The sequence below is a fragment of the Thermobia domestica genome, chromosome 3, assembly GCF_964235325.1.
Source record: "Thermobia domestica chromosome 3, izTheDome1.hap1.1, whole genome shotgun sequence".
NCBI classification, from domain to species: Eukaryota; Metazoa; Arthropoda; class Insecta; order Zygentoma; family Lepismatidae; genus Thermobia; species Thermobia domestica.
The window spans coordinates 129494431-129638609 of record NC_137456.1 but is presented as its reverse complement, the minus strand read 5'-3'; the positions used below and the strand labels follow the sequence as shown (position 1 = coordinate 129638609).

Genomic DNA, 144179 nt, shown 5'->3' with positions numbered 1-144179 from the left:
ACTTTCTTCCATTTGGAACCCACCAGGCACTTTTCATACAGTTTCCTTCAGTTCGCCTTCACGTAGCCAGTTAGCTACGTTTGGCAATGCGACGTGGTAGCAGGTGGAGTACACGAACCTTTCGCACACACTTCCGGCTAAGAGGCTAGCGAATTGTTTTGTTCACAGGTGATGATGCGAGGTGGAATCTGTGGCCATTATCTCGTTGCGTCGGGAATTTTTCTTGGCACCCCAATCGACAGATCCCCCTTAGCACTATGCCCTATTGCTTGCAGCCCTTCTTCTGGTAGTTTTCGTGAGTGAATGTTTCACAAGAGGAGCCTGTTATGTGTAACGGGTCACGATAGCTTTCGCAGCAGTCGTCCCGAGTGTTAATCCATTCTCCTGACACTGTTTCACAATGTGTACATACGAAAACTTCGTATGGAAAAGGACCATTACGTAACCCTCCCAATACCGGATACCATTTGATAGCTCTCACGCACCTACAAGGTCAGACACAACACTACTCTCGCCAGCAAACCCATAGTTCCAGCATAATACGCCAAGTGGCAGCACTAAATCGAAAATGGTCGGATATAGACCGAACAACCTTGTATGTCTCTAGATCCAGTACTTATCAGAAGAAAATTCTTTAGTACTCATTCTGATAATACTAAAGAATTTTCCTTTTCTGTTCTAAAGAAACAATTCAGACATGCTACAGTTAAGATATAGCATGCTAATTTTCTATAGAATCTCATCAAGGAAATTGCGGACACAGTTCGTTTCTTTAACATGTTTTCAGTTTTCTGTCAGAAACGAAAATTTTGCTCTGCCCTCACGCAAACTGATACAAAACGAAGTCTCTGATTTTCTTTCTTTTATGTGTGTGTGTGCTTTGGCATAATAATACACACAGGTCCATAATAATATAACCTTTGATAGTAATAGTACTGGATATTCAGAACGTTACTCAACCTTATGGGAAAACATTTTTTAATATAGTTTTTTTTTACATTTTCTATATTAAGTGCTAGAAGTGATTACTACTGTAAGTGTTTATTCTTTAGATACGTAAATATGACGAACAATATTTTTGAAAACCCTTTTCAACGTTATCTGTGAGACGTTACCAATACAGCAACGGAATATTGTTTCATTCCAGAATACTATGCGGGTGAGTAATGTAGACAAAGTTCTTACAATAACCGCACAGGAAGAAGTTTGCAGGCGATACATCTGGAGATCGTGGTGACTGTAACCCCTTTGAGATCACTCGTCCCGAAAATACCACTCTTCCAACACATTCTGTTCGCAGCTGTGTGTGGACTGTGCCATTGTCCTGTTGAACACTTTGTCACATTCCGTTCAGAAGTTACTGTCTTAGTCTTTTCTGGTATTCATGTCTTAGTTTAATTAACCTGTAGCATCTTTTAATGCACTTTCCTTACTAAATGCTGTAGCACTTGTTTCTGTTCTTCAACTTCTAATTTGTTCTTCTATTCAACCTTGTGTTTAATATCTTAAGTATAATTTTCACTTCTTGTAATACAAGGCGTTAGGTAAAATTGTATCTTTTTTTAAGCTATTCTTAAACAACTCAATTCATATATATCACCTATTGCAATGACTTTCAATTCCTTACACTGAATATGAGTCATTCGGATGACTCGAAAATCTTATACAATTCTTACCGTGGGTTTACACTTTTGCATTTAGATTCCGTAGTTGATTTCTTGTCTCGCACAAATTCTCAACATTTGTGTCCAAATCTTACATACTTCTTACACACAGTTTTAATTCTGGTGTCTATTTCTTTTTAACGTTTTGTGTCATTTTATTTACATTTTTGTAATGTTATCATCTAGTACTTTCTAGGTATATAAATATTATCCTATTCATGCTACTTACTAGCACGAAGTGCATACGGGTTCTGTTCCTTCAAGATAACTTATAATAATATGATTAAAGATTTTAAATTCGAGAAATAGAGTAGGTCAAGTCACTCGCATGGTAAGTAAGGTTTTAATTGGTAATCCTGTCGAGAATATATTTTTGGCTAGACCAAAATTGAGAGAGAATAATAAAAAGTTTGCCCTTAGTGAGGTACGCTACTACGATCTGAACAGAAATATAGTTGGCAAAGAATTGAATCGAATTAGTTTTTGTTTTCATGACGGATCTTTGAATATGGTGACCAGGGCTGTATTTAACATTTTTGCCGCACTGGGCCATTAAAAGAAGTGCTACCCCATATGTTCCTGGGCCCAATGAAAGTTTGCACCAGTCGCATTTGTTTGTATTCAGTTACGTGTATGCAAACGCAACATCAAAGTTGACAAAAGGCAATATGATATAGTCTGAGCCAGTGGCGTATTTAGGAAGCCTATCGGGTTCAATCCCCTCTCAAATAAATTTGTTAGATTTTAGCATTCGACGTACAACAATAATCCTTCTTAACATTTCTAAGAATTTCATTGACTTCCCATTCTCTTATGCTCTTTGTTCAGAAATAATACTGTATTGTCCCTTTCACATTATCCGGCGATTTGCCGGATCCGGTTCCGGCGAATTGCCGGACGAGGTAGAAAGACATTGCAAGCAATGAAGCTCTTCACATATGTGCGGCGGACGCCGGACATTCATCCGGCGAGCAAAAACAGCCGGATCTCCCTGCTAGAATCCGGCGCGGCAAATCGCCGTGTATACCCAAGCGGGACATTACAAGCAATGACGCTCTTCACATATACGCGGCAAACTACCGGATGGTGTTGGGGGAGGAAGCAAGTGTTGCCAGGAAAGAGCAGAAAGTGGCTGCTATAATATGGGAGAGTGTGGTTTTGTGTGTTATGTGGAGTGTGTTTGTGTATGTGGTTATGTTCTAGCCCAGTACATCTGGAGTAATTAACCAAACTTGTATATACAACATATGGGGAAAGATGACATGTAAAATTAATTGAAAACGACCAATACTACCCAAATGTCGAAATCAATATAAATTATTATTTTTCTATGTAATAGAAGATTGGGACATGTCCGTGTAGCACTGGACAAATGACCTTCTATAAATTTGTGGTGACCCAAAATTGAAATATACACTACCAAATATTTCAGCAATACATTCTTTTGCTATATATTTATGTACTACTAGCAGCGTTCACCCCGCTTCGCTGCGGTCACCCCGGAACGCAATAAACCTTGTTAATTAGATAATTTTTACTTTTTCGCTTTCAAGTGATATGATAAAAACCATAGTAGATTCCAGTAAATGTTAACATTATATCGCCTGTCATTTATGTTAACCCGCCGAGTCACATGGTCATGCGGGTTGCATATAAATACGTTTATTTTTACCTATGATGAACTAATAACAAAGGATTTGTACGTATGGACACTTGAATGGTCAATTATCTCAAGACACTGGTAATTAAAAATTAAAGTGATATGATAAAAACCATCTAGGGTCCAAATCCTAATAACCCCCAAAAAATGAAAGAAATTGGTTCAGCCGTATTAGCGTGATGAGTTCACAAAGGATTTGTGCGTTCTCTTTTATATATATATAGATTTTGCTACGCAAAGCAAGAGAGAATTCATGATATGATATTTGATAAATATACCGTACTTTATATATTTTATAATTATCTGGCTGTAATTTCTTGAATAGTCCTCTGAATTCAGAGACTAGAGCAGTGCTTTAAAGAGACTTGAGTCAATAGTCGGAACGCTTAAAACAAAAGAATAGACCCGAAATAGTATAATAATAATAATAATAATAATAATAATAATAATAATAATAATAATAATAATCTAATATAAATAAAATAAAGAGTTTATGTGTCTGTCTGTCTTTGTGCGGCCTAAGGACCATACGAGTGGACCGAAAGTTACCAAAATTTGGTCATGGGTACCTTGGTCTAGGCTCCAGATCAAACCGATGCGTTTTTTTTAAAAAAAATTCGAACCAGGAGGTCTCAGGGGTGCGTTTACCAGGACATGTAAAAGTAGTAGAAAATGACCGATATTAGTGTCAAATCCATAGTTTTCGCGGTCGCTGAGATCAATGGTAACACTACCATTAGCGATGACTTCAGCCACCATTTGTATGCGGGCCGGGAATCACCAGAGGGGGGGAGGGAAAGGAATTTCGAGACATGTAAAAATAATCGAAAATGACCGATATTAATGTCAAATCCATAGCCTTCGGGGTCACTGAGCTCAATGGTGAAACTCAAGATAGCGTTTACTTTCACATTTAGTCTCCATCAGCTAAGGAACTTGGGCCAGGAGATCACCGAGACATGTACAAAATAATCCACAATGATCGATATTAGTGTGAAATTCACAGTTTTCGCGGTCTGAGATAAATGGCGATACTTTCATTAGCGATGATTTTCAAATTCAGCCACCATTGTATGCGGGCCGGGAGTCACCGGGCTGGAGAATTGCGAGACATGTAAAAACAATCGAAAATGACCAATATTAGTGTCAAATCAATAGTTTTCGCTGTCGCTGAGATGAATGGTGATTCTCCCATGGCGTTGACTTCCAAATATAGCCCCCGTCGACTGGGAGCCAGAGGCGTTGTTTTTTCAAAATTGGAACCCGAGGATCACAGAGGCGTTTACTTTCTATGTAAAAGTAGTAGAAAATGACAGATGTTAGTGTCACATTCATAGTTTTTGCGCTATCGGCTGAAGACCAGAGGCGATTTTTTCACAATTCGAACCAGGGAGTGGTCTCAGGGGGCGTTTACCGGGACATGTAAAAGTAGTAGAAAATGACCAATAAGTGTGTCGAATTCATATTTATCAAGGTCGCTCAGATGTATATTGATACTCCCGATAGTGTTTACGTTCAAATTCAGCCCCCATTCGCCTTCCCAATGAAAACACGTACGTTGTTGGATCACACAAAATGTATCTAATTTTAGAAATGTTTCTTAATTCTTCTCTCATTGTTCAGTTTGTTTACATTGACATTTTATCTGACCCGTGCAAAGAACGGCCATAACTGCTAGTAATAATAATAATAATAATAATAATAATAATAATAATAATAATAATAATAATAATAATAATAATAATAATAATAATAATAATACCTACAGACCAGTCTTGGGGTCAGTGGCTGAATGTTAGCTTGAGATTGTCGGATAGACCTCAACGGTTGACTATCCCGAGAGGACTTTAGCCTGATTTTCTCAGTCACAAGAGTTGAATACCGGAACGGTATTTTAAATATCCAGAACCGGGCCGCTATTTTGCCCAAGTTTATCAATTGTGGAAACAGTATAGAAAAATGTCTTCCAAAATACCGCTTCTCTAATAAAAAGTGCACATCTTTTCTGTATGTGGCATGTTCTCTCATTCGGTAACAAACAGGCCCGTATGTGTCTCTGACGTTTTTTTTTTTCTGCCTCTGTCTTAACAAGGCGAGTAGAAAACACATTTTGCATCTGTCCATTACAACCACCACAACACGACAAGAGTCACTGAGTTTTGTTTCTTCAGTTGCACAGCAACCCTGCTCGCATATTTTTCATCCACGGCAAAACGCCGGATAATATGAAAGGGGCCGAAACCGGATCCGGCAAACAGCCGGAACCGGATCCGGCAAATCGCCGGATAATGTGAAAGAGGCCTATTTGTCAAATTTCATTCCATGCAAGAACTGCGTTCTTTTTTCTTTCTTTCATCCATTCTACTCTTCTGTTTATTTTTCTTAGTTGTTACTTTCTTTCGTTTCTCCTATCATACTTTCGACCGTTGTTAGTTGTGATTCAAGTCGACTGTCGTCAGTAATAGCAAAACTAGGAGAAGTTGATAAGTTCACACTAATTTGCAATGGGTATAAACATAATGGGACATAATTATTATAGCAAAGGAATGGGGGAACAAGTAACCCAGGAAAATAGGTAGGCCAAGAGATTGCTTCTTTTTTCTTCTATGAATAGAATAAAGGTATAGATTCCCTGCTAAATATTTGTATCATATCACATAAAATTCACCAGTCTGCAATTCTTGTCATTAAAACTTCAATTTTTGCATAAATTAAAATATAGTTAATTCTCAAACTCAGGTGGGCAATTGCCCCCCTACTTTCTTGCATTGTGCATAGCACCCCAAAAGAAAATCTTAAATACGTCACTGGTCTGAGCTCTTTTTTGCGCTGGAAACATGGTAACGAGAAAACTTGGTCGGTCTGTGATATCAACATTGTTTTCTGTACAGACCTCCCTAAAATTTCTCTCTCGTGAACAGACTTCTGAAAAACATACTTCAATCTGGGCTTTTAATATGTCACCCCTAAAATTTACCGTCCTGGGCCAGTACAAAAGTAAAGCCTCATCGTAACCTTCTTTCCTATGTTTCCTACCACGTTTACGGATGTTTCTAACAAATATTAAAGAACTAGATAATTCTTCAAGCAGGGCGTTTAAATCGACTATTATTAAAGGAATTAATAATTCGTGTCAACTTTTTTATTGGCCGATTCATGATCCTAATGCTATTTTGCGTTGAGATTTGGATATGTCACACATTGAGGGTATATTTGACAATATCTGCCCCGGAAGTAGAACATCAAATCTGCCCCGGAAAGTACACGACCCGCTCGGGAGAGTAATACTCCCGGAAGTACGTTTTTCCGCGCGCTACTCTAGCCAGCTGTTTTACACGCTATCCTAGCCAGTTGTTTTAAGTTGGCAACAAAATTTATATCATGAAGTACAAGGGGAACAAAATGAGCCCTATATCATGGAGTACAAGGGCATAAGTACTACAACTACTTATCTACACAAAAATAAATAAATCACTTTTGACAGCAGCAAGCGTTTGATTTCTGCTATTTTAATGCAACGTGGCAAGAAATGGATAACGCCAACCAATCAGAACTGTTTCTCGTTTCTACTTCCGGCACATTACTCTCCCGAGCTAGTCCTGAAAGTACTTTTCAAGCTCATTCCGTTAATGGAACTTCTTCCTGTTTCAGTACAGTTTGCGTTGAGCTTTTGAAAATGTGTTCTTAGAGTCACTATGTGTATTTTTGTTTATTTATATCTGCGTTCTATATTTTACGAATCTATTGATAATTTCTAAAAATATGAGATAGGTCTAAGCATATGATTGTTTTAATTCTAGAGTATTTAGCAGTTCATTAGAACAATATTTGTTTATATGCCTAGGTACGTTAAAGAAACTTCACTTTAGTCGTATGAAATTGAAATGTTACAATAGATTGTTTTCTCTATGTCAACTGGAAATCCAACATATGTAATAGTGAGAAAAAAACGAAGTGCAAAGTAAAACTCGACCTATTTTTTACACACAACACTACATCTTATATTGTTTTCTCAAGACACAAAGACAAAGAAACTTGATATGATCTTTTCCCACAGTATTTGCATAATTTAACTATTCCGCTTGTAAAAAAAATATCTTTGCTTTCCTGGCACTAGAAAATGATTATTATATTTCTTAGTATTTTTGGGAGATGTAGCCTACTCTTGATTTTGGTATTGACAAATCTTGGTCTTCTGATGAATCGCATACAGCGTAAGTGTGTAACCGCTCTGTGGAACTCATATTCTTGATATAATCGTATGCTTGTTGTTTTAAGATTACCAATGAAACAACCACTTGCTACTACTGCAATACTTTTTAACATTTGCAAACAGATTCCAACATAATCTTAGACTTCTCAATCGAAGCCTGTATGCGGCAACGAGTCTATCTAAAGTCAATACTGTTCATACATTTGTTGTATTTCTTTGGAACACCATGTGGAATATCCATGTTGTTTACTAATGCGTTTCAATGAAAATGGACCTTCCGCTATTTTCTAGGCGATTCACTGTTTCCTGTACATTTTTCAGTCTTTTCAACAGTGCTTGTTACAGAAATTCCAACAACATTTTCATCACTGTCCCACTTACAAATACACGTAATTGTTCGCATACATCAACTGGAGTTTCTTCTAATAGAAGCTATAGTCCAGTCTGTAGGGGCCGGGACCCGGACTAAATTAGTAACTTTTAGAAACTTAGGGGATAAGTTCCTTTCATCCAAAGAAGTCACATCCCAAAAGTCCCCGTACCTAGGAGTTGTGCGTCATTCAATATGGCCACCATATTCAATATGGCTGCCGTTGCATTCCAAAATAGTTTTCCTACCTTTTACATGTTGTTTTACACCAATCGCAAATATTCTTGGGTATGTTGTACATAAATGCCTGGCGCATGGATTAATGTAGTTGGCAGTAGTAGAGCAAGTGACAATGTTTCCATCTCAGATTATCTGTAAAGAAATATACATCTTTAAAAAAAACTCAAATATTTTTGTTTTCTGATTGCATGATAATACTACAATAAATACAAAAAACATATCTTTAAAATGTACATTTTATACGCTTTTCAACGATGTATTATACGTTTTCTTCTGTATTTAGAAGGCTCATAGTAGCCGCACAAAGTAAGGTCTGCAGAAGTAGTACATTCTCTTCTACTTACATGTGTATAACGATGTTGTAAACTCATAGTTGAAGCTACCGCATCGTCCATTTCTCATTATGGAACTAATGGAAATTGATAACATACTGTGCGGGAAACCCTTTGGAAACGAAGACGTCTGAAAGTCCAAAGAGGTCTTAAGACAAGTATAGAGGCAAGTATTAAGAGAGGTTATAAACTTGAGAACACTCTTAAGTAGTAATTCACAGTGGCTGCCATAAAAACTATACATATCCCAGTTCCAAAGCATGTTTCCAGCTGACCCAACAGATATAAAATGTCCTTCAGTTTGCTTCAGCACTGTGTGAAAATTTTCCTTGTTTCGTGACATTTGATCAGTCCTTGCACCTCAAGACAGTGAAACAAAATTAGGATTTGTCAAATGTACTTGCAAGATTTGGCAGATTTCACCTCCTCATGTCGTTCATGGATGCTGTTCGATACATTATATCTGATAGCGGTCTGGAAGAGCTGTGGCAAACTGTATATGCCCATGGTTCTATTCCAAAAGTGATCATCGGACGTAGCTACTTAAGAGCTCTTCGTGCACTCTTCTTAATTCAGTTGTCTCTTTTGATTTCTGCATTGAAACAGTTCAACTTAACCGGAGAAATAATAATAGAACTTCAGAAGCTTGCCTCCGGTCTCTTTTCTCGCGAAGAAACAATTTAATCTATCACTTCGTCCTCAACTCTAAACAAAACAATAGCTGTAGTACACATGATGTAATCGAACAAGCAAGTAAAAAGAAAATAGAACCAGTAAAGCATGATCATTCTACATCGAACAAGTGAACATCGTGAGACTTTATGCGCGTGTTGAAAAGGATAGGAAATTGGGAACTTCATCTTCAGTGCATTTAGAGAATGCTGGCCTGTTTCCTGATTGTATGATCGTCATATGATTGTCATGACAGCAATCAATATGGCAATTTCATACAACCATGTTGCTGTTGTAGCTGAAGACACTAACATTTTGATCATGCTGGTTGCTCTTGCTCCCTACCACTTCAACATATTCTTTCACAAAGATGAAAAACTCCATCAACCATTGAAATTGTTTAGCATACAGAACCTACAGGATTGTATCGGCAGTATGTGCAGTGTCATTGTTTATGCACACAGTTTCAGGATGTGACATTATATCTTCCATATTCCTAAAAGTTAAGAAAACCTGTTACAGATTCATGAATTACAACAGATGGTAAGTATATTCAATAACCCTGATCCAGATCCTGACCAGCTTGTTAAAACAGGAAAACAATTTTTCTTACGGTACATACATGGGCGTCTCTGGCGGGGGACGAGGGGGACGCGTCCCCCCAATATTTTGAAGTACAAAATATTCAATATTTTATTCTAATTTAATTTATATACTGACGACAGAATAACATATAAATAATAACATTTATATTTATTTGGAATATACCTAGGTAATATTCAGGCTGTGAAACGATTATAACAGAGTTCTTGCTATACCTCATGGGATCCGTGAAGGTAAGCAGAAAGGTAAGAAATGGAATCGAGGATAATACAAAGGTTGGGCTAGGTTACCATTTAAACCACTTTCTTTGATGACCCCCCTCCCCAAATTTTACATGTCAGAGAAGCCGGTGGGTACATATAACCATATTTGGCACGTAATGGTGGTACTCTGGCTTCCTCTCGATTCTATACATACAGGGGATTTTGGGAAATCAGTCATTGACTACTGGTTTAACCTTGCAGTTTTATCACCGAAAGCAGGTTCGAGTAAGCATCATAATGTTACGGGTCTATCACCAAATTCAAGCCTGGCAGGGAAATGATCTCCCAGGAACTGAAAGTGGATGACAGGAACGAAATGGACAACTATATCCCATTCCTACGTTAGATCTGCTGTTAACAAACAGTCTTACAAAGCTGATATCCTGCTCTTGTAAAACTCTCATGTGTACCAAAAGATGGAGTTGTTGAGGTGCTGCACTGTTCTGTAATGACGTGTGTGTCAACTGCAGAGAAGAATCATGTGGAAACTGTAAAGCAGCGATTGAGAGTGGCAGTGACGATGATGGAGAGAGTGGAACACCAGCATAAGTTGAACATATTGTACCTTTGCTTTTGGTTATCTTGTTTCTTTTCTGATATCACATTCGCATCTTATCTTCAAATTGAAAGCAACAGATGACTTGTATTACCTTATGAAAAATTAGATTTATTTGTTACTCTGAACTATTAATGTGTATATGTCTGTATTTTAAACAATGTTTTACGTTTTGTTTATGTAACAATTCAGTGATAAAAGCGATAATTACAAAACTGATAATTACTTTCTAACATATGTTCTTATAGAAAAAGATCAAAGTTTTGTGTCCGGGTTATGTATAATCTTCAGGTGAGAAATGTTGTACTATATGTGCAAATTTTTAACAATGTAGCGTAGAAGAGTTACTGTCAGGGCCGGATTTCCCAATAGGCCCGGTAGGCCCGGGCCTATGGGCGCAAGCTCCCAAGGGGCGCACGGCCGAGAGAAAAAATTAAAAAAATATCTAGAAATAAAAATAAATAGCCATAATTTAACATATTTTTTGAATTGATTTTAAAAAATCAGGCTAATTAAGCATTCTAATTTTGAAGTTCATTGGGACAAATAATTGTTGGTCAAGTTCACCAATCTTTTGTTAATACATTAATGGTATTTTGTTAAGCCCAGAACCAAGTAAATTCCTCAAAAAACTTGCAATGATAAAATTGCATCGTGGAGTGGTGTTTAAGCAATTAACATATAGGCCTGATATAATTTTTAAATAAAGGTTTTTAGGAAAGTAACTTTAACCAGACTAGGGGGACGGAAAAAATTATTGGGCCTAGGGGCGCCAAAATGCTAAATCCGGCCCTGGTTACTGTACATTAAAAATATGTTATATTTCACTTCGAATATATTCAATTAAATAGTTTAAGACTGCATTATTAACCTGAAGACGAGAAGAGAAAACTTACTTGCCATACAGTTGACGGCGGCCCTGATCTTTTGGAATATAAATTACAAAGACATCTATCTATTCTACGTGCATCAAAAGTTACAATAAAAACATGTCATCAGAATACAAAATACAACACTGATGGCAGAAGTCGAGCCATTAATCTTTTGACATCTGCCAAGAATTATATGACTCTTCTAGCCCTTACTTTGCGCGAGCAATATGAAGTTTCTGTTTATCAGAGGACAACTGGTTTGAAAGTTTATGAAATGCAGATTATATGTATATGTCATATGTACCCTTTGTTGCCATATTGTAGTCAGAAAACAAAATTGCTTAAAATTATTTTTTAAATCAACTTCGTTACAAATAATCTGAGATGGCAACACTGTCACATATCCTACTGGTACCATGTTACATCAATGGATGTGCCAGGCACTCATGTATAATATATCCAGGTATGGTTCAGATCGAATTGCTATAACTTGAAAGAGATGGGAAAACAAGCTTGGGATACAAATGGCGTCCGCCATATTGTATATGGCCGCCATTTTGAATGACGCACAAGTCCTAAGTGCGGGGACTTTTGGGATGTAACTCCTTAGAATCAGAGGAACTTATCTCCCGAGTTTCTAAAAGTTACTAATTTTGTTCGGGCTTTGCTCATTTTTGACCTAATCTGACTGCACTACTAATCTTAACGATATGTTGTTCATCTGTGAAGTCCCCATCTTATTTAGGTGTCAAAATACACACAACATCTAAGTCTCGCCTTCAAAGACGACGTTAAATGGGGGTAAGAGAGCGAGCATTCCTTGGTGGAAACGCCCTGACTGTCCTCTCAGAAATGTATTGTAATGCATTTCAAGTAGTAAAAAGCTATTTTTTTTTTACACAAAATAATAGTTGTTCCCAAATATTTCTCTGTCATTTCGCTTCTGAGTTTAGCATCACGTTCAACAGCGAGGCTATATGAGGCGTGGACGTACAGCTTAACATGGGATCCGGGCTCTCGCCGGGTTACTTAACCAGGAGGGAGCTTACTCTCTTATCCAAGAAATAAAAGCTACAGTTATCGTTGATTGTCACATTATGAGATTTCCAAGTATATAACAGTCCCTTCAAATACGTGATACCTCAACATCTTGAAAAATCTCTACGTACAAATCACAATTACGTATAAGGCTGATAATGATTATCAATGAATTAGGTGCTATGAGGACGACATTTCAGTAGGAGGTAGAATGATTGAATATATACGGTTTGCAGATGATATGGCGCTTCTCGCAGAATCTGAAGAAAAATCAATAAGATGTTAGAACATCTGAAGAAAGGCTGTGAAGAATACGGAATGAAAATAAATGTTACAAAGTCAAAAGCCATGGCGATTGAAACGAAGGGGTCGGTGTCAAATATAGAATTAGGAGGGGAGAAAAATAGAACAGATGACTGCTTTTCGATACCTGTGTAATATTATTAGTGATGGCACAAAGTGTGAATGTGAAATAAAAGCAAGAATAGGAATGTCGAAAGAAGAATTTAGAAGGAAGAAAATACTATTTTGTGGGGTCTTGAATAAAGAGTTGAGAAAAAGACTCATAAAATGCTTCGTGTGGAGTATTGTGCTATATGTGTCAGAAACATGGAAATTACACAAAAATGATGAAAAACAACTGGAAGCTTTTGAAATGTGGGTGTGAAGAATAGAGAGAATTAGCTGGGTTGAGCGAGAAACAAATGAGAGGGTGTTAGAAATGGTGGTGGAGGAATTTTAAATATTATTAAAAAGAGGAAGAGAAACTGGTTGGGACATTGTATAAAAAGGAACTGTATCATAAGGGACGTGCTAGAGGGACGTGGAGTAGAGACCTGCACGGGCTGGGTTCTGACTCTGTTATTTCTTTGGACCGAAGACTCTGATATTTCTTTGGACCAGGACGGGCTTGGGCGGGCCGGCACTGATTTCTTTTCAGGTCGGGCCGGGCTGGGGCCGATTAATTGCAATTCTTTAATAATTATTGACTTTCGTTAAACGATAATTGGAATAAAGCCAAACGTTGAAGAAGTGTACCCGTGAAAAATGTTACAAAGAATGCAATAGCTATTTACAATTTGTGTTGCTTAGCGGCTCCACTTTCACTATAGAGGATTGCAGGCATTGCGCGGTAAATTGAGCTCTGACCTTGACCTTCACTGAACCCAAAATATGACAAGAAGGGGTGGAAAAGTTTTGCCTGTCGCTAAACAATATTGCCATCTTCACTTTATGCTAAAAAACAATTAAGTTAGATTTTTGTTACAGGAAATGGAGTTTTTGTTCTCTCGATGACAGGCAAAGTCCTAGGAGGCTTTGGTACCATTCGGGAGGCAAGCGTCAGGTTGTGAACCAGAGTTTAGAAAATATTTCTGAGGGTTAGGTCAAGTTTAATACTAAATTTTAAGAAAGATTGGGGCTCGAGCTAATTTTTTTTTAAAATTATCGGGCCCGGGCCGGGCTTGGGCCAATAATTTTAAAAAACTTATCGGTCCAGGCCGGGCTCGGGCCGAAAATCTCCAAAACTTTCGGGTCCGGGCTGGGTCGGGCCTAGGTACATTCGGGCTGGATTGGGCTCGGTTCGAAAAATTCGGCCCGTGCAGGTTTCTACCGTAGAGCATGGAAGCTTCTCAGTTGCAGCAAGAGAGCTACCAATAATGGCACAATACCTATGATAATAACTTAATTGAAATTTACATAAAGTAGTTCAAGTATTATATGCCTGGACAAAATATGAAGTGCAAATTACACGAGGATAGCAAAAGTTATTAAGAACATGAATTTTTATAATGAAAATTGAGCATTGATCCTCTCTGAGAAGTTAGAAAACCCGAAATTTTTTGGAGAAATTTTAGTGAATCATCGTATGAACATTACAAATAAAAGTTTTAGAATACCAAGCTTGTATTAAGATGTACACCATTGTGGAGTTCAATAAACAGTGCATTTGGTACAGATTTACGTTCCAAAATCGAAACATTCTAAGAAAAAGACACTCAGCTAATTACGAAGTAAGGAAAAACGTTGTCCTTTGAACAACACTACTCTTAAACTCATATATATATATATATATATATATATATATATATATATATATATATATATATATATATATATATATATATATATATATATATATATATATATATATATATATAAGTTCAGATTAGAAGAAAGTATTACATAAGATTATAGAAAATAAATAAGGTTATAAAAATTAAAAATTAACATTTCCCTTAGTTTCAAATTACATAACCCATTCATAAATGATAAAATGAAATAGTTTGAAGAGAACTCCCTTAACTGGTATATTCCTAACACGGAAATTCCCTTAACACGTTAAGACATACTTTTTCAGTTTAAAAAACTACGGCAGCTACGTATTGAGAAGAAAAAAATATCCCATGATTGGAAGATGGGCTATTATGTAGTACACAAATTTTGGATTATATTCACATAAACTACTACTCAAATTCAATGGCGGCCGGTAGCTTGTGATGTCAGGTTTTGCAGGGAGATGTAAAAACGATCAGATAGAAGGTAGAAATTAAACTCATTGAGTAACCAACATAGACAAAAGCTAATACGTTTTTTTTCTTTTAATGATAATATTCAATACGTACCTGTTCTCTTCAACTTTCTGTCTTCGAGTTTCCTTTTGTATATAAGCACTATCCAGCTATCAAATGACATTTACTTTTTTCAAAGAGTGTAAATTTTAAAACACTTCTCAAATGTGAAGCCGAAAATTAGTATTGTTTTATGTTGGAGGATAAATTATTTAATTTGTTATGCCTACTATTGTCCAGGATTCTTTACTAGTAAACAATAGGCATGGAAAGCAAAACAGTGCATTCTTTATTTGTATCCACAGAACCATTCATTATCATTATTATTGTATATATTATTGTATTATTATTATTATTATTATTATTATTATTATTATTATTATTGTATTATTCATTATCATTACAATATACAGGGTGTTCAGAAAGTAACTATGCAGTTTATAATTTGCCGTATTTTATTTTCCATTGCCTTACATCAGTCATTATCAAATGTCTCATCACACTACTGATTTTTTTAGATCCCCCAAAAAAGACTTTTATTCATACAAAAGCAGTTTGTTTGATTTGTTCTGTAAAATAAACGTCATTGCTCATACAAAGAAATCAAAACATATGGTCCTCTTTCCACTGAGACAAATTTATTATGATGCGGTCAATTAAATGCCTTCATAAAAGCTTTACAAATTCCAGGCACTTCTCTGATTAACTTGTCCAACTTTTGCTTTGCTATGCAACTTCAGTAACTCTGAAGAACCTTCCAAAGACCTTCAGTATTTGTTGGCATCTATTTATGGACTGTCTTTTCAACATCACCTTACAAGAGCTCGATGAGTAACAAATCCGTTACTGTGGTGACAATTCTATAAGCTCGTGATGTAAGCGTCTTCTTTGCATTGCAGATAGTTACTGCATGCCTTGGAAAAAAGATTGAGATGGTTGTGTTAGGAAGTTACTACCCCAAATCCACGTTACTGAAGGAATTCCATACCTAACTTAAAAGTTGTGAAACACGTTTTTGTCCATTATTCCATTAATTCGAATTAAATTATCAACTTGGTATTGTGTAAATTATTCCCAAATAGTGATTGTACCTTCTCCGTGCCTTACTGTAGATACTACACGGTCGAGATGAAAGTACTCTTTGGGACGACGACGCAGAAACTTTGAGCTTTGAAAGGCGAAAACTTGGAATTTACATTCGTCGGTCCTGCATTCCAGTCTTTATTTTATTTTATTTTATTTTTTGGCCCAAGAGTATTTTTATAAAGTTTCCTGCTTAAAGGGATAGTTTCTTTACCGCAATGCTACCCCCAAGACCATAGATCTGAAGGCATTGGGTCACCGTCCTATATGATACCGATTGGAAATGACGGTATGAAGACAACTTCTTCTCAAGATGTGTCCAATCCAGTTGGCCTTTGTACGAAGGATAGTGGCTAGAAGGGTCCTCTTCTCTCCTCTCCGTTTTAAAACGTCTTCGTTTGTTACTTTTTCTGTCCATTTTTATCTTCTCCATGTTCCTCCAACACCATATTTCGAAGCTCTTTAAATGTGCAAAATATGCTAACTTAGCGCTGTAGATATTATATACAGTGTCGTGTGTAATACATACGTATTACTTGTTACAAATAACAGTGTGCATTCATTTTCAGCATATTCAGTCCTTAGCGAAGACAGAATTCATGATGTGTTGCAATTTTAAAAAAATGTGAAAACGTCAGTTTAGAATAGGGTTGCACTAAATGTAAAAATATCGGTTTATTAGAGGGCTGCATGGGACGTGTTTTCTTCTATTTTTTGGTGCGGATAAAATGTTCTCTTTGACGTATGGTGGAAAATTCACTTTAGCAATACAACTCAGAGATGGACTCTGTCACGCTTCTAACATCACAAATTCTGTACATGTCCAGCGAACAGGCTGGAGTACCCAGACAATCATGAAACAATGAATTATTCAACAAGGTCGTATGAGAGTTCACCATGTTGAACACAGAGTTGCAAGTCATTTTTCTTTACGACTTGAAATTGGGCGAGGCTGGGCGAGGATGAACATTAACGTTGCACTTAGGCCAGAAGTGGTGAATATACTTACCATTCGCCAAATTCCGTTCCGGTAGCAGCGTTGCAAATTGAAATCCGTGGATAGCGATCAATATCATGTTTTGATGAGCATTTCAGGAACATCGTGGAAGCGGACACTCAGAAAAGTGTTCGTGCCATTGCAAATGAGCTAGTCATACACAATGCCACTGTCGTTCGGCGGCTTCGTGCAATCGGTAAGGTACACAAGTTGAACTTTCGGGGGGGGCGGTGGCTCAGTGGTAGAGCGTTCACCTCCGGTGCTTGGGGTCCCTGGTTCGATCCCAGCTCGCGCCGTGTGGACTTTGTGGTGGACAAACACCGTGCTCGTGGGTTTTCTCGGGGTTCTCCCGTTTCCTCCCACTTTCTTCATTCCACCATTTCAGTCATCTCTCATCATCACCGTCTCCTTTAGCCTAACCGGCATAACCGTGGGACGTAAAACTTAAAGATTTCTTTTCATTTGAACTTTCGGATGCTACATAAGTTGACACCGGGTGACAAACATCGCTGCGTGTTAGCGTGCAATTCATCGAGTGCAAGGAATAACCAAAATGTTTCCTACATAAGATTGTCATTTTTGACGAAAAATTGATCTGATGAGAGTATCGTAAACAGTCGCCAATCAAAGTCCAGAACATTTTCCAAAAGCCCTAGATGATGTTGATCATAGGGTGATTTATGTTCGGATTGATTAGTCTTGTCTTTCTTCGTCAAAACGAAAACATCATACTGCGGATGGTTGCAGTACTCAGCAAACATCCAGACATGTGAAAAGGCATGGTATCACATTGCATGACAGTGCACGGAAAAATGCCGCTGAAAGGACGTTGCAGACTTTTCATGAATTGCTGTATGTAACATTTCTCATCCATCATATTCTCCTAACATCTCTCCCTCTGAGTATCATCTCTCCCGGCATTTCAAGCAGTTCTTGGAAGAGAAAACTTTCCCTTATAATCGGGCGGTGCAACATGCAATCTTCATATCATAGACTTCGGACTTAATTTGGACATTGACTCTAGTTAGACGGTTTCAAAAATGTGTGGTTGTAGACGAGGACCGCACACTTTTGCCATTGTAGTTTGTGTTTAACCAGGTATTGCGTTTTAATTTCTTTGGCCTTCGTGGTGTAAACCTATGCGTAATATGTTTTAAGATCATTAATAAGTTATGTATACATGTAAGGTGATTTATAGATATGGGTCATTCTCACTTAACTCCGCCAGGTCATGCAAGAAAAAAAGTCAGAAATGACTTTCAATAAATAACAAAAAGAACATTTTTGTTATGATCCTTAGAACTTCTCAGTATGGACTCCACGTTTTGGCGTACAGTTTTCATTCCTATTTTACGAAAAATTAACGTTTTTAGAAAGATGTCACAATACGTGTCACTTACGTTACCGTATGCGCTTCTTCACTAAAGCGAGTTATTTTGTGGTTGTGAAAGTGGTTTGTTTGCCAGAACTAGATAAGATATGCATTATGGCGGGAAACAAATATTTCTTAACGGCTTATATTGAAGGAAATTTGCTACAATGTATGAAAGTAACATATGTGACATGTACGTTCATGCTAAAGTTCAGATTTTAGTAGAAGAAAGGGAAGAAAATTAACTTCTAAAACATCAGATTTCACATTGAAAATTTCCATTTTCTTCCGTCTCAGTACCTACCTCTTTGCAGATAAAATATACTGAGTGCGCAGAAAAAGTTATGTTCTCTTCATTACGCTTTTAAATTAATTTATGTCTCGTTTGCATTTTTAAAAATTTTTAAAGAATTTTCTCTTATATTTTAATATAATAATAATAATAATAATAATAATAATAATAATAATAATAATAATAATAATAATAATAATAATAATAATAATAATAATAATAATAATAATAATATATTTTAAATAATCTTTCCTGAACTTGACACATTTATAAAAGAATGATAAAAGATTAAGATTATATAATGAAATGGTCCATAAGAAATGGTCCATAAGAAAGTCATGTTTCAGAATGTGACCAACATAAAAAAGACATTTGAACTTTTGCAACAAACGCACTATTGTTATTTAATAATTTCAGCAAAGAAAGCAGCGAACTGAATTTTTATGTTTAGAAAACAATAAGCCAATCCGATGAATTTTATTGCAGATGCAAGCCCATTGATCGGCGTTCGTTTTCCATTAGATTGAAAGAGAAAATTATTCATCACTTTGGAGATTGTTATTTCTATCATTGTGCTATAGAATGACAATTATTGATGAAATATTTCTTGTTCTATGCCAGAGGCGTTCTTTGAAGTCACATAAGTTACTATGGTCACGTAAGTTACTGAGACATTTGGTAACGTATGTGACAGTTACATATGTGACATTTTGTATATTTTAAAGAAAAATTTATCAGATCACTAACTTTGAATGCAATCTGTTTTAATACTTTAAAAACGATAGGTCAGCCCTTCAGAATATACTAAGTATAATTTTTTTTTAGCAACATAAACAGTCCTAAAACATAGGTAACTTACGTGACACATATTAAACCTACTTACGCATTCATCTGCATATTTTCTTCCACAAGATCAAGAACGTATAACGATCATCGGCGCTACTGATTACACTGAAGCATGAAACATTCAGAGAACAAAACTAACCATGTCCCGTTGTATTTTGAATAATGCCATATGTTGGAAATTCATAGAACCAGAGAGTAACTTAAGTGACAGACATAGGCTAGGTTTTTTTATTAATAAAAATAAAGATACTCACTAAAACAGTTAATATTTTTCATTTCTATAAAAACTTCTTGATTATGGTCGTAATAGTTTTATTTTGCTACTCATACTTGCAACTCAATGTAGAATAACTACTTCAGACTTTGAAAATGCTATTGGGACAGGTAAGTTATGTGACAAAATTAGTAAATTTTATATTATTTTCCAATAACTCTGAGATATATATTTCCCTGCTAATTCTCTTCCAAGGATTAGCAGCAGCTATCCTGTCTCCCTTTAAAATAGAAACTGGGCTAATTAAATTTTGGACATCCTATGCAGTTGGACATAGCGTGCAGAAATTAGGCGAGAATGGCCCATATGTACTTCATATTTAAAGTTATATAATTAAAATTTCAGATTTTTCCATATTTCGGACTTTTAATTTTCATATTTGCTTATTTTTTCTTCGATTTTACCTCTCTTTAGTCATAACACAGTAGATGGTAGTGGATGGTACTACTATTGAAGGCAAGTTATAATGCTCACGCCAACAATAAAAGAGCTTAAGCTTGGAGTAATTTCCTATTGGCGGTTATTATACTAATTTTTAGGAGAAGGGACTATTTTTAATCATATTCGTCCATAAAATCTGAGATATTTATATCCCAACTTTAAGATTATTTTTCTCAGCTTTAAGATAATGACACAATAGACAGATATGATCTTGAAGCTTTGCTGGCGTCTACTATAGTTTGCATTACATTTCAGTTGAGTAACTATAATAGATGTATATTTTTTCGGAAACAATTTTCTTTTTCCTGTAGTAAATTTCTCAGAATGGAGCATGAACTGTCAGTGACCGACAGTCGATCACCGACACACAGAGAAAGAGATAAGATTTTGCTGTCACTTGCCATTTTTAGAAGTTGAGTATAATCTCAGGGAAATCATGTGTACTGATTGCAAGCACCTGGAAGATTTTGTCATAGATTTTGACAGCTCCAAATCAATACATTCAGTGAGTGAACCGCGTGTGCAATGTTAGTCTAGTTTATTTTGGTTGGTGTTGTTTTTTATAAAGATGGAAAACGAAAATGTTTTACCGTTCGAACATTGAAAGAATACGTTTTCCTAAGAGCTGAGGATGATGGTGGACAGAATCTAAAAGTAAAGTGTCTGAAGTGCCTCGGCGTGAAATATTTATCAACAGCCAGGAGTTCGTCCACAAATTTGAAAGAGCATCCAAAATTATTTTTTCTTAAAGTTAAATTTCTAGAGTAGACCGAAACAGCACACACACAAACATTTGGGATCAAGCTGTTGTCTAAATGTTAATAATTTGTTTATGCGTGCTCTTACTAATATTATATTAATACTGTACTTTCTTCAATACTTCATTCTTGTATAGTGCTATTCTGTCTATACTTAAGGAGACTTTAGAAGTTGCAATTTCTTTGGGGGGAAAATGTTTCAATTGCAACAAAATGAGAAAAAAGATAACATTTCATTTTCTCAAGAGATTAAATAAAGAAATTATTGAGTGTAGGTGAAGTAGAAAATGTAATTTGTTGATTGGTTATCGTGACAATGATATAGTGATTTTCTACGATATACTCTTTCAAGTTGAATAAATAGGTTTTAAATTAGTCAGCAGAACGTCAAAACTTCGATGCAGAAAATATTGTAAACCGTTTTGCATGATATGATTATTCTTATAAAACAATAATTAAGAATCATGGTTTATATATACACCTCTACATTGATCAAGTATAACATTCTAGCTTATAGGTTTATGTGCTTCGGCTGTTCCAATAGCACAGGTACTAACCTCATAATTATGGGGAAGCTCGACATCGAACTCGGAATCACGTTTGTTAGATGCTGAAACACTCGATTCTCATGGCTTTTCATAGTACTTTCTCGGCACTAGAAAGCTAGGATAACAAATGTGTGTATTTTTTTTTGGTCGTTTTATTATTTTCATTCATAAAATATTCCTATGGTACCCTGTTTCTGTTTTCTAAAGTTGTCCTGCAAGAAATTTTAAACTTATTGCCCCGAAAAGAAAGGAAGAATAAAAGCAAAATCATGGCATATTCGCTGGAATCCGAGAAGTAGCTTGTGACCATAACACTTGACAACCACGCCTCCCTAAATCTATATTTTCTACACGTCATATCAATAATCCAGACATGCGCATATCGTCAGAAAACAAGGAATAATTCTTTGTTTAATCTATCAACATTCGACATAGAGAAAATTAAACCTTTTCCTAGTTTTATGTGGCAAATAAGATGTCAATGTAGGCTAAAATTTAATAATAATATAAAAAAGTACTTCCAAAATGTCGTATGGAACGTACTACAAGAAACGAAAAACTTTGCAAAATATAATCCACAAAGTCGTTAGGACTGAAGCACGCAATCAATATTTAAAAAAAAAAAATGGAAATAAATAAATGAGAAACACAAATTATATCGTGCTGGCATAAGCAAAAGTTTTATTAGTTTCTTTAAGAAAGTAAATTACGTACAACTGTTCATTTCTTATTTCTTTTCCTCTTTTTTTCCTTTTTTTAAACATTTTTTTTGCTTTCTCGTTTAGGGAAAAGAGAACGCGAAAGAATTAGCAGGCGACGTCTCTCCCTGTTGAGAACTTCGTATTGATTTAATGGACTTCTGGCCGATGATGTATTTGGATCGATGAACTCTTCTTGCTGTCTGTATATTTTTAGCTAATCAATAATAATAATAATAATGAAAAAAACAATGGACTAGCATAGCGAATTGTGTAGAGGGGGAATCTTTGTCAGTCTTCGCATAGAAAACAAGGTGGCTGCAAGAAATTTCGAATAGTTAGTTGTTCACCGTTTAGGAAGACGCTTTGGAAGTTTGTTTGAAACTTTAGTGTCAGACTAGGAGGGGAGAGGGAAAGATCTTTTTTTCTTTTAATTCAGATAAATGAATGAAAGGAAAAAGAATATAAATGGCGCACTTGCTATTAGCATAGACACTTTGTGTAGTAAATAATTCATTGATTTTAATAAGCCTTTTAAAAAAAAAATGCAGTGAAAAACCTTCGTTTAATGTATTTCCTTCCATTTTAATATGTTTGAAAGTCATTTCTGTATATTATTCTAGAAACATGATTTAATATTTTTCACTGAATCGTTGTTTTGCAAGTTGTGAGTGGGGTTAAGGAAAACTAAGCGCATGGCATGTTCATTCATTATCTAGCTTGTGATACGTTCCCTCGGTACAAAACACACCACGCTTGCATGATTGCAACTGAAAAACACAAGGAAAATCAATCGTCTTCACGGATGAGAATATTGATTATTTACAGTAAGAAACCAAGGTAGTTGTGACTTTCGATGAGCGCGATTTTTACTTGTAGTAAACACATGTGCCTTTGTAAGGATTTAGGTGTAGGGGCCTTATGTCTGGACCAGAAATAGTACTTCAAGGTAATTCCGATTTCTTAGATAAGAACTTCAACTGTTGCGTGTAACATGCAAAGCATATAATAGGAAAATTTTTTTCTTCATCCATTTGTAAAGGGGGAAAAAGACTTCCATTGTGAGGGTGAGGATTAATGAACGATCGAATAATACAAGAAGCAGAAACACGATTGCAGATGGGTGAGTTGTGAAACAAACAAGTCAAATTCACATTTTCCGCCACCATGGTAAATAGAACGGAAGTTGATAGCAATGTTCGAGTGTTGCAAGCAGCTCTTTTCCCAGTTTATGCTAAAAGTAAGGCAGGTAATATGTGAACCTCGTGTGCAGTTTGTGTGTGTGTGTGTGTAAGTTTAAGTGTGTTTAAGTGAAAATACTTGAATAAGACAGTATAATAATGTTCATCAGGGAGGGGGGACTAATGATACAATGTGTGGGGCTTACAAGTTACATAGAAATAAGTTCTGTTTATCCTAGTAGCACTTTTTTTCTCTTTAAAACAAGCCGTTAAAGAAGCGTATATAGGAAAATTACCTTAGAGTGTGTTCTGAAAGTGAGTTGGAGTGAGTGAATGGACTTGCACGTTGGCCGTAGATAAAGAAACTTCATTAACAAAAGATAATAGAATAATTAATGCGGAACCTATATAGAAGATTAGTAATCTCAATATATTGTTATTGAGATTACTATTTTTTCTAGTACTTTCATTTTCTATTCACAATAATATTTTAATGCTTCATTTGTAAGTAAATAATTGTGAAATATATCAATTTTTTTAACAGAAAATAATTCCTGTTTAGTAATTTATTCATTGTAAGCAGATTTATTGATTATAATCAAGTTGGATAATATTGAATAGGATTTATTTACTGCTTGACGGGAAAAATGATGATTTAGATTTTTTTAATTAAAAAAATATTAATAATTTGAGGAAAAAGGGGAGTGTGGAAATTTCGGGAATGTTCGTATTTAAAATAATAATAATTAATATATTGATATATTTTACAATTATAAACTTAGTGACGTTTTTCGTATTAAACGAACTTATAACGACGCATTATTATTGCTATTATTACTATTATTATTTAAATAGCAATGTTAGTAGCGAAAGTTGTCTTGCAAAAGGCTAGTTACTGTTTTTTCAATACCCCTTCTGCATCGAAACTGCATGAAAACTGAATTTTTAGATTAATATAGGATTTCAATTATATGTATTATTATGTGTCTAACTCAGGTTTCCCGCGCAGTTATGTAGTGTGTATATGTGTTTGTATGTTTTTACGTGTGAACAGTACCAGGTACCACAAGATTTTATGAGTCAAACGGTGGGCCACAAAACGCCTACGATTTAATTAAGAACAGTTAAACGATATCACAAAGTTGTATCTCATCCGTTGATACAATGGTTTTAAGAGGATGAAACTGCGAATTGGCTCGATTTTTTCGGAGTTAGTTGTATAAATTAGGAAAATATATTTTTAGAAAATGTATAAGTAATTGCATAATCAAAACAATAATAACACAGCTCCCCCCCACACACACACAATAATAATAATAATAATAATAATAATAATAATAATAATAATAATAATAATAATAATAATAATAATAATAATAATAATAATAATAATAAAAGTTCTGTGCACCGGACACTCCAGGGTATGGATTCGATGTATTTTGTTACACAGAATCCAAATTTCGAAATCTCAGGAAGATCGTTCGTGTCAATTTTTTGTTATGGGCGAGAAACTTGAGTGATTTTGGATAGGAAGAATACACGTAATACAGCAATACAAAAAAAAAATAGTTCTGTGCAGTGGACCCTAGGGTATGAATTCAATGTATTTTGTTTACACAGAATTCAAATTTGAAACCCCAGAGAGCTCCTTCGTGGCTAAGCGGTTAGCATACTCGCCTTTGGCGCGGGAGACCCGGGTTCGATTCCCGGCGGGAGCTCATGTGGTTCGGATTCCACCTTAATCAGTAGGTCCACGTCTCATATAGCCTCGTTGCTGAACGGGACGTAAAACTCAAAAATCAATCAATCGAAACCCCAGGATGATTGACTGTGTAAAGTTTTTGTTATGGGCGAAAAAAACTTGAACAATTTTGGACAGGAAGGACACACATTTTTCTCCTACAAAACAATTGACAATGTCAGTCGTCCTACGGTTTCGAAATTTGGATTCTGTGTAAACAAAATACATCGAATCCCTGGGGACCGCTGCACAGAACTTTTCTTTTTGTGTGTGGCTGTGTAATTTTTCTTAACGTTATATGTTTATAAAGTTTGTATTTGATGTTAATTTAATTTGTTTCATTATGTTTACAAATGGTTTATGTCTTGATCACTCGTACTTAGATTTATACTATTACAGCGATACATAAATGCACGTACGTTAATCTAATGACAACATCTTCAATACGAAGTGATAAACAAATAATCACATAAGGATACGTGGCTCAGTGGTAGAGCTTCTTTGGTGCATGAAGTCTCTGGTTCGATCCCAGCGTGCGCCAAGTGGTAGACAAACGAAGCATGTCTGGGTTTCCTTGTGGTTCTCCCGTTTCGTCCCATTTTGTTCCTTCCATTATTGCATTCATTCTTATCATCACCGTCTTCTGTAGTCCCAACTGACGTTCTCGTTTCCAAAGAGGCTGCTGGAACAGAAAAAGGCAATTAGGGGGCGATATACAATTTAGTGGATGTTTGAGATTTCATGACCTGTTAGATTTTTCTTATTATTGACAAAAAACAATTATGCATTTTACAAATAATCAAACGTTTGTACTTTCTACAAATAATAATAATAATAATAATAATAATAATAATAATAATAATAATAATAATAATAATAATAATAATAATAATAATAATAATATTGAACTAGGAGCGATAAGTTTTGGTGTTCCAGATTCCTTCTCCCCGAAATTCCGACTTCTCTGTAAATGAAATGAAATGAAATATTTCAATTTAACGTCGCACTATTATGCCCTTTAGGCTAAGGGAAACAATGATTAAGAAGCCCCATCACGGCGAAAATTAAATCACCGCTAATTTTACAGTAATTATGTGATATCTTCAAATAGATAAAATATAATCGAAAAGTGGAACAAGAGCTCCCTAGACAATATTATTTTACATGAGATACCGTTATCATGACTCAATTATCATCTTTCGATCTCCAACTATTTAGAAAATCGGCATTTATTTTCGCGTTTCTAAATGGCTGCAAACGGAAAGCTACTAGGCGATTCGTGATAACGGTACCTCATGCAAAATAATATTGTCTAGGACGATCTTATTCCACATTTTGATTCTCTTTTATCTATTTGAAGATATCACATAATTACTGTAAAATTAGCGGTATTTTAATTTCGCAGTGATAAGGCCTCTTAAGGCAAGTGAATAATGATAGAAGAATTGGTTGAATGAGAATGTGGGAGGAAACGGGAGTACCCGAGAAAACTCACGGGAACAATGTTGTCCACCACAAACTTACTTCGCCGGGATCGAACCAGGGACCTCACGCACCAGAGGTAAGCACTCCACCGTATCCCGTCCCAAACTTCTCTATAAATTTACTCTAATTTTAGCAGTGACTTTACAAATTTTAATATTATTTATCCCCAGTTTGAATTTAGACCCTCCAAAAGCTTTGAACTCCTCCCGAAAATAAATTCCTGCGTACGTGCCGGATAATAATGATATTGATATTTTGATTATATATGCATTTAGATTCCTTTAAAAAAAAAGAACCAGTAGAAAACGCTCGTTGGTCACTTGCTTTTGGGAAGTGAAGATGGCAAGACTATGTTAAAAATAAGAAATGAAAAAAAAATGCATTTTATAGAAAAAAATGTAAGGAAAAAGATGAGTAAGTCAGACAAAGTATATAAACTATATATATATATTCTTTAAGGCAGATTTTGAGAGTTGATGTCTTCTTCTTGTTCTTAGACTACTTTGTCTAAGTCTTTAAGTTCAGCTTTGTGCATGGGTGGAGTGGGTTAAGGCCCTTCCGTAGCCTCATCTCCACTCGTTTAAATTTTAGGGAATTAATTAAAGGCAATGAAGAATATATATAAAAATGTAGAAAATGACTCAGATAGTATCTACAAAACGATATTATACGATAGTATCTACAAGACCCTCCGTATAGTGTATAAATTTGGGTACCCAACAATTAGGACGTAATAAACTGCACACCCAAATTTCTGACCTGTGACAAAATGTTTGGAAACGGTTATTAGTTTATTTAATAGCATTTTGCAGATGCTATCTGGCTTCAAATTTTAAATATTTTTCACTGTCTTCTAAGTTAATTACTATTTAAAAAAAAAAAAAGTGGGAGTAAGATTAATGAAGAGCCTTAAGATGACAGGGGCGCTCAGGAAAATCGCATTCACCCAAGAAGGTGCTCCTCGCATTCACTCAAGAAGGCACTCAGCAAAATCGCATTCACCCAAGGTGGAACTCAAGAAAATCGAATTCACTTGAGGGGGCACTCACGAAAATCACATTCACCCAAGGGGCAGTCAGGAAAATCGCATCCACTCAAGGAGACGCTAAGCTCAAAAACATTGAGAACAACTGCTTTAGCCTACACATCATAAATGTGGGACGTAAAACTGAAAGGTTTAATTTCAAATAATAATGTATCCGTTCTCGTTGTAGCCTATATGTTTTTCGAACTGAAGCTAGCATAATGCCTAACGTGAGAACAAATTTAACATTAAAGAATTCACATTAAATGAAAGTGTTGCAAATCAGAGAAATTTCATTTTGGTAAAAGACTCAAGTCTGAATTATGAGGAGCATCCAAAAAGTTCGTGTCCCGAACTACTTACAAATAACGCAAAGAAAATTTCTTCTACTTTTCGTTTGTTTATTTATTTTAGCTGTGGGCCAATTCACTTTTTCCATCTCTTTTGTAACAGATTAATGTATTCAACGACAATGTTTCCGCCTGTTCTTCTAACCATTGGTCACCAGAATTCATAATCTCTCCATCACTGGGAATTTTATGTCTACCAAAGATGTAGTGTTGTAAAAAAACGGCTTTTTTCTGTGAAGTTTTTTTCAATAAAAAACATCGTTCTTTTTCATGTATTTTTTCAAATGTCTGTTTTTTCTGGCAACTATTATTTATTGATTTACGTCGCAGATTATTGAAATAATCAACAGAACTTGAGTCGAAGCCCTCGTAACTTACAAATCTTTTGTTTCTTTGCACCTATATACTTGCAAAATTGTGTGATTATTCCTTTCGGCCCCAGTTCATTTTTGGCGTTTTCCTACATTTCCAGTCAGTGACTTATTGCTCAAAAACTATTCATTCGATTGATATGGTTAAGACCTTGTTTTTTACAAAATGGATGTGGCTATCTTTTGGTGTAAGTTGCATTGCAGTATTGCCAATGGGTGGGAAATTATTGAGGGAAATGTAGGGGTGAAAATTTACAAAAAAATTCCCTAACCGAATTTCAAAATTTTTTGTATCTAGTACCACTGCTGCTACATGGGTTCAAGTCGCCTATAAAAAACCTTTGGTGTGTTGACAAGGTACAGTGAAATCCTGAAGTCGCTTGCTTCCATCCAAAGAGGGAAAGAAAAATTCTGTCATACACATGAAATTTTGACACTTTTTACGCCTCACAAGCAAAAATCAAATATGCCGGGGTTACAGCTTCTCTAATTATCCTATTGAAACTCTTTATGGTGTGTTCTGTAGAGCAAAGAGGAAGCTTTCAGGTAGTGGTACGTTTGTTTCAATAAAGCCAGTAAGAGGGTAATAATAGAGGGGAAAAGGGAAATTTTCCGAATTTTCACCTAAAAGCGGGAATTAATTGTTTTGGCTGGGGAAACACTGCCATCAGACAGACGAAAACTATCTGAAAATATCCCTTAGTACTCCAAGAATATATCCTACAAGTATCATGGCGATATATAACAAAGTAAGCATGAAAGTTTAAAACAAAAAATCTCATTCTACCTCAGAAATTCACCATTTTCTCACCACTTACAGAACATGGTTTATTATAAACCTCAACTGTAAACTTTCCCTAATTATTCTAGTGAAACTTTTTATGGTGCGCTGTGTAGGCTAAGGATGAGGCTCTAAGACACTGGTACGTTTGTTTGAATGTAGCCAACAAGAAGGAAATAATAGAAATAAAAAAGGGATTTTTTTTCAAAATTTGCCCTAAAATCTGGAATTAAAATTTTCTGTAGCTGGCAACACTACTATCAGACACACACAAACTATCTTAAAATAAGATTTGGTATCCCTCTAATATATCCTACAAGTATTGTGACGATATCTAATAAAGTAAGCATGTCAATAAAAAATATCTCATTCTACCTTTAAAAAAATCACAGTTATCTTCCCAATTAGAGAACAAGGTCTACTGTAATTCCCCTAATTATCCTATTGAAACTTTCTATAATGCGTTGTGTAGAGCAAAGACGAGACTTCCAGATACTGGTACGTTTGGTCCGATATAGCCAACAAGAGGGAAATAATAGAGACAAAACAGATAATTTTTCCAAAATTTCCCCCTAAAATCTGGAATTAAAATTTTCTGTAGCTGGTAACACTGCTACCAGACAGACGCAAACTATCTTAAATTAAACATTGGTACACGACGATATTTAAGGAACAAAACTTCTAATCACCAAAAGTATATTACTGTAAACAGAAAAGTAGGAAAAAACTAGAAAAATCAAGGGTTAGCACCTAAATACGAATTTTTCGTGCGTTCCCTAATTACCCCATTGTAACGGTCTGTACTTGCGTTTGTTAAGTAAGGACAAATGTTCGATTGGCGTAAGTTGACTTGCACTCAGACGTATAGGTACGGATTTATAAACAAAAATTTCTAATTTTTTCCCCAAATTTAGGAAAATATTAATTTCCCTAATTGGCAACACTGCGCGCAGGCCCGTCCAATTGATGTCAACAGTTAGGTATCCATCCGAGGTATCTACCTGGCAAGTATAAGGAGGTCTTTCTACAACACTTTCGCTATCTGGGCCACCGAGTATACATTTGATTACATTTTTTTGACTACTAACTCGTGTTGTTGTTGTAGTTATAGTCTCGACTAATAATAATACAGTTGTTGTAAACAATAACTTTATAAGGAAAATTTTCTCTCCTTTTTACATCTTAAGTTCCAACACTGTTGGTGAGAAATGCAGGGTGTTTCAAAATGAATTTTGGGTTCTTAAGTCTTCGTAGTACCTATTACATTTTACGTACAATTATAAGCAATGCATCAAGTAAAAGAGCACCTCAAACAGTCTTTGCTACAAGTGTTCAATGTGAGATTCATTTGTCACACGGCACACATCTAGTCGATAGGCGAGAAAGACCCATAAACTTTCCGCCATATGGCACAAAACACATTCAATTTAGGGGAGTCTCGTTTCAAGTGTACCATCTCCTGAGGATTTGCTGACGGCCAGATACAAACATTATGAGTGTTCACATTAGCTCTTAGGTGAAATGTCGATTTATCACTGAAGACGACACGATCCAGAAAATCTTCATTGTTATGCAGCAATATTTCACTTGCGAAATTGGCACGTAAACCGTAGTCTGTAGGCTTTAGACCTGTAGCAACTGCAAACGATAAGGACGTAGTTGCAAGCGTCTCCTTAATATTCTTCACACAGACCGTTGCACTGTACAGATTCAGTCTTTATTAAAACACAAAAAACTTTCTGCTCTCTAGTCTACATCTTTGCTGCTTGCTCTTTCTAACGGCAGACAGAAGAAACAATGCATGTACATGCGTGCGTACAAAACTGTTTGAGTTGCTCTTTCATTTGATATAATATTTATAATTGTAAGTTAATTGTAATACATACTACAAAGTTTCAAAACCCAAATATTAATTTTGAAACACCCTGCATTACTTCAAATTGTGTCATCCTATATTCATGTCATTTATATACATGTCATCAGGGCCGGTCCTAGTCAATTTGTCGCCCCATGCAATGGTATAATTTGCCGCCTCCCCCCTTCTCCAGAAAGAACAAATCTTAAAAGTCATGATTTTAAGTATGCTACTCCAGCATGAACAACAAAGGTGAGGGTAAGTGCAGTTGCACTCAGAAAGGCTTAAATACTTACTAAAAATGCAATCCCGTTATATCTTTTTTTTTTTTAATATTAATCTATTACGTTAGTGAAAGATAAAGCAAACACAACTGCAGAGGAAAAATGGTAATCCTTTTTATAGAATTCACTATCGAGCTTCAATCTCAATGTATCAGTTTACAATTCCAGTGCAACTAGCTCTTTTGTCTTTATTTCTTGATTTCCCTTCAATATCTGTTAACATATTTTTTAAAAAACTTGTTTCTATCTTCAATGATAAGGAACTTGTTTCTGACAAAAACAAGACTAGTTGTCATATCAATACTGTGATAACTTACTAAATGGAACAGATATTTACTACTATTCGAGAACTGAATTCTTGCATTTGGCAACAACCAAGCAATTTGTGCTCGGATTTACTCGACCATTTGCTTTAGCATTGTCCATGTGGCCTTAAACTAATGCAACCTAAACATAATTTATGAATGTAGTATTCAAATAGAAGGTCAGCTTAGTAAATGTAACTACCATCATCATGAAGTCTGTTTCCAACAAGAAATATTTAATTTAAATAATATACTTATGACAGATTTTACCGGATCATCCAAACTTGCCGCTCCACGCAAATGCACGTGTTGCATAAATGGTAGAGCCGGCATATCATATATATCTAGTCGACAAATTACTTATATATGACATTTAGAAAAATACTATTAGGCAAATTAGTATTAGTTTTTACCTTTAGACAAGTTATTTGAATTTTATACTGTTCGTGACATTACTTTCGTACCTATTAAAGGCCTGCTTTCACGAAAAGTCAAAATTTCATTTCTACTTTTATTTCTTAGTTGATATTAATGAAAACTGCTGAAACCCGCATTGTTAATAGGTATGACATTCATGTAAATTGTAAAATATTTGTAGCGTATCAGTATCTAGCGTTTAATTTATGTTGCATTTTACGGTGATTATACCTACATAAAAATATTTAATACTTAAATAGACGTAAGATGCATTAGAAATGACTATATGAAAAAAAAAACGAAATTTAGAAAAACACGAGAGGCAATGTTTTTTTTTCTAAAAAAAAAACGTACATTTCTGAAAAAATACGAACGGTTTTTTTTTTTTATTTACAACACTACATAGATGTCCCTTGTGTTTTAGAAGTCAATAATAGTTGCTTGTAGCACACTCAAATAAATTCAGTTTATATTCCAATACTTTCACCCTTGCTGGCCAGATGACAGTTTAGGCTACATTAGTTGTGTGACTTAGGATGTTGTTCTAATGAAGCAAAGCACTATGTTTAGATTTTTCACATCTGTCTGATTTGATGGTATCACCTGTCTGTTCTGTACAATGAAAATTTTTCACATCTGTCTGATTTGATGGTACATATACACAATTGATTGATTAATGACAGTAGGAAATTACTTTTACAGTAGTGATTTATGCTATTTGTTAAATAATTATATATCATTAATATAAATAGTGGAAAATATATTTACTCTTTATTATATCTTTTAGCGTATTTTTCAAATTTTTTGCGTAAGCTTGTGCCTACCCGACGTACCCGCTAAAGCCGCCGCTGGGTATCACATACTTTTAGTAAGTTCGGCATAATATTGACCGGTCACTGTAAAACTACATGGCAGATAAATCTCAACATCACAAATAATTGGGGCCACCACTTTTATACAAGACATTTATTTTGGTGCCAGTGAAAATGGAAGCTTCCATCCATCATATGTGTCATTTACGGTTGAAAATAAAGGATTATGGTTTCGTCTACTGCAGAAATCCTGTATCAAAAGCAGTGATGAAAATTTTCCGATTCATAAAAACATACTCCACTTATTCCTACATCGTTGTTTAGTCGAGATGTGAGGTGGAAAATTTTCTTCTATATTTTTCCGGAAAATTTTCAGTTCTTAACAAATATCAGTGATTAACTAACAATTAGTCAGTATTCATACAACTGATTGAATTCATATATAGAAACGTTAAAAATTGAAAGATCGCTTAAAGAATCTGAAAATTTTCATGGCTCAGACAATTTTCAGTACGATGTAGGAACTAGTGAAACAATTTTTCATGAATCGAAAAATTGTCTGTTCTGTACAATGAAAATTTTCCGGAAAATTTTCCGATTCATAAAAACATACTCCACTTATTCCTACATCGTTGTTTAGCCGTGATGTGAGGTGGAAAATTTTCTTCTATATTTTTCCGGAAAATTTTCCGTTCTTAACAAATATTAATGATCAAGTAACAATTCGTCAATATTCATAAAATTGATTGAATTCATATATAGAAATGTTAGAAAGTGAAAGATCGTTTAAAGAATCTGAAAATTTTCATGGCTTAGATAATTTTCAGTACTATGTAGGAACTAGTGAAACAATTTTTCATGAATCGAATGAATAAGTGGAGTATGTTTTTATGAATCGGAAAATATTCATGACTTTTAATAAATTGAAATTTTAAATAATAGAACGGGATATTTGTACTCTACGAACTCGAAGTATGTTCTCTGCACTTTGCATACACACACACACACACAGAGAGAGAGAGAGAGAGAGAGAGAGAGAAAGAAAGAGAGAGTAGTAGAATTGAGTTGATTTTGAGTTTAACGTTCCTTTCAACAGCGAAACTATATAAAACGGTACCAACTGAATATCGTGGAATCCGAACTACATGAGCTCCCGCTGGGAATCGAAGCCAGGTTTTCCATGCCAAAGGCGCTTATGCTAACCGCTTAGCAACGAAGGAGCTCGCAGAGCAAGAGAGAGAGAGAGAGAGAAATACTGTAAAATTTTATTTCCCAACTTGAAATAGAAAATTTTCCGGATCCCGAAAGATAATTGAAAAATTATAATTTGTTGCTGACTAACTTTCCTCTACTGAAATTCAATTTTGTAGCTCTATGTGCACTCAAATATAGTGGAAAATTTTCCACCTAACATCACTATACATAATATCCAAAATTGTCAGGCCTATGAAAAGTGTTTTCCACTTGTTTCTACATCGTGATGAAAATTTTCCGATCTATGAAAATTCCTCTCACTTGTTTCTACAGAGCAATAAAACTTTCCGATTCACAAAAAAGTTGTTTGACTTCTTGCTTCAAAATGATGAAAACTTTCCGACTCATAAAAAGTTCTTCAATTTTTCCATATAAGGCAGAAAATATTTGGATTCATGAAAAATTGTTTAACTTGTTCCTACATAGTACTGAAAATTGTCTGAGCCATGAAAATGTTCAGATTCTTTAAACGATCTTTCACTTTTTAACATTTCTATACATGAATTAAATCAATTTCATGATTGCTGAGGAATTGTTACTTGATTACTGATATTTTTTAGAACGGAAAATTTTCCACCTCACATCATTAATCAAAAGGCTGTTGATTTCTGCTGTTAAATGGTGCTGAACTAAATGGTGGTAAAGAGCTAAATGGTGCTGAAAACCTTGCGTGGTACTATTTTTGCTCCTTTATCATATTCATCATCTAACTCATCTTTCTGACACTGAATATTCTTTTAAAACGGAATCACTGCTTTTATATGACTGCCAACGTTACTGCTGGCATTGTGGTGGTGTACCGCCAGCCCTTTGAATAATTCTGTTATATATTGGAAGCTTTCCATAATAATGAAGGCCTTCAACAGAATAACCTACAGTGTCTCTTCTTAGTGGTTGATTATGAATGGAAATTCTCACTAATATCTGTATCTGGCATTATGAATCTACTGGAGAGTAAGTTCCTTAACCAAAGATGCTTAGTCACTTGGTGTATTTCATTTTTTCTTTTTCTTTTTTTCTTTCTTTTCTTTTTTCTTTTTTCTTTTTTTTTTTACATTTGCTGTGTGGTGTCATCTTGCCAGTAAAAACCTATGAAAACAAGAAGAAAAAGAAGGTGAATAGAAAACTCGCAACCTATTCAGACATGTAATAAAATATTAACTTAAATATACAGAAATATTTGAAGTTTGCAGCTCAACTGGGAGAGTATTTGATCATGAATTTTCTTTTTCTAACCATATCAAATAGTATGTAGTAAAACCTTAATATTTTAACAGTATTGTGGCTTTTCTACATGCACAGTGTTACAAAAGTTGTTATATTGCAAGGTTAAGTCTAAGCCTTACAACATTTTTATAACTCAAACAGCAAGCGCGTGCATACACTGTGCTTGACCGTGAATAGAAAGTCAAACTGTCTCAAGAGGTAGTGTGACAAGCAAACTATTTAACACGGAGGTGACCACTCCGTTAGTATCTTCAGTCAGTTTTGAGTGGCAGTGAAAATGAATGCTTAACAATGTCTGACATGTGAAGTTTTGCTGTATTAGTTCGAACTCGGGCATAATGCTTCAGTATTTACCCAAAACATTTGTCATGCCAAAGGGGACTCGGGACTCGGGAAAACCATTACGAGCTACCTCATTGTGCCGGATGAGTTGATCCCAGTTCAGGCCCTACAACTACTGCATGATCCGCGTATATATGCGTCTCCTGGAACGGATTGTCACATACGCGAAAAGTGCGTGTTTCTCTGAAATCCGAATATCAAAACAGAACTGGCCGTCAAACAAGGCTGTTTCGAGTATAAACCCTTGTTCTGTATGTGGTGGAACTACAAGGGATAATTCACCTCGAGTTCGTTTCTAACCGTCATACCCTCAATGTCAACTTTTATTCCGAACAGTTGGTGCAAGTGTATACTGCACTACGCCAAAACATCCTGCATTGGTGAACCGAAACCGCACCCAGCTACAATAGCGTATCGCGAAACCACACTCGACTCAAAAAAACTCAACAAAAAGTAGGAACTTGATGTAATCGAGTTAATACCACCCCCGACATATAGTCCTGACCTTGAACCTTTGGAATTTTAGTCCGTGGTACACTTCCTGAGATCCTGATGCTTGCCCAACCATTAAGACGCGGAAATAGCAGTGACTGACTTCTTCGCCTCTAAGGACTAGATATAGTATAGACTTGGAATCGAGAAACTGGCAGGAAGGTGGTTATAGGCATCCAACACGAAAGACTATACTTTGAGTGTTAACCTATTTTCATTGTACTGTAATAAATACATGTATAATGTGTACCTGAATATTACAAGACATGATTAATCCTTGTATTATTACAAATTGGTAGTATCATAGTCATTTCTAGAAACCCGCGGGCTTTTTGTCAACGCAGTATTTGCTTCGACGCGATGTGACGGTTGCTTTTGTAAGCTGCTAATAACTCCGTTTTTTTATTTATTATTATTTACATAGGTGTTTGTTAAAAGTTTGTTCAAACTCAGCAACGGGTAATTTATTAAACAACACACATATTTTCAATTTCTAATGTAATTAATGTATAAAATACTATAATACTACTTCTAGACACATAAACTTCGATACATATAAGTACCTATACAGTAGTTGAAAAGTTCAATGCCCAAACTTCAGGAAGTGATTCCTTAAATTAATGAAAGAAAAAAGTTCTAATAAAATGAGTCGGAAAATGATTTCTTTAGAGTTATAAACTGTCCAAAACGACGCGACGAATGATAACCTTTAAAGCTACAAAGCTCGAGAACTATGAGACTTATCATAATCGGACCAAAGAATTACACAGGAACTAGTATGCGCTTTACTTAAATATTCATGTTTCACAATACTCTGATACCTGTGCAACAAATTGTATAGAGGAAGTTGGAAACGGGGAGACACTTTTAAGAACTAATTAAGGATAAATGACAATATTCAAGTAAATGCAATTTAAAAATAGTTTTATTTCCCAGTAATCGAAAGTGACTAATATCGCTTTGCCCTTTCATATAGCAACCAATATTATTTTCAAGGATTATGCAACCACACACACAGCATACTTTATCTTCAAAGAAAAGTTTTTGGACTTACTCCTCTTCAAGAGTAAAAATTACAAGAACGCAGTGACGACGCCATAGGGGGGGCAAGGGGGGCGAGCGTCCCCCTAGTAGCTAATTCTGCCCCCCTGACTGCAACCTAGACTGCCCCCCCAGACTCGTACAATCTTTAAACATTCTACATATAGTATTTTATATCAGTATCATAACCAATCTCATTGTCAAATTGTAGTCTACTTTCCATGCATTCACTATTTGGCAGATTAATCCTCAAGCTTTCTTCTTTGAGCGTTTGGGTATGCACGCATACTTCTGTTTTCTAATTTAGCGTCTTTTGAGGTAAATTTTAGTTATACTTCTTTCTTATGATTTTTAACTAGTCAACAAGGTTTTTGCCACATGAAAGAAGAATGCTGATCTTTAAGGAACTTTGGCCGCTGAATTCGAATCTGCAATCCGTTTTTCTCTATCACGCACAGTTTTCCCGTGACAGAGGGATTTTTCGGAAAATTTCCCCCAAAATTTCCCTTTTTCTTCATTTTTGTACCTCTAGCTCGGGTAATCTTAGGCATATAAACATACAAATTATATTCTAGGTTAGCTTGATTTATACTTAGTAAACCCTGTAAGTTTCATCTGAGTCGCATCATTCTTCATTGAGAAATAAATATATTTCTATAAACATATGCTATGTGTACTGTCCATTTTACCATATACAATAGGTGCAGTAAAATCACATGTAACTTCCAGAGGAATTACAATATAAGCAAGATTTATACTTCATTGGATTTGTAATGAAACATACTTTACAATGATGTATACACCATGTCCGCTATTTTTATAAGAGGGAAATTCTAGAGGGATTTTTCGGGAAATTCCCTAAAAAAAGTAGATTTTTTGTCTCATGTCACTGTTCATATAGTGATACAGAAACGGGAATTGAGCCAGATTAATCTTATTGAAAAACTGATCTTTAACTCCAAACGTATACAACAAAATTCTTAGTTTCCACGCTTTTTAAACGTTATTCAAGATAGTAAACAAAAAATTAATATTGACCTACAAAAACAAATATCAATAACTCACAATGGATCAAATGCACAACTGCTTTACAAAGTATGAAAATAAAACATTTGTACTTACAATTAATTCTTCCTTTTGTAGTGCCAGTCACTTTCTCTAACTAAAAACCAGCAGTAGTCGCCCATCATATGAGGATCCCATTACCTTGATAACGTTGCTCCATTTTTTGAATGTCCTGATGGAATCGTTCCCCTTGTTCGTCACTTACAGCTCCTAAATTCTCGGGGAAAAATTCCAATTGGAATTGAAGAAAGTGAATTTCCAGGGACATTCTACATCCTAACCTTTGATAGCTATCCAAAAGCTCTTGAACCAATTGACGGTAATTTTCTGCCTTATGATTTCCCAAAAATCCATACACCACTTTACTGAAAGCTCTCCAGGCAGATAGTTCATCATTATTTAACTTTGTCTCAAAGATGTTGTCCTTTAATAGTTTCCGAATTTGGGGCCCGACGAATATCCCCTCTTTTACTTTCGCGTCACTAAGTTTTGGAAACTGACTTCTAAGGTACGCAAAACCTTCTCCATTCTTGTCCATGGCCTTAACAAAGTTTTTCATTAAGCCTAATTTTATATGTAACGGCGGCAGCAGAAATTTTTCTGAATTAACTAAGGGAGAATACTTAACATTGTGTTTCCCTGGCATATATGTTTCTCTTGGGGACCATTCTCTTTGAATGTAGTGTGATTCAGTTGCCCTACTGTCCCACAAGCAAAGAAAACAACAGTATTTTGTAAATCCTTCCTGAAGCCCCAGTAATATAGCAATGACCTTTAAATCACCACAAATTTGCCAACAGTACTTGTTATAATGTATCACAGCTAACACAGACAAACTTTCATAAGTTTCCTTCATCTCTACGGAATATGCCATTGGAATTGATGGTTTAGTGTTCCCATTATGTAGCAAAACAGCCTTAAGGCTTGTTTTAGAGGAGTCGATAAACAACCTCCATTCTTCAGGAATGTGTTGGAAACCTAGTGCATCCTTTAAACCATCTATATTTGTACATGCACAGAGGGAATTTTGCATTATGTAGTAACCTGAAAATTGTTCATGTCGGTTTCTGAAAATTGAAATTCTGGTGGTAGGAGCCAGTAAATTCCATTCTTGAAGTCTCGATCCGAGCAACTCAGCTTGTTGCTTACTCAGATTTAGATCCCTCACCAAGTCATTCAGTCTGGACTGGTTAACAAGAAGAGGTGTGTTTTTGGTTGGGCTATAGTTTGGATCAAAGGAAGTTGATGCTTCGGGCAACTCATCTACTTGCTCTTCTGCTGGAGAAGATTCTTCTGACTGTACGTATGGATCAGGGATTGGGAGTTCAGGTCCATGTGGTATGGGTTTTAGAGCGGATGGAACATTTGGGTACTCAATATTAGATTTTGTTCGTTTAGAATGACCCCAAATTTTTGTTAGACAGAAATAACAGTCTTCAGCATGACTGGTTGGTTCTCGCCAGACCAGTGGCACCGCAGGCATAGCCCGAGTTTTATCGCCACTTTTCCACTTAATAAGAGTAGAATAGCCTGTTACACAGCATACATGGGGAGCCCACACTTTGTCTTGATCACCCACATGACAAAAATAGCTATAATAAGCTTGTTTTAACGTTTCTGTTAATGCACGGCGCTGACTTTTCACAGTATATTTTCCACACACGTAACAGAAAGTGTTCGGTGAGTTTATACACGCACGCCGCGATCTCTTCATAGCGGAGAAAGAAAACAAACACGCACACGCACTTACGACCACTTGTCACAGGTAAATCCAAATTAAAACTAAACCTACAATATGCATGCAGTTATACAACACTTCCTTATCTATTTGCCATGGACCTGACAATTTATCAGTAGAGTCCGATTTTGCGCAGCTTTATTGCATCAGCTAAACACGTGTTGTACAGCTGTATCAATGCAATCACATGCCAGGTGGTAGAAAACCACAGACCTCTTACTCCATGTCGTATACTCTCATTTTTCGTATTTGTGCCTGTATGGGTAAATGAAATTGTGTTTTTTTCTTTCGGTGCAAAGAACACAACATCACGTCTTAAAATAAGTAGTACAAACAACATGCATGCAGCTATATTTATTTCTCTAGAAATAATAATGCGATTGTTCTGAAACTTGCGAGGTTTCTTAAGTATAAATCAAAGTTTTATATGGTGTCATTTTTGTATTTATATTTCAAGGGACAGTGGTACGAAAATTTGGAAACAAGGTATATTTTGAGGGAATTTCTCAGCCCCCTCCCCTTGTCACGCAAAAACTGTGGGTGATGGAGAAAAACGAATTGCACTTTCGAATTCAGCGACCAAAGTTCCTTTAGGATTAGATGTTTTCTTTCATGTGGCAAAAACCTTGTTTACTAGTGAGCTATTGATTTATTGAATTGATATAAATCTATATTCTGGCGCAATTCCCGCTTCTGTATCACTATATGAACAGTGACATGAGACAAAAAATCTACTTTTTTAGGGAATTTCCCTCTTATAAAAGTGGCGGACATGGTGTATACATCATTGTAAAGTATGTTTCATTACAAATCCAATGAAGTATAAAACTTGCTTATATTGTAATTCCCCTGGAAGTTACATGTGATTTTTCTACACCTATTGTATATGGTAAAATGGACAGTACACATAGCATATATTTATAGAAATATATTTATTTCTCAATGAAGAATGATGCGACTCAGATGAAACTTACAGGGTTTACTAAGTATAAATCAAGCTAACCTAGAATATAATTTGTATGTTTATATGCCTAAGGGTACCCGAGCTAGAGGTACAAAAATGAAGAAAAAGGGAAATTTTGGGGGAAATTTTCCGAAAATCCCTCTGTCATGGGAAAACTGTGTGTGATAGAGAAAAACGGATTGCAGATTCGAATTCAGCGGCCAAAGTTCCTTTAAGATCAGGTGTTTTCTCTCATGTGGCAGAAAAAAAGTTAAAATTTGTTGACTAGTGTTATTGTGCCTAGCGAACAATAATAGATTTGATCGACTTGTTTTCTTTTCATTGGATCAACTTCGATTGGAAACAAAAGAAAGGTAAAACCAGTTACGTAACTTGTTTGTATTTATCCAGGTTTGAAGTTTTCAGTTTCATATTTTGTTTTATTTAAAGGTTCTATACTTTTTTTTCTGAAGCATTATTCTTGGCTTTCAATATTCAGAGAATGTGCTTATAACAGCTTAGTTTGCAACTACCAGGGTTTAATTTTTTGAAGGGGATAAAAAGAGTTGTGTTTTCCCTTCCTGCAAATGATAATAGTAAATTTATGGAATTAAATTGATTCCCAGTAAAACGTATTGTCAGAGTGCTGATCTTTAATTAGTAATTGGTTTATACTAGTGTTCCCTTACTTATTTTGTTTCAAAGTACTGACGTGACGTCTACCATATTGACTAGGAACTGCTGAAAAATTCGTAGCCCGACCCAGAAGGAGTGCACATAGAATGATGAAGTTTTACTTCTTCTACACTTTCCCCGAGAGTCAATATACTACCTTGTGCAGTGCTCCAGTTTTTGCAGAAAAGTTTAAAAAATCTGAAAATTTCCTCTCCACTGTTCGTAGCACTACCCCTATCAGATCTAAAATGGCGTCCTTTCAAGTGTTATTTAAGTTTGGGAAATAAGTACACGTAATAGTTCGACGGAGCTAAATCTGCGGAATAAGAATGATGATCTCGACATTTAAATCCTAGATTATGCAATGTCAGTTGTGTTCGCAGGGGCTTGATAGACAGGTGTATTCTCGTGAAAGAACAGAATTCCTTTCTTTTCATTTTCCGCGGCGTTGAACTTCGAATTTTTCTTTCAGTTTTGTATGTAATGTAGAGATTCTGGATTAAATATCTGACCGTTGCGGAGGTAGTCCATGAGTACGACTCCATACTTATCCCAGAAGAATGTTGCAAACAGTTTCTCAACCTACTTCTGTGTCTTGAACTTTTTGGGGCGATGGGGATGTGAGAGCTACTACTTTATTGACTGTTGTTTCGATTGAGGATCCTAGTGGTACTACCATATTTCATCTATGGTTACTATTCGTGAGAGAAATTGATCAGCATTGTGGTCAAATTGGGAGAAGACTTCTCTTAATGCCGTCACTCTTTCATTCTCCTGACATATTTTTTGGGAACCCATTATGTCGATACCCAAGCCATTCTGAATTATGCTACCGAAGAGTTCCAAAGAAATGCCCAGAATCTCTGACACAAGTTTTGCTGAGAAGGTAAAAACTGAGAAAGCGGGGTACAGCGACACCCTTAGACTATAATAAGTATATCGTGAGTTTACTATACACTTTAAAAACTATATCAATAATAGCTTAAATTATTTTTGTCACTCAAAAACTGGGGCGCCCTAGGCCCTTCGGCCCCGGGCTATATCTACCACTGGCTGAAATGCTGCAATTTTCAAGAATAATGTCACAAATTGCATCCGTGATTTTGGGAAGAGTCATTGCTTTTAATCATCCTGAATGTGAAGCATAAATTGTTGAGAAATCGCCACGTTTATACTAAGCCACTTACTTCTTCACCACTGTATATAACGGAGGAGAGTCCCGTGGTGTTTCACTGATTTCCTAATTAATTTACTTCGGTGACTTTCCTTGGTGGAACAAAAATGTTATAACAGTTAGGATCTGGATGTTCGTGAAATTATCTGTTTGGGCACACACAATCACTTCAGAGGCCCGAGAAACAATAAGAATTTCATTATTAATATGAAAATTTGTATTGTACATACAGAGATATATTTTTTCTAAACTACAGTTTCATTTTTCTACCTAGTGCCTACACTCCTTCTGGATTGCACTACGACATTTTCAGCAGATATATATATATATATATATATATATATATATATATATATATATATATATATATATATATATATATATATATATATATAGAGAGAGAGAGAGAGAGAGATACATAGATATAGCTATATACGTAGCATATAGTACTAGGCCAATGTGTTACTTGTAGCATACGCGAAAGTAATTCAATTAATGTTTAAGCTTCAAAAGTTTCATTGAAAAATATTTATTTGTTAGTTACAAATTTTACTTGAAATAAGTTTAATTTATAATCATATAGGTCTAATATGAAAACAGCAACAAAATACACAATGTTAAGTCAAACGTAATAAATATGTCATTTTTAGTATGGCAAATAGCCGCCCCCCCGAAAATGTATCTGCCCCTTCTTTGCCCCCCTAAGAACTTAAAGCTGGCGTCGTCACTGCAAGAACGATATAAAATAGTATGTAATATCTTAGACTTCGGTAATCAATTGTATCTGAAGATACTTACAATCAAATGATTGTAATCTAGTTCATCGTAAGAATCTACAAATTTACGATAAACAGAAATTTTGTCGTTCAACTGGCCAAGAATTGAATCCATGTCTCTCATTTATCAATGGTTTCGTTACTACTGAATTATCAGAAAAATAAATTGTTTCGATAGCACTTAATAGGATTGTGTGTAATGAAATAGTTTATAACGGAGTTCGTAAGGTTTACAACTAAATATCTCCTCGAAAATACTTTAAAAAGCCAGCTGTCTCTGCAAAATAATTTTCAGAATTGTTAGGTTACGGAAGTACCACATAAGAAATAAATCAGAAGTTTATTATTATTATTATTATTATTATTATTATTATTATTATTATTATCAATAATAATAATAATAATAATAAACATGATTTAAATCACAGTAAACTCCCACCATGTAAAAATGCATTTAGAGTGTCTATTAGCTTGAATCATTCGTGATTGAAGTTAAATTCATTCAAAATTTCACTAAACCGTTGAAACAAAGGTATCCATAAAATAAATTTATTCTTTTATTTTCTATTGTGTTAAAATTGTGTATGCCGGGGTGAGATGTGGCAAGCCCCTTTCGGCCTAGGGGCGCGCTGTGCCAGAGGATCATGAAACGCGGATATTTAGATAGAGTGAATAGTAGTTCCTGTAGAGCGCATACTTGACCCGATTATACTAGGTCAAGTAGTTCTCGAATTATAAAGATTTAAAGTTTATTTCCCATAGTTTTGGCAGCTTATAACTCTGAAAGGAATCCATTTGTTACCCACATTTATTAGAACTTTATTCTTTCTTTCATTTGATGTAAGAAATCATCTCCCGGAGTTTGAGCATCGAATTTTTAAACGTACGGTATTTGTAAGACAATATAATTTAAAATTCATTTAGTACTGTAGACTAATCCAGTACCTAATTGGAGCGTGAGACATCCTAAACATATTATACACTATAATCAAAATCATATAGCAGGTGCCTACTCATATTATACTAATGGTAAGTTTAACCACTTTAAGAGTGCATACGAAGAGCTTTTCGAGCAAAAAGTCGATTTTACAGACGTTGATTGTTTGGGGTTTGGTGTCATACGCTCGTGGTAGATCGTCGTATAGTTCAGCAATGGTACTTTGTAGAATCAGGTGTATGTTCCATAGGACTTAAACCCGAAGACCTAGCAGGCTTGAATGGAAGGCGTATACCAAGTAGAGCACTCTGGGTTGCTCTGCTAATATGGTAAAGCATGTTACCCAACTGGAACGTAGGATCCAGGAAAGTATCAGATAAAGTCGGAGGACAGGATTGATGACGTCATGAATGTACGTCATACTAGTTGTATTATCCTGACTGAAAGCTAGAGGCAAGTGAAACGTGCAACTTGTTGTCCCCATACCAGAATGCCAGACGTGGATCCTGTATGGTAAGTGGAAACAATATTGGATTTTCACGCTCATTTGCACGTGTACGCGAAGGCCATGGTCGTTATTATGTCCATGGCAGAAAATACTCTTATCTCTGAATATCACTGTCCTTAATTCGCCTCCACTCCAGTTTCTTAAAACACTTCTGAAGACGTTTTCGGCGGTTACTAAGTGTCAAGTAATCTGCAAGGGAACATGGGAACATAGAAGTGAATAAAACAATCAAATGCTTAGTGTTCGTGCCTCTATGGGGATCACGATGGCACTGATTGTACTATGATTGCTTTCTTGTCAATTAGAGCGTCCCAAACAGTTCTATCCAGGCGATCTCCTGTGCGTCGCAGACAAAGGCGGACTAGGAGTACAAGGGCCCACCCGGAGAATGATACTTAAGGGCCTTGATGAATACCGAGTTGGTCTGGAGTCTGGACTGTTCTAATTTCTTGTTGACTTCTTAAACACTAATTAAATTGGAACATTAGTACAACATACTGTATTAGCATTACAGCCTAAAATATTTTTTCTACTAACGGCAGTTAGGAATCATCCTGTCAAAATCAAGAAAGAAAAACGAAACGAACAGCACGAACTTTTGATGTGAAAATTCGCATATTACTTATTGACAACACAGAGGTGATAACGCATTTGTCAGTTAGTTTTAGATGCGTTTAACAATTCTTACAAAATAGGTAAGTAATGAAGTTCATTTATCAAACCAATTTTTACAGCAGCATTTTTCTAAAGACAGAAAAAGATCTCAATTTAATCAATGATTTCACAATTAGAGATTTTTTGCAGAATATCCCTTTTAATGGCATAAGCATAAATGATTCCAGAATATGGTTTGACAAAGACGAACGCGTATGAGTTTTAATTCATTTAAAGTAACTGAATGCTCGCTCACACGATACTTGAGTAACTGAAAGAGTTACCAAATATTTGTATACAATAAACAGTGTTTGGAAAGTAGAAATATACATGTTATGTCTTAGTAGCAACCTGTAGGAACACAAGTAACACTACTTACACAGATGATTTTCGTTGCACATCTTATAAGACTAGCCTTCTGAAAAAGAGGCAATGCATTCCTCGAGTTCACTTTCGCCCTCCGAGGCACTACATTCAGTAGAACTGTTGTATTCTGCAACATTTACGTCGAGTTGTATGTTAGTACAGTCTTTATTATTTGCTTTATCACAGTAGCCTAGCAGAGTTTTCTGGAGCAAAATTCAAAATGCAAAATTAGCAAAATTCAACAATTCAGATTCAAAGTGTTAAGAAAATACCAGAAAGCTCATCGTTAATCGGGTTCCAAGTTATGACAATAACTTCCTATTTCCATGATCTATTAGCTTCAAGGACCCCTTCGTATTAAAGACCCATATGACCTGTTTAATCCATACATTTCCCTAGGATGAATTATTCTACATAACTCACGCATAAATACAATTCAGATTATGTTATTTAAAATGTTACTATTAGTAGTGTAACTAAGATCGCGTGCACCCCCCTCCCCCGCAATATTTGCAAATTGGTCTCCGTCAATATTCGTGCACTATTGTTGGGTAAACTGAATTAGAAACCTCTTTCTTCTTTATCAGCTCGAACTTTAAAAAAATCATGATCGCATAAGCAATGGGTTCACTATTTCCCGTGTACTCTATATATACGATAAAAAGAAAAAGTCTTGATCTCATGTTCTGTTAATTCCCACAGCTTTGTAATGTCTTTGTTACTCTTGGACAAGAACATGGAGAATATTAAATGAAATTCCTTCTACAGTAAAGAAACCATGTTAGACATGGAGTTGGAAACGCGAGTTGTGGCGTTGGAAAGAACCGGGTCCCCTGAGCACAGTGTTGATGTGAGAAATGGCCCGAAACCCAAGTATTCGGCCCCACATGTTTGGGCTCAAGTCCCTTCTATTCGATATCAAATATATTGCGCTGTCCCTTACTAACATGCAGCATCACAGTATTGTCTTGTAATGTTCGGTTGAATAACATTTAGGCAGGATAATAAGAAAACTTACTTGTGTGACAAAAAGCAAAGAAAATATGGTATGAACATCTTTTGGGGCCCGATTTCTTGGGCATCGGGCGCCGGGCAAGATTTACGACATCATCGGTGTGCTCAGGGAAAACCGACCCTTTCCAATACAACCACCCATGTCCAAAATACCATGCATCATTGGTAAATGGAAGGGACTCGACCCTGTACTTTCGGGGCACGATGTCTGGGGGCATCAGGCCCCGCGTTCGATTTGTGACATCACCGCTGTGCTCAGGGGACCATTATTTATCACCACTACTTGCGTCCAACAACTCCATGTCTAACATGGTTTCCTTACCGTAGGATAATTAGCTCCATGCTCTTTATATGTTATCCATTGCACATCATATTATTGGACACATAAATTATGGACGAGATTACATTTTCGAGTTAATAACTTACGTGTATTTTTGAAACTGTTTATTGTCTTATTGATTTTACAACAAACAAGGCTACGAGTTGGGCAGGCACTTTCCATAGTGTCCTCCTTCGCTAACACTGCGGGCCGTTAGTTACGCCACTGGTTACTATGAACAAGAACAGAGTTTTGAATTAGTTATAACTAATTGAGCAATATCTTAATTGATTTTGCAGAGGGCAGGGCCCACCCGGAAATTTCCGGCTATCCGGACGACCCAGTCCGCCTCTGGTCGCAGAGCACTGAAGAGCACATCTGATATGGAAATCCGTTTCCTTCCACCGTGCACATTAACGATGGACCACTGATAAGCCCCAAACCCTACCGAGTGGTAATTCTCTGATATGACTAACATCCTCTAGCAACTCCAATACACGGTCATGATTGAAGTCACTAAATTTCACAATAGCTCGCAATGAAGGTTGTCGTGCATACTCGTACATCACTGCGATCCACAAATAACGGAAAAGTACCACATTCATACTCTCATCGTCTCTCATGATCTTCAAACTACTAAAGGCTGCAATCTCATTACAGACAATGTGATCAGTCTTGCCTGTACGATGGTTAGTGTGCTAAGACCTTCAAACTATGTATTTATACCTCTATAGATACATTTTGCGGTGACAATTTTTCTTTTTAAATCAGCCGATGTATACAGGGTGTCTTTAAATGCATTGCCTATAGGGTATAAAATCAGTAAATAAAAGCACTTTCAACAAAAGCAAATAATATATAGTTTCCTGTGCATTCTTATAAACTAAAGTTCGAGTTCTATATCACAATTGTTTAATTTGTATTGCACAGTAGACTAATTCTGAAACTTGATTTAAGCTTTACTAGTGGACCCGGAGGTCACGGAGGAGTGTCCTGTAACACTGTTCGCGAGCCAAAATTACATTCTAGCTACAGACGCTTTTTTTTACCTGTTTAGTTTTACCTGTGATGAAGAATATAGAATGAAAATAAAATTATCCTTAATTAGCTTAATTATCCTTAGTCATAATGAGGGTTAAAATAACACAAAATGAAAAAAGAACAAACAGTAAAGCTTTTGAACACAGTACTTTTGACAAATATTTGTACCAAACACGTGAAAGCACTACTAAGTGCTTGGGAATGTGGGTACAGATATATATGGGCATTAATACTACGAAATATCGTTTGTGTGTCGAGGAGAAAACTGTTCACATAACTTGTTTGTGAACCAATTTTTTGGCAAAGAGAGGAATTCGTGAACCGTGGGTCCACTGTATTTTTATTTACCTGGTATTGTTAATTCTTTCTTTTGAGTGTTTCATGAAGCATTTGGTTCTTTAGGTGTGAGTCCATTTGTGTATGTTTGCACACGAATAGTTTTAGCATAGATTAAGTTCGGGAGTGATGCCTCACCTGACACGCTGTTGCCATTCGCTACTGCTTTCCTGTCAAAACTCTATGCTTTAACAACCATAGCTACAAGGAGCTGCAAACTAATATACACATTCCTCGCTTAGCATCTTCATAACTGTAAAGAAAAAAATATTTAATTGCTCAATGACTAATATGTACCAATCAGGTTCTCTAAAAAATATTGAACTTTTGGAGGCCAAAATTGAGAATACATTTGTTGTGGTTTGAAAGTAGTATTATGAAATCACATATGAACTGATCTGTTCAATGACCTTCCGCCGTTTTTTCGGAAACACTTTAATCCCTTGCTATAGAATTTCTATGGTTTCTGGTAAAAAATTTGTGACATAGTTTTCACCAGCTTTCTTTTGAAAATAATATTAAACCATTCATGGAGATCTGCAGAGACCGAAATAAATGGCAGTCTGGCGGTATCAGATACGAGCTAAACGGTAGATGTATTAAAACCTCCCAACCATGTTCTCTCAATTTCTGACGGGTCATTAAAGATTTATGCAGTATGGCGTTGTCAGCGTGGTATATAACACCCTTTCTTATGACCAGTTCTGACCGTTTCTTTTGACTTGCTAGGTGCACTCGCGCTAACTGTCGACACTACCAATCCGAGTCTACCATTCATCCTGCGGCAATAGTTCCTGACACACGAGGGCCTTTCAATCCCACCAAAGGTATAGAATAACCTTCCTGGGTGTCAGTGTGGGCTTTGCCACAGATTGTGGAGCGTCTCCTTGCCCTGATCACGATTTTTTTCGCATATTGTTATTAAAGGTTATCCACTTTTCATCACTTATAATCAACCGCTTAAAAAGTGGCTCGAGTTCGTTACACTTTAGTAGAGATTCGCAGATGAAAATTCAATCGAGTAAGTGTTTTTGAGTCAGATCAAGTGTCACCCAAACGTCGAGCTTATTTTTTAAAAAGCCAGATTTCTCCAAATAGTTTAACACTCTTTGATGATGGACGTTTAAATCATAACCGATGTCATGACTGTTTACATGCCAGTCTTCCTTGAGTTTTGCCAAACATCATCTAATTTTGATATGACTGGTCGGCCACTTCGAGGAGTATCTTGGACATAATTTCCAGAACAAAAGCAACTGAACCATCTTTCTGCTGTTGCTCTTGATAACGTATCTTGCCTATAGACAGCACAAACTTCTTTACGAGACTGCGAAGTATTTGCGCCTTTATCGAAATGAAATTGTAAAATAAAGTTTTACAGAAAGTTCACTCACAATACCTTTCACCTAATCCTAAGAATCCCAACAATGTTTGCACAAATAATAGCTTCAACTGCCAGTTGTCAAATGACGTTAAGCCTGACCCGCTGCGACTCACATACCCTGAGATATGAGCCACTAATGTTATCTCCTCCAAGCAAGTCTCAATACTGTTTGGACTACCTGATATTATAAGTTAGAAAATCAAGTGGATACGTAGTGCGATGATACCAGGTTTTGACACAACAACATTTAAAAGAAGTAATACACACACTCACTTTTTGATGTTTATATTAGGAGATACATCGACTGGAAGATTTGTCTAGGTGATGCATCTCTCCCGCAGCTACTTCATAAGTAGTATAATTATACATATAATATCTGTCATTTACATTGTAGGCAGTTACTTGAGCAATTTTTTACAACAAACTTTACGGACGAATCAACTGGAGATCAATACTGATTCAAGGACAAACAAAGCTGTTGCCAAATTAAAGGAACCTCGTGACCTCTATGCTCTCCAGAAAGAGTTCTGTCCGCAGCAAGCACCAAGATGGCCTGCCGAATGTCAGGTAATGCAGATCATATTATTAGCTTTAAGTCTTAATTTTGAATTCCTGCCATTAATATTAAATATTTTAATGAAAGGAAAATGTTGGTTTTCTATAGGGTGATTCTTTTGAAACTCACGAATTTCATTTGTGTCTAGAATTCTAACTGAAGTCCGATTTTCATGTGGTTGGTGGCAAATGATCAAGGAAGGATGGGAGATTTATGGGACTATGTTTACTTGTTTAAATTCATCCGGGATAATATCGATCACGCCTCAAGAAAAACAGCAAATTTTCGCCACTGTACCTTACAATTAGAATGAGGTTTAGCAGTTTTGAAGCGAAACTGCAGAAAACAAAAGTGTTAGTGGTAACGCCCATAAATCACATGTTGAATAGCTATAGCCGGTTTCTTGCCACAAACGACGGAGAGATTTCTTGGGTAAGGAGTCGATAACTTACATCTTTCACAACACCCGCCTGCGGGATCCGATGCTTTCCTGTCTCACTCAAAACCGATTCTGTTTCTTCCAATTTATTCACTAGCTGACTGGGGAAGAATGTGAGGCAAATTGGTTTCTGAATGCCCTTTGCATAGCAACAACAGATTCCGTTCTCGAAAGTTTTAACGATAAATTTATATTGTTCCAAAGAGTACACTATTCTCACTGTGCGCTGATCATAGACTCACACAGTAGCACAGAATTGTAAAGCACAATTTTCAATACAGAAGACCTAGTTTCCTGTTTCTTATTGACCTTGGCAAGGTTGCCATCTAACAAAGAAAACTCAAATCTCCACACTACACCGCACTTTATTCCAATTGTAAGGTACACTGGCGAAAATTTGCTGTTTTTCTTGAGGCGTAATCGATATTACCGCTGATAAATTTAAACCAGTAAACATAATCCAATAAATCTCCCATCCTTCCTTGATCATTTGCCACAAACTGCATGAAAATCGGACTTCAGTTAGAAATTCTAGACTCAAATGAAATCCGTGAGTTTTAAAAGAATCACCCTATATATCAATTTCAGCAACAAAGGAAATTATATTATTATTATTATTATTATTATTATTATTAGTGTAGAAGTAGAAGTAGTAGTAGGGTAAATGTGCCAGTCCTTGACCACCTAACTCATTTTCGTATGGTCTTTAATCGCTGTTCACTGAGTAAAACAACTTAGGAGGATGCAACTAGCTTACATGTGTTCCTAAAGCTATATTTTATCCAAAACTGAGATAACTTATACCATTTATGTAATATTAGTCGGAGAAACACCAATGACTGATTTCTTTTAGTATTCGACCACTTTTCGTTAATGTTCGACCGCCTACTGTTTAGTCATCGACCACTACTCGGTTAATGTGCTTTTAATTACAGTATGAAGGCTAAAGCATAACTTTACTAAACTAATAGCATCTGTAGATGTTACATCATTAGTTTATCAGGTATCACTTCGCAGTTTCGCACAATAGTCGCTGAGAATAAGTAATTTTGTGATAGTTTTGTCAAGAAAGGAACCACCAAATTCATTTAAGGTTCAGTGGAATGCAGCACCAAATAGGATTCGTCTTCTCTGGGTTGAAGGGGTATAAACCACATCTTCTAAATCCGTTTTTAATTACTAATTGTGTTGCTATCTTGTATATCACTTTTTTAAATTAGTGGCGCAAAAGTAACACGTGTAACATTTTACTCAGTTTCCATGTAGAACTCTCGAACTGTCTTCTTTCATTCACTTTTTAAGGATTTGAACATTTTTAACGATTTGGACATTGATACTTCGCAGGGTCGAAGAATATGTGTGCTGTTTGGTGGAAGGCAATAGAGTACTATAGCATGGCTGGAACAAAATTCGCTGACTTCCATTGCCAAGTGAGTCTCGTGGCTGTCGATTAGCAGAAGGACTGGTTTTTTAATAGAGGGATCATCCTCCACCCATTTTAGAAAGCGGTTTGCTATCCATTCGTAGAGTGTTTCACTTCGCATCCAGCCGCTATCTGACCTGACCTGCCTATGAAAATCTCTGAAGAAACTCCACTGATGACGTCCTTTGAAAGATCTCTTACATACAGGTATATGACCATCGGGGAAACAATATCTCCTGCTGCGAAAAAAGTGCAAAGCATTGTTAATGTTTCTTTCTCGTTGTCCTTCACCTCGTACATATTTTTCCACGCTTTGGACCCCAAACGCTTTTCTTGATTTGAGACACAGTTCAAAGGTGGATTCATCAGCATTAAATATTCGCTCAGAATCATTTAGAATATCAGATATTCCCCTTTCTTTTAAGTATTTCTCAAGGTCCTAAAATCATAAGCGAATGTTTCCCTCGATTACAGCGTATCGCACCTTGTTCAAAGTTTCGGGACACGATTTGTGGGTGTCTCCTCAAGTAAGTCTAGTACCAGGTTTCACCAGCTCGATTGTCTTTGAACGGCGTTTTGCGTTTTTCTGAATCGACAATTTTTTAACACTGTTCAGAAGATCGTGTTTCTTCTGTAGAAAGCCCTTTTACTCATATTAAGGAGCCAGTTTGCTAATCCCTCTTCTTCTTTCTGTGTTAGGTATGGTTCTGGACTCATTTTTCGCTCTTTGGGATTGTGATCATGAAATTTATCCATCAACGTTACCCGAGGAATTCCATAGATTACTGATGCCTTTCGTATGGAGCGCTCCTTGCGACAAGCCTCTAGAGCTTTTTGTAGGTCCTCGTTTGAATAAGCTGGCAGTTTAAGCTTAGGCCTACTCTCTCATTATCTCTGAAAGAAACAAAAATTCTTAAGGACATGCAAGGAAAACAAATGTGTTCCAGACGTAAGCTGATAATAGCTATTTCGCTAACAATATTTGAATGCAGTTCCACGACGAAGCGAGAATAGTGTAGTTCAGTATTAAACGAATTAGACCAAATATAATAAATTTATTATTAAAATGAAATGTCATACCCTAACAGTACCGTTAATTTTCCATGAAAATGTTGGGAAACTGCATGAATATTCAGTTTACTTGAATTTGAATTTATTTTATGGTCTTTAGGCATATACGGTTCCGGCAGGGACAGGTGGGGGAGAAGATGTTGAAAGATACACGGCCAGGGCCTATTTTGTAGGTACCATCCCAGCATTTGCCTGGTGTGACTGAGGAAAAACCTGAAAGAACTCAGTCAGGATGGTCGACCGTTGGGATCGAACCGAGGACCTTCCGAATGCTAAGCCAACGCTCTACCATTTTTTTAAAGTTCGTCTCAGACGAGACATTGAGCCTGAATGCTCCTCGCGCCAATTTGAGGTAATCCAATCATGACAGAGACACGAACACAGAAATATCGAGGACAGATAAAAATGCCCTTGCTCTTGAGAGGGTTTCGAACCCTCAGTGGATTGCCTCTTCACCATTACCACTGAGCCACGGCCATTCGATGAATATTCACGTACTAACGGTAAGCTCAGCGTAAATTGATCACTGAATTAATGCTTGAATCAAGAAATTCTGCGAGAAAATACAAACGCAAGTCATGGTCGGACATTGAAAAAAAAAGTTAATCCTCGACCTGTACAAGTGTATCATGAAAAGTAGTGGTCGAACACTAGTAAATGTTTTTGTATTCCATTATAACTTCAGAATTGGTAATTAGGAACTCATTTCATGCAGAGTAATCGAAAGTTAGTCGTTATTGACATTTCTACAATTTTTCGGTGCTCGACCACCCTGTGGTCGAACACTAGTTAACAAAGAATATTTCATAAGTCATTGTCCGACCACTACATTTTATCAATTTATTACTCAAACCTTACAGTTATCACTAAAATGTAATTACTAAAATGTGGTCGACAGTTCCATGCAACAGAATATTATGTGCATTTCTTACCTGGTGCGATAAAACTATGGAAAAGTATGAAAAACAGGCAGCTGTCGTTCCCATTTTGCAACAGATTAAAGTTGTCGAAAACTCAGTGCGTCTTTCGTAGGCATACATTTAATTGGCTATTACCGAATGTATGTAGAGTATATTTTGACATTATCTTTGGGATTGGTTCAGAATAAGCTGCAATTCAATTATAACGGAAAAGCATGCTTTTTTTATCGGAAAATAAGCCTAATACATGGTTTTAAAGTGAAAAGTGGTTGGCAACTAGGGGGTGGTCGAAGACTGGCACAGCCACCCTAGTAGTGTTTTAAAGGACATCAACTTTGTAATACTACAGTTTGTTAAAGCTGGTAGCTGGTTTTTAACGTGTAGCATTAGGTCAAGTGTTTAATCCGTAATACAGTCAAGGAACCAAGAATTGGAGTTAGGTAATCCGCCAAGTGACCTTCGCACAAATGTTCATTTCCTAACTCATATTATAGCAAAATGTTACTCGGTTTTTAGTTATTTTTTTCCCTAACTCTTAAACGTTCTAAACTGAAGACTACTTTTCTTTCACCATTTTAATTAAGATCAAGAGTGTATAATAAAAGATATATTCCTTGGCGAATACACAACTATTTGGGGAAGGAGCAACTAGAAGTGTCATTTATGAATCCTTTACTGGAATTTATAAACGACTATGAAAAAATAGAGGAACAAAAGAGATGCTATTGCTATTCAAATCCTAAATTTTGCTAGTGATTTTCTTTTAGAGAAGTAAGCTGGGTTTTTCCTTCTCTAAAGTTCAATCAGGTGCTTTCTCTCAAAATGAAATAAAATGTCAAAGTGTACAATATTTCTTCATCGTCAATTTTGTCAACAAACACACCCCTCCTAAAATGTAAGAAAAATGCATCAAAATATCCTATTTTACGAAAGAGAATTGACCCAAGTATTTATTCATAAGACCATAATGCAATAAACCGTCTTCAAAGAAGGTAAGTTAAGACAAGAAACAAATACGTGGCGAGCACACTGCATAGAAGTCTATTTTTAACCATTTGTAAAAGGGAACAAGCAGGACAACCAAGTTTTAAAGAAATATATATTTGATTTCTAGAGAACATTTACCTAATTTTACTGTCTGATAATTCTAAATTTAAGATGTGGTCCAATGTACCCCTCCCATAATTTTAGAAGGTAGAAGAAAAGTACCCGTTTCTATGAAAGAGAATTGAGCCAAGTATCTATTCATAAGACCATAAAATGCAATAAAGCTTAATCAAAGATGATAAATTAAGACAAAAATCAACCCAAGTATTAACAGCTAAATTTACAGAAGTATCTATTCGATTCGTAGAAATAATTTACCAAATTTTATTTTTTTGACAATTTTCAAAATTTAAGAGGTTGTCCATGTATCTCTCCTGAAATTTAACAGGATGTATCAATGTACCCATTCATTGTAGAAAAGAATGAACCCATCTACTAAACCATATAACTATATAACGTATAAAGCCTCATCAAAACGGTTAAAATAAGTCAAAAACCTATCAAGTTTGAATTTTTAACAACTTTTTTACCCATAATAAGGAACGAGAAAGACAAACGCAACGTGCAGAGGTACACTTTTCCTGTCCTATAGTTACCACACTAAATTTTTAATTTTTGCAATTTCCAAAATTTAAAGGATTTGGTCCTACGCATCCATTCGAAAATTTTTGGGATGAATCAAAGTATTCTTGCCAAAATCAAGAGAACATTGACCCATATGACGTCATACCACATGATCAGGTAACTTGACGTCCCACAGCTAATCAGAGCAAAGTTCGATCATCTACTACAATTACTGCCTACACATTGCTCAACACTAACTTATATCTCCAAATTAATATTACGAGCTCGTATGTATATAAGCACTTTACAAATTGTTAGGAAACGATAAGGCGTAATATTTAGGAAAATGATTAACAGTTCGGTCAAATAAACTTACATAGTCTTAAAAAGAATTGCTTACAACGAGATGAATTCAGTGAAGCTAATGAACCGATTTATGGAAGTTTCAAACTCAATTTTAAAAACAGTTTCAAACTGGTATAACCATAATATATTAGGATTTCTTTAATTGATATGATCTAAACAAGATGTATATATATATAAATTTGTACTAATGACAATTTGTAATGATTAACATTACTATATATTGTACAACTTTGTTTTATATAGGTTATAAGTAGAGCGTTAATAAAAAGAGGGTTTGGAATTGACTTCCACTACCGGCTTTTATTATAAAAGTTTTACTATAAAAAGTATTTTTACAAAATATTGTATAAATAATCTCTCCAAGTTTGCAAGGTTAGTTATAGGTAGTCTTTGACTGTAATTTAGCAGACAGATCTCTACAGAGCCCCGTAGCAGGCTAAGCAGAGTGGAGTTAAGGACCCAATGTTCTGTGGCAAGCAAAGGGATGGTAAGTGGCCAACAGAGCCCCGTAGCAGGCTAAGCGGCTGAGGTTAGGATTCACAGACAGAGCCCCGTAGCAGGCTAAACCAGGAGATAGGATAGGCGTAGTCCCGTAGCAGACTAAAGACCTTGGGTTAGGTTACTCCTAATGTTCCGTGGCAAACAGTAGGAGGGACAACAGAAAACTGGTACAGATTTGCCGTCGTCCATCCAATTTAAAGGGGTCCTTGGGTGGCGGTGGCGTTGCTGCTTTGTTGTCATCGTCTGTTCCGTAGGAGGAGCCAAAAGTTCGTCGTCTGCAGGTGATAGTGGATCCATCTGGTGTGTAGAATCCTCTTGCTAAACTATGTGGTGGTGTTTGTAAACACTGGCGTGTAGAATTGTTTATACACCACACCACGTGGGACATTACAATATACTTGATATGCGTATATGTTGCTAATGAAGGTCTCGGGACAAGATAATGCTATGCTATAGTTTAACCGAAAATGAACTAAAGACTACGTATGGGTCTTCATCTGTAGCACTTTTAATTATTGGTAAGAATTTTCAAGAAATGTTAAGAGATAACAACACGAGTGCTGTAAATCTCTATTGCTCCCATAAGTATGATCGTAAACATTTCAACATGAACAGCCTATGACATGTAAGGGTGCAACATGGTGGAAGTTAGTACAAATAGTTTCAGAAAGCGTGAGATAAAGAGATTTTGTTATACAGACAAAGAAATCGATATTGAAGATTTATTTCGCAGTAGTGAAGAGGTATATGTTTCTTATACTAGTGAAGAAGATTTGTTGGAAGAAATCGAATTTGAGGCAAATGAAACCTTTTTTCTAAAAAGAATATAATGTGGCTATCACTGTAATTCTCAATTTCAACGTATGGTACTTCTTGAGGCAGTACTGTGTTATAAATTAACTATATTACTGAAATTATAAAGTAAATCTCTCTTATGGATGATTCCTCCCAAGATTATGAAGGCTATTTGTGCCACTGGACAATGGCAAGTTAATTACGACAAATGCTGCAAGTAACACGGTATAATATATGGGCTTAGCACTATGTTGCCAAAACAATTGTTTCACAGTGCATTGGTGTTTATATCCCTACCATACATCAGCGGCGAAGAAAATAGGATTTAGACAATATGTCATAAGATAACGTTTTCACCAGCGTGGTACATCATTTCGACACGTGCTTTTGTCTTAATTTTATGGGGAAATCGCTGTTTATTCGCAAAAGAAGTAATATTAGCCTTTGTTTTCCATTGGAAGAACACACAGTGGACTCAATTTGTTAACTATGAAAATCTACAAGATGTTCCAAATTTGCATATAGTTTTCTTAAGGTAATTTCCTCCAACCTAGTTTAAACTTAGTATAAGGAATATTCAGTTCAAAACACTAAAATAATGCATTTCAGAGTTAACAGGGTTTCTGTTACACTGAATATTCCTTGAAAACATTGGTATACGTTGGTATAAATTAAACTTACAGTAACAAGTTTTGTTTTATGAATCAGCTAATAATATTTTTTATCGTTAAATATGGAAGTTTAATTTATGCTAAGAATATGTGGAAAAATAACTCTGTAGTGTTCAGAAAAGTACAATTTACTTTGAATATGTTCCTTAACTTATGTCGACTACCAATTATGGTTTTATTCAATTTCTTTTAAAAAAAGTTTATAGTTCATAATATTTTCATCGTTGTTATTTCACTTTAAAAATTAAAATTTAAGTATCTATCATGAAAATTTAAAGAAAAATCATTAAATTGGTAATTATTGAATATTCTAGAACTTTCATTAACATTTCTCTCGATATCCTAATGTGGTATATCGGTATCTTACCTCGAATCCACCTCTTATAAATAATAAAGTCTAGGAGTAAGATAGTGCTATACCACAATATTTAACGTTAACTTTACTTCTCTTTACATTTATTAACTAACTTACGTTTAAGTTCACTCAAACTTAAACTTCGTTGGTACAAGAAATGAGAAACCTTCCTTCATAACATCATTTTCGGAGAAGGAAATGAAATTATCATTTATAGAATTATTTGAAAACTTGATTCTCACTTATCTCGAGATCATCCAAATGTGGCATAACATTATCTTGGCCCGAGCTTTTCATATATACATACAAAGTGTTCCGGAAATTAATCGATCAACTTCGCACACGTCTTCAGGATCTCAATACAATAAAATCTTTTATCTAAGACTTTGGTCGGAAGCACCTAATTACGAAGATGGGGCCAATTCAAGTCAATTAATGGAATTGGTCGTAGGGTAGTTACCTTGAATTAGTGCCACTTCTGTAATTAGGTGTTTTTGACCAAAGTCGCAGATAAACGTTTTTCTTTATTGAGGTCCTGGACACGTAGGTTCTGATTGTTTGTCGGCTTGTTCCCAGAACACTTCTTCTTCTGAACTATTTACCTATCTTTTTATTTAGAATTCAGTTAAAATTTTACATTACTTCTTCGAAGTATTTTCCATACGATGATATTATCTCATTTACGCTCCAAGACTAACTAAACAAAAAAGTTTAGTAATTAAATTAGACCTTCATTATTTCCTATATCCTGGAGAAAGTTACATGAAGCATTCTAGTATAAAATATGTTAAATCTTAACTCGAATAAGGGAACTGACAGAACTAGTATATATTTTAGAATACGATAATATGGAAACATTTTCAAAGTAAATCTCTCCGCTGGTCTAGTGGTGGCTAGCGCGTGTACCTTTTATGCACATGGGCCCGGGTTCGATTCCTAGTGGGTGAGCACAGAAAATTTAAAATTTACAATCGTTCACTTTCATTAATGATCCTTCTCTTTTAGTCTAAAGAGCATAACCGTGAAACGTTAAACTAATAAAAATATTCCATATTTCCGAAGGAAATATTACGCGATTTTCCGGGCACCCTCTATTTGTTGCTCATACTATTACTTTTCATACATGATAACTTTAAAATCTACTGTCATTTTAAATGGATGCTTGTATTTCTGTGTATTAAGTCAATGATTACCCAAAATAAATTTACAAAAACCTATATAGCATTAACATTACGTACTACTCAGTCATGTTATCTTGTTCTAGGTTCTTGGGGAACGCATCCATCACATAGACAACGTTCCGCCATTTCCAGAACCTTATTATGACGCAACAGGAAACGAAGTACAACCAAAGCCTGTTGGAGAAGAGTATGGAGAAATTGTCTTTGAGTATTATCCTGTTAGTGCTGTCAATTATGTAAGTAGTAGTTATTACAAAGCATGCATTAATCCTCCTCGCAGGCTATCATGAATACCTTCGGTACCGTACATCTGTCCAAAAAACAAGCTCGCGCATATATTGTAATTGACAATTTTTGGCTGCTATTATAGTTTTCATGTAGTGTTTGATTAAAAATGAGTGGTTAACAGGTCAAGGTGTACCGAAATCAGAAGCTCCCGGCATGTAAAAATGTAAAACAGTCTCTGTTGCCGAGCCGAGCCTATCCCTGGCCAAGCTCGACCACCAATTATAGCGATCATTATCTCTCAGATAATTGCCTATTTGCCTATCAAATTTTGTTCAGATTAGGCCAGTAGTTACCGAGAAATAAAGTACGAAATATAAGTCGAGCCGAGCTAAGCCTGTCCCTGGTCGAGCTCAGCCACCGAATATAGCGAGCTTTATTCCTTAGATAATGAGCTATTTGTCCACTAAATTGGTTCAGATTCTGCCAGTAGTTACTGAGAAATAAATTGGCACAAATACACACACACACACACACACACACACACACACACCTTGAGTTAAGCTGTAAGCTCTCGTATGCTTGCAACGGGGTCTAATAAGTGAGAAAGATAAAAAGCATTGAGTGTATGGAAATGCTTCAAAAAATATTATTTAAAAATGATAATAGAAGTAAAGAAAATGATAAGGTGAATTGAGTATATCCTGACAATTATACTTTCGTGAGCTTTTCGTGACAACATACTCGTAAGATGGAAAAATTGGTAGTGGCGGCTCTAGAGAGAAGCCTCTTCGGTAAAAATTAACTTTTATAGCTAATAATTACGAAATCTTTGTATTTGTATAAAAGAAATAGTATATCAGATAAGTCTTCCTCCCTAGGTAAAGTTTGCATTTTTGCCTGTGCGACCTCCTTCAAGTTCTTCCTCTGTAAACTAGCAAATAATCAATCTAGTTACCTATCGTAACTTCCAATAGAAGAACTGGATCAAGGAATTGGACCAGATTGTTTCATTTCTTAGTTTAAAATCAGTGCCTATGTTATTTGCCAAACATAATGTAAAAACTAAACACTCCTCCACGGAGATACCGCTGGTAGAAACTGTTTTGCATTATCATGTACATTTATACGTTCTATTGTAGTGCAAATTTATGATTACTTACTTCCAAAAGTTTCCGAAGTTATCTCTCGCAAAATCAACAACTAATCTGAGTCCTACAGTCCGGGCATAATTTGCGAATGGAATTCATGAGTAAAGTTCTAAAACCTGGAGGGAGGAGGGGAAGATTCCTCAATTTAATGTTTTTTGTAAGAAAATTCTCCGGCGTTAATAACTTATTAGTGGGTGAATAAAATGACACTATTGTCAGAAGTTTGTTAGCATCCATTTCATATATAAGTAATGGGTGAACTAATGATAAACGGTATCTCTGACCTTAAAGCTTTTTCTAACACCTTGGAAACTATATAACTTCTCCATATAATAACATGAAATACTTCATTCGAAAGTGTTACTAAAACTATTTATTTTACATATTTCAAAATTTGTCCAGATTTGTGCTATTATTAATACTATATATTTACTTTTAGTTTTTCTTGTTAGGGTAACATTAGAGCTTACTAGTTAAAAATTAATTAATTTTCTCTCATTAAAAGTTGTTTAAAACATGCCTTGCATTTGACAACCGCGCTCGGATTCTCATTTTGTAGCTATAAAAGCAGGCTTCTTAGATTCTCTCCCCCCTGCAAGGTTAAAACTCATGGGCTTTGAAATGGCAAGAGAATAAAAGTTCATCTTCCAGCTACTCAGGCCAGTCTGCTCCAGAAACAATGACAAGGAAGTGCGTTTGATCGCTTATAAGATCAAAACTTGTTTTTCGCTTGTAAAAACTTTCTCCATTCAATATAAGTTGCAATGTGGAATGGAGGCTTATAAGTCATGAATGGTTTTCAGAGGGTCACTGTACCATTCCTCATGTGGTGCAATACGCAGTTCCACCATGGAGTGGAGATGAATGTCTCCTCCGGATTTCAGAGTAGACGAAGGTCTCAGCTATACTTTGGGTCTCTGTGTCATTTTCTTCTCGATAAAGCATTTCTGACGGTGATCAGTGGTTTGGAGATTCCTTGAAAGAATCAATCACCGTCTATCTCAAAATAAGTATAAACATTTGTGAACAATTCCATTTTACTATTTAAGATTTCAATTTAAAATCACTTTAGTTTCTAATATAAAGAGAGTCCTTTTGCGTCATATATTGAAGCTTTATGTTCAGGTAGACGTAGGAATTCACTTTCTCAAATTACATATTCTTACGCTTGTGCATTCGGTAGGAATGCTTTCGTCGTCGTTTTGAAGAAAGAAAAGAAACTATAATCGTTAACTTGGGAAATATAGCTCACTGGTAGAATTGAGAGGTATCTGAGAAGACGACGAGCGTTTTTAGTTTATAGGGCATGTGGGTAGAAATAAATAAGAGCAAATATTTAAAAAAAAATAGAGAGTCGAGAGTCTGTTTAGGAAGAAAGAAATGGAAGGTTGTTTGGGCGTTTAGGACCTTGGATGTGTATTCCGTACCTCAGTTCCTGGACGTCGACTGGTGGTCTCCATGTCTCGGCTTCTGTGTCGAATTGGCGTGGGATTTGGTATAGATCTCTCCTGCCGTTGCTCACACTCGCTCCTCGTGTATTTCACCGCTTCTCGAGTGCTACTACCATCATCCGGGTCCTGGGACGTTTTTATATCAACCAAAGTAGGAAGATGGCCGTCGAAATTACGGAAAAACATCCAAAGTACGCACGTGTAGGGATTCAGGAAAGTGCAAGGTAAATGGAATTCTCGACTTATTTAATAATTTGTCAACAGTTACAGAACACTTTGGTTACATCAGATTACATAAGTTACATAAATTTACCAAGAATGAAGAATGAGGAATTGTCTACTAAAGAGAATTTTGAAATGTTTGCTGACTGTCTTATTGTTCCAAGTTGTGACTGTCTCTCATCATCCACAGAAAATTAAAAAAAAAGTAAAAAAATAAAAAAGTAAAATCGTTATTAAATCATGATTTGTTTATATACTGAATATTAATAATATGAGGGAAATCCAATATCTCTACAATATTTTCAACTTGTATTAACGTATATATATTGTGGAATTCGCATTCTTGATCTTTGTGATGAAAAGAGCTTCCGACCAAGGAATTTCAAATCGTATTGTTGAATTAATTTTGTATACTGTGTGTGATCTACTTACTGATCATGTAATTTCTTTCTCTTTCCTAGTTCAGCCGCTCTTGTGTTGGAGGTACTCCAATTGTGATCGATTCAATATCTTTGCACAAATCAGACGACCACATTCTACGATTTGAGTCCCGCTTCGAATCTGGAAATCTTGCTAAGGCTGTGAAAGTGACTGACACTTATTATGAACTTTATCTTAGGACTGATACACTTTGGTTACATCAGATTACATAAGTTACATAAATTTACCAAGAATGAAGAATGAGGAATTGTCTACTAAAGAGAATTTTGAAATGTTTGCTGACTGTCTTATTGTTCCAAGTTGTGACTGTCTCTCATCATCCACAGAAAATTAAAAAAAAAGTAAAAAAATAAAAAAGTAAAATCGTTATTAAATCATGATTTGTTTATATACTGAATATTAATAATATGAGGGAAATCCAATATCTCTACAATATTTTCAACTTGTATTAACGTATATATATTGTGGAATTCGCATTCTTGATCTTTGTGATGAAAAGAGCTTCCGACCAAGGAATTTCAAATCGTATTGTTGAATTAATTTTGTATACTGTGTGTGATCTACTTACTGATCATGTAATTTCTTTCTCTTTCCTAGTTCAGCCGCTCTTGTGTTGGAGGTACTCCAATTGTGATCGATTCAATATCTTTGCACAAATCAGACGACCACATTCTACGATTTGAGTCCCGCTTCGAATCTGGAAATCTTGCTAAGGCTGTGAAAGTGACTGACACTTATTATGAACTTTATCTTAGGACTGATATGTATACAAATAGACATATGCAATGGTATTATTTCAGAATAGAAAATACAAGAAAACATCTCTGGTACAGGTATGTCAATGATGCTTGTTTACGAATTTCTATGTTGCAGATACATCGAATGTTCTAAAAATGGTGCATGGTGCCCATTGACCTACTATTCTATATGTCAAAATAAAATGAAAATGCTATACGTATAATGATATTCTCTCCGGGACTTTCTTCTGGCCAACCAAAAATTTGACAATACGGCAATGTCGTACATCAACTTTGAACCATTAACAGTGCTGGTTCTTGCGCAATAACCTTCGACCCGCTAGGCACAATAGGTTCAAATCGTGTTTAATTAAACGCCCTAATTGTTTACATTTATTATTATTATTATTATTATTATTATTAGTATTATTATTATTATTATTATTATTATTATTATTATTATTATTATTATTATTATTATTATTATTATTATTATTATTATTTCAGTTTGCCCACGCACAAACATGGCACAAACACAAATCGAATGATGCCATTGACTTAATAATAAACAGCAAAGCAAGTTCATTTTGAGTATCATCACTATATATTTTGAAATAATTAAATTGAAGCAACGTAGTTTTAAAGTTGCAATTAAATCGTCACAATAGTTTTAAATTGGTAAGTTTCATGCATGCTAGCAACATATATTGGCGTCAGGCAGACAATCAGGCACCGACACCTGTTTCCTATTAGGAATTAATGTTATGCTCTGATATGTTTGTCTTTTATAAATAAGATTGCTTTACGATTCCATCAAGTAATTGCATCAATTCTCACTTGATAAGAGTTAAAGCCGACAAAACGTTGATTCTAACCCCATCTATTAGCATCGGTACTGAGTGGCAGAGCTAGCTCGGGGCCGGGAGGGAGATCTTAGGCCAACCCAGTTTTTGGAGTGACAAAAATAATTTAAACTATTATTTACATATTTTTGAAGCTTATAGTAAACTCATGATATACTTATGGCTGCCCCCCGCAATTTTTATCTTCCAGATCCTCCTCTGTCGATACTTGTTGTATCATGCTCGAAGAATTATTTACAATAGGCCTATGTGTATTTGCTTTTCGGTAAGTAAAAGACTGCGTTCCGTCGTAAAATTATTTGCTGGCCATAGCATCTGAAGAATGTCACGGAGCCACTATATAATAATATCACTTTATCTTGACCTGCAGAATAATTTTCTGTGGTCCATGGGTAGGCCCACAACCAGAGGGGCGCTAGGGAGGACCTGGTCCCTCTAAACATTTCGTAGCCCCTCCAGTCCTTAACACAAAATGTTATTATTAATACAAAAATCACAATTTAGTTATTTGTAAGAGAATCTTTAAGACTTGTCCCCCCTAACATATTCATGTCCCCTCCAAACTTCTATGGCTGGTTGCGGGCCTGTCCATGGGCGCTATTTTTAGAACATCATACTTCTGATATGAATGAACATACTTACCCTAACATTCGTTTAGTTTAATTGTAGTTACTGACTTATATCCAATTGAATATCGAGAGTACCTTCATCCTAGGTAATACAATGAAGGAATCAATCATGTTTCTTCGTAATAATGTCATTCCGTAATTCAATCTAATAAGGAGATCCAGGTCCTTAGCCAGAACACTAAGGAGGACCAAGATGATTTTTAAGGGGGCTAACTTGAATACACCTTATATTTATATACATATCAACAAAGAACTGAAAGTTTCAGTGGGCTTGAAGGTGTTCGCAAGGGGAGATCAGCTACCCCTAGTCACTCCCTAGCTACAATCTGAATAGATGTCAAGTGCACTAGTAAAAATTTCTCAAATGAGCGTATGAGTTGAGCAGTGACCTTAATTTCCATTTTAGAATTTATGTAAAGTGAAAAGTATTTTTAAAAATGAATATAATTTTACGAGTATATTGATTTTTTTTATTACTTTCATAAGAAACTAAAACTTATTCAATTATTTGAAAACAACCAATAAAAACTAAATATCATTTCATACATATTAAGAAATAATTTTAGATCTCAAGTTAAGGAAAAGTTAACTATCCTAATGAATTCTTGCTTGACCTGAGAAATAACGTGCGTACGCCCTGAAGCGACGGACAACTGCGAGTACTTAATTTGAAATGACATTCAAAAAGAAAGAAGAAAAAAAACGTAAAGTAGGGAACAAAATGTTTGTATTTCTTGTCTGTTAAAGCGATCAAAGTGGTTCTGATCAGTATAGAAAGTTGACTTAGTATTAATATGATATTATTGGTATATGATTATATTGCATTATTATGTATTCGTATATCAGTGGTAGTAGTAGTAGTAGTAGTAGTAGTAGTAAGCTAAACACAAAAAAATCAAACGACATTCGATACGGTTTAATCAGCGTGATGCAAAATTTGCATTTCTCAAAGGAAATCAAATACATGTTACAGAAAGGAAACATGGCAGATTTACATTTTCAATGCGATGATTAAAAAGAAAGTAACATATCTCAGCTGCCGCGTGTGTTAATTATCTCTTTAAAAGCTGGAAGTGGAAAAAAAAGATATACTGTACTAGCTTGTCAGAAACTAGTACTAAAGTTTTGTTTGTTTGTTTGCTTTTTGTAAGTGCTAGACATAGATGTGGAGAGACAATTTTAAAACCTGTTGCGAGAACCTGGGGAATTTTAACAACCTGTTCGGGCGAACTGCTAAATGGCACGACTGCCCATGCACCTACTTAATATGGTTAATAGAGAAGTATAAGATTTTTTTTTTTTTGTTGGAACACTAAGATATTAAGTCAATGTCCTACTTTGAAAAAATCAGGTAAACTAATTTTTTTATACGACGTGTGTTTCAAGAAAGGATCGAACATTTTAAACCTTTATCGATTGTCGGGACTTGTAAGTCCCGGTGTTTCAAGGTTACGTTCCCTATTACGTAATAGCCCTTGTGTTGCCAGCAACCCGTTGGGACTAACAAGTCTTTCTTCAAACACTTAAAGGAACGCTCACAAGATGGTACAAGCTGTTTATGAGCGTTGCTGTGTATGTGTGACAAATGAAATTTCGCGCGTTTGAAGCATGCTGTTTATTTGTGAGTCGTAGTCGAGTGTGTTCTGATTTACTCTAGTTTTTGTGTAGTATTTGGAGCTTCAGACGTTCGTGGATTTTTTTGTTACTTGATCAGATATAGTATAAATAATACAAATATAAATTTTAACAGTTTTTGTATTATTGCGCGTATTATGGGGTAAAATTACAGGTGGACCCAGAAGTCCCGTCAGGCTTGTAGGCAGAGGCGGCATCAGGATTTACCTTTTTGGACTATAAATAGTGTGCTCTATTTGCAGTGAAATTTGTTTTCGGTAATATCTAAATAAGAAAAATGTTTTGTAAATACTTAATATTCCTCATTTCGTTGCCTCGAATATGCCAGGACGGGTATGCAAGCCCCTTGTATCACCTGGTGTCGCGTTGCCTTTAGTGTTTTTTCAATGTTGGAAAATATTACAATGTGCGGATATTGCGTAACTATGTTTTTCGGTTCCTTTGTAGGAATAATGTCTAGAATACTCGACGATAAGGAAATAGAAGATATTCTTCTAGAGGATATTCCACCAGATCTTGAAATAGACACTCCATTTGAAGACAGTAGCAGTGATGAGGTAGAGAAGGAAACTGTCAATCCCTTGGAAACTGTATCAGACAATCCAGGTTCTTCAGCGTTGTCTCCGACAGTTCCATCTACAGAAGGTGAAAATAGTGATGGCTGATGGTGGTGATGATGTGGCAAGTGCAAAGACAGTAAGAAACTTTCAAAAACAGGATAGTGTAACGACTGTTCCAATTTTTTGCGTTATCTCGGGATGCGTTCGTAACTACTTTTTGCCGAATTCTTCTCCAACAGACGTTTTTCTGAACATTTTTCCAAGCGAAATTGTTAATAATTTTGTTTTTCAAAGCAACTTGTACATTCAACAACGCAACAGGAAAGTGAAACCAATCACAGAATAAGAAATGTTTGGTTTTATTGGTTTACAGTTTTTGTTTGGCTATCACAGGTTACCGCAAACGTGTCATTATTGGAGTACCGACCGAGATCTAACAGTGCCGATTGTGTCTCAGAGAATGACAAGAGAAAGATACAAACAAATACTGTCCAATATGCACGTGAACGACAATTTGGCTATTCCATCTGATAACAAAGACAAATTATACAAACTTAGACCATTAATTACATCATTGAATGCAAATTTCCAAAAAACTCAGGTTGCCAGATCAGTACCAATGTATTGATGAGAGTATGAAGAAGAAAAATCAGAAATTGTATGTAAAGGTACAAACAATAAATCATGATCATAGTATTACCAATTGCTTCTAATTATATCCCTAAGACAGTAAAATTTAAGATTATAAAAACATCCGAACTAAATATATATGACAATTATTATGTTAACTCGTTTCAGCATGACGGGACTTTAAAGTCTCTTAAGTGTAAACACGTGGCCCATGATGATAATCATCAAATCGATCGATTTAATGGTTACTTGTACGCATTTAGAACTGAAATACGAACAAAATGTATTAAAATTCAAATTAATATTTAATTCGGGTCATAAAGGGTTAAGTAGCAGCAGATTGCGTGCTTCGGCTACGATGTGCACACAGCGATATATCTTAGTAATAGATTGCCTTTTATTAGGTTCCGATCTATGCTTTAGTTGTCGAGTAACTACCGATTGAGTGATGTCATGCATTTACTACTAACCGGATTAGTAAAAAAAACAGTAATGAATGGGCTGGAGGAACAACGCATCTATGTGGAAACTTTCACAAAAACATTCCAAATGCTGGACCAAGAATACAGGGATGATTGCAATTGCCGAACACAGTTCTATAATTGGTTTAGGCGTTTTAAGGGGACAGAAGTTCTGTTGCTGAAGATCCAAGATCTGAACTTTGGTTGTGCCTAACACACCCTATTCTCCGCACTTGGCCACGGCAGACTGTTTGTTTTCTGTTTCTCAAACTTAAAACCATTTTGAAAGGACGTCGTTTCCACTCCATAGAAGAAATTCTGGAAATGTCGACGACAGTACTGCACGCCATCGAAAAACGTAATTTCTAGCAGGCGTTCCAAAACTGGAAGAAACGATGGCAACGGTGTATTGACATTAGTAGCGAGTACTTTGAAGGGGATAGTAGTTGAAAGTTCGTACAATGAGCATTGAGCAATAAAGCAAGAATAGCAAAAGTTTGGTCTTTCTTTGACTGCTCCTCGTAAATCAGAACTGTACAATTATACTAATAAAACAAGGAATTATATATTTATTCTGTACAATCTTTTGGTATATGAATTCGTAACGAAATTACATTGGTTAGTTGCAGAATTCACACTCGAGTTCTTAGGATTTTAGGCAAGGTCGCTATCAACACATATGTTTTCCGATATTAATGAAAAGTTAAATATCAACTTCTTGAGTTTGTTAATGCACACTCATTTTTAATGAGGTTTCAGATCAACCAACACACACACACACACAAAACTACAAACGTGAAATTTTGAACTCATCTATTTACTACTTGCTATTATAAAACAGTACATATTGTATGTATAATACAATTAACATTGACTTACAATTAAGCCTTAGTATCATTCCGAAATTCGCTCAAATGATCTTCGTGTTGCAAATTAAAAGAAACGTATTGGATAGGACAATTGGGATAATTTCTAGTTCGTTGTTTGTCACTCTATATTTCTACTCATTATCCACACACAGAAAATTGTCCTTGTTTTTTAGTTATTATAATCGTAGTTTGGATGTTGCTATCGAATATTTACAGCAGTTTAATTATATTTATTATTTATTTAACAACTACTCAACAGCTTAAACTAATTTATTTCATAATGGCACCATGATCAACATAACTACATAACAAAAATCATTTTTAATTTACCATAAGTTGTATTATACATTAGCAGACATTAAAAATGCAGCGTCAAGAAGGAAAGGAGATAGCAGCTCCAAATGGAGCAGATAGATAGCTTAAGGAATGATTTTTCAACCCGTAGGTCAGGACCCCTAGGGGGCTGTGAGATGAATATATGGAGATCGCGAATTGAGGCGAAAAATATAAATGTAATTACGATCTAGTAGCGAAAAATATTTTTTAAAGATTATTTTGATATACATTATTTCTATCTTATTGTCAAATATAACAGAGAATACTAAGCAAGTAATTTTTAAAAAAAAATGTTAGAATGAAAGAAAATGAAATTGGTAAAAATTGAATATTGAGATACGAGAAAAGTACAAATGCATATTGAAATAACAAACATGCATATTGAAATAAAATCAAAATGAAGGCCAGTGTGAAACCTGTGCTTGGTGTGATTTCATTATGCGATAAGCGGCGACAATCAAAAACCTTATTACAAACCGGAAATTACTTATGGGGTCACTGGCAACAGAATCTCATGAAAGGGGAAGCTCGTGATTTGAAATAGGTTGAGTAAACCTGGATTAAAATGTAAGTGAGAAATGAATACTCATGTTAAGCTCTCTGCGATGTGTGACAGCGCCGTGAGATCCTAACATAAATTCAAAAAGTCAGTTATTCTTAGGTCCACGTGGGCGTCCAAAACGACTATGGCACAAGACGTAGAGAGAATTAGGCCTTCTACACTCTCCCGGAATGTGGCAAGTGATTCTTTCGCGACACGTTACGAGAGATCATGTTGCGGATTTCTCTGCTGAGATAGGCGTTGTGCAATCATGGACCAGACGTATTCAATTAGCCAGCTATCAGACTAGTGAAAGAAGCAATGAAACTTTGTACCCATTCAAGAAATGTCGGGCATTGCGTTACAAATTTGGTTGCACGTTAATCTGTTGGAAACTGAATTCATGCAGAACCTGCAGTAAAAGGACCACAATTTGGTGTAACAACTCATCGATGTATCGCTTGTCATCGAAGGCAAGACAATGCATATTAGGCGTGAGGAGGTACGGAATCCAATGAAATTTCATGCTCTAACGTTCAACTGGGCCGGTATTGTGATGCAGAATTTCTCAGACTTTTGCCATTGCTCAGACGGAGATGCTAACATCGTGATGTTTCAGGTAGAAGTTGAATTCGTCCGAGAAGGGAATGCCAAGCTGTTCTAGGTAATAGTATACAACAGCTCCTCATCGTGTTCCGTACTCGAGTATAGTTCTTACTCTTGCACCACGTACAGAAATGGTGGTATGTCATGTGCAAGTGGTAATAGAACACATAAGAAACCCGGATCATGTTGTACTCACACTGGAATATGCAGTATGAGTACACCGTGATCTGCGTTTCTTATGTGTGCTATTACAATTTCTACATAAAATACCATCACGTTTGTACGTAATGCAACAGTAAGAACTATCCACGAGCACAAGACATGCAATATGCGTTAAAGTCCCTTCCCCCACACACATAGTGAAATATAAAGTACAAGGGCACTACAGAGGCGCACATAAAGTGCACCGTACTCGAGGATAGTTCAAACTTTTGCATTACGTACAGAAATGGTGGTATGTCATGTACAAGTTTCAGTCGATAAGTAAATGAAAGTCGCTTTGTTACCCCATTTTCAAGTTCCTAGGTCCTCAATGAATAATCCGTAAAAGACTGAACTTCGTGAGTCCTCGGGAAATGATGAGGACCTGTTGTATACTATATCGCGCCTATACTTTGCAGTCAATGGACTTCGTGCAAATATGCCCTGTCCTGCCACTTGACGTCGAAATGTTTATGGGGATTCTGTTCGCAGCGCAACAATAACTCCGAATTATTGTGGCAGCGTTTGGGATGTAGCTACAGCCTGACGTGGAATCTGAAGCAATGGACTCCCGCAAGAAATCTAACGAGGTCTTCCATGCCAAAACCGAATACACTAATCACCGTATATACAAAGGAGCTCTTATACGGTACATTATTCCTAGAACGGGGCACGGTGGCCCAGTGCTAGAGCGCTTACAACTGGTACGTGGGGTCCCTGGTTGCTAGTTCGATCATCATTCACTTGCCTTAATCATCCATCTCCCTGAGATTTCTCTTAATAATTTTGAAGTTATTTCTCGATCGATTCTTCGGGAATTGCTGCCGCATTTCACGACGAAGCATTGTACGAACGTCCAGACACATTCTCATAACTCCAACTTTCTGTCACTATTGAACTAATTATTGCTCTGTTTCTGTTTCCAAGGGTGGTACGTTGAATAGTTGCACTGGTAATAATTTACATTCCATTCACCTTCTGTACATTCTGTAAATGTAGAATCAACCCGATGCCTTATTCTTGGTTTTGCATTTTTATGGTTAGTAGTGAATTTAGAGGAATACTGTAATATAAGAACTTGAACATAAAATATTTCATAATGCACTTCGGCTTAAAGGTAAAGTTGTATTCGTTTCTATCGCTGCTTCTTTTGAACATCAACAACAGTATAAACTGAACAATAAATTTATTATTTTAATAAATTTATACCTATCAACGTGAACAGTTCCTAGTGATTGGCATCGTTGGACTACTCTCTTTAGTAAGTTGCTGTTGATTGAAGGAATTACACTTTAATGTAATGGCTTTGTGAATCGATAAATATCTAGTTATGACAATAAGATATAAGTAATATGGTTCTTTTTATTATGCATTTAGGTTCTCCATTGTAAATTTAACTAAACCTGATAGTTTATACAGTTGTGGAATGAAACCACTTATGTATTCAACGAAAGATGCAGAGGAGAGATCGATAGGTTGGAGGCGATGTGGAGACAATATAACATACTTTCGAAACGATTCGCAGTAAGTTTATTATAATTGATTTATGCTTGTCAATATACTTGTTCATTTCCCAATATGACATATATTGTTCATTTTACCGAAGTAGCTTAATACGCAACGCTATAAAGGTAACGAAGAAAGTTCTGTTGCTTTTGTGGAGGACTATGTTCCATTTTCCTCACACCGTGAGTTAAATGATAATTGAGATAAGGCGAAGGTAAGTTGTTGGTGTGAGTATATCCAACATACTACTTGGTTGTGGCAGTTCAGTTACACCGTGAACTTGCGTAAGGACAGAGTGAACATGGGTCCTCCATAAAGCGTCATAAGGGCGTGTATGCTGTATGAGTTCAAACTGGGGTCAAACGCCACTGCAGCGGGGCGGAAGATATGCCAGATCTTTGGTGAGGGTGTCGTGACTACGTGGACAGTGCAGCGGTGGTTTAACAAGTTTAAAGACGGTGACGAAACACTCGAACACGCACCACATGCCGGGAGCCCAAGACACGTACAAAATGAAGATCTTCAGGCAATTGAGGCAAACAGTGGCCAGACATATGAGGGAATGGGGCAATTCAGTGTGAGTGGAGAAACTATTCGGCAGCACCTCCATCAACTTGGGAAGCACTACAACTTGGGTCGATGGGTCCCACATGATTTGACTCAGGGCCACAAGGCAAAGCGAGCAAACACCTGTGTTTCTTTGCTGTCTCACCTGAGGAAGGAGCCATTTCTGAACAGGACGTTGACATGTGATGAGAAGTGGGTCCTGTATAAAGCTCCATGGCGCCGTCATCATTGGTTAGCATAATATGAACCGGTTCCAAAACAGCCGAAATCAGCACTGCATCAGAAGAAGGTCCTCCTGTGTGTTCGGTGGACTGCTCGCGGCATCATGCATGGGAAACTGCTATCAGGTGGTCAGAGCATCAATGCAACTGTGTACTGTCAGCAGTTGAGCTGTGTTCAAGAAAAACTCAAAACTCTGGAGCCAGTACTTCTGAATCACAAAGGAGTCCTCCTGTTACAGGACAACGCTAAGCCTCACGTAGCTAGGATGACCCGGGACACCATTCTATGTCTCTTGGATGGGAAACACTATTCTACCCGCCATACTCCCCGGACATTGCACCGTACGATTATCACCTGTTCCATTCCTTGGACAATCACCTTAGAGGACAACAGTTCAAATCCGTAGTAAAGATGCAAAATAGACTTGATACTTTCTTCGCTTCACGGCCCACCAAGTTGTACTGCGATGGAATCCATGACCTTCCAGAACGTTGGCAGGAGGTCGCCGATGCTGAAGGGTACTATTTTTGATCTTTCAGGTACGTCTTAGGTGACATATCGATGTTCGAAGGTGATGGGTGAAAAAGCGACAGAACTTTCTTGCTTACATTTATAGATAGATATAGTAGATAAATACAAAGATATAGTCAACTACTCACTTGGCAAAGACATCTCGTATATAGGCACGTAGCCAAGGGAGGGGTCCGGATCCCCCCTTCAAGACAAGAAATGAAAAAATTAAGGAAGGATAAAAAATGAAATGAGAAGAAGGATCAGCGTTAAAAATGAACTACAGGAAGCTTTTGTTTACTCTTTGTTATGAGGAGACTTGTATTACTTGCAATACATGGTGGCGAGGTGAGCGAGATATCCTGGAAAAGTCATGGAATTTGAAATTTCTAGAAAATTTATGGAATTCTCAGAATTTCTGCTACTAGTTAGGGAAATGTTAAGCTTTCGAAAACATAGTGCCGTTCTGTAATAGTGTAGACATTTTTTATCATAATTTTTCGTCATCGCTTCTCTGTAGTATCAAACATGTTATTTCAGAAACAGTTTTCTACTGCTCCTTTAACTTATCATTTTGAAGAGAGTAGGTGACGCAATAATAAAAACAAAATTTTATGTGGAAAGAAAGTTTTGTTAACATTTGATTCAACAGAGAAAGGAACGCAGATATTGTAAAATGTTTTACAAGACATTATTGAGTATGTACTTTTTATAATAGTGAATATGTACTTTGTATATTAGTTGAGGTTATAATGAAAGGAAATTTGTTATATTTGAATAAACAAAGGAAGGACGTAAATATTGAACAATCTTTTTCAATACGTTATTATTATTATTATTATTATTATTTTACTCGAGATTTCTTCATAGTTTATTAAAATACCAACATATCCTCATTTTATTGTCCTAACAAACCAATATATGTTAATAGTAAAGTAGTTTAGATCAGTGCTATTCAGCCCGGGGGTACGCGGAGATGTTTCTGAGGATACTTAATCCTAAAATAAGCATATATCCAATATTTATTGAATTATCGTAGTTGGAGAATTTTTTCTTTCCAATGATTTCTCTGCATTAACGTTAATAAAAATGAAGCACAGAAATTGCTTGAATCCGGAATCAGCTCTTAGTCTCACACTCTCGAAGATTCGAGCAAAAATCAACAAGTTGGCATCCCGGAAATAAGCTCAGTCATCTCCTTAACACTTTAGTTCCAAAATTACTTTTAGTTTTTGAATTTTTAACATTGTCCTCAGTGTTCGAATTATCAGGGAGGATGAGGGGAAACTCGCCCTCAGAACTGGATGTCTCCCATATGTTTTGAAATTTCCCATGTTACTTGTTTCGGATGTATACTTTATCCCTCTTTAAATAGTCTTTTAATTGGCACACTGATTGTTCTTTTGTTGGGTCTCTGTTTTCCCCCCTTTTTAATCAACAGAACATGTATATTAAGGTTAGTAAGTCAATTTTAAAGGAGCAGTTCGAGTTAAAAACAAGTTTGGTGCAATAGAAAGAGTAACAAAAAATAAGAGACCCGTGTTTTTTTATATCTTGATAGGCCGTCTCGTACAGCTTCTACAGGCATTTGTTTTTGATGAATCGTAAATGCTGACGTCATGGGTGGGATACGCGAGAAACTCAATGTGAGTCAGCAATCACTCCCTTGTACGCAGCTGATAAACCTTTAATAGTGCATTGGATTTAAGAGATTGTGTTTTGGAGTTGTTAGCAGTTTGGCTCTGTGTTGAATTCTTGAGCGATGTTTTAGTTAGTTGTTTTTCCTACAGCATTAGTATAAAAAAGAGTAGAGAGAGAGCAGTAATTACGTTTGTTGTGCGTAACAGTGTTTCTTCCAGACATGTTTTTAGGGTGGCAATGTCTCCCGGAGCTCTGAGAGATTCCCCCGGAGGAGACCAAAATAATACGTCTATAAAATAATAAATATAATAGTACTGTGTAAAAATAATGTGCCTCTCCGAATACGAAGTGTCCCCCCCCCGGAATTTTTTTCTGAAAAAAAAAACACTAGTGTGAAGTAGAAAACACGTGTTAGTACTGCGCGTGCTGTGTCTGTGAAGTGAAGTAGAAATGCCTAACACCTGCTGTGTTTTCGGTTGTAATTCTTGTGCAATTAAATCTGAGGACATAAAGTACCTTTTTTTACGTTTCGGGGTCGTGGGAAATCGCCAGATCGATATAAATTATGGCTCAAGAAAATCAATGGGGAAAAATGTACCAAATAAAATCACTCGTGTTCCAAACATCTTGAAGAGCCTGCCTTCGAGAAGTCAAGTTTACTGAAAGAAAAGTTAATGCCAGTGGCGGATCTAGGTTGTGGCCGGGGGTCTAGGCCCCCCAGTTTTTGAGTGACAAAATTGATTTAAGCTATTATTTAGATATTTTTGAAAGTTTTTAGTAAACATGATATACCTATCATAGTCTGGGTTCTGATTCCCCCCTCCTGAGTTTTACCGTCTAGATCCACTTCTGGCTAATGCCAGGAGAATTATTTACACGCAAACTAAGAAAGAATGCTGTTCCAAGTATATTATTGAAAGGTTTAAAATCCGAGCCATTGAACAAGCACCGATCTATGTCTAGTTACCAACGTACAAATATCGTACAAGACGCAATTGACGGTTGTAGTCAAGGCGAGACATTAGAGGGTAATAGAGACGATGTCACTCATGATTCTGAAGATACTGCTTTAGAAATAAGCTATACAGTGTGAATTAGGGAGTGAAATATACCGGCTTGTAGAAGGACTCAGTGACGATGACTGTTCCTCAAGACATTGATTCATCGTTTAATTTCTCTGTATCATGTGACAATGATGATGAAATGGGTGATGAGAGTTGTTCCGCGGACAGCTATGCGAATAAAAGAAATTTAACCGGTGAATTGTTTTTCGTATTCTGCAAACTTTACAGATGTTATTTCATTTTTGCCTCATATGTTGCGCTCCTGTACATACCTTGAAGCACAAAATTATAGGGTCAGCGTTAAAAATTACTACAAAACGTGAAAATGAACATACTTATATTTGGGAATCGGAAGAATGATTAAAGAAAAGGTACTTAGGTGTTGCAACAATCTCGTCCGCCATCTGCTTACATGATATTGGTTTCGATTTTTTTTTTTTTTTTTTGAAACGTTGAACTTATGCTTTCTAGAATACGTTTTATAATATTATAAAAACGTTTGTACAGCAGATGCAGATGATATTTGTAAGTCTTTGCAATCAGTTCTGGAAAAGGAAACAGCACTTAGAACGTGCCACCGCACCTTTCACAAACGAAATGCTTGGCACTGTGTAGTATGTAAGCCTGCTCTCGTTCCTTGACCACCAATGACGTCATCACAAAATCTTTCTTCCTCTGTTACTCGCTAACGAGTGAACGTATCGCGATCAAACAAACACCATTCCTTTTAGAATTTTCAACTCCACAAATGGAAATAAATTGTAAAAAATGCATTTCTAAGTCGAACTGCTCCTTTAATTTACAGAAGCAACTTCTTTTTAACAGCTTCAGGGGTACACAATTGGATGGCGAATTGAGTCTAGGGTTACGCGAGAAAAAAGGTTGAATAACACTGGTTTAGATTGGTCGAGCTCCTGGACCTTCAGAATTTCATGTCACCCCCCCCCCCCGTTACGAAATTCTGGCTAAACGAACCAATATATGTTCCAGTAAAATAGTTTAGAATGATCGAGCGCCTGGTGTGATGACCATAGTATTTCATGTCACGGACACCCCCCTTCACGAGATCCTGGCTACGTGCCTGGTATATTAATATTTTTTCCCTTATCATTCGATCTAGATGCATTACATAATGTGGTATGGATGTCCCTCATTAATGGGGTTAACATATTTCAAATTATAATAGTTTGAGTGGAATTGCTGCAGACAAATCTATTTTTGTAATATTAAATGTCTTATGAATTGTTAAATACACAAAATATTATTTTTTATTTTTTATTTATTTATTTATTTATTTTTACAGGAATGAGGAAGATGAACAACAATCTGCATCGTACACACTTAGTTTTAACGTAAGCTTTCCTCATGATAATGATACAGTCTACATGGCTCATTCTTACCCTTATACATACACGGATCTTCAAGATTATCTAATGGACTTACACGTAAGAAAATTTAATTTATTTTTCCAATAGTAAATTTCATTGTTAGTTTGTAAGTTTTTCTAGTGTTTACAATATACTGTATGTACCCAGCACCGTAACTTAGATTTTACTGGGGGGCAAGCATTAATACGCGTATTTGGGCCCCCTAGAAAAAGTTGTTTTTCTAATTTTGGGCCCCCTTCTTTCCATCCTTCTCTTACTCTTTATAGGTCTCGCGGAGCCTGTAGGCCCTACTACACGGCAAGGTCTGTGAGGCCGTTAGTTACGCCCCTGGGCTCGTTCCATACATCGCAAATCAATTAAGGGGACAATATTGACAAATCTCAAAGCCATACGAATAAATATTATTTCTAGAGCCCCTAATAGTAGATATTTTTACTGAAATGGGCCAACTACTCATTTCTGTTTTATTTATCTTTTGTGTGCTGTTTTGTTTATGTAATGTAGTGAACCTGTTTGATATTCATTTATAATATCAAATTGTATCGTATATGGAGTAAGAAAATTTTTGTCTTAAAATGGGCCCACCTCGAACGGCGAGGAGATTCCCTGGGGGCAGTTGCCCCCTGACCCCCACAAGTTACGGCCCTGTATGTATCATCATAAAAACGTAGAAAAGAGATAGCTACAAATATACACACACACACCAAAAACAAATTTGCATGCAACACTCTGTAACTCTTTCTATTTTTCTTTTTTCTTCTTTTTGTTATTCTTATTTTGAATTTAACGTCCCATGTTATACACCGAGGCTAAGGGAGACGGTGATGATAATGAACGAAATGATGAAATGGAGAAAGTGGGAAGAAATGGGAGAACACCGATAATACACACACACACACACACGGTTTTTGCCCACCGAAAAAATTCACTTGGAGCGAGCTGGTATCGAACCGGCACCCCAGATATCAGAAGTGAGGGTTCTACTACTGATTCACCATGGGCCCTGTTATTATTATTATTATTATTATTATTATTATTATTATTATTATTATTATTATTATTATTATTATTATTATTATTATGCTGACATTAATTTTATGCTGAAAAATTTCTCAGAATCAAAAATACCTTTAGATTTTGAAAACATTTTGTTTTATTCTTTTTGATAGATTTGTTTCATTTTCTTGTTTGTTTGTTTGTTTTTTTTAAAAAAAAGAAAGCAGGCTTTACTAAATATGTTCTTAATTTTAGTTTAGTAATTACTTCTTAGTCATAATTAACTATATTTTCTATCGTAGAATTTTGTTGTGAAGTAAAATTAAGAAAGTGGACTAAGACTATAAAAGCAGTGGACGCTCTAAGTAATTCACAATAATCCATTATAATCAATTGTGTCCAATGCTTTTATAGTCTTAAAACCATTCCTTGATTTTACCTACAAAAGAATTTATTATATATATTTCATAAAAGCATTAATTTTATTATATTATTACTGTTTTTTTTCACATTCAATTCGATCGTATCTTCAAAATCTGAAATATTGTTTAAGAAGATCCCTGGATGTTATACTGTACATGCCAACACAAGAGCATTTTATTGTGTAATAGAATATAATACATAGTTAATAAAGAGCAATATTAGTAACTTAATAAAAATATATAAATATACAGAAATATTATATAAAAGTAACAACGAATATTGTGTTTTCATCCATCTTCTCTCGATGTGCGAAATTTCGTCACTGTATGACGTCGGGAAATGAGTTAAATTAAAGTTGCAAGGTTTGAGAACATAGATGAACAGCATGTAAAAAAGAACATTTTCTACACTGTCACGTTACAGACACACATATGTATGTCAGATAATCGTATCAAGTAATATATTAATTTATATATTACTTTCTACAAATTTTGAAGGTGTTTTATTTATAAATACGAAAAATAATTAAATAAAAATTTATTAGTAATTATTATTGAAAAAAATCGATAACAACGTAACCCATTGTCGAATGGCCATGTTATAAATATTGTCATATTGTTCGTAACATGATCTTTCTTTTATTGTCATCAATGCAGAATTGCCACGTACACATTCGTAGCTGAGTTAATTTACACTAATAACTCATCCTTATGGAGGCAGTTGGACACGTTTTTTTTGATTCATTTAAATTACTAAAACTAGTATCATAGAAAATGTTATAAACATAAGTTGAGAAGCATAAATAAAATATGAAAATATTAGATTAGGCTATATTCCAATACTGGTGCTGAGGTCTCTAAGTGTTTCTAAATAGTGCATGCCTAATAACAGAGTAGCTAATCTGACGAGAAAATTAATCGGATGTTATGAGTCAGACTTATTCACTAATGCGTCGCTACTACTCAAATAGATTGTATTCACCAATATCTCTGTAGTTGGAGTCGATGATGATTATCGTATCACAGTTTTAAGCAGATTAACTCTGATCCTAAACGTATATATCGGTTCACGAATCCCCTTTTTCTGAAACGATGGCATGATGTTTTACTTCCGCTTAGAATCGACAAAGGTTTTCTTGGTTACGTTAAATGTAGGAAGTGAACTTAACTGTCTGACTCAAAAAAGTGTAATATATTGAGATTCATTTCCGAAATGAACGAATGAATTGTACTAAAGAATTTAAACGTAGGTTCCTTGCTTCCTTGTTATTGGCTCCAAATGCTATATTTCCGACCTTTCCAGGCCATTATCTATATACAGTGACTTGTATACATATTTTGTTATATATATTATGGACAGGACATGAAATTTCAAGTCGTAATCCAGTAGCCAGATCAGAGTTTAGTCACCATTTTTTCTCACACAGATGTAATTCATGAAAATATCTATCGCCAAAATTATATTTAGTCACGAATGACGACCTAGCGACCAATTTGATACATAGTCATACATATTTTGGTTTTAAGTTAGCTAGGATCCACACTCGTATTTCCAGTCGCCATAATGACCTGGTGCACAGGATTTTTCGAGGCATAGACTTCTGATATTTTTTAAGTCTCATCCATGGGAGGAGTTAGGAATTGTCTGCTTGGGAGGAGATAGGCGTTTTGTTCGGTCTCAGGCCTGTGGAATACTTGCTAGACGAGTGTGGAGTTAATATGAATAACTCATTTTTGACCATTTTCTTACTGTTATTTAGTTTTATACACCTAGAGGTCTTGGTAGGTGATCTTATAGGTGGCATTTTTATTTTTTGTCAAAAAGTTGGGGGCAATGCTCCCCATAACCCCCATGGCTTCGCCCATGGTCTCACACCCTAAAATGGTCCTACATCAGAGCAAAGTAACCCATGAAAAAACTCAATTGAACAGTATTGAGTGCTGCCCCAAAGCAGCCTCAAATTTCCAGTGCATTTGGTACAGAAGAGAAAATATGAATTTTTTTTATGAAATCAGGAAAGAGAAAAATGAACATCCAACTCTGTTCAGAAGGTACGTTGGCACGTATCGAATTAGCTTGTTTGCTGTGCAATGTTTTGCCTTCAGGCGAACTACTGGCGATCGACTAGATAAGAGTCAAGAAAGAAAGAAAGAAAGAAAGAAAGAAAGAAAGAAAGAAAGAAAGAAAGAAAGAAAGAAAAATAAAGAAAGAAAAAGATATGCTTATTTCATGGAAATATGCTTACTTCTTGGCATTAAGTGTTTGAAAACCAAAACTGTTCTGAATATCCCTTTTTTAATTTCCATAATAAGAATAAAGGGAAATGTTAATTCTCAGAGGAAGAAAGAAAGAAAACATTATATTTCACACAGATAACAAAACAAAATATTCTACTTAACTACGCCTTGGCCTTGTGTGTTTCAAAATTGTTCAGAATGTTTCTCCTAATTCCAATATAAAAATGAAGGAATATAAAGAATTGTTAATTCCCATAGAAAAAGAAAAAAATATAATTACACTTATTAAACAAAAAGAACAAGATAAAATACTTCATTCTATCCTGGCAATTCCAAATGCTTAGAACTATTTTTTTTTTTTCCTTTTGCTCATGAACACTTCATATCTTCAAAGTAATATTAGTCTTGAACAAAACGCTTTTCAATAAACATAAAAAATCTTATAATTTTAAACCTAATAGATTGTCCACGAACCATGATTATCTATCACCACATTGATTCGAGGAGGCATGGAATCAATTAGTGACGAAGGGAGAAAGGAAAGGGAAAGGAAGAAAGTGGACTGGGAGCTGTATGTTAGGTGCCATCCCGGCATTTGCCTGGTATGAATGAGGAAAACCGAAGAAAAGCCTCACTCAGAATGGCTGGACTGAAAAAGCTGTTACATCTTTTCAACCAAGTATTCCCGTATACATAGTGAATGAAACCTCTTATTTCTCAACACTTTCGATCAACAGTTTTGTTGGAGCGTTTTATATGAGTTCTGATTCTTGATTATTTAATGGAAGATGAAGATGTCTGGGTCATTGTCCATCGGAAAATAAAATTTTTCGTTTGGTGTGGGCAGCATAATATTCAACTACAAAGTCGCTCTTATTCCTGTTACCTAAGGGTCTTCTTCCTGTTAACTAAGGTTTTTTTTTTTTTTTTTTTTTTTTTTTTTTTTTTTTTTTTTTTTTTTTTTACTACTTCCTTCAAGACTAAGCACGATTCTTCCTTAACCTCCTAAACTCACTTACAAATAATTTGTGATCTAAACTTCCCCCTTAACAAAGAAAAATAATAAAACATGTTGACTTAAACGCTTGAAACAATATTGGTGAAAATTTCACTAGCACAATAGATGATGAGGCTATTTAAAACAAAACCTATACGATAGTAGAGATGCTACAACTATATGATACTTTAATTGAAAAGTATGAGGAGCAAACGAAATGCCATAATACTGAAAATTGATACACATGCTGTTTACTCTTGTGTGTGTTATTGTTTGCAGAAATTATTGTTGCTGAGGAAACGAGACAAGACGACATCGTCCAATAGAAATAGTTAGACCTTTTTGAAAACGAAATTGAATTTCCATGATACTTCACGAGACGAGAGAGACCCCGTTCGTGAACAACACTAGCAAAAATCACGAAGTTTACGTCGTGACCGTGGCAGTGGTGTTATTCTAATTTTTTAAAACAAGAGTCGTTTAATCTAATTTTTTTTATATATAATATGTCTTGGAAACGAATTATTCTAGATAGGATGGTTGTAAAAGTTATTGGAAAGACCTTAATCCAGCAACGGATTAAAAATTGTTGATAATAGTATGTATGCGTTTCGAATATAAATAACCCTCACAACTATAATAATGTAATCGCAGTTCTCATTCTTGATATCTGAGCATTTGAGATAAGAAATAAACGCTTATACCTTGTTCTGAGAGATGATATGTTTAACCCTGTAGCTGTAAGAGGTTCTAAAAACAAAGATAGTTAAACAAAAATTTACTGTTTCTGGGTATAACTGGGTAACATTTACTGCTGTCTGGATTTAACAAACGATTCTGCGAACTGAAAATATTTTAACAACCGGTTCTAGTGAACCGGTGCGAAGCTGCTGAATAGCACCACTGGACCGTAGGGAATTCCCTCCTAATAGAGTTCTCAACTTCAGCATGAGAGGCCCGGGATCGATTCCTGGTGGGAGCTTATGTGGTTAAGATTCCACGTTAAGATATAGGTCCACGTCTTAAATTGCCTCGGCGCTGAACAGAATACTAAACTCCAAATCAATCCACCACCCAACCAATCGACATCGAAATCAGAAGCGCCTTTCCGTTATAATTAGAGTAGGTGGCTCAATGATAGAGGGCTCACTTTTAGTTTCAAGATCATAGGCTCGATTCCAGGCTATGCTATGTAAGTTGTCTTGAACAGATTGTGTCCATTTGTTTCTGGGTTCTTTATTGCCTTCCTCTTCATTCCTCAGTTCCTTTCATTATTCGTTTTGTTCACTCATCATCTGTTTCCTTTAGCCTCCAGGACATAATCGTGCGTTGTTAAAATTCCCATTTCATTTCATAGTATTAGACCAATAATGCAGTCTTGAATTTCCGAAATCACTTTTCATTGTTCACTCCTCAATTACCTGTGAGCAACGGTGCCGACTCTCCAAAATTTATGTAGGTGCAAATCAATGGTGGGACGTACTTGCCTATATGTTATCAGGGAAGTCTCGATATTTTATTGATTAATTTTTACTTAAAATCTTTTGTAAACACCGTCATAAAGGGTTGTCCTATGATAAAGTAAACTATATCGGTACTATAAGGATAAATTGGGGCTGCCCTAGCTTAGTTGATAACACGGCTAACTTAAACGAGAGAAAAACGAGTTCAAGCCCGGGTTCAAATTAAAAATCTTGTGGGTTCGCCGCCCCCCAAGATTATTTGTACGGGTGCTGGAGCCCCGGAGCACCCACGTAGTCGCGCGCATGCCTGTGAGTAGATCGCGAGTGTTTAGATACCTAAATTAATTATAATAGGTAACCTGGCAGCTGGCACCAAGGGCGCCGATTTTTCTGCAAATTTGGGGGTGCCCATTCAGATACTGAAGGTATATATATGGGGATTTTAAGACAAATTGCACTCAAATTATGCAAAATATTGTATATTCATAAATATAATATGGGGGCCCACATGAGCTTTGTTGGGCCCGGGCCCCTTGCCTCCCCCCAGGATCGGCGCCCTTGCCTGGCACTTGTAAACTACTATGTATGAATTATTTGTTTTCCTTGAAAACAAATTCAAGTATTGTTTTCCTTTTCTGTCTAAAAGCACTAAGCTTAGTATCGAAAAGAACGTTACTTTATAGCAGACACTGGATTTGTTTGGGAGAGCTGCTTACAGACCTCACGTGAAAGCAGCAGGTCTCGGAGAAGTTAACTCACGTGAACAGGGCTGGGAATATTTTCTTCTCTTGCCCGGCTGACTTATTTCTTTCGTAACTGTAGAGGCAAAGATACTTTGTGTAAGTTTGAGACTGTTAGAGGAAGTGGTGCCATATCTTGGATCTGAATAATAGAAATATAACGGCATCTATTACTATATAGTACCATCGTGACGGGCATCTTGAAGTTCACCATATAAGATTTTGGCTCCAAATTTTCAATTAGGAGTTACGTGACATATCGTTTTGGTCAGTATATTACCACAAACATACATCTGACGCTATTTCCAACTTAACTCTAATTATTTAATAGTTATTACCTTCATAAAATTTGTCTATAAACTTACAATCGTCTTTGCAAACTCACATGGTACTTTCGCCCAATACTTGAGGCGAAATGTATTGAGCATATGAGGTCACTTGGGCACTATTCAATATTATACAACTGAACTCCCCTTGATGGGTTTTTTGCTACTCCACTGTATAAAGAGATTGGCTGTTTTTGCTAGCCCAACAGGAGTTACAGGATTTTGTAATTTTGTGATTTTGTGATCCTGTGGTATTTAATCTGTTAGAGCGCATGTAGATTACAGTGTCTGATGAAGCTGAAGTGTTTGGTTGGCAAAACTGTTTGACAATATTAGTTTTATTATAGAAATCTGTTCGCTTTCTAAGTGATTAGTGTATAATCTAATTATTATATAATAGGCAAAGCTGGTATGATTATATTAAAGTGAAAACTAGTAAAATTTTCGATTTCAATGATGATTTCTCTATAGCAATAATTATTAAACATGTCGAGAAATTATTTCTAATATGAATTCAGCATTCCGAAGAGCATGATCCATCTCTGAACTTACTCACCTATTGCACCAAAATTGTAGATCTGTACTTTAGGTTTTAGTGTTAAATTCATATAATTTCCAAGTCTACCATAATTTCAAAATGAGAAACGAAACTCACTTGCTTAATAAACAGAATTAAGAAACTAAAGAGTTCATCATTTTTTTAATCGTTTTCCATACACAGTGTATATCATGTTCTCCATAATTTTGAAATTGTCAGAGATTTTTATATGTCGCACAATTTTTCTTGTTTTAGTTTCTTTTGTTTTCAATTACACGTAGAGAAAGTACTATTCATATTGTGAAGTGTGGTCTCGTCGGTTCTTGAAGCCCGACGCAACACAGATGAAATTAAGATGTGGAGATTTAGAACTGATAAGCCATCACAGGATTTTGTAAACTAAAATCTTTAGAGTAGAGGTAATGGGTTCGTGACCTGGGTTTACTTTACAAATGAAATTAAATGTAGACCAAAACGAAAATATTGAGTAAACAGCCGAGATGTTACTTCAGAATTGATGGAATATATAGGCACGAGCGTTCTTCTGGGGATTATTTGAACTACTTCCACAGTGAATGCTAGATAGCCAGTTTTTCACTGAGTAGTATTAGGCACATAGGCCATATTTTTACATTAAATCGAACTTTTTCCATTTTGGCACTTAGCATAGATTTTATATTCAGTCTATAAAAGTTTTTAAATTGGAAACAGATTGTGATGTAAGAGGGTGAACAAAAGGGTTGAAGAGGAAGAGATGAAGAGCAAGGATGTAGTTAAAAGTCTACACAGCACTGCGTGGAACTTTCGGCATTCTCCATCAGTGACTCTCTCGGTGTGTAGCCGTCGTCTACCTTCAGAAACATAATGTTTAGGTGATTGACAGCAAGACGGCTCAAACAAAAACTCGGCACGGATGAAGCGGAATTGGATCAATTTACAGCTTTAAAAGATACAGATGCTCTTTCAACAACAAAATCATTCTTGTCGAAGTAACAATTATGCACAAATGCGTATATTAACCTAATAATAACGAGTAGCGTTTAAACACCTAAAACTAAGAATCGCGTAGCGTCGTCTTACAATCTCACCCTAGGCTAATTTCGTCTCCTCTTCCTCTATATGCTCTCTCCTCCATGGTTTTGTTCAAAGGTCTCGGTCATTGAATTTCCAGTTCAATGAATCAACAGTTAGCTGATGAAGTGCAAGCACGGGCGGAGTTAGGAATTGTCTCTTGGGGGGGGAAGACCTTTTGTCTGCTGGAGGGGGCACGGTAAATACAAATGAGAATTGAAGGATCTTATAGGTGGCATTTTTATTTTTTGTCAAAAAGTTGGGGAGCAGTGCCCCCCTATGCCCCCATAGATCCGCCTATGAGTGCAAGGTGTGTAGATTAACGTCAGATAAGGTGATTTCTGGAATATAGACAAAGAAACAATCTGTGTATTTATTCATTAACCTCCTCAGTGGATTTGTACAATATGCTGTACATCGAACTTAGGTATGCTTTAGGGACACTTATTGATTTAGTTGAGACTAGCAGCGTTCACCCCGCTTCGCTGCGGTCACCCCGGAACGCAATAAACTTTGTTACTTAGATAATTTTTACTTTTTCGCTTTCAAGTGATATGATAAAAACCATAGAAGATTGCAGTAAATGTTAACATTATATCGCCTGTCATTTATGTTAACCCGCCCCGCTTCGCTGCGGTCACCCCGGAACGCAATAAACTTTGTTACTTAGATAATTTTTACTTTTTCGCTTTCAATTGATATGATAAAAACCATAGAAGATTGCATTAATGTTAACATTATAGCGCCTGTCATTTATGTTAACCCGCCGAGTGACACGGTCATGCGGGTTGCATATAAATACGTTTATTTTTATACCTATGATGAACTAACAAAGGATTTGTACGTTATGGACACTTGAATGGTCAATTATCTCAAGACACTGGTAATTAAAAATTAAAGTGATATGATAAAAACCATCTAGGGTCCAAATCCTAATAACCCCCCAAAAATAAAAGAAATTGGTTCAGCCGTATTAGCGTGATGAGGTAACAAAGGATTTGTGCGTTCTCTTTTATATATAAGATAAAATTATAATTATTGGTCGTCAACATTTATTTTGACCCTTAAGGCACTTTATAACGATTTTTTAAAAAATATATATATATACATCTACATATATTTTTCAAAATGTACACTATAATGTACACTCATGTCCAAAAAGATTGTCGCATATCTATAACTGTCTTCTTGTAAGAATATAATTTTATAATGATTTTGCACGGTACTTTTAATACTGATACTATGTGTATAATCGGGAAATGTATATTTGTGGTAAATTTCATAGGAAAAGAATTATAAATACGAAAATTAGAATGAGTAAAACAAAATGTTGCTAAATGGACAAGACAGTTTTATTTTCGTTTTATTGCTCTTATTTACTGCTCTTTTGACATAAAATTTGCCACATACATGTCTTTGCTGATTATACTATTACTAATATTATAAGAAATACCGGACGAATTCGTTATCAAATTATATTCCTACAACATACTTATAGACATGCGATAATAATTTTGGACGTGAGTGTACATTTTTCCTGTAGCATTTGTATATAGTACACATAAAATGACCAATTTCAGAGCACTGTAGTAGATTTTCTAGTATGAAAAAGTGTACTATAGAAAAGTTTCTTTTGTGATTACGCACCATAAGCAATCACTTATGATGGAATTCATAGAAACAATTTCCTTTTTGGTTTAGACACAAATGTACTTGGTATTTTTGACAAAGAAAGTGAGACCTGAATTTTCCGTATGTCTGATGTTTGCAACGGGTTGGTTCATCCTGACCATTATCAGTAGAAGGATGGTCTACTTTCTCCACTTTTACACTTCGTCAGTAAACTTTGTGGTGGACAAACACCGTGTGCTTCTGTTTTTTCGCGTTTCTCCCGTTTCCTCTCACTTTTCATTCGACCATTTCCTCCATTTCTCATCATCACCGTCTCCTTTAACCTAGCCGGCATAAAGTGGGACGTAAAACTGAAAGATTTATTTATTTTTTTTTATTTATTTCTACCGGCGTTGCAACCAGAATCCAACAAAAAATAGTAGAACTCTGCACTTAGTAGAACTCTGTAGGTAAACTGTGCAGTATACTGTACATGGTTTTTCCCAAATACGTTTTAACGCAAATAAAAATAATATGAGAATTATTTGGCATATAATATTTCATATTAGTCTTCTGCAATACACAAACGAGCAATTGTTTATTTTGATCATCCCTGTTTACTCAATAAAAACACAGTTTTAAAACACAATGAAAGCAAAATTTTCACAAAGCACAGACAGTGCCACATTAGTAGTTCAATGATTGACCAACAAGTAGCAACACTGTCTATGCACAATCTTCAATGAACCCCGAATACTGTAATTAAATGAGCACAAATGCATTTGAGTGACTGTTGGGCGATTTTCATTGTTAAAACAAATAGTTGAAAACTATGTACAGTATACTGTACATTTTCCTTTAGTGAGTGATAAAAAAAAAAAAAAAAAGTAAATTTGCCACGGAGGAGGTTAAGAAATACATAAAAGAAATGAGTCAACACAAAATAGAAATTATTTTATGTCTGAGCGTCTAAATGAACTGCAAGTTGCGCTGAAAGAAACTAACATTAGTCAGGTAACGAAAATTCACTGTCCATCATTTCAAATAAGTAATGTTTGTTGTTCTCCCAGAATTTCAGTCCAATATGTCATGAGTACTAAACTTTATTATTATTATTATTATTATTATTATTATTATTATTATTATTATTATTATTATTATTATTATTATTATTATTATTATTATTATTATTATTATTCCGTCCTGTGAAGACTTACCCTCTTGCTTTGGCAGAGTTACTAACAGTGGCGGTTTTGTTGAGGGGAAGAAATCTTACTTAATATTTTAATTCGTGATACAAGAAGAAGCATATAGCTGTAAGATTTTAATTTTTAAAGATGTGTCTTCTTTCTAGAGTCGCTACTTGTCACTAAAAGGATTTTGTGATTTTAAAAATATACGTATGCAGATGGTTTAATAAAGCTAATTAAGTAAACAAATAGATTTAAAAAAAAACAGTGAAAGGCGCTATATTGTAACGAAACCATAGAAACAAAGAATAAAATAAAATCATACATCGTCGTTGCCTACAAATGATATATCGTCGTCATCGTCAGTAAGGGATTATAATGCATTTCTACCTATTGTAAATGATTATGGCCTACTTAATATGCATAAAAATTTATTAGTAATTTTCCCATCTCAGTACGTCATAAGCTCTGGTTTTGACATCAACACAAGACAAGATTAAATGTGATTTAACTAATGTCGATCGTTGGTATTGAAATTTCAAATTCAGGCTTTTCGGATGATGATTCAAAATTGATGCTTTACTTTGTGGAGACTTCAAGCCGGATGTCAGTCATCACCAATTCCAAAGTGTGGTGTTATTGTAAACTGGACAATTTTTGTAACATGAGCTTGAGAGCAATATTTATGTATTAAAGGATAGAGCAGTCATAAGTGAAATGACTATTTTAAATTTCTACCCTTTCACATATAAATAGAATAAACATAGACGGAGGCGTTTTTGATGACTACTCCGTGTCTAACCTGTTGTATATAAGACAATTTCTGTAAGTAGTATACTATTGAAATTAAAGTAAATATACTTTAATTCTAATAATATGTATTGAGTTTAGGAAATTGTCCTTTGTAGCTTTACTAACAGAAAAGAACATTTCAAAATGTACTTTGAAACTAAACATGAAGTTACGCTACGCATATAGACATTGCTTACAATAAATCTCATCAGAAAAGAGGTCTTCCTAATCAGTTCTGCCAGAAAAATTAAAATATCGTATTTCATCAATCATCTACTTGAAAGTTACTGTTTAAATGTATCACTTTCAAAGAATAAAATAACTCAATTAGTTTTAATATTTATACATTTTAAAAACATCAGACTTTTTGTGAAAATATTTACTAAAATTCTCAGTTCTCGTTCATAAAGTTAATAACTTATAATATTACGTTTCAATTAGTGAGTTCATTCACGGAACCGAGAATGATAATATAGTTAATGTGTTTAGTTTAATCAATCAACTTTAATTTGTATAAGTTTATAATCACTTGTATTAGTAAAACCAGTTTTCTTGTATTTCTTTTATCTCTTATATATATTTTGATCATATTGCTGTCATTTTAGAATGATCCTGTGAAATCTACGTTTTGTAAACTTCGGTTGTTGTGTAGATCTTTGGCAGGGAACAATGTATATTACTTAACTATTACCTCACCGTCTTCAAATGAAGAACCAAAGGTAAAGTAGATGATAAGTTTTGTTATAACCTTATCTCATAATTTAGGGAATATATTTGTGGTGAATTATATTCATCAAGGACTTTTATTATGCTGCTTAGTTGTATTTAATTTTATATAAATGATGCAGTAACAATAAATAATTTAGCAGTTATGGAAAGAAAGCCACTTAGTACTTATAAAATGTTGTTAAAGGTGAACTAATATTTGTCTTAAAGACATTTTCACAAAGTAAAGAAATTTCAGAATGCAACAAATATGGCGTCATAGATTTCACTCAAATATTTCTTATATATAAGAAGTATCCTGGATTTCTTTTGGTGTTTTAAATAGAATTTTGTAGTTACTGAATGGTTTACTTCCAGTATTCCTAATGTCTTTCATTGTCCTTGAATTACCCACGAAAAATTACAAAAAAAAGTAAATTGTTTGAACAAGATCTTAAGCAAAAATAAACATTTAATATATATATATATATATATATATATATATATATATATATATATATATATATATATATATTAAATGTTTATTTTTGCTTAAGATCTTATGCATGAAACGATATGAACTTTGGAGCTTAAACCTCTCTTCTTGACGAAATTCTGCGTATGCTATTGTATATACGGTACTAGATGGCAAAATGTTGAATCATAAATATTACGTACTATCGCATAAAGCAAGGGCGGCCAACCTTTTCAGGTTTGAGGGCTACTTCTCATTTCAGAAATCAATGGAGGTCTACTTATCTGTCCACTAGCTGTTTGAGGGAATCAAAGTGTATGACTGACTACTGAAACCTCTCACGACTTCCCAGTCGACAGATAGATTGCGGTCGATTCGCTGCCCCCTCCTGGTGTAAAGAAACTCGGAACAAACATAAAATCCAGAGAAAAATGATTGAGAAACACCTTCTTTCAAACATTATTTGAAATGGTTTTATTAGTAGCTGCGTTGTGGGACCAAGTTCAAGTTGTTTTTAAAAACTTGTAGGATACTCGTAGAACCGTACTGTATCTACACAAAACATTTTGAAAGATAAAGCTAGATTCCAAAAGGATTTCCAGCAGCTCTTCACCTTTTCTCTGCTTTGAAAAAAGTAGTTCAAACGCTGTTCTCAAAGTTGTAAGTACGAACCGCGAGAGAACATTTATATTTAAATATACTGAAGTGCCAAAAAGTGGCACTTAATAGCAAGTAACTGCTTCCGAGTCTGAATAACGGCGGCTACTCGACTGGCAAATAGTGCATGAGGTTTTGTAGGCATTGTACACGTATTCCAATTTAGTCTAATTAGTTCAATTTAATGCTTTCCCACATTTTCGGATGTCATAATTCTCTGTGGGTCTTAGATCTGATGACTTAGGGTATCAAAGGAGCACATAAAATTCTTCGAGTATTCCGTGAACCACTGTAGTGCCACCTCCCACCTGTACCATACCGTCATCAAGGAGAAATATAACGAAGTATGAAGAGATCCAGAAAGTCTGCCAGGATATTTGTGTACTTCGCATCCGACAAAGTAGAATATAATCACATTAAGAGTTCCTGTTCTCTCCAACAAAGAATTTTTTCTAGTTTTTATTAAAATATACTTTTAGTTTGTATTACGTGTATCCGTTCGTAGCACTTTTGACCACTGTTATTGTTTGTATTTTTGTATGGAAAGAAGAAGAAAGCTATAGTGATATCAGCAAGAGTTCATCCTGGAGAAACTCCATCGTCTTGGATGATGAAAGGATTCATTGATTACCTCACAAGTGATAGTCTTCAGGCTAGGGTAAGAGCCATTTTCTTCTTATTTCTTGTAGGTTATTTTTCCTTGAACGAGCTTATTTTGTAAAATACAGTTCTTTTTATATAGTACATAACATACGAAGAGAATAATACAAAGGTAAAAAAAATCTCAATTGTCCAGGTAAAAAAGATGAACATTCATGTCCAGTTTATAAATGTAAGTTAAAGACTCCTCTTGGCTATGTAAATAGTGTACGTGCTTTTGCCGTGAGAGGTCCGAGTTCGATTCTCGGCGGGAGTTCATGTGATTCGGGTCTCACGTAAAGCGGTAGGTTCACGTCTCACATAGCTTGCTGTTGAGCAGAACATTAAACGCAAATCCATTTGAGTAAAGATGATGCACGTAGGGAGAGAAAGTAAAACACCATCCATTCATATAATTGACCCATTTCGGAATACAAGTTTATAAGCCTTTTTAATTATATTTTTTTTTACAACTCGTGGTAGATTACGAATCGAAACACAAGAACAATTTGTAAATACTAGTGCTGGCCATGTACAGTTGTAATTTAATGATAGCACATTGTATCCATTCTGAATTTTATAACTTCTACATGTCTTTGTTGCGGAATCTGAAAAGAAAATCAGTAATATGTTAGAAAATTTGACGAAAGGCTGTGAAGAATATAGGATGAAAATAAATGTTAGAAAGACAAAAGCATGGTGATTGGAACGAAGCGGTCAAGAAGTAGGAGGGGGAGAAAATTGAACAGGTAATTAGTTTTCGATATCTGGGTAGTATTATTAATGAAGATACGAAGTGCGGGAGTGAAATAAAAAGATCAATGGGAATGGCGAAAGAAGCCTTTTCGAAGGAAGAAAATTCTATTTTGTGGGATATTGATTAAAGAGTTGAAAAAAGACTCAAAATATACTTCGTGTGGAATACTGTATTCTATGGTGCATAAACATGGACATTACGCAAAAGTCATGAAAAATGACTGGGAGCTTTCGAAATGTGGATGTGGAGAAGAATGGAGAGAATTAGCTGGGTCGATCAGAAAACTAATGAGAGGGTATTAGAAATAGTGGGGGAGAAAAGAGCAATTTTAGATATTGTTGAAAAGAGGAAGAAATAGTCGTTGGGACATAGTAGCTAAAAAGGAACTGTACCATGAGGGACGTTCTGAGGGTATGGTGGCAGGAAAAAGAGGGAGGGGGCGTAGGAAGCTACAATTAATGGATGATATCAAAACTGATAAATCGTACGTGAAGACAAAGAGGTAGCTGAAGACCTTGGAGCATAGAAACTTCTCAGCTGCGGCAAGTGACCTGCCAATATTGTCAGAACACTTATGATGATGGTGATGGCATGTCTTTCAGAAGACTAATATCTTTTGTGAAAGGTTTCTGTCAGCATCTTAAGTGAACTATTTCACAAAAATACTGATATAATACTAATGTACAACTCAAAAAACAAATTAAACAATTATAGTTGTGTTTTGTGTATGTCATAAAATTATTACAATTTAGAGCTAACACTACTAATTCATAAATGGGGCGTATCATTTTTTCTGGTGTTTCTGCTTTACAATATATTTTACAACTTAAAACAAACACAAAACTCTTAGATTTTGTCATTGTATATAACAGTTCGATACAAGATTATTTGTATTATGTCCTATAAATGAACCAAGCCCTTAATACAAGTGTAGAACACGTAGAACAAGGCTTTTATAGTTGCATGTTGATAAACGTACGATTGTACAGCGGGGGACACTTCTAAATGGTACAGCCATATGGAGATTTACGGCTAAGATGTACCATTTAGAAGTGTCCCCCACTGTACAGTAGAATTACAAGTTACATCGTTTGTATTGACATACAACTTAACATTGTACAATTACAGTGAAAAGTTTTCTTAAGTAATACATCGCATTTTTACATGTAACCACCAATTTATCGTTATTGCACTAGTGTTTCTGTTTTCATAGTTGGCTAGTTGTAAAAGGAATTAAATTATTAACCTAAGAAATGAACTCAAAAGTACAAGTACAACATTGCCTAATCTATCATAATCATGATCATAGATTTTTCCAATTTTTTAGAACTCTTTCTTTCTTTTATTAAAATAGTTCATTTTCACTCGCACGTTGAGTGAACTTGAACTTCTGAGGTTTGCTAAAGTTGTTATTTAACTAACTAATGTTTATATTAAAGTTACAGGCGACTGATATTTTGTATTGAATTACTTCCCAGCATTTGCCTTCCATTAGTTTGATATGTGTGAACGATTTTGCCAGTTTTTTAAAATTGCTTGCTATGTTGCTTAAACTTTTGTTTCTAATTTAAGAACAATTTTCACGACAATTTTCACACTTGCTGCAGGTGGTCAGACATGAATATTAACAATAGAAATTTATTTTTCGGTTTAAAACAACAGATTTCGATACAGGGTGTACACCTGTAATAAGAAAACAAAAATTTACATTTAATGTGAAATAATTTTTAAGTTTTGTTTTCTAGATTCTACCCTTTTCTGAGTAATATATGAAAACAAACTAGTAACAATGTTCAAATCCGATAGAAAACATGTTAACGCGGCAACGTCAATAAATATTTAACTTTGAGAAAAGTTCATGGCGGTATTTAGGTGAAATGGTATCGAGTTTAATATTCCACGTTTATATCCAGTAGGCTCAATGAGATGTATGATCAATGCATCTAATTGGTGATGAAAAGTCCGTGGAATGAACTAGAGAACAGCAAGAAAAATGGATAGATTTTGATCACTACAAAATTCTAGCGATATTCCTAATTCATTAGTCGACTAAGAACTTCGTTTACGTCTTAATTACTAACACTTCTTATGTGATTTCTGAAGTTGAAATATACAATTTCAGGAACTACGGGAGAAATTTATTTTCAAACTAATACCAATGTTGAATCCTGATGGTGTGATAGTTGGAAATAATAGGTGTTCACTGACAGGGCGAGATTTAAACAGACAATACCGAACTGTGATGAGAGAAACATATCCTCCTATTTGGCATACGAAGGTTATGATAAGGCGGTGAGTATTTCGTTTTCAAAATTAATTAATTCTTGTCATTGACTCTTGTGTGTTTATTATAAGAAATTGTTATTTTCTTACACAATTTCCTTGTCATTTGTTTGTATAATAGACATAATTATACATGTAGTGAAATAGGCATGATGTCAAAATTGGAAAGTATCAACTTCAATTCCGTATAAACAATACTAACTGAATGTTTCTATGTTCTCCTTAATTATAGCAGACACATACCGGCGTAATCATATTCTTTTTCGTCTGTTTTCTGAATATTAAGTCTCCGAAATCTATCATATATTATAAATTATAAATGCAAAATTGAATTTTTAAAACAAATTGTACACACATTTTTTTTTACAATATACAATACATAGAAATTTAGAGCTCACTCACAGAATTTGTGTATGCACCTGAGTTGTTAAACCACAACACATTGCTTTGATTTGTTAAAATTGCAATATATGATCTTCATTTCAAATGTATTCTTACTCGTACAATACTTTAGTGTAGTTAAATAAAATAAATAAATAATTTAAAAATTCAACGAATAATATCTGTAGGCCTACAACCTACATAGACAGCATAAGTAATTTAATAACTAAAATTGGTGTATGCATGATGAGTTCATCCCTGTTACTTTCTGAAGTGAGAAGGAGAGGAAGTTCCGTTATGAATATTTGCGTGTGCTTTCAAAATAACTAGAAATAAAGCCATATGATATAGTAATTTCTTATATATCGTACTTGCAGGATAAGGGTCTTGTGCCTCGATATTCTGTTGGTGGTCTTCCTCACAATTCTCCTGCTCTCTAAGCTAGAGCTTGACACTAGCTTTCTTTTACTTCTTTTTTTTTTAATTTAATTGTGCTGATTCTCCTTCCGTGTTAAGTCAATGTTCTACTTACGTAAATATTTATAATTAAGGAGTATACCGTATACCTCGAATTTCTTACACGCATATACAGTTACTAGACATTTAATGTAGGCATATTTTAACTCTGTCTGTATGCGCAAGAGCCGAGCAGTGAAGTTTATTACACGTTATAGATAATTTGCTTGAATACAAGTACAGAAAAGAGGAACTTTTTTCTGTACTTATAAACTATTTGAGTATAAATTAAACTTTACTATAGAATGTAAAAAATATTATTTATTGAAGTCTTAAACGTAATTGATAATCATGCCTTCTACTTAATATGTTGTATTGAAGTACCTTAGTAAGAGAGTAATACACGTGTGCATATACAGTATATTTATAAATTGAATTTAAAATGAGACTGCTATCTAGTTATTATTGTTATTCAACTACATACTATTCATCTTTATATATCAATCCCATATTCATTTTAACTTCTTCAAATGTCTCTTTCCTAAAAGCTTGCTAATTAGAATTCTATACCTAAACAATGTGTCTCATACGAGAGATATCATCATTCATATTGCAATGCATCTATGTCCAAAACAGTAATGTCTAGTTCCTCATAATTTTGTAATCAAAATTATCGGTAGCAGCTCTCTGAAAAACGTCGAACAAGTAGCAAGAGTTATTTCCACACTGGCAATACACCCAATGTCAAAGGACTTCCGATTTGGTTAGGCTATAGCTATATGTCTTTTTCCACTCCTGAAAACTTGACGTAAGTCATAGGCCTATTGCAGTATCAACAACGATATGCCCTTATCCCTATTCCCTAATATGTCAACTTATTATCCATATGATACGCACATCAAATTGTAAACTTTATAGCTGTGTTGTTTTCATCCTTTACCCGTTGGTTCATTTATAATTGCATCAAATAAAGAGTTTGTCTTCGTAAACCTTTATTCTGAGCTTCTTTGTACGATTATCCAAGACTTTAAGCCAATTTTACTATTCTTAGTACAACTTTCCTATTACATCGCAAGAAAATTTGATATTCCTTATGTTTATTGTAAGTTATGTTGGTAGAAATACAATATCCTATGAATCATTATCTTGCAACATTAATTTCTTATTGTAATTTATCCGTAACATTTTATAAATTGCATTATACTGATTTTATTTTTCTTGTGCTACTAGTCTATAATTGCTTTAGATATTTGTTAGTATATAAAGACTAATAATAGACTTTTAATGCCAGATTATGTAATTGACCAATACAAAACACGTGGTTTCTACGTACTGAGGGCCAGGAAGAACGTCTCTTGAATATCCACAGGTCTATTACAGGAGAAATTTATTTGGTATTGACAGTTCTGTGACAACCAATTATGCCAAACGTACCGATAGCATATTATAATGATGGAACGAGAGCATAGTTAATACCAGGAGCTTAGGCAAAATTTCGTTTAAAGAGGGTTCAAGCACTCAATTTCACTTTCTCTTAGTACAAGTGGGATTTTTATTTTTATTTTTACGTATATCTTAACATATAAAGGTGACCAAGAAAGTTCTATCGCTTTTTGTGGAGATCTGTATTCAATTGGCTCTCACACCGTGAGTTGAATGCGAATGGAGATAAGGCAAAGGTCAGTTGTTGGTGTGGGTATATCCAACATACTACCTAGTTGTGGCATTTCACTTATACTGTGAACTTGCGTAAGGACAAAGTGGACATAGGACATCCACAGAGTGTCATAAGGGCGTGTATGCTATACAAGTTCAAACTGGAGTCAAACTTCGCTGCAGCGGGGCGAAAGATATGCCAGATCTTTGGTGAAAGTGTCGTAACTACATGGATAGCGCAGCGGTAGTTTAACAAGTTTAAAGACGATGCCAAAACACTCGAAGACGCACCACATGCCGGAAGACCAACTCGTGTACAAAATGAAGATCTCAGGCAGCAATTGAAGGGAACAATGACCAGACGTGTGAGAAACTGGAACTACAATTCAGTGTGAGTAGAGAACCTTTCGGCAGCACCTCCATCAACTTGGGAAGCACTACAACTTGGGTCGATGTGTCCCACATGAATTGACTCCGGGCCAGAAGACACCGCGAGCAAACACCTATTTCTTTGCTGTCTCGTCTGAAGAAGGAGCCATTTCTGAATAGGGTGTTGACATGTGGTGAGAAGTGGGAAGCTCCACAGCGCAGTCATCATTGGTTAGCATCCAATGAACCGGTTCCAAAACAGCCGGAACCAGCACTGCAGCAGAAGAAGGTCCTCCTGTGTGTTTGGTGGTCTGCTCGCGGCATCGTACATCGGGAATTACTACCAGCTGGTCATAGCATCAATGTAACTATGTACTGTCAGTCCTTGAGGCGTATTGGTCCTCTTGTTACAGGACAACCCTAAGCCCCACGTGGCTAGGATGACCCGGGACACCATTCTACGTAAACATTATTGCATATGCCATACTCCCCGGACATTATGCCGTCCGATTATCACATGTTCCATTCCTTGGACAGTCGCCTTAGAGGGCGCCAGTTCAAATCCCTAGCAGAAGTGCAAAATGCACTTGATACCTTCTTCGCTTCACGGCCCGCCTGGTTCTACCGTGATGGAATCCATGGCCTTCCAGAACGCTGGCAAAAGGTCGTCGATGCTGATGGGGACTATTTTTTATTTTCCAGATACGTCTTAGGTGACATATCGATGTTCGAAGTTGGTGGTTGAAAAAGTGACAGAACTTTCCTTGTTATCTTTATAGTAAATGTTTATTTTTCCATAATACCTTGGTGAACGGTGTCATTGTAAGGCAAAGAAAAGAAATTGTGTTAATATGATAGTACGAGTAATAAAAGCACAACTTTAAAACCAATATCATTGATACTGCATGAAACTCACGAATTTGCATAGGAGATTTTGGGTTGTTACACTTAATTGCAGTTACTACTACGACGACGACGATTATTATTATTATTCTATACATTGTGGTACCGAGATTATACATCTAAGTTAAAGGCAATGGAAAATGAACAAAATGAAATAAAGAAAGTGGAAGAAAACGGAAATTCTTAGATAACCCACGTGTTTGACCACCACACAATCCATTTGGCGAGAGTTGGGAAGAGGTCTCTTACATCAGAGATGAGCACACTATCCTGAGCCATCGCGACCCGAACTGCATTTTCTACATTTGTTTGTGTATTTATACTCTGACAAAGGAAGAGCAAAGATAAAACAAATGTGTTTCGTTTCACACTGTTAAACTACGATAGACTTCCAAACAATGCGAATTCAACTCCCAAAGTAGTACATCTATAATATACTAGTTGCAATAAAGGAATAAGAATAAAATACAGGGTGTCCAATATACAATGCAACCCGGAGTTTGGGATAGTAGAACTTTTGAACCTGAAGTGATACACGAATAATGGTTATACCAAAATGAAGCCTTCTCATGCATATATTTTTAAACTAGGAAGCAACGATTGAAGTACACTAGGAACCACACAGTGTTGCCAGATGTAATCGAAGGTGTAAATATTTTTTTTTTTTGCAAAACATGTAAATTGACTCATAACTCATACGTATGGATGTTCTGTCGTTAATTTTCAGTTTATTTAGTTGGAGTGGCTTGGAAACTATGGAGCAGAAAAAAGAATATTTCATTTCCATCGATAACTAATCCGATGAAGCCTCTGTAAGGGGGAACTAGGGAAATCGTAGTTTTCATAAATTAACACTCTGAATTGGCAACTTTGCTTATGTTCCAGTGCATCAAAAGGTGTGTTAAGGATCTGTCTACATTATGCAGTTCCTCAAAGCAATGAAAAATAAACTTTGAAATTATCATGATAAAACGTTTACTTATATGCACCCGGCAACACTGCTACTATCAGAAATGAGTTACCAGCTCCACAGCGGATACTGGGAGTGTTCCAAGGATCTTATAAAATAGAGGATCTGCCCTTACAACAAAATCTTGAAGCCATATGTCACTGTTTCGCCACCCCTAGTCTGCCCACTCCGCCCAATAGGATCGCAATGTTTTGAGCCAACAATCATGGCGAAAACGAAAGTAGCCAATCAGACGATGGCAGAAACGAGAGTAGCCAATCAGACGTGTCGATGCTTGGTTGTTTTTGGCTTCATCGATTTAATAGGATGAAGATACATATGGGCAGATCCTCGATTTATAACATCGTTGGAGTGTCCCCTGTTTTGATTCAAACACTGGTTCACACGTTTCATCAGGTTGGCAGCAACTTTACGAAGATTAGAAGTTTTAATGTTCTCAATGGTCTCAATGGCACTGCGAATGTTCGTTTCCAGGTCCTGAATAATTCTAGAATGGTTCTTGTATATACCTCTTGATGTAAATAGCCCCATAGAAATGAATAGCAGTGTTGCCGGGTGCATGTAAGTAAAAATTTTATCATGATAATTTCAAAGTTTGTTTTTCATTGTTTTCAGAAATTGCATAATGTAGACAGATCCTTAACACACCTTTTGATGCACTGAAACATAAGCAAAGTTGCCAATTCAGAGTGTTAAATTATGAAAACTACTATTTCCCTTGTTCCCCCTTACAGAGGCTTCATCCGATTAGTTATCGGTGGAAATGAAAAATTCTTTTTCTGCTCCATAGTTTCCAAGCCACTTCAACTAAACAAACTAAAAATTAACGACAGAACATTCATACGTATGAGTTATGAGTCAATTTACATGTTTTGCAAAAAAAAAAAAAAAAAAAAAATACACCTTCGGTTACATCTGGCAACACTGTGTGGTTCATAATGTACTTCAATCGTTGCTTCCTAGTTTAAAAATATATGCATGAGCAAGGCTTCATTTTGGTATAACCATTATTTGTGTATCACTTCAGGTTCAAAAGTTCTACTATCCCAAACTCCGGGTTGCATTGTACATTGGACACCCTGTAGAACCGGTTTCTCTGAATGCGTATCAAAAAGACATTACTCGCTATCTCTTGCTGTTTTTGCTTTATAGAGAGTAGTAATGAAAGCAGAAATTCTAATTGATGTTTATCGCTTCCGTTTCGAATCCATTATGCGATCAGTGTTATAACCGAAAACAGTAGATTTTCACCACCTTCGGTTTGAACAGGTGGATAAAAGTTGAAACAAAACATTTTTTAGAATGCTGATTCTGTGTAAAAGAAAAAGTTTTCGATACATCTTACCAGTTTTACTCTAGGGAAATAAGTATTGAAACCATTAAATTTCAACCGCTTCCGGTTTTCTGTAGAGTACTGCATGTGGTGATGGTATGTTCTCTTGAGACACTGAATCGATTGCAAAAATTAGCTTCTTGATATCTTCCACTGTTTTTGCTCTGTAGAAGTTAGAATTGAATTTGGAAGTAATAGCAAATTTGAACCACTTCCTGTTTTGGTGTGAAATTGCAGATAGTCATGAAATCTTGAGACTCTGAATCTCTTTCCAAAAAAACTGCTTCTATCTATCTGTTACTGTTTTCGTGCTGCGGTAAAAAAAAAAAAAAAAAAAAGTTAAAATCTGAAAATGGCTAATTTCAGTAATTTTTGATTTGAATATAGGATTAACGGAAGAGATGGAACCTATTGTTGGAACGCTATCAAATTACAAAATTGATTCCAGAAAATCGCTTGACGATATCTCTTACTGTTTCTGCTTCGATACTTGCCGACAAAATCCGTTTCTTTGAGACTTTCGACCTCATGCATAGCACAGTTTGGAAGTCTAACAATTCTATGTAAAATCTAAATAAATTATGAATGAATACAAAAAAAAAAAAAAAAAAAAAAAAACTGGTCTCGATTTTTTGAATCTGCTATAAACCTGCCTCATAATTAGAATTCTACAGACTCGTAGTTTTGCCATAGTGTTGCTGACAATATATGTTTATTTTTATTACTTTCTGATATACAACAACTCATTTGTAATAAACATACATTAATCTGACCAGTAGTCAATGCAACATTTGGGTACTTCGTTGAAAATAGTCATTCAATCTCTCCTACATTTGTCATATATTTGGACAATTTTTATTATTTCAATATTATTATCAGTTCCGTTTTCTTTTCTAAGATTATAATGTTTTCCATATTTTGTATACTTAAAAAGAGCCAAATATATGTAAAATCACAAAGAAAACTTTGAAGATATCTTTGCAATTGTTTGTCTTTATGGAAAATGTGCTTTGAGTGTTCCAATTCGTATTTACATATTTCCTTCACAGAATCAATACACTGTTTATTTTATGGAAAAAATATAATTTTTAATATACGTTTCTCCTTGATTAATTTATACAGGCTTATGGAAGAATGTGGTATTGTTATGTACTGTGATCTCCATGCTCATTCGCGGAAGCATAATATATTCATTTATGGCTGTGAAGCAAAAAATTCTGACAGACACTTGCAGGAGCAAGTCTTCCCCTTAATGCTACACAAGAATGCAGCAGATAAGGTAAATTTGGGATAAATAAGGCTAAATTGATTTATAATTTCAATGGGTTTTAGGGTTAAATAAACTAAATTTCAGATTTTCCTCTATTAATTTGTTCCCAAGTGAATGGTTTGTAAGAAATGTAGCTGTATGACAATAGTTTATTCAGTGCTTCAAGTATTATCACTTTTTAGATTTGGTTAAATTCTATTCTAGTAAGAAATTTAGGGTTGTATCTAAATTAGTGTTTTGGGAGAGACTTACGTACATAATGTAAGTACTTCCTTGTTGCAAGAATGAACATTTTTTTTTGTGCTGAAATATCTAAGTTACTGTATTGGTCAGTTGAAAAACTTTATATATATATATATATATATATATATATATATATATATATATATATATATATATAGTTTTTTCAACTTTGATATGGGAATTCATATGAGGATAATATGTGATCTCAATGTAATCAATGTAATTTTTCTGTAATCCTATGTCCTTACGTCTAATATTTGTCAAAAAATTTACATAATGTTTCTCGTAAACTGATGCATTTTAATGCTACAGCTCACATATAAAAAAAAAATGCAAAACTTGCGTTCAATGTTTAAATTTAGCCTTAAAAAGGACCTTAACGTAGTTCAGGAATTATTATATATACCTATAACATTCCTGAAGATTTAGTAGGAAATATCCTAACAAAGAGATTTACGGAAGTGTCATTCACCAATCTCAATGAAACTTTGCACACTTGTAGAACATCGAAAAATAATCGACACGTATTTTTTTGTTTCTGCAATGGTGAAGATTTAAGGGTAGAAACCAGCGTTTGAACTTTAGGGTTGGTCTCCAAGTATAGACAGAAAACAATCAGTTAATATTGAAAAAACACTGCCAGGAGGGTTTTAGGACAGCTGATTCAGAATCTGACGTCAAAATTACAAAATTCAAAATGGCAGATTCAACATAGTGATTACAATTACAAAATATCTTCTGGTTTGAAATTCTCTGCAGTTAGCCAAGAACAATTATAGTTGGCAGGGGTTACTACGAGAAGGTTGCAAACCGATTTGAAACCCCTTTCTATTGATTTGAAACTCATTTATTTTAACGGAATAATTGATTAAAGTGAATCTCTGCGCATCTCCCTATTCGGGGTGCTTATGTATAGTGAGTCCCCGCCTCTCACTATATCAGAACTTCATATATCCTCAATTGTTATAATTATGAATTTATTGAGAAAATGCTTCACAGTAATACTATTTCGTAAAAAAAGTGTGTGATGCATAAACATTGTTTACACCAAGCTCACCTTATTACAGTAATAACTGTGACAAATCGCAAAATGCAGCACAATCATTTTCCAAATAACTGTTTTTGTATCACGCATATCTAATAAGATTTGCAAATCTGCAAGAAGAAAACTGATTATGAATGAGTGATTTGGATCTAAATTATATTACTACGGAGATGTAAATTTATGTTAGAGTTGTAGAGGATGATATCAGTAAAATGTCTCAAGAAGTTTTTCCACGGCCTAAAGACGGCCCATCAAGAGCTGAATCCTACCAGTTGTTAGTGCAGTTGAGGTACTTTTTTGTTCGTAAAATAGGTTGAAAATTGATGAATTGTGATTACTCCACGAATCTAATAACAAAATGGACTTTACATTAGACATTGGGAAACAAACCTCTTGAAACCATAATCTCACAAGACCTGCTGTTAATTTTTCCGAATTTAATGCTTTTACAAGGACATTTTCAGATTAAAAGAGATTGTTTTGGACTATAGAGTAAAATGTTCCTTTCTCTTCCTGCAAAATAATTAACAACAGTGATAACACCATTTTCAGAAATTAAAGGCTGTATGGTGTAGCTATGAGTCATAGATTTATTGACTGTGCCAAACTTTCTACTGTTTGTGTCTTTGTAAACGCTATAGTGAGAGGTGCAGAGACTCACTTTAATCAAGCATGCCATTAAAATAAGTACAGAAAGGGATTTCAAATTGGTCTGCAACCTCCTCGCAGTAATTTCTGCCAACTATAATTGTTCTTGGCTAACTGCAGAGAATTTCAAACCAGAAGACATTTTGTAATTTGGATCCTATTCTTTATCAGCTGCCCTACAGTTTTCCCCCTGGCAGTATGTTTTCTTCTAAATTAAATGAATATTTTCGGTCTATGCTTAGAAACCACCCCTAGCGTTAAAGGGTGATTTCCACCCTTAAATCTTCACCATTGCGGAAACAAAAAAATTCGTGTCGATTATTTTTTGATGTTCTACAAGAAAGATGCAAAGTTTCATTCAAATCGGTGAGTGACACTTCCGTAAATCTCCTTGTAAGTTGCTTTCAGACGTACCCGTGATACAGTTTATCCACATTTAGATTTAGATTAAGAGAGATGCGTATTTTATGATTTTCTCTTATAACATTTGTCCATTTCTATTCGTTGGTAATATGTAAGTAGAGTTTGTATTACAAGTATTTAAATAAGATTTGATTATGGCGAAACATTTTGATTCTCTTCTATAGAAATGCAAGTTTTTTTTTCTTATTATGACTAAAAAAATGGAAAGTTTGCTAAATCTTATAGTATACTTTCATATGTTGACATTTAATAATGTAAACATTTATAATAATTTTGTCACTAGATATACAGTATAATAATTTTATCACTAGATACCGGTATACTAGATGTATAGTATAAAAATTCATGCTTACATTTTACATTTTTCACTTTTCTTTTGTTTTTTATATTTTAGTTTTCTTTCGAGAATTGTAAATTTAAGATACAAAAATCAAAAGAAGGTACTGGTCGTGTTGTAATCTGGATGATGGGAGTAGCGAATAGTTATACCATGGAAGCCTCATTTGGTGGATCTTTACTTGGGACCCGAAACAATACACATTTTTCTACAGCTGATTTCGAGTCTATGGGAAAGTATTTCTGTGAGACATTGCTGGATTTTTGTGATGAGGATCCGGCCAAGGTAGGTGAACATTTTACAAAATGATCACAATGCTCTCATGATATAATACCAGTTATCGGAAGACAGTTCGAAAGGTTAAAATATATAAGTAATTTCCAATAAATTCTGTTTCATTGCTCTGTTAGTGTTTAACATTTTAAACGGCATTCAGTGTGTCGATTTCAAATATGTAATAATCTGGCGTAGCGCCACTTGAAAAATATAACCTTATGTTTGGTTGGCAACACTGTTAATCTGGTAGTATATCAAAATATGTAAAAAAAATATATATGCTCATATTAATATTTGCAGTGTGTAAAATTTCAGTGTTTTTATCTTTTGGTTTAAATGATACAAGGGCGTTTCAAGATAAATGGTCCACCCTGTATATTCACGATTGGTTGGTCCGAACTCCATTTCAAGCAGAGACACTGTCTCACATAGCCTCTGTGCTGTAAAGGGATGCTAGACTCCAATGAATTACTCTTATACTTTCACTGATATTAAGTTTGATAAACATGCAAGTAGAATAATTTAGCTAACAAAAAGGATTCGTTGAATGTATTTTTTTCTTTCAGTATTTAGTACTAACAAGGGACAAGCCTCGGATATGTATCGGCTCCTTATTTGCCTTTCTTTATGAAAAGTCAGTATGACCAAGGTGAAGTTTCAATACATTATATATATGAAGTTTAAACTTTACATGGTATTACATTCTATGTGATTATTAGGATCAGACTAAAACTTATATGTTTTGAATGGGAAAATAGTAATTAATCACTCTTGTATTTTTCTTTTCTTTTACCTCTTTACATGCACTGTCAATGTGGAACCTGCAATGGTAAGACAAGTTACATAATTTAGTAGTAATACAGAAAAACAAATTGTGAGGCCTTAGAGTAAAAAAAAAATGAAATCTTTGAGTTTTACGTCCCACGGTTATGCCGGTTAGGCTAAAGGAGACGGTGGCCTTAGAGGACTTAAGAGTATTTTGTATAAAAATAAAATTTTCTTACACCACTTTCCTTTCGTATAAATTTGTCATAAAACTATCTAAATTCCTTTTCATCCTTAATTTTTAATCCTTTATTTATATAAAACATTGTATTTCATTTATATTGACATACAGGTAAATCACAAAAAATATTTTACAACTCTCCATTCAGATTCTTTCTTCAAAAAATTCCTCCTACTTGACAGGCAAATATGTCACGAATTTGTTTACCTCGACCGTTTATCTTCTTTCTTGTCCCGAAAACATTTGTGCTTAAAGAAGAATGGCATAAGCCTTTCCTCACTCTTTCATTGTTTTTATTATCAGTATGAGAAAGTTCTGAGTTTTGTAAATCTATCTTTCATGCAAAAATGGATTCTCTTCATTATACGCTATCACATTTTTACAATGAATTAGTAAGAAGAAAGTACCACTGGTAATCAAAAACCGACAGAAGGTCAGAAATTGATAAGTCAATCATTCATTGCTTGAAGTGTTATGTCAAGAGTAATGGATGAGGCGTCTTGGAAGCAGGGGCGGATCCAGGGGGCGATCGGAGCAATCGCCCCCCTCCAGAAGAGGAAAATTTCTTATTTTATATTATATATATAAATAAAACCCATCCCAAAGTTTGGAACCCTTAAAAGTAGCAGTATGACAACCCACCGCCCCCCCCCCAGAAGTCGGTCCTGGATCCGCCCCTGCTTGGAAGCTATTTTCTTCCAACTGTCTTAGAAATTATCTTCATATTAGACTACTTCCATCATTCCTTGCAAAGCTTAACAAACATATACTGTCAAGGGATAAATAGAATGCGTACTTATAAGAAATGTTCACTTTACTTTCTTCCTTAATTGATAACTTGATTAACTAACCTAAGATTCTACCAAATTTCACGTTGAGATCAAATGGAGTGAGCACTCTCTTAAAGATCCTTGTTCTCTGATTATTTCACACGATATTTGTATCATTTTCCTGCATCTACCAGAATATATCTGTATGTTGTTGATATCACTCAATCTATTTCAGAAATATATTTCTGTCATAATTTATTGTAACTAAAGGGCATAATCATGTGACGTTAAACTGAAAGATTTCATTTCATTTCCATTTTATTTTAACAATATTTCTGAAGTTGATATTTTCTTACTTTTTAGAACTAGTTATTTGAGGGTTCTAACGTACTGTCCTTTTAGCAGGAAATATTTCAAAGGAGGAAATATTTAAATATATTGTACGGTGAAACGCAATAAGATAATTTGTATATATAGTATAAATTTTGTGCGTTATTGAAACAAAACTCTCTAGAACAAAAGGTCCTGAGTTATAGTATTCATGGTATACAGATACATGTAACTATATCGTATCTAAGAACCTCGTATAGTAGAAATATTAAATAATACGTTAAATTATTATTGTACAGGCACGCGAATTGAAATTTTTGTTTTACGGCATAAAGTGAAACAAGTTTGCATACCTAATTTCGGTGCACTGATTTGAAATATATCAACTTTTTCGTATCAAGTAACTATTTTCTATAATGCACAGATGAAATAGTTAATTATCTATTGATTAGTAATAAATAGTCAGTATCAATGACAATATCAAACGCGTATTACCCTTACTACTAACAATAAATTGTAATGATAACTGATATAAAACGTTCAAAGAAAATTAAAATTATGTCAAGTTCACCAAGTACAAATTATCTACTCCGTCATTTATTTTCAAATGTGCGCTGTTTCGACTTGCATTTGTGATCTTCCGCGTGTTATTTCTCATTAGACATTAACAACAATAATCTAGCATCATAAATACGTTCCATCAACCCTATTACCGCATTTCCATCTCGTTAATATCTTGGTGGCACGTCTTCCACTATTCTTCATTGAAAATAGTAAAAATGAGAGTGGAGGAAATGTAACTTCAAACTTATGTAACATTCCAGTTCATTCATTTTTTAAACACGGGTTTCAAAATCTGACCGTATCGATCATGTTTGACATTGTCCAAAAGTTGCTGGTAACATTTACAAACGAGTCTCACGCATTATATTTCTGAACGGACAAGAGCTTTCGAATCTGTTGATCATTAAGTGTCATTCCTATGAAAAAAAAATGAATGAAATCTTTGAGTTTTACGTCCCACGGTTATTCCGGTTAGGCTAAAGGAGACGGTGATTATGAAAAATAAATGAAATGGTGGAAAGTAGAAAATGGGAGGAAACGGGAGAGCCCCGAGAAAACCCACGAGTGCGATGTTTGTCCACCACAAAGTCCACAAGTTGCGAGCTGGGATCGAGCCAGGGATTCCAAGCACCGGAGGTGATGTCATTTCTATGATTTAAACAACAGAAATTAGAATGTTTATGCAGAATATATACTATTATGTAAATAATTATGTGGAATATATAGACAACAGAAATGTTTAAACTAAATATTGGATACAAGGACCATCATTGTCCAACGCTTTGATAAGTTGCTTCATTGTACGTAATATATAATGTAGGTATCAGAGTAGTCCGAGAGTCAATTCATTGGGACTAAATTGACCTCTGCTGATAAAAATCAAGCTTGAATTGTTGTTCATGAAGTCCCTACAACCTAACATACACTCAAGGCATACGCACCATCCTGTCTTTGACATGTAATGTAGTAGATGACACAATAGTTTTCAATCTTGAGTTGAGTTGAGTTGATTTTGAGTCTAATGTCCCTTTCAGCAGCAAGGCTATATGAGACGTGTACCTACTGATTAACGTGGAATCCGAACCACATGAGCTCCCGCCGGGAATCGAACCCGGGTCTCCTACGCCAAAGGCACGTATGCTAACCGCTTAGCCACGGAGGAGCTTTTCAAGGTCTTGATATGAATGGTCGATCAGATAGAGGCAGTCTTATCAGGTTAGGTAAGGAACGAGCTTACGTTTAAACAGACGTACATAACAGAGGGGAAAAAAACATTTTGAAATGTCTAATCATTTAAGTTATTGTTCTGTAGACCCATTAAATGCCAAAAATCTGTACGTGCTAGGGCGAAACTTTAATTAGAGTATTAATTTGATTTATGTCACAACGTATCATGTTGCAAAATCTTCGCACGCCTATGTTGTTACTTCTTCGAAATAATATATTATAGCTGTTTACGCGGATTTTCTCAAAATATATGTACTTTATTTTTGAAGGTACAACTTCTATACGTAGGAAAGACTGAGGAATAAGATTATCAACAGGCTTGCAAAAGAAGGATCAAGTGCTGATGAACCAACAAATATTGAACTTTCTGATTATTCAAGGTAAGTCTGGTCTAAATTCTTTCAAATCTTGAATGTTAATAGACTCTAATGCCATTATTATAGATTTTTTTTTCGTGCAGATACATACGGTATGTTGTATGATAAATAGAGAGTCAAACCTTGATTTTCCTCTTGCCTTACTGATGTTCTGCTATTATTATTTACATTATAATACAATATATAACAGTTACTGTTGATGTACATTTTATTACATGTGTTTTTTTCAATCGAACAATAGTGTTTTTAATTATCTAATAATTTAGTTCGTACGAAATATAAAATTTTTGATTGTTAAAACTTTCCTAGGCAACTTAAATGCTTTGCATTATTTATTAGAACTTCTTGGTGGATTGAGGTGGTGGCCGGATGGATAAGTACACGAGCTTAAAGCTCTTTTTTTTTTTTTTTTTTTTAATTGTTTACTGTTCACAGCATTTTACTATTAGACCAATTTTAGTTTGATAGAATCATTAAGTTACGTAAAACAATTTGAAAAATGTCTGACACTATTCTTCTCCTTATCTATTACATTATTAGTGTTAACAATTATACGTAGAACCGGCCATTCAGCTCAATGGCCGGGTCATTTTGGTTACAGCTCATATTGTGTCTTTTGAATCAATTCCAATATCGAAACAGTTTTAGTGGTAAAGTTGACATGGCTTTATAGCCAGGACTATAACTATAAATACTCGCAAGGATTGAATAGAATATAATAGTACTCTTTCAAAATTCAGATGTATTACAATACTTTAGCAGGACGTGGAGTGAAGTTTATGTAACATTGAAATAGAGCCAAAACTCAAACAGTAAATGACGACTCACGATGAGAAAATTATAAAGTTGTATCGGAACAATAAGTTAGCTTCGGAAACATATGTGTGCATGCTGTTGTACCCCGTTGCACACAACAAGGTAAATAGTTACGTTTCCGCCGCTGTTACTCTCGCCTATGCCAACTCTTTTGTTTACCCTTGCTGACCTGGAGGCAGTGAAGTTAATGCTGTGTTGCAGTTTAATGTACACCCCTAAAATTCCCCCAATCAAGTACGGCCGTACGGATTTTTCTCTTTGACGTGACGTGGCAACGCAACAGCCTAGTCCATTCAAGGACAGGAAGTCATCAGCAGCCAACGACAAGCGCGCTGTTTGGTGCTGTCTTCTGATTTAGAAGGTAGTGCTACGTGACTGGAAGACGTTTCATACAGAAGTGCGACTATAAACATTCATCCACTAGGTATATCTGAAATAGTATTGCACTTGTCAAAGTAACGAATTCTATGCTGCGGAACATCAAGAAAATCTATCTCCAAGAATACTCGGGATATTCAGGAGGACCAAAGGGACTCAATCAACTGACAACAATACTTAGTATTTATCAACGTTTGTAGATGAAAGCAGTCATAATACCTGTTTATACGATCTTCAACTGCGGACCACTAAAGAACGAAAGGCCAATTGAAATAAAGTATAGTGCATCACCTGTTGCATAAAAAGTAGAAGTTTGTATTGAAACAGGACTATCTTTACCTATCGAAATGTGAAAATATTCATGCCATTAGCTACCACAATATCCACAAAACGAGACGTAGATGTTTCTGTTCGTTTTCTCCTAGTTTCTTCCTTCATTTGATTTTTCTTTTAAGAACCAATCATAATAACAGTATACGTTGATCAGTGTGAAAATTATGGACACTTACCTAATATCTAGTATGTCCACCTTTGGCTCACAGGACAGCAACAATGCGGTTTGGCATCCCTTGGTGTGCAGATGCTATGCAAGAAAACAGTTGAATGAAAGGGAGAGAGGGTATGGGTAATTCGGAGAGCAGTTGTGGTGCATTGTCGTAGTGTCAAAACAACCTCTCCCGGAGACAATATTTGAATGACTTCGCACGGGGAAGAATCGTCGGGAATCTCCAAAGAGACGAAGTATGACGAGTGTGACTCAGGCGTTTGATATTGTTTACAGTATTGTTGCACGTGCATGAGGAGCATTCCGAATAACAGGCAAAGGTGTGCGAAGAAAAAGTGGTGGTCAATCCCGGTCAACTACAGCAGAGGACGATCGCTACATTGTGAAACAGCAAGAAGGACCAACGTCAAACACTGGATGCAATTGCTAACATATTTAAGAGGACTGCAAGCCCCCCCCCCCCCCAATATCACGCTCTACAGTAGCATGTCAACTGTTTCGAGGTGGTCTCTTTGCCCGATGGCCAATACGTTGTACTTCGTTGACAACACCCGGACAACGGCGCCGCCGTTTGTTTTGGTACTAAGAACATCAGAACTGGACCAATGAGAAGTAGGGTTGCATTCTCTTCTGAGACTAGAGGGCATTCAGTCTTAGTAGTGATTCTGGACGTGCATTCATCTGGCGAGAGGTGGGAACACGCGTTAAATCCAGGTATATTGTCGAACATTATAATTTTGATGGTCTAGTGTTCTTATGTGAGGAAGGATAACGCTCTATGAGCATACCGACCGCCTAAGTTTTGAACACAGCATATTCTAGTATGCCTACCTTTGGCTCACAGTATATCAACAATGTGGCTTAGTATGTCTTGGTGTGCAGACGTAGTGCAGCAGTGCCTTGCCGTGCAGGTGATCACAGGACAACTGCAGTGCTTTGGTGTGTAGATGTAGTGTGCCACGCCTCCAGTCTGGCATGACTCACCACATCTCCACACAAAAGTCACTTAATTCTGTGACACTGTATTCTTTCTCCATCTGCGTCTTTTTAGAAGTGTAGCCGACTCAAACTTCTTCTTTATCGATGATAATGCGTGACCACATCCCATAGCGCAGGTTGCAGAACTCTTGGAACGAGACAGTCTTGGGAAGTAACGTAACGCAAGTAACGCGTTACTTTTTAAGTAACGTATCCTAGTAACTAGTAAAATAGTTCATTATCCTATTTTTTCCAAAGTAACTGTAACGGTAACGCGTTACAAATGTTTAAGTAACGTACGTAGTTTGTGTTACTTTTTCGCGTTACATTTCGGATGAGTAACTACAATATATGTATATTTTTTTTTTCGGAAACAAATGTTTCTTTCCTGTAAGTGAATTTCTCAGAATGGAACAATGGAGCATGAACGATGTTAGTGACCAACAATTCCTGCACTGTTCGCCTTTTCCCGTTTTGCCTTATGATCTCTAGCAATGAAATTAGCATGTAAAACCTGTTATCACTTTTCATCTTAATGCAAGGCGGAATGGGAAATCTCGATGTGCATTTTCCTGTTTCGCCTTACGAACTTTACGTTGGTAGGGTTGCAAATACATTCATAGATACAATTTGATTTGTTTATTTACATAACAAAATATAGTATTGGAAGATGAGGACAGCTTCAGGGAAACCACGTGTACTGATTGCAAGCACCTGGAAGATTTTGTCTTAGATTTTGACAGCTCCAAATCAATACGTTCAGCGAGTGAACTACGAGTACAATGGTACTGGTAGTCTATTTTACTTTGAATGGTGTTGTTTTTATAAAGATGGAAAACGAAAATATTTTATCGTTCGAACATTTGAAAGAATACTTTTTCTTAAAAGCTGAAGATGATGATGAACAGCAGTGGCGTATTTAGGGGTGGGGCTTCCGGGATTAAGCCTCCCCTCCCCCGAAATCTTACTTACTATAGTAAAGTATATAAAATATCTTGCAGAATTTTCACATTTTCAGGCAAAGCCCTACCGAAACAAAATCGTAAGTACACCACTGCTGAACAGAATTTAAAAGTAAAGTGGTGCCCCGGCGGGAAATATTTATCAACAATTAGGGTGCCATAATGAACGACATTCAGTAAGGGTTTAATATGCATAAACGGTGTTCTGATGAGCAGGCCTACTTTATTGATGTAATGTTGATGGTATGTAATATTAGGGTTCTTTTAGATCAGTTTGCTTTGCATATCCTAAAGTCCCGTTGATCATAGAGTTTGGAACAACTAGCTTTAAAAAGCATGTATCGATTTTAGAGTTATTGGCAATTTTGATTCACCCCCAGTTCATGTGTTCTCATTTCGTCAGTTGTAGTGTAATGTTTCTCTATACTCTGTATTTTTAATTTTACATAGCAACGTTGTTATTATTATATAATTAGTTTAGCAGAATAATAATAAGCAACTATTTTTTCTAACGCATAGGGATGGGCACGAGTCAAGCTCGAATCCAAGTCGAGTCAAAAGTAATATTCTCGAGTCGAGTTCCGAACCGATTCACTGTTTTTGGCGTCGAGTTTCGAGTCGAGTCGAGTTTGATAAGTGGCTCGCTCGTTTTAATTCGTTTTGAAATCATGGCTGATTACACTGGAAAGCGAAAGCCATGAGAAATGTAAGATAAGCAGTAATATGGAATACTTTTAGTGTTGCTCACGAGAGGGGACATTGCTCGCATCTCCTCTCGTCTCGATAGCGAGACTACAAGAGATTTTTTATAACAAGCTTAGCTCGGCTCGGCTTAACTAAGCCGATGGCTCGAGCCGGCTCGCTTAGGGTGAACTATCGGCTCGAGCTGGCTTGGTTGGGATAAGCCATCTGCTCGGTTCGACTCAACTGAGCGAAGGGCTAGCCGACTCGGTTGGGTGAGTTGTTGGCTCAGCTCACTTCTCGGTTTGAGTCGATAGTGAATGAGCTGTGAGCCGATCTGCTCGAGTCGTTGACAATTCTAAACCCGAGCCGAGCAGTTTTGAAGATATTTGGCCAGTGCCCTATAACTTTTAACAACATTTGGCTCGAGCTCGAATACTCAACCTAGGCCCTCAACCAAAATTCAGAGGCTCGTGAACAATGTCCTTTACCCCTAGACTTCACGACTACCGAGGTTGGCAATCAACTACTTTTTTAGTATTCATATATAAACCGCCTATCTTTCATGTTTATACACAGTGTTGTTGTTGTTATAATAATAATAATAATAATAATAATAATAATAATAATAATAATAATAATAATAATAATAATAATAATAATAATAATAATAATAATAATAGAAGAAGAAGAAGAAGAAGAAGAAGAAAAAGTTGTAGTAGTAGTAGTACCATTGATAATAATTATATTGTCTATGTTAGATACTTGAAGGTAGTCCTCGAAACTATACACCAGATTTGACTCGACTCGACTCGAAACTCTACCTGAATTCGAATCGAGTTGAAGGAAATTTTTCAAGCCGAGTTCTCGGGTCGAGCTCAAAGATGTCTGTTTCTAGTCAAATCGAGTTTCAAAGAAAACTTGCTCGAATTCACTCGTGCCCATCCCTACGAGTAACGCAGTATGGCATTTTAGTCAATGTTACATTACATTAAAATGTTCATATAGTTGTCAAGTAAAAATTTGTCCTTGCATTTACATAAACCGATTCAGAACATGCAATAATAATAATAATAATAATAATAATAATAATAATAATAATAATAATAATAATAATAATAATAGCGGTAGTAATAGCAGTACGGAAAACTGAAGTAATAAGATTTTTTCCACATATTTAAAGTTTCGGACCTAAAAATAACGCGTTACTAACGCGTTACATTTTAGGAGAAAGTAAAGTAACTTGTAACGCGTTACATTTTTACAAGTAACTTACCCAACACTGGAACGAGACGATATTCGAAAATGGACTTGTCTACCTATTCCTCCGATTTGAATCGAGCACGTTTGGGATGTTTGAGAGATATCTTAGAGCACGTTCAGATTCACACACACACACACACACACACACACAAAAAAAAAAGCGCTGATCGAGTAATGGAACTCCACACCAGAACAATTCATTACTAACTCTGTGAGCAGCATAGGAGCACGTTGCAGTGCATGCATCGCTCTCTGTGGTGATCACATGCCCTTTTAAGGACCATTTCAATCTTTATGTAATGTCAGAGGTGGCATTATGAGTTGCCGTGCTTTCAGTGTAAGTTATTGCATTTGAATAAAAGTGACGTTTTTGTTTTTGTTTTTATAACCACTTGTTTCTTTCTGTTGTTCCCCTATCATATTGTAACACTACTTTCTATGTATAATTCTAGTTTCACTAATCTATGCCACTGACTGACACGGACTGACACAACGTGCGAACTAACCTTCGTCCTTAAGTTTTGCACATCACTGTATAATGGAGCCACCACAGTTCCATCATTATCCTACTACGCTGTTGCCCTGGAAGATGACCGGTTCTGATCCGGCCATCGATGTAATAAAGGCAGTATCGTGGTTCATCGGACCATGCAACGTCGTATCTTTGTTCGGCGGTCCAGTGACGATGAGCACGTGCTTATTTTAGTAATCGACGTTAACATTCTTATACGTCTGGAACGTCGGTTGTGGAGATCTATATCAAACAGATATGATTAATGGTGTGCTCAGACACACTCGTGCTCCGCTCACTGTTAAAGTATGTTAAAGTTTGCTGTAAATTGTGCCACAGTTTGTGCCGTATCCTATTATACCAAGCTTGAGAGTCTACGATGTCCGATATCTTTAAAGAGGTGTGGCAGCCTAGTTTCACCTCCCTTTTCCCACTTTTGAATTACACTAACCACAGGATTTTGCGAACACCCGACAAGCCACTCTGTTTCCAAGGTTTACACTTCTAGCCTTCTGGCCACCCCAATCTAGCCCCTATCAAACTCTGATATATCGCCGGCCTTCCCCATTCTACGTACGAGGATCACATTGATTGATCGAGTGATATCCCTGTCATCGTCTGGCGAGCGATTCTACTGAATTCCGTGACTCTTATCAGCCCAATGATTTAATTCAGAAAAAAAAACCGGATGGTCGTAATGTTTTGGTTGATGAGTGTATATCGTAAGTACGCGTAAGTCTTCTGATCTTGACCGAACTTGACATGGAAGTATCTTTTGATTTGTTTAGTGTTAGTGCGAAGTATTTACCTGTGCAAATCTTTGGTCTCGAATCATTGACTATTAAAGTTGGAACTTGGGCAAGTTTGACTCAGTCGGGTTTTCGCAAAATATTTCACTATATTATTTAGAATAATTCGGTGGAATACATGAAACCAAACTTGTTAAACGTTAATTTGGATTTAACGCAAGCGTTAGCGTGTTAAACGTTGCTAAATGCAGTGTGTGCTTATAACAAAGATTATTTTAGTGTCGTAAACTTATGATTTCTGGGCGGGTCATGACTCGTTCATATTCTTCGTGAGTAAGCCCGCGGCATAATTACATATTTTTGCAAGAAACTGGAATGTTTTATATTTCAGCGAGACCTAGAGAAAGTACCGGTGCAAATGTATGTAAATTACAACGTTTATGATTCCTGCGTATATGGTATACAAGTACACAAATCAATAATATATAAGTAATATAATTTTCATTATTAATTCAATTTTTACAGCGATGAAGGTGACACAAGTAGTTGTACTGAAGATGATGACAGTAACAAGCGAAGTATGTGGCAGTCCAGTCAAGAAGACGAAAACTGCGCTCAGGCAAATAATGTGTCAGATGATTCCCAATCGACCGCATTCGCAAGGAAGAAGCTACGTGAGAGAAGAAAGTTCATGCTCAAGGTAAAATATTACTATAGTAATTCCTAAAATTTGATATTTTTTCTCCGTGGAAATAACATTAGTTATAATATTATTTCATTTGTTAATCTCAATTTTATATATCAATTGATGCCAAGTTGACAAGTGAAGTATTTGAAATGATCCAAAACATTAACATATAGCTTATTTTGAGTACAGAGATCTAAAAACTTTCATCTCCATTGACTTTACAATTTGATATTATAAATAATGTAGTCAGAAAAAATATAAAAAGTATAGAAATGTATTGTTTAATGCTTCGGCTTGCAGAGAGAAAGATGAAATGAACCAGCATATTTAGTATTAACAAATAATAATAATAATAAAATTCGTCTAATAATATACTTGAATTCTGCATACCAAAAATATTTGTCTGTAACGAATAAGTTTCTTAAAACAAACTTCAGATTATTTTTATATTACTAGTATTGAATAAGACTTTGTTCCGTACTGTTTCCAGTGATGTAACTAAGGAGGAGCGCCGGATTGGGGGTGCAAACCTGAGCAAATATTTACTTTCACTATAAGGCAAGGAAAAGAGTTTTAGCAAACTAGAGATCATAAAAAATTACCTCAGAAACTTAACAGGACAATAACGACTCACCAACTAACGACTGCGTCGGTGACTGTTTCTTCCTGAAATGTTTCTGGTTCAGCCTCTGCTTCTAATCGTCTTGACAGAGATATATCTAATTTTCATTTATTTATTTATTTATTTAACCGTGTGCTTTCGAATTCTTTCTTCTTGGACGAATCACTTGTTTTCTACAAGTGGTTGTCTGGAAATTATTAATAATATTATTCGTTTAGATCTATGATGCGTAATATAGTAACCACAGGTATGTATTTAGGACTATATGCTTGGGTTCATTACCTTAGTAGGAGATTACATAATCATTTTACGAATGTCCTATTTTGTTCTCACTCCTATGCCCTGTTGATAAAAATTCAAATCTGCCTCTGTAATTCAGTGTAGCTGTCACTTTTCTATCTTCCAGTAACAGAGTTTCTACTCTTACAACACACATTCATTTGTCTTCATAGAGTATACATGGTTTTGTCAATTAAAATAATTTTATTATGTGAGCCATAGTTTTTTTTCCTTTTTTTCGTTAACTTTAGCATACCAAGTGATAACTCACTATCATTTTTTTTGGGAGGGGGGGTCGGGCTTCTTCCCTACTATACTGACTTTGAATTCATTTTTTGTGCTCTTTACTGAACAATACTCTCACCTTCATTTACTAGTTCAGGATTTTTTTCTTCGAGTGGGTAGGATTTTTATTTTTATTTATTTATTTTTTTTAACTTTCTGGTATTTCTTCTAGTGGACGAAGTTTAAAGGTTATCTTCAAACTATAAAGAGCGGATAATTTTTGGTTCAGTTTAGTTAGATTTTTGTTTTACTTTTGAGCGACAATAGGAGTGACTAGAGCCTTCAAATTACGATTAAAAAAGAAAAACTCAAGTTCTTGGATGTAATGAATTTACACTTTAATAACAGCTAAAAGTCGAAATGGTTCTTTAATTCCACACTCCTGTTTTCCTCTTAATCCGATCACCAAAGCCCCGAGACTACTGCGTTCAACGAATCCAGACAAAATGTGACCATATGCTTTATACGGTATATGATATTTCGTGTGAGATTTTCACATTTTCTGATTATATTCAAAAATAATGGTAATTTGTGAAACCCTAAAACTACAGTTTTTGCGGTAACGATTTGAATCATTTTATTCATATATTATATATAAATTGCCTATTAATAATGCTATATTATGACATAAGGAAGGATAAGTTTATTCGTGGGAAGGATAAGTTTTCCCTCATGGAGTTTCTTTTAGCTATTCTGGTTGTGAAAAGACAAATGGAATATACTTTCAGAGTCTGTATATTTTTCTATATGTCTTCGTTAACCATAATCATCGTTTTAGACTCTAAAAGAATATTGAGTAAAAAATATTGGTGAAAAATATCAGACGATATGCTTATTTCTGCTAAGAGTCTCAAATGTTCTTACATATAGAAATGAAATTGTCAACCGATTTAAAACTATGAATGTGTTTCTAAACGAAACTTTCCTTTAATCTTTTAGAACGTACGCTCTCCAGATAGAACTTCTCGCCGCCCGTTAAAAGTAAATCAAGCTACCTTAAAACTTGCACCAAATGCAGTAGAATCTGGCGATACTTCAGCGTACGAAACAAATGATGATCAACCTTTCGAAGAAATACAGGCACTACTTACTCGGAAACAAAGACATGATTTGATGAAAAAAATACATGGAAAGAAAGACATTACAGGGTTACACGTAAAAGGTAAATATTTCATTTTGTTAACCATTGAAGCAATTGACATAAGCAAAGGAAGAATGGAATGGGATCCAGGGTTAACCCGTTCAGCAAGATATTATGAAAAAAAAAACCATTTACGTGCACTGTATTAAGACACAACCAAAAATCATATGTGTCCTGGAACGATATGAGCTTTGTTTTTTGAACTTCCTCTCTTGGTGAAATTACGTGTGCGCCACTGTTTTTAAAAATTCTGCATTGAGTAATGGCGTAATCAAAAATTCGTCAAGGGGATTTCAAGCTCCCAAGTTCTTACAGTTTCAAATGTGTGTATATATATATATATATATATATATATATATATATATATATATATATATATATATATATATATATATTAGGAGCTAGTGGTCTACTATGCCACGCTTAGTTGCATGCATGGGGAGCATGCCCGCGACCGTTCGGTCTATTTAATGGACGGGTACCGCTAAAATGTGTCGCACCCCGCCCGTAGTTCCTCAATATACGCTATTAAACCTCGTGCATGTAGTGCACCGTCAGAATTTGTCCCCTAATTCTGACTCGCCGAAGCGATGTAACCCCCATTCACTGAGGGAGTGGGATACGCCCACTGCGCGGCCAGACCGAAGTCCTGAGTGACTACCAGAACCAGTTGACCTACTGGTTGAGGCAGACTGCTAGCGAGTCAGTCCTACCATGGTCTGCAGGCATGGCGCCCGAGCGTTATAAGGCGAGCTCACCTCCCGCCCGTGTTCACCGTTACCCAGATTCCTGGGATTGGCTCCCACAAGCTACCGAATCCCACGGTATGACCACAGCCCGGCAGAGTCCAACCCAATTCCCGGGCCCCAGGCAATGCCCGAGGGGGCTTGTTCAATCCCGGCCCTGCCTACCTCTATCGTTCAACTGGCAACCGCCTTGTCGTGTAGAGGTACCACGCACACGTCGAGATACTCCCGTATCTCATCCCGGACCCAATGGTACGTGTTGAGTCACTACTTGAGTTTGGTGCCGGCGCATATCCCACAGTGTTTCCTCCCTTTGGCAGGATCAGAACCGTTACCCAGATTTCTGGGATTGGCCCCTCCCCCACCTCTGTTTGGTCCCACTATAGGCAGGAGTCCAACACTCCCCTCCCGGTAGGGTCGTCCGGACAATACGGGACTTCCTCTAATTGCGGTAGAGGTACACCGTATATTACCAGAGCCAATGACTGATGTAGACCGTTTGCTCAAGGCAGACATTGTCATTTGGGAGCCGTGTCTCCCCTGGTAGGCCCGCCCAAACAATACGGGGCTACCTATCTTTAACGTGTTTAGGTACCACGTACACGTTGTAGCGAGGCTACCTGTCCGAATCCCAATGGTACGTGTAAGCCACCATTAGAAGGGACACCCACACTCTTCCTCCGGTAGGGTCGTCCAAACAATACGGGACTACCTCTTCTTACGGGAGAGATGAACCGTACATTACCAGACCCAATGGCTGATGTAGACTGTCTACCTTTAAAGACAATGGCCATTTGGGAGCGGCGGTTCCCCTGGTAGGGTCGTGGCTCCTGCACCCAGCTAACACTACTGGGACGAAGGAGGGACACACTTCCTCAGCGCTCGTGAGGTACGAGTATGCGTTAGGATATTAGGTATCCCATCCCGGACCCAAGAGAACGCATTACACTCTCTTTGAGGGCAGTATCTACATCATCCTCCCGGAAGGGCGTTGGATCCGCCCACACAGGGCACACCAACTACCCACTCTTTTTAGCGTGTTGGGGCACCACACAGCCTTATCTCCCGGACCCAAGGGCACGGCTTACTTGCCCATTTCGGGGGATACCCAAGGGCTCACCCCCGCCGGTAGGTACGGCAGCCGAAGCTACCTACCCCACTGAGGACGTGATGGAATCACACGTACTCTCCCAGATCCAATGGCACCAGTTAGTCGCCCATTTTAGAGGATGCTCCCCGAAAGCTCACCTCTGCCGGTAGGTTGTTGACACCACGTGCCGCCCACTGCCATATGACAGTTAAAGTACCGGCAGCGAGCTAGGTACCAGTGTCACCCTATCTCCCCCGCGTAGGAACAGCTCCCGACAAATAGTACGAGAGCGACCAAATCACGGGGGTCCCTCCCCCTTTCTCAGCACGGGCTTGGGACCGGCCACGGCGGGGTTATATATATATATGGTAAATGTATGTTTTTGCATATTATCTTGCTTAAGGGAGGTTAGAACCCTGAAACCCTCCTTATGTATGCCACTGCCAATGAATAATTTCAAGTAAAATTCGTGAGTTTATATATCTGAGATTTATATTTCTTTTAAATCTCAGTCAATATGCACCTCCTGTACTAATTATTCACATACTATTTTTTTGTACTGGAGTAAACACTCCCACAGTCTGTACTAGAAATTGCTAAACTATATAAACTTGTTTTGAAATTCAATTATTATTATTATTAATCCAATATTATTATTATTATTATTATTATTATTAGTAGTAGTAGTAGTAGTAGTAGTAGTAGTAGTAGTAGTATTAACTCTTCTTTAAATTATTTACGTAATAACATACAGTGACGATGCTAGGGTTTGCGGTTTGTGACTAATGCAATCCCCAAAATTTGCAAAATAATATCCCACCTGAGGTAAGAATAATATTTGTATCATTTTAATTATTTTAGGATTGCAAACTATTAAATCTATCAAGAGTTAAAATGTACGTTAGGTAAAATAAAAACACTAATGAAATAATACACATTTAAAGTGCAACAGAAAATTATCTATATATTAAAATGCTAGGTTTATATGTTTGTCTCCAAATAAAAGAGTATGTGTTTGGCTCCAATCCTTCCGACAATGAGATCTCGAAAACAACAAGTGCTAGAAACATGCCGTTTTCGCTGGTTGATTTCAAGTTCTGTGTATTAGATTTGCCAGTTATAATTGGATATTTAAAAAAAACATGGCTGTTATTTCTTTATTACATTTTTAGAGGTACACTGAAAGTGTTGAAATTTTAAAAAAGCAAAGCATCATGTCCTATGACTTATACATTCCAACACAACAAAGTTGCATACATGGGTTATATATCTCTCAGGCGTTTGTTTCATGGCCAATTGATAATGAAAAACGAAGGATAATCATTTCTCAAGGCTAAGATAAATCTTTATTGTTTGGAGTGTTTTGCCAAATGATCACCATATATCACTGACAGTACAATTAATTATATATGTAATGTACACTGTATTTGCTTATTACATATTGCATGCAAGAAGAAAGAAAACACTGATTATACATGAATTAAAAACCCCAACAGGAAGTAGGCTTAATCTTGCAAACGGTGCGAGATATTGAAAAAATAATCGAAAGGGCCCTTTATGGTACCCCTTGCCGATTTTTATCAGGACATCTTTCACTTGTGTCTGTAAAGGGACATGTATAGATGTTATGAGCAAGGAGTTTCATGCTTATATGTGAATGATGCACTGTGTAGAGAGCGCAGGTTCAGCTAGTAAATACAATATAATATTTTATACACAAATGTAGCCAACATGTAATGTTATCTTGATTTGAATTCGTATCATGGCACTCCAACTGAATGATAGGCCTACTTCTCATGAGAATTGGAGATTTTTTTTTTTTTTTTTTACATAAGATCTTATATTAATTCTTTGCTCTAACGCTAGATCTAAGATACAATTAAAGGTTACTTCAATAATAGATAATTAAATCGTAAATAGCGTGAAAGTTGAACATTATTACACTATATTTTTAACTATTAGGACAGTGTATGAATTAAAAAGTAAGTGTTATACTAATTTTACCTTTTATACTAATTTTACCTTCCTATTTTTGTTAATGTATTAATTTGAAACATATCTTACGTGAAAACAAGTTTATTAATATAGCACTTAGTTGCCTATTAACTAAGCTTGTTTTTTTTTCTTTTTCTTTTTATAAGTAGGTCCAAAACATAGTGAAAGAAGTAATATGTCTCCTATGCCTCCAGAGTTGATGGTAACCTCAGCTCAGGTAACATAATGGTTCTCTCTCTCTCTCTCTTTCTTTCTATGTGTGTGTGTGTGTGTGTGTGTGTGTGTGTGTGTGTGTGTCTATATTGTGTATCCGTTGTTCTACAATGGTTTTCCTTTCAAATATATCAATACCATTAACTTGGTACAACAAAACAAAATTGGTATGAAGTAATTATAAAACCATCTACATTTTTTCTATCTACGTTATATTCTCTGTGAAGGTTCTGGTTCAGTGATACTATAGGAAGTCAGAGCGCTTTATATTAGAGGAATATTAATTGATAGTATAAGTAACTGACTACCTGTATAATGAAGACAATTGTTTATTACAGTTGTTGTATATGTGGTATCTCTTATCTTAATTCTCGACCTTTTCACCCACTCCAGCTCTTAATGCTTTTAGTTTATTCTAATCCTTCTTGAGCTACACTGGAAATAATTGGTCACCTACACCTGCTAAAGTGAGTCAGTACCCACAACTAGCTACGTTAGGATGAATGGACCAGAACCTGCTTTCGTACAGAATACTCATACACACACATTTTTTTTATTATTCTGTGAACAATAAAATTACAAAAAAAAAAAACTTTTACTTTTAGAGCAAAGCTGACTCTATTGATATATTCCTGAAGTCGCTGACTATCTTTGTGGTAGTTGTGGTAACACATTTAAGAACTCAGTAGATATTCATTAATGTGGCTCAAACTTGATATACATGAATGGATGTAATCCCAACAGGGCGCTCCTGAGACATTCTGAACGTGTTATACATCGTGGTCAAAAGATACACAACACTAGCAAGCATAATCACACAGATCATCCACACAAGCAGCTATTCGGCATGTAACCAGTCGTACAGATGCTGAAAGTCTGTCTGGCCTATGCTATCCCACGATCACTGTAGATCTTGGTGTAGCTGAGCTATGCTGTTGTTGGAGACTAGCGGTCGGTCAGGCGCAATTCCACCATGTCCTTCACATTCTCGGTATGACTTACTCCGGGGATCTACCAGCCTAGGGTAGAAGGCGTGTACAGCGTAGAGCACGCTGGTGATGCGATTGATCATGCTGACTCAAAGTATTGGTCGGAGGACAGAATATATTACGCCATAAATGTAGGATATACAAGTCATAATCCCATGAAGACAAGAGACAAGTCATAATCCCATATTTGTTTTCATGCCAGAATGTCATGAATGGGTCTTGTATGGAGAGTGTGAACAGACACTGGGTATCCCCGCTGATATGCACATCCACAGACACCCAGACGTCCATCACTATATCCGAGACAGAAACAACTGTCATAATGTCATACCACTGCTCCCACTTACCTCCCCATTGTAATTTCTTCCGACGCTTCGGTAAACTCTCTTGGTGATAAGCAGGTGTCATACATAATCGTGTGGAAGGAACATGCAAAAGTATATCTGCCTTCAGCAATCGATTGTTGAGTGTTTGTGTGCTCACATGAGAGTCACGGATGCTCTGATTGCAGTGGTAGTTGCTGTTCCACAATGTGGCCCGAACTCTATAGGCCTATTTCTGTCCTGGAACTCCTCGGTGCGTCGCGCGGACACTGTGGGAAAGGTGAGCTGCGAGAACCTTCTGTCTCCCTTCCTGTACACGATCAACACATCACGACCTACCTGAGCGGGAATTCTGTGAAACAACCACCTCAATTCTCGCAGTCCCATTCCAAGTCTGGTACGAGGATCTACACAATAAGGATCCACTTACGTCCTCCTAGCATTTCAAACAGCCTGTAATATACACTCAGCATATTTTAACATACAACTCATTCGTCGTATTCCGATGATCTTCAAACTAGCAGAAATAGTACGATGAGCGTGCCCTCTACAGTATCGAAGGTGCTGAGACATTCAAACTATATCAGCATTCAAACTATAATATTTAATATTTTCTGTGTGAGAGTTGGTGGAGTCAGCGGTACATATGATTAATTTCTTCACATTGTTTATTATGAAATACTAAAAAGCTTCCCACTTATGTTACAGTGTCTTACAAAACGAGATCGATAAAATTCTTTTTAAATGCCACATCATAATCGTGAGGTTAATAAAATTTGTGTCCGGAAAACTCTAGTCCACACTAGCCGGAGAGAGAGATTGAATAGGGAAGGATGCCCTGTCCTACAGAAGTTGGGACAATGACTCTTAGTCTACACCAACCGGAGTGGGTGAAGTGGTTCTCTAGCCCATAGTGGGTGTTCTTCTACACACACAGCATCCAGGGGAGTTATAAGGATCTCTCTAGCCCATAGCAGCCAGAGAGGATTGGGAAGTTTCTCTAGCCCACAACAGCTTAAGAAGGTAGATAGAGGCGATCAGTCCCAATGCAGACTGATCCGGAGAAGTGTTCTGGAGCTCCTTTTAACCTTTTGGTTCGGCTACTCTCTTCCATCTTCGTAGGTGGAGGCAGTGATGCTTCTCTTCGGGTCACACGCATGAAGCGTCGTCTGCCTTTGTTGTTGTTTACACTATGTATGTGTTAGCGATGTGCATGTGGAAGGTATATACATTGAAATATTGAAACTATCAGCATAACTTCTACAGAAACTATTCATTGGTTTGAATTTAGTTTAAATCGATTATCTATGTGGGGTGTTCTTCAATGCGTTTCCATCTCTTGATAGTTAGATAATAATTAAAATAATGGCAACACATTTTAAAAATACAACTTTCTTGATTAATACAGAGTTGGACCATCATTAATCTGCGGTGCAATAAACAAGGAGAAACAACTCATCGGATCATTTACTCTTCCAATCATTTTTTTTTTTCGTTCTTAGCACTACCATCTATAGGCTACAAGTATTCTAGTGCATAGCGGTAAATATTGTAGGTTTGCTTATTATCATTATTATTATTATTATTATTATTATTATTATTATTATTATTATTATTATTATTATTATTATTATTATTATTATTATTATTATTATTTAGTCTTAATAATAATATTTAATAATGCCTATTTTTATCTTCAGGTCTACGAAAGTCAATCATTCTTCGATACATCTGCCAGATCAGAACAAAAATTTACAGGTAATGATGTTTAACTATAGTATTATTCTTGGGTACTATTGTGAACGTTTAGTATCCTTAAGTCGGAAAATAAATATACAGCACTTATTTCTCTATAAAGAATAACGTATATACCAGATTTATTGACAAATATGTTTCCTTAAGCCCTAACTTTCCAGAAATACATAATTCATCTCGAATAATACACACTTGTAATTATATTCGTAAGATATGTTTTTCTCAATAGTGATGGGGCTATTACAGTAACTCCACACATCTCTTATGTGTACGTGTACGACACATAATATGTATTCGAAATTTGAACAGTTTTATAAAAACACATATTTAAAAGTTTGGTTCAATCTAAAACAAAAGAAAATAGAATATTGCACATAGAATATACAATATTAATATGAAATGCATTTTTCTTTTGTCCATCACTGTAGTAATTGGTTCTTTACATAAGAAAACATGTTTAAAATGAATCCCATACCTTCTTACTTCAAATGATATTTATATTTAACCAGAGAAACTTTACTGCTTAAGGATTGTAGGATCATGAACATGGACACATACACAAGCATGGACAGATACGGACCATAATTGTACTAGACTCCTTTGAACATTAGAGTTTAACTCCTTTGGACATTAGATTTCTGGTATGATCAAACTATCTGACACTTTCCACACCACAACACGTATGTTATAAGGTAAAAAAACATAAATTTGGAACAAAATTATCTAAAAGCATAACAGCAACTTAACACCATGAAAGCAGATTACTTTTAAGTTTCGTATTTATTTATTTAGCCGAAGTTAACATCTCATTGTATCTGTAGTCTAGTTGGTAACTTGTGGAATTGTCCGATTTAGATATTAGTCTAAAAATCTTGTTTCCTCCAGTTATAGTGAAAAATCGTGTTTTCCATGTAACTTCCACAATCATATTTAATTTTGTATCTTGCTGTTTGGTAGTAATTCAATGTTCATTTTTAGTACTTACGTGTAACTATAGTTTAATGTGGCGTATAATCTACTATACCGGTGATCGAACCCGGGTCTTATGACGGAAAGCAGGAATATCACTTTCCTTCGTTTCGCGTAAAGATTAGTGGTGGATCCAGAACGGGCATACGCCTCCTCTTCGAGGAAGAGGAAGGAAGAATGTAGCTCGTTTTGTTAGTTAAACGATAAAAGCCGACAAGAGTATTATGTCAACATGTTAGACGAATAATCAACTCTCATACACTATATACATTTTTTCCCGTGATTCGAGAGAGATCTGTTGCCGATTGAATGAATTTCTATTTTGATGGATCTTAATATTTGTATACTCTAGCAATTATGAAGCTGTCTGGGCTAACCACGCATGATATCTGTGCGTATGGTTTTGAATTCAACTGCCAGTTGGGACATTTTCCTTGGAGTAGTTGTTCGTATGCCACTTTAAGCAGTTCATACCGTTTCATACAACCTTGTTTAAGCCCCAGTCAATCAATATAGCAATTATGAAGTTACAGCAAAATAATTGCAGACGTGACTTATGAAAAATAAAACTTAAAGATTGTTCCCTTGAAAAGCAAAATAAAATCTGTTTTACTGTTTATTGTGAACTGATTTTCGTCTTATGTAGTTTCGTTTTGCCTAATATTAGTTTCGTCTAACCAATTATCTCATACAGTAATGACTGAGAAATGATAAGATTTATGTCCGCTATTGTTGGCGAAATATGGATATTTATTCTGACTCTATCGTTTCGCCCAAATTGGTGAACAATAAGAAATCGTGGGAACTAAACTCGAGGAAACATTACGAAAATAAATTTGCTACTATATGAAGAACTAAGAAATTGATACATCTATATGTATTGACGCTAATATTATATTGATCCCAATCAATACTTTTGGTTTTGTAGAAAATTTAACCTTTATCAGTAATCTAAGGAAAGAAATTAGGAAACTAATAACTTTTTCTTTGAAAATGAAGCCTAATTTTATTTTCTATAACTTTGTGTAAAATGAGTTACAGAACTTCAAATGAATTATACATAATAGTAGGCATCCGCTCACATCTTATCTTATAAGGGGGAGGATAAGATAGTGAGCACTTATCTTATCCGCTCACAAACTAGCTTTCTTTCAATTTCTGCACTAACAGCTTCATTTGTGTGCCGTCCTGTTCTAGATTCTATAGATATACCATTCGAAATTACTATAGCCTTCACCATTCTACTGCGACCGTTCACCTGCATGTCAGCTAAGATTATATAGTGTTCTCTAACATAGGAGTTTACTACTTTTGTTTAACTAGAAACAAACAATACTGACACGTTTGAACTTACACAAGTACGTAGGTAATAATCAGGGTAATCACTAACACAATTAACAGCACAAAATTCTAAGTTCGAATAAGCAAGTAAGTGTGATCAACTCTCCTCCAAAGAGGAAGGACGTTTAGTCAAAATTATTTTGTTCAGTGTGGTTTGTTTTGTAGTAGTGATGAGGTTATGTGATGCTTGAAAGAAGTTGGTCGTTGATGTTCGTTGTGATAGTATCAGCCAATGAGTGCTTCCGTGTAGTGTGTTATTATTGTTTGTGGATTCGTTTTGGAGGCTCCGAGTTCATCGTTGTTCAGTGATAGTGCTTATCCTGGTGGTGATATATATTCTTCATTGGTAGTGTCTAGAGCAGTGTTTCTCAAAGTGTGGGTCGCGACTCATTGGTGGGTCGTGTGTTGTTTTTTGGTGGGTCGCGAGAAGTTTTTTCCTTTGTTACATAAAGTATTATTCAGAAAATGAAAATTGGAAGCATTTGTTAATGTGTTGTAGAGTAAGTGGTCACTCAAAACCCTGCCCTATTGTATAGTTCAGTTAAGATGCTAGGTTAGGATGGAAAGAAAGTGGGTGAGTCAAAATCTGTCACAGGGAAGGTCATTGCGTCGGAAGTAGTGTTAGTTCTTTCCATGGAAACACTTTAACCATCTATGCGCATGCGTATAATTTCATATAATAGGTAAAGTTATTGAAAAAGAAATTTACGTTACAATCGCTCTATCATCCCCGGCTGATATTCTCCTACCAACATGGCCACTATATTCAAAAATTTACATTACAATACGATAAAAGAAACCAACTACATTTTGCTTTATTAAAATAAGCATCGAGCTTAATTTTGTAACATTCTTGGTCGCTCGGGCTGTTTACAACATTCCAAAATAAATTTCATGTTAATCTTTCATACGGACTGTTATTGAACTAACTGGAATAAATACAGCTGTCTCCTTATACCTCCTACTAGCAAATTTGGAAATGTAATGTTTGTAAAAACAAAATATTTTTAATTTTTAAAATGAGAAGTTCAATGTTCTTTAATTTCCTGGAGAAGTCTTGTGGAGGAGTAACATTGAAAACAACAATTATGACCGTTTCTAAACATTTCAAATATTCGTAATCGAGAAACAAATGAATCCAGACGATTCCGTAATTTCTGGAATACCTGCACATTTGGAGGCATTGAAAGAAAATTTTGAATGTTACTTCCTTGAAGATATGGAAAAATGTAAACAACAGAAGTGGATTGCAAACCCATTTGTCAGTAGCATTTCAACTTGAATATCAGTCAAGGCTGATGAAAAACTAATCATCCTATCTCAAGATAGCTCACTTCATATGAATTTCAATCCCAAAACGCTGGCACTGTTTTGGCTGTCCGTTCAGCAAACCTATCCACAACTTTCTACTGAAGCTTTGAAAGTGCTACTCCAATTTAGTTCTTCCTATTTATTTGAAGGTGGCTCTTCAGCAATGGTAGGGATAAAGACTAAATACAGAAACCAACTGCAAGTGTTCAATTCCTTGCGGCTGAAAGTAACTCGTATCAGCATGGATAGCAATGCAGTTATTAATAAATATCGAAAACAAGTACATGCATCGCATGCGTCTCATTATGAACAGCATTACAAATATTTTGCTATACAATAACTTTTTGTATATCATGTACATTTTTTCCTAATAGATATGATTTACAAAATTTAATTGCTTTGAAATACACTACCATTACGTAGAATGTGAATGTGTATTTGAATGAAAGTAGGTGGGCTACAGAATACATTTTATTATTTAATATGGGTCGCAGTAACAACAAGTTTGAAAACCACTGGTCTAGAGTGCTAAGATTGGAATTGTGTTCGTTGTGTACCAGCTTAACCATGGAGAACCATGCGTTGTCAAATATCTTAAAAGTTGAATTACTGTATACGGTGTTGATGTCTTTTGTGGTGTGTTTGTAGTCGAAAGCGGTTAAGCCTTGCAGCAATATCTTTTGATTGCCAGTTGCGTAATGGTAAATGTAGAAAGCTCACTAAGTCAGTTGTACGTACGTCAAGTTTATTCTTGTGATTTCTTGGTCAATGTGTGTGATGTCAGCTAAGCTCTAGATGTGTTCTTTAGTTCCAAAAAGTTGAAGAATGCATCTGACCCACACGCGTTCAGTTTTGACAATTTCAGGTATATTGTTTCGATTGTGTATTTGATGGCCACATAATAATATGGATCGAATTACGGTTCTTGGTTTTAGTGCTGAGATTTATTTTAGTCGTTGTTTGTTGTACTTTATCTATTAGTAAATGGGATTGCGATTAAAGTTTGCGATATGTTTTGTTAATCTATTACCTAAAGTCACCTCTAAATAAGTTGCTTGTCTTTTGGAAGGATGTGTTGATTGCCTATTTTCTGGTATTTTCTTGATTGATTTATGAAAATCCCTTATAGTGCATTTTGCATTTGGATTAAACCGAATAATTTGGTTCTTTTTTCGACTAAGTGTAAGGAACTATTGTTTGCATAATTTACTAAAGATAATTATTTTTTTTTTTCGAGACGATGTAATAGATTGGTATGGTAAGTAGTGATCCAGTAGGCCGTGTCGTCTGCGAAGAGAGAGCGTTTGCATTTGTTTGTGACCTGGTTTGGTATATTATTTACTTACAGAATATATATTAAGAGTGTAATAGTGGTTCCTTTGGGAACCCACGTTTTGATTGGTATATTTTGTGAAAATTGATATTTATTTTGATGTGTTTATGGCGATCTGTGAAAAAGCTCTGAATCCAATAGGTAGGAGTGGTGGTGAATAGATTGAGGTCCAGAAGTTCGGTAAGAGACTGTCGTGTCATACATTATCAGCTGTTGCAGTTAAATCTGAAAATTAAGTTCCGGCTTTGATATATGTGTTATGTTTTTTTTTTCGATATCATTGTATGATCAATGGTGCTATAATTTGGGCGGAAGCCTGCTTGGTTCAGGTTGATTAGTTTAGTTTGCTGAAAGTAAATACACAACTGGTTGACAAAGATTCTTCAAGAACTTTAGATCTTACATAGGTTAATGTGATCGGTCTGTAACTGCTGGATGTGTGAAGCTGTCATTTGGACCGCTTTTTGTTCTCTGGAGTTAGATTCTGGTATCTCAAATTCTTTTTTCATTTTATTTTGTAAGTATGAAAGCTTTTCCACTGTGGTGATAAGTCTATGGTCATTAATATTGGCAGCAATCATGTGAGTAGTTTCTAGTTTGAGGTTAATAAGTTTCCAAAATTTGGCTTTGTCAGTGTAATAAAATTCTTTGAGTTTTCTACATTTATGTGTTCGCTGTGAGTTTTGATCTCAAATTGGATTACTGGTTTATTTCTTCTTTGATGTCTATGTTTCTGTATTTGTTATGCATTTTTATCTTTTTAACAATGATCCAAACCAGACTCTTGTCTTCGGTCGGAACCATAGTGTTAAAGACCTGCTTAATCTCTCCAATGGTTAGATGATAATTTTGTTCCATGTATATGTTGATGTTATCGATTTGTATACTATGGGATGCATGGGATAGTTCTTCTTGGTATATTGTCTAGTTAATATTTCTGTAGTCTTCGATAGTGATATCACCAGGCTTATGGGTATGTATATTTCCGTGAGGAATCAAAATTGCTCCATGGCCTGTGTATTCTGTTATATAGGACAAAATCAGATTATACTGGATTGGTTAAAAAGCTGGTTTTCCCATAAAACAGTAGGATTAATACAATTCAATACTACTCGCTTCTGATTGGCTCAAAGGTAAGTTTAAAATTGAGCTTCGAGAAATTAAGGAAAATTCGTTTTTTCAAGAAAACTATAATTTCCTTCGATCTCAGTATTTTTTTATTTTCCGCCATTTTAGGCGAAACGTGTATTAGGCAAAACAAAAATCTTTATAAAATCTAAAATGACGAACAAAAATCTTATCATTTATCCGCAGTGGTATAAGTGAGACGGTTTGCGGTGCGGTTTTTCAGTGATCAAGACATACCGTCACTGGAGAGTAGATGCTAATACCTTTGGGTTATTGGGCAACATGGAAATTTTAAAATTTTTCTCTTGCTTGGAAAAGCTGTTTTATGCTTTGATAAGGCCCCTTCTTCGTAACTGCATCTATATATTCTATCCTTGGTCTTCCTCTTCGTGGTTTTCCTCCTGCCTTTCCCTCTTTCAGCACAGTGATCCAATCGGAGTGCCGAATAAGATGGCCAAGCATGCTATTTCTTCTCTTTCCTATTATCTGCATGATCTGTCGTCCTTCATTAGCTTCCTTTAATACGTCTTCATTCTTTTCCTTTTGATCCATGATATGCGTAGCATTTTGCGCCAACAACACATTTCAAATACTTCCAGCTTGGACATTTCAGCTTTTCTCAATATCCACGTCTCTGATCCGTTAAGCTCATCCAGTGTATATTTTGATATGCTATATGGAATTGTTTCTTTCTTATGTATGTATGTATGTGTCTTCTTGCCTTAAAGCATATAATTGTCGTGGTTTGAGCATGGGTAGATTTAGGGATTGTCTGCTGTGGTGGCGAATCTTCCAGGGTTTGGGATACCGATACCCTTCAATCGATTGAGGGGTCCGGGAGTTTTCCCACAGGAAAATGTTAATATAAAAACTCGGTTTTTGAGCATTTCGTGTATAAGTCTCTATAATACAATATAAGTCGATTTTTTATATTTTTTTCAGAAAGTTGTTGGCGGGGGATCAAAGTGTCTCCATGTGATCCCTGGTAACCACAGAGAAGCTCTCCAATGGTTTTGAGTCATTGTGTGAATAGAATTGCAATCTTTTAGGCAACTTACCCTCACTGTATTTTAACATTTAGATAATCGGTATGTCAAGTCAAAATTGTAATAAAACATATCGCCTCTGCTTTTTTTTCCACTTGAACACTGTTTATCTGTCATAACACTGTTTATCTGTCATACCTTCATGAGTGTAATTGGATGGGCAAAATGAGGATTAAGACAAATAGTACAAGATTTCTTCCTCAGACAACAAAAACGAGGAAAGAAATAGGAAAATATGGAAAAGATAGAAATATGGCTCGTGCGCAATGTTGGATAATGGATCACCTGTTAGCTAGTTTTGTCACTCGTTTGTGAAATTGGAGTGTGTTCAATAACTTGTATATTTTAACTTATTGGTACGAGGCTTCTCTTTCAGAAGAAATTTCGGAGTACTCAAAGTCAACAGTGGTAGCCAGAAGGTCAAACGAAAAATCAAAATTTAAACGTCATAGAAGTCATTCCGTTTCTGTGGAAACCATAGAGGAAAATCAAACCCGTTATCGGATACATGCTTGTTGTGCAAAATATTCAGCAACTACTAGGCGGTATGTATTTTCGATTATTATCGGGTTTAATACATGTTAATTTTGAGCACAGTATCTAAGTATTAATAGTATAGAACGTTTTAAATATATATGCAGAAGCACGTAATATGGATATGCATTAAATTTTAGATATAAAACATATATACAGTATTTACACAAACACAACTAAAATTATTTTCTAATATACAGGGTGTCTCAGAAGTCCCCTGACATAGGGTAACTCTGTTATTATCAGAGTTACAACAAAATGTAAGAGGGGAAACTGTCTCCAAATATGATGTTTTCAATCTAAAGTAAAGAATTCTTTTTAAAAATTAGACCAGCCGTTTGGGCTGTACAGTCTTTATGCGTCTTTATGCGCTGTACAATGTTAATGAAATTGCAACGTTGCCATTTACCTGGATCAACAACATAAGTGAATGAAGTTACTATCTTTCACCCTAACCTATCGATGGCCATCCACCATTTCAAACAGTAAGTTCATTCACTTACGTTGTAGATCCAGGTAAATGGCAACGTTGCATTTTCATTTAACATTGGGTACATAAAGAGTGTACAACCCAAACGGCTCGTCTAAGTTAAAAAATTCCTTCACTTTACATTGAAAACATCATATTTGGAGACGGTTTTCCCCTCTTACATTTTGTTGTTAACTCTGATAATAACACAGTTACCCTATGTCAGGGGACTTTTGAGACATCCTGTATTCTACATAGATGTTAATTCATAGTAATATTGGATAATATTTGAAACAGTTGTTTCTTATTTACTATAGTAATTTAAAGATTATTTTTGTTATAGCTTGACACTTATTGCAATAGACTGCTTACATAACAATTAGATTAATACGAGAAAGTGAAAGAATTTCCGTACCCGAGCATGGGTGTGATTCGGTAATTAAAATACTAATTTTTACTTGTGAATATTTAATTTCTAAAATTAGTTTGTTGTAGTTGTTTTCTTTTTTCATAGCTGAATGTTCTCACGCATTGCTGGATTCGATTTTCGGTTTGATCAAATTTTCAGTTGTCTCTTTCTACGTCGCTTCAATTCTGAAAATGGGCCGAAAACAAAGAAATGTTTTCCTTTTGAAATGAAGTCAATATTGTAGGATGAATTGCATGTCTGAAAAGAAAGGAATCTTGACTAATCTTTAATGCGTCATGGAGAAATTCATTCGATGTTGAAGATAAACTAGCAATTAGCTGGCAGATTAGCAAGATAGACTAGGAATAAGTGAATTCATGATAATGACTTTTCATAGTAGAAATTCATTGTGAGGAATAGGATGTGTTAACGCATCTCTAAATGGAATATTACTATTAACGGTGTCTTAGTGCCTAGATTCTTTTCGACGATTCATGCATGCATTGTCCGCCTTTGGTCGCTTCGCCTTACGGACTCCAGCAATAAAATTTTCATGTAAAGCCTGTTATCACTTTCTCTCTTGATGTAAAGCGAAACGAGAAATCTTGTTTTGTATTTTTCCATTTCGCCTTTCGAATTTTATGTTGGTAGTCTTGCAAATATCATGTTGTCTAAATAGTATTAAGCCTTTGGAGCTCAAAATTGAAAATATATTTATTGTGATTTATGAAACCAGATATGTACCATATTTCAATAAAGTAAATACCCACATTAAACGGCTTTGCATATCCAGACTCCTAACTATGAAAACATTTACGATCACTCCAACCTCAATCATTTCACAGATTCAACCTGTCTTATATAAGTTACTAGGACGTAAAGTTGAACGTGATTTATTCGAAACATACTTTTATACATTGCAAGAGCTGTAACTTCCGAATATTCACCACAAACTCATAGTCGTATCGGGCTAAACGAAAGCAGTGTGAAGCAGAAAACTATTTTACACAAAAGTCAAAAGAAAACTTGTGAGCGTATACGAAATGATTGAGCGGTTTGGGTCAATAGTCTAGCAATCAGATGTTTCTGTATACAAACCCAATAGGAAGTCTGTTTATAAGTGTTTCTATTTTTATCCGGAGACAGGGCATTTCTTTGAATAAGTCTTTGGCAACTCCTTTTCTTCGAATCCAATTAGCTATACGTATTGCAAAACTAAAAGCCATAGCTGGAAACAAAATATTAATTATGTTCACTATTCCATTATTATCCTCTGATTTGTAACGAAAAATTATTTATAAGCAGTGATGAACTATTTTAGCAGTTCCCAAAACATTAAGAACATTGCTCATGTTTCTAATATAGCATAATTCGAATGAACAATGGAAAAAAGTAACGTTAATTAGAATAAGTAAATTATAGGTTACTTACAATTTTAATATTTACAAGAAATGTCTTTTATATTGGCCTTTTCAAAAATAGCGACAGATTTTTCTATTATAACTAACTGTAAGAATCAAGCATTAATAATAACATTATCTACAAATAGACAGACTAGTATGTTTTCAATACAGTACTTACGTTGGAACATAAAAAGTAATACTCCTTCTACAGTACCATATTGCAGGGCCCAGACATTCTTTGACTATAAACAACATTACATTATTTTCAAATTATGCCTATTTATTTGTTAATTATATGCAAATTTACACGTTGCAACGAAACTGCTTCATCTCATTTTAGAAAGAACTTCCAATCTCAATTTCTTAAAGCTATGTTTTTTCCTCTTTCCCAACTATTATTTTTATATTATTAAAAAGAGCTTTAAATTGGCATCAGTTTGATTACATAATTTCTGCATAGATAACATAGTGTACATTATTTACATTGTCTACGTGTTCTATATGTGTAAACGTAGACTATCGTTTCTTTAGTGATCTGTATATCACTGATTTCAAGACATCATTTATGTGTAATATCACATTAATTATAGCTGTGTATCTGCACGTTTTTAGACATTTATGCGTTATTTACAGTATTATTCAGAAACATTCTAATACCCCCAATCAATTTTCATCACAGTTATAATTGAAACACACAGACTTGCGCAAGGGAATCAAGGGAGGAAAATGCCATTTTAATGTTGTAATCTATAGAGATCTTGAACAAAACAGTAGGTTCTATTTAAAATTGATTTAACGCGATTTTCTCTTAAAGACCCGATTAGATTGTCTAATTCGAATTAAACAAAATAAAATCTCCCTACTTGTCAATTTGATCCAGATAAAAAAAATGATATGAGTATTTGTTAGAAGACAAAGTGATCTTTAAGATGGTTGTTGGTTAAATAACTACATAATTAATATGAATTTGCTGTTCAAATGTGTGTTGCAATATTCGCATTTTTATCAATTATGAATTTAAAAGTAGATATGAGTGCAATTGTGTTAAAAATTAACATTCGTTTTTTCTTCTTTTATTGTTTAGGTTTCATTATTATCGTGACAATTGCTGCCACCAAGCAATGGATGATCTAAGTTATAATCTTCAGTGGAAAATGAATATCCATTCTACCTCAATCTTGAATCCAATGAGACAGCGTTTATGGTATGGTGTTACTCTTCCATTCAAGATTGAAGATAAAAAACAAAATGTAGACACAGTTAGTGGCTCGAAAGTGAACAACTTCTCAGGTGGACCTGCAAATGATGATTGTGATGATAATTCACTGCAAAATAATAAAGATGTTCTAATCTGGAGCTATCCACGGAAAGCAAAGTGGAATTTACAAAATCAACCAGAGCGGACAGATAAAAAGCCAAAACAGGGTAGTCGATCAGTCGCTGTAGAGGGTAGACATGCAGAGCGAATCAAGGCGAAAAATACTAGTACGAATGAGATTGAAAGTTCTATCGGTGTAAGTTTAAAGAGAAAACAAAGGCTGAAAAAACAAAAGACCATTAAAAATGAAGTAGATATCAAAAATACAAATGAATCCATGGGGTGTTTACAGGGAAACCGTCTACTTTGTGCTCCTTTCACCAGAAGCACTTCTGAACCTAGTAGAAAACCATCGTCGGCTCGTCCGAAACAAATTGTAAAAGCAGCTAGTGCCGAGAAAAGGAGGAAGGATGAAAAAACAAAAGATTTTTCTCCGAAAAGGTATATGAAAAGTAAACATAACAATAGTCCTGGTTCCTCAAAGTCACCATCAAGGAGAAAGTCTTTAGCATGTTGCCTGACTCAAACGGAAGATGAAAGCGACGATAAGAGTGATGAATTACGTAAAAGTACTCACAGAAAAAGCAGAAAACGAAAAGTAACTGCACAAAAAAAGAACAAAAGAACTCCTTCAGTAACAACCCAGGTTAAAAGATCGCCAAAGAAGAACAGCAAGAAGAAATCGACATCATAACTACGATATCATACGCACAAAGTATTTAAATACCATCGATCTTTGATGTAGGAGAAACACCATCATCGACGGTGCTTTGAATAGATGTAACTTTTTATTTACATTTATGTAAGTACAGAAGAAACAAGACATACAGGTATTGTAATAGTTTTCATATTTACTGTCCAGTAAGTCCTTCTTTGTCTTGTATCTTGTCTTTGTAAAACACCACTTTATTTATTTTTTTAAAATGCTTGCGTTTATCGTAAATTTAGAAAAAAGATTTTTTTCTTTAACGGAAGTTTTCAAACTTTCTCGGTGTGATCTTCATAAAACCCACATCTCCCACGATCCTAAGTAAGTCATTCCAAAGATTATAAGCAGCGTCGTTTAAAAATTAGGCGATATGTCATATGAAGTAACTTTAAGTAAGGAAGTACGTTTTGTGGGTCTTGAAGTATCAGTCCTACTGAAGGATTGGTGGTTTGAAATGCCATAGCACGCCAATTGTATATTAACTGAAAACTAAGACACACGCTGAAAATAAAATATTACTGTCTGTTTTTGATATTGTTGTTGAAATAATTGTTAGGGTTTTTCTATTACTTCTTGTACATGAATTCTTCCGTCCAAAACAAGTTTTTTAAAGGTGTTTATAAAAAGACTTTTTGGGGATTACTTTTTTGTACAAAAAATAATCACTTACATTTAGAAAAGACGTTTTTGGGGGATTACGTTTTTTGTAAAACAAATAAACACTTACATTTAGAAGTGAGAATAATAATGGTTTGTTGTAAGTGATGCACTTTCCACATTATACAATATTTTGTTCAATGTATTTACATTATATGTTGATCCATGTGCAGATTATATGTTACTACTGTTTGAGGCTCCATGTACTTGGAAATTCTTGAATACAGTGTATACTTTACAGTCGTGGATTAAATGATTCAAAGGTGGATCACTTGGAGCTTGTTTTGGTGGTTACTCAAAATTACAAGTGTGATGTTTTAGAAAGCCTTTTGTTTGCTAGGAATGATTTTGATTGATTGATTTGGAGCTGAACATCCCATTTTACATCAAGGTTATATAAGACGTGGGATCCAAACTACATAAGCTCCAAACGGGACCAAGAAGGGTAAACAGGCTATTGTCCTCCTGGAAGGTGTAGTGGAGTTCATGAGCTTATTCGCTGAATGAACTATAGTTTAATCTATTACTTCAGTGATAAATGTTTGTATTAATTATAACACACTCACTTGGACCTCCTGAAGTCATAATTCTCACATCATTATTACATAATCTACCTAATACTATTGGAAACAACACTTAATTCTATGCCACACTTCTGAATTTCTTTTGAGAGGTTTGGTTTAATAGTGACCCTGTTTTATTATCCTGTTTATCCAATATATATATATATATATATATATATATATATATATATATATATATATATATATATATATATCTTAAAAATTAGGAAAACCTTGTAAAGTTTAGGTAAATGGTAAACATTAGATAGAGTGAATTAGGAATTTTACATATATATCTTTCCACAGATGCCGAAGGTACATTCATGCTTTTGTTTCGAATTACATAGAAATAAGTTGTAGGATCAGTTATATGTGTTTCTACTTAAACTTCTTACAAGCACGTACTGAGCTTGAATCAAGTAAGTAAAATAATTCACAAACAGTAATAGTGAAATGCAATACTGCCGTTTGTACAATAGATATAGTGTATGAAATACAAGATTGTATCATCTTTCCTTCTTTTTACTGTGTTACTTATGTCCTTGTGAAATAGATGTAACTTATCTACAGGAAAGTATTATATAATTTGAAAGGTAACAAAGAATTCTTCAAGCTAACAAAATATAAAGCTAACTTGCAGTAGCTATAGCGTTGAATTGTTTCTGCGATCATTTGTTGTGTATGACTATTTGATATAAGTAATATCCGATCCGAAATATCCAGGACCGAACTTTCTTTCTTGTACTAATGAATTTTGAAATTATACAAAGCTTGTTCTTGTTGTTATTATGTTGTATAAATAATTTTGAACTATTCTTTTAGAGTATTTTATTCTACATTTGTATTATTTTTCCTTGTTCTATTTATTACATATAAAATGTTTTACAAATATTGTTCTTGTTACTATTAAATTGTATAAATAATATTGAACTATTTATTTGAGAGGTATTTTATTCTAAAACTGTATTGTTTTCCTTTTTTGTTTATTACTTATGTTATATAAAGGTTGTTCTTGTTGCTATTATATTGTATAAATAATTTTGAACTATTTATTTGAGAGATATTTTATTCTAAAATTACATTTTTTGTTTATTACTTATAATATGTTATATAAAGATTGTTCTTGTTGCTATTATATTGTATAAATAATTTTGAACTATTTATTTGAGACATTTTATTCTAAAATTATATTTTTTGTTTATTACTTATAATATGTTATATAAAGGTTGTTCTTGTTACTATTTTATTGTATAAATAATTTTGAACTATTTATTTGAAAAGTGTTTTATTCTAAATTTGCATTATTTTTTTCTATTTATTACATATAATATGTTTTCAAAGATTATTCTTATTATATCGTATAAATAATTTTGAACTATTCATTTAAGAGAGAATTTATTCTAAATTTAAGTTTGTTTTTTCTGTTTATTAGTTACAATACGTTCGAGGATTGAATAGTACCATTGCTAACTCATGTTTATATTTTGGTCGTTATTTGTTAAACGTAGAATGAAGCAGAGTTTAATATTAACTTGATAAACTAATGAAGAGTTATTTGGGTTATTAAAAAGAGGTGACAGTAGCATATATGCTATGGAATAATATGACTACAAACTAGTGAATGGTACTACTAGTAGAGAATAATTTAGTTATCCTTAGCAGAATCTACAGACTTGACAGAGAATAATGGTAGTACCAAAGCTTTAATTGTAAACTGAAGATAGCTATGTTTTTATGTCCTGCACAGACATGTGTAATATATTTGTTACAGTAAAGGGTTAGTAATGTAATTGTATTACATCGTTGTTGTTTTATAGGTTTATCAAAAGTAGATGTTTCGTGTATAACTAGAATTTTTATGTTGTTTATACTTTTATAAGGATTGAAATATATACATTAAATGCCAAGTTTATGTTTCAATTTTTATTTACTCCTATTTTATATAGTGTTTTCAAAAAAAACTATTCAACAAAGCAAAGGATTATGGGACCTATCAATAATCCTTTTCTCTCTTCTTTACATAATAATGATCTTAACGTATTTCTAAATAATATTATTAATAATAACGATAAGTACAAACAAAATCACGTACTTTAGCATATGTGTAATCAAAATTACAAAATAAGATTCTTTAAAAAATATATCATAAATGAACTTTTTGCTTAACTTTTTGTTTAAATTTTAAAAAAATAAAACACCGACATTTTAATTATTAATGAAATTAGTAGCTCCTTAAGAAGTATAAACAGGTACTCCAAAGTATTTTGTTTTACATTTAATTGGCTTCCAATTAACTGTATCGAACGCAGGTATGCTTGCAAGGAATTTTGCCAAAAGGGAGGGAGACAAAAGACCGATACACGAGCACAGTCGAGAATACATACACATTTCGGTGCGCGCGTGCACATAACAGTCCGTGAAAAACCACAATTATTCACACACACTGGATAAATTTATTAACAACAGTGTATAACACCACAGTATTTAATATATCAAATAATATTGTGTGTAAATAATCAAATCTGATACGTTTTCATATGTATTTCGATTAACTTAACCCATTCCGAAAATTCTGGGGAGAACAATTGCTCCTCTAAACCCTCTGCGGTCGACTATGTTTGAAGATAGTGATGCCTATGTGACGAGAAGTGTCTCAAAACCGAAGTGACGATAAGTATCTTTCTAAATACGAGACGAGACGAGAAACATGACAATTACTGTCTCATTTTCCAAACGAGACATGTCACAAGCCTCGTGGCTAATACTAGTTCCTCCCAAATCTTGAATTTCAAACACTATTTTAGTTGTATATTATTCATCATATAAAAACTATAAATCGATAAAATAATAGTACGAACAGAATGAAAAGCTTTTATCAACGTATAAATATATTCATTATACAGTATACTCCAATACAATGGCGGTCATAGAGTTCTA

The 144179-nt window shown here is 35.3% G+C and overlaps 1 protein-coding gene across 2 annotated transcripts; it reads left to right on the top strand.

The window, feature by feature from the left end:
- Nucleotides 1-23338: 23338 nt before the first annotated feature.
- On the top strand, nucleotides 23339-141424 carry LOC145680733 (uncharacterized). 2 transcript variants are annotated; one of them, XM_081751690.1, is made up of 18 exons: nucleotides 23339-23611; nucleotides 50649-50821; nucleotides 60227-60379; nucleotides 64231-64466; nucleotides 73079-73225; nucleotides 78515-78656; nucleotides 91589-91702; nucleotides 93368-93478; nucleotides 96339-96508; nucleotides 103690-103846; nucleotides 106591-106818; nucleotides 110995-111086; nucleotides 118452-118626; nucleotides 120740-120962; nucleotides 124919-124989; nucleotides 127998-128055; nucleotides 135557-135725; nucleotides 139080-141424. In XM_081751690.1, exons 1-18 carry the CDS (start codon nucleotides 23530-23532, stop codon nucleotides 140005-140007), a joined length of 3429 nt encoding a protein of 1142 aa, XP_081607816.1. In that variant the 5' UTR covers nucleotides 23339-23529; the 3' UTR covers nucleotides 140008-141424. The 2 variants fall into 2 exon arrangements, with proteins under 2 accessions (XP_081607816.1, XP_081607815.1); XM_081751689.1 differs by lacking the exons at nucleotides 23339-23611; nucleotides 50649-50821; nucleotides 60227-60379 and having other exon boundaries at nucleotides 63858-64466; nucleotides 124922-124989; nucleotides 139080-141423.
- The last annotated feature ends 2755 nt before the right edge of the window (nucleotides 141425-144179 follow it).

Bases quoted from the DNA above. Each gene is read 5' to 3' on its own strand.
- LOC145680733 (XM_081751690.1), top strand. From the start codon at position 23,530: ATGGTAAATAGAACGGAAGTTGATAGCAATGTTCGAGTGTTGCAAGCA. The intron at 73,226-78,514 runs GTAAGTTTATTA...TTATTTTTACAG, and splicing joins TACTTTCGAAACGATTCGCA to GAATGAGGAAGATGAACAAC. The intron at 93,479-96,338 runs GTAAGAGCCATT...ATACAATTTCAG, and splicing joins GTGATAGTCTTCAGGCTAGG to GAACTACGGGAGAAATTTAT.